The sequence below is a fragment of the Phodopus roborovskii genome, unplaced genomic scaffold (assembly GCF_943737965.1).
Source record: "Phodopus roborovskii unplaced genomic scaffold, PHOROB, whole genome shotgun sequence".
Classification (NCBI taxonomy): domain Eukaryota; kingdom Metazoa; phylum Chordata; class Mammalia; order Rodentia; family Cricetidae; genus Phodopus; species Phodopus roborovskii.
The window spans coordinates 20,055,726-20,173,821 of record NW_026125052.1 but is presented as its reverse complement, the minus strand read 5'-3'; the positions used below and the strand labels follow the sequence as shown (position 1 = coordinate 20,173,821).

Sequence of the window (118,096 nt, the reverse complement as noted above, 5' to 3'; positions counted from 1 at the left end):
TGCCAGGTAACTGGCTAAATGCTGGACACCTAGTGGGTCTCCTTCTGTGTCTGGGGACATGATGCTAAGATAGTGCTTGCTATAGTGAAATGGGAACTGAGGATTGGCTCTTCAGACTCTGACAATGCCCTTCAAATGTTGACTCATTCAGTCATAATGGGCATGGCAGGGATGGCTTCAATTGAGTAGTGTGGTGGAAGGGGCCCGAACTCTGGAGTCAGGGATAGGAGTAAGAGTCCAGGTTCCTCCACTCACCAGCTGTGTGACCTTTAGCAGTTCTGCTCTCTCTGAGCTCACAATGACTGGTAAAAGGGGCCATGATTCCCATCAGCATTAAGACTTAAAACACATTTCAGAGATGTCATGGCCCTGACTCTATGGAGCCGTTCAGGAAAAAGAATCTTCTCCCTATTGGTCTTTGTTGTTTAGACATCAGGGGGTGTCCCTTACACATCGCCCTTCACCTTGCCTGCCTTGTTCCCTCTCAGTAGCCGTGAGATCTGTTCAGGCCGGAATAATCATAATTGAGACACTGGGTCCCACAAGAGGAAAACACCATCTCCCCTTGTCATCAGAAGCTTTCCAGGTTTAACTATGTGCAAAAATGGCATTCTGGAGTGTGAACAAGTCCCGATAGAAGTGTCTTGATGTATCTGGCTAATAAATGCATGTCCTTAAGCAGACTACCACATGAAGGTCGGTGCAAAAGCCTGGATATGGGTGTCAAAAGTGAGTTGAGTTTTGTCCCCACCCCACCCCCCACTGCCCTTCACTTAGCCTCATGTCCTTGAACAGTCACTGCCCCTCTCTGAGCCTCAGGACTCTAAGATAAACATACTGGTGCCTTTACTCACTGTATGTAATGGGTGTCTGTGTTCTCTTTCAGCCACTTCTATAGTCAGTGATGCCCAGGGAAGCAGGACCACCTAGCAGGCCAGACCCATAGCAAAGCTTGGGAAAAGAGGAGAGACTGTGAGGATATAACGGGGTGTGGGGTGCTTGGGGGGAGGGGCTTGTAAGATCTTGCTGGCTCTTGCTCCAAGCGGCTAGAAGTGTCAGTTCAAAGAGGCACACAGGACTGTCCTACTCCACACCCTCTCCAGCTCAGACTGACCTGGGTGGGCTCCACCTGGCCGATACAGAAATCTCCCCAAAGGCTACTCAGGCAGACTTCTTCCGCAGCACTGAGAGTGTCCAGAGGGAGTGTGCTAAAGGAAAAAAGGAAGACTACGGTGCAAAGACAGCCCCAAAATGTCCAAATTTGGCTCCAGGCTGTGCGATTTTAGGGAGTTTATCAATTAATCCAAGAAACCCTCTCTTCCCTGCCCCATTACTGGGGAGCACTGCGGCATCTGTCATCTCTGTCCCATCATGGCCACCTGAGAATTCTGTCCACTGTCCCCTAGGTCCTTCCCTTCTCTCTGGTTCAGCCTTAAGTCTGTGTTCATGTTCCTTTGACTGCCAACCTGCCTTTTAGCTCCCAGAGGATAAGAGATGGCTTCAGTCCCTTCCAAGATACAAGAGGTGCAGACTTCCTGCCCAAGTCTAGAGTCCAAACTTGGACTCCCAGGAGTTTGGGACACAAGCTCCTACTTAGAGAAGCCACAGGAATGTTGCAGTCGCTGTCAGCAGAGCCCTGGAATAGGCTCAGAGGATACAGACTCAGGACTGGGAACTTAAGGGCACAACTTCATATGCTCACTTCTCTTTGCTCCGCTTAGGGTTGGTTCACCAGGATCCAGACCCAAGCCGGAGCTGGAGGTAGCGGGGTGGTAGAGGCTTTGGTGAGGAAGCAGTCAGTGGAAGGGATCCAAGGAGTGAACTGAACAATAAGCCACAGCTAGGGGGACAGAGTCTCCAGGACTTTGTCATCAGCTGGTGCATGGCTGTCACCTGGGTGCTATCCAAGTACCCCTCCCCAACCTAGAGTACAGTGCCTCTGCCCTGAGGACAGGCTGAAAAAGGTGTCCACTTCACCTCTGGAGCGTCTCTCCTCTGGTCCACGCCTGTAGTAATCTCGGAAGACTGAGACAAGAAATCTGCTATGACTTCCAGGCTAGCCCAGTCTATAACAGTGGCCCAGAAGCAAAAGATCAAAATACTGAACTGCCCCCCCCCCCCAATCCACCCTTGGCCTTTGGTGGAGTAGAGCCCTAGAGGAGCCAAGTGTCTGTGTCCAGCTGGTCCACAGTCTCCACTCCAGGCACAAGAGCTTGGCCAGCCCTCCCCCTGTCTCCAGCATAGCAGAAAGCCGTAGAATGGGCACCTGGGAGTTCTGTTATGTTTCCCAGACGTTTACTGAGTACGGTGTACTGAGTACTATTCTGTGGAATGTGGACTGGGCTGAGATGGTAGGCTGTGGGTTGCCATCCATGACTTTTTTTTCTTTTAAGATTTTTATTTTTGAACAGATGTGGTAGTGTACACCTTTAATCCCAGCACTTGGGAGGTAGAGGCAGATGGATTGAGTTTGAGGCCAGCCTGGTCTACAGAGCAAGTTCCAGGACAGCCAGGACTGTTACACAGAGAAACCCTCTCTTGAAAAAAACAAGAAAGAAAACAAGATTTTTAATTTTAGCTGGATGTAGTGGTGTACACAAGACCTATGATTCAGGAGGCAGAGGCAGGCAGATCACTGTGAGTTCAAGGCCAGCCTGGTCTACACAGCAAATGCTAGAACAGAAAAGCTATATAGTGAGACCCTGTCTCAAACAAAACAAGAAATAGTGACAACAATTTTTACTGTGTACTAGTGTTTTGCCTGTATGTATGCCTGTGCATGTGTGTCTGGTACTGGAGGCCAGAAGGGAGTGTCAGTAACCTGGTCCTGAAGTTGCTTGGGTTCTATGAGAGAGCAGTCTGTGCTCTGATCTTCCAGTGGCAAGACCTTACCCTGGGGAATTGGCTCAGTGACAGAGACAATGACTAGCCATGCCTGTTGTTGAAAACAACTCCCTGCCACCTTCAAAGCAGAATCGATCCCATTTATCCATTTGAGAGTTTCTAGAAGTGGGACAGGAAGAAATAAGCCTTCTAAATCTGTGAGTCTGTGTTTATGTGTGAGGGTGAACATAAGTGCACGTATGCAGCCCTGTGTGTGGAAGCCAGGTGAACATCAAGGGTCTTCTTCAGTTGCTCTCTACCTTGTTAATTTATTTTGAGGCAGAACCTTGCTATGTAGCCCTGGCTTGCCTGGAACTCATTACAGACCAGGCTAGCCTTGAACTCAGAGATCCACATGTCTCTGGTTTCCAAGTGCTGGGATTACAGGTGTGCATCACTGTGTGTGTGTTGGGGATTCTAAACTCAGCTCCTCATGTTTGCCTCACAAGCACTTTACCAACCAAGGCAGCTCCCTAGGCCCTGTGGCTTCCTGATTTATAAGCAAGATAACAAAATCAAACTAGGAGTGAAGGACGCTTGTAATCCCCGTACTTTGGAAGCTGAAGGAGGACTGAGTTCCAGGCCAACCTAAGCTACTACACAATGAACTTCAGGATAGCCTAGACTGTATTGGAAGAACCCATCTTTAAAAAATAGAAAAAAAAATACAAAAATATAAGTGTGCATGTATAAACATGTATGTGTGTGTATATATATACATATATATACATATATATGTGTTTATATATATTATGAAGAATACACATATATCAAAGACGACAGGACTAGATAGATAGAGGGAACCCTGATGATGTTCTGTGAAGTCCTGGCTCCATTCTCTGCTGGTCCCTACAGGCCAGGACTGCAGAAGCAGGGCTGCTCCCATGTAGATTCCTGAGCACTACTAGTCAATAGGGGCAGGATTTGAGCAAAAGAAGCCGGGTTTAGGACTAGCCTAGATTAAGACAAACATATGCCTCTGTCTGTTTGGAAGCCCAAGTGTCATCTTTGCCCACAGCCACCTTTGCACAAACATGGCACTCAGTGAACTCAGCTCACTGAAGTTCAACCTGCAGCCCCTTCCCCAGTTACTACAGCTCTATCTACTGCTTGTCACCAAATGGCTCCGGCTTCGGTGTTTTAGTCTCCAACAGCACTAAGGCCCCTTCCCTTCTATATGGTCCCCCTTCCCTTCCTCCCCCATGCAGTCTCCAGGGGAAGAAAGATTGAGGCTAGAAGACCTGAGGTTAACAGTCTTCTAAATGAACACTTAACTACCACACCCAGGAGCCTGACCCAGAGCCAGATGGGCGGGGCTGAGTTACAAGCTGGCCAGCCAGCCCACTGCTCTCTGACCCTTCTCACCATGGGGTCTCCCGCCCAGAACCTTATACATACTTACATCCCTGGCAGACAGTCTGTCTAAGGCCCCTGATGGGCTCAGCCTGCACAAAAGCACCCTTGTATCCCCCCCACCTGGCCCCAGACTTGCCTGTTTCCCCAGCCTCTGGCAGGTTCCCTCAATCCTCAGGCCTCTCCCCCTTTAATCCTCCTCACCCCTCCAAAGAGCTCATCTGTGCTCACCCTGATCCAGACCTCTGTAGCCCTGGATCCATCATGTATGGGGAAACCCCGATGAACTAACTCAAAAGATACCCTATGGCTTTGGTGTTTGAAGGGTCCAAGGTGAGCAGCTTTGCCCAAGAGCACTGCTATGATGCCTGCAGGGCGGTATGTCTAGGATATATTTTCAGCTCCCCATAATGACACAGTGTGTAACAACAGTCCAGAGGTCCTGAGATTTAGTTAGACTTTGGCCATGACCCATCCCTGTCTCCTGTAAGTGGTATGACAAGTTGCAAATCTTTTTCCAGGTTCTAGCTTCAGGTGGTTTTTCTTTCCAAGTGTTAAGATTCCCTGGGAAGCTGATTTCTTGGGGGTCTGTTGCTAAATAGTCCCATAATCAAATGGAGGACAGATGTCTTTTAATACAACGTCACACTTGCCAGGCAGGCTAGTTACTAGCCCTGCTAAGAGGTCTCACAGTCACCCTCTCCAATGACCCTGCCAGAGGCACTACAGGTCAGGCAGGCAGGCAGGCAGGAGGGTAGAAATGGCACCCTACCAGGCTCATCCTGCCCAGGGCATTTAACTGCCCACAGCCATGTTCTCAAATGAGCCCCTGTATCAGTGCCACTTAGAAGTAACACGGACATTTAAGCCTCTTCCTCCAGTTTTTGATAGTGTGGGATGGGGGCCTGAGATAAACACATCTAACAAACTCCCAGTGTCACTGATGGTCTCAGACTCAGCCAGAAGCCATCAGCTCCACTGACCAACAACAAATGGCCAAAGGCTCTCCTGCCAATGTAGCAACAAGGTTCTAAACTTGAAACCAGTGAACTTGTAGATACCAAACTCAGTTCCTGTTACAGGGTCTCTTGCCACCTTAAATATTTCTTATGGCACACCTGTGTGTCAGGCCCTTTATCTAGCTTCTATCTAATTTATCTCCACAGTGCAAGATACCCCTGAAGCTCGCAAAGATGGGATCTGAACTTGGTCTAACTTTAAAGCCTGGGTGATTCTGTTTGAAGAACTATTAAGAAGAGGAACAGGAAGAAGAGGAGGAGACATTTGGGCTGTCAGAATGATTCATTATGGGAGGAAGGAGTTACAGAAGGAAAAAATCCTGAAGTGTGGCCAAGTTACACATTACCTTCTTAGAGGCACACCCCAGTGCTCGCTTTAGCTTTGGGCCCTAGGTAACTGTTTAAAGACTGCTATTTTCTTTTTCTTCTTCTTCTTTTTTTTTTTTTTTTTTTTTTTTTTTTGTTTGTTTTTGTTTTTTGAGACAGGGTTTCTCTTTGTAGCTTTGGAGTCTGTCCTGGAACTGGCTATGCAGACCAGGCTGACCTTGAACTCACAGAGATCCAACTGCCTCTGCCTCCCAAGTGCTGGGATTAATGGTGTGTGCATGGCCTAGCCATAAATTAGTACTTTTTGGGCCACTGTATGCAGGAGAGTCCAACCATGGGCCACACGTGTCTTGGGAGAGTCATGAATGCAGCCCAGTGTATTTGTAGATGACAATCACATCTCAATGTTAAATAGATGGTATACTGGGTAGAGTCAATCAAGACTGTGGAAATAAAGGACTAAAGCTCGGGGAAAGTGAAACCTCTCTTACATCAGACAGCCACACTTTACCGGCTCCTTCAAAGACAGGTCAGTGTGTGTTCTCTGTGGCAGCTCCAGGCAGTGGAAAGATGCCTTGTGTGCCCAGATTCGAGCCCGGCCAGCCAGGATCCACACTGAATCACAGCATGAAAGGAGGGTAACCTTCTTTAGGATAAGGGAGAAAAGGCAGAGCATGAAGCAAGCCCTGCCACGTGCTGATAAGGAAGAGAAACTGGGCAGGAAGGAAGTGAGGGAAGGCCGAAAGACGCAGCATCTTTCCCCACAGAGTCAAAATTTAAAAGCTTGTAGGGTCCCAAATTAAGGGTAAAAGGTACAAACTGAGTTCCTTTTAGCTAGATTAACATTGTTTCTGCTTTACCCGGTCTCCATGTGTGTGGGCACCATCCTATCACCGCTGAGTTTGATCAGCACTGTGCCATCTGCTTGAAGGCAGTCATGGGGGTGGGGTGGAGGCTAGGAGGAAAAATATGTAAGGCCAGGGAAGGGGTACATGCAAAATATGTCTTTAAAAAAAAAAAATAAAATAAAAACTGGTTGTTTTAAAAGCTAGAGCACCAAAGCGTCAGAAGCTAACTTTTTCTTCAGAATGCCGTGAGATAAGACCTACCTACAAATTCCCTTTGGCTTGGAATGCTCTGCCTTCCTATGAAATCACTTGATACTGAGGAAAAGTGGGGCAGGACTACAAAATACACAGGGTCTTAGAAATGTGCTCTCAGTGGCACATTTTTTTTTATAAGTACAGGGCACTAGAGTCACGAATTGCTTAACAGCTCTCTGCCCTTCCCGAATCCCTGCCCCCACTCTGAACTCTACAGAAATCTTTAAGGATCTCTGGCTGGCCCTCTTGCCACATGTCAGTAACATTCCAAGCTGGCTACCACATGTGCAAGTCCTGGCCTCTAGCCCTCTCCTGCAGAGTGCTCTGCTGTTCCAAGGGCACAATGGGGCCAGACGGCTCCCATTTCAGCTCCATCTTCAGCTGATCACACATCTCAGAAATAAGACAAAACAAAACAAAACCACTCAAACACTGCTTCAGAAGAAAATTCATACCTGAAATACCTATATTCCTTGAGATTTTTTTTTTTTTAATTCCACTCGATGAATCTACCAAAGTGAGTTAGAAGAGCATACATTCTCACAGACACACACGCCAGTTCAAATGCCTGGGAGAGGTTGTTTTCCCCAAAGATCTGAGAGGAGACAGCTCACATGCTGATCAAGTTAATAGCATGGTTAACAAGAAATGTAGACCATCCTATGAGTACAGACTGTGGGCAGAAATGCCCTCCACCCCCCCCCCCAGCCTTCTGTCTACCTCTAAAAGCAGTTTTGATAGTTACTACATTCAAGAGAATCCAGGAGGACTGCATGGACAGATGAACCTTTATTTAAAAAAATAGCACTTCAAATAAATTAAAAGGGACAACCGTCAAGTGTTCAAATTGTGAAGAAATATCTGAAAACCTCGAGAGCCTCCAGCTGCAGTCTTCTAACCTCATTCTTTGTCCGATGGCAAAGCCCAGGCATCTCAGAACTCCCACTCCATCTCTCCCTGCGAGGTGAGGGAGACAATCGCCAGCAGGAGACCGGACGGCAGGAGCTGCATCTGACTGGAATGAACATTGCCACGTACTTGCTAATACGGGTTTCACTTTATGACCAAATGTAATCTTTCAAAAATAAAAAAGGGGCCAGGGAAGCTGCATGTTTTTAAAAACTGAAATTATTTCGGGATAGAACACTAACTCTAGTGCCTTTAACGGGCGATAGCAACTTTTTTCCTCCGAAGTCAAACACCATCCCCAGCTGAGCCTCTGTGCTACAAGCTTTTCAGGAGATGGTACCTAAACTTTATTAAAAGAAAAGAGCAAGTTTAAATATAGACACTGGACTAGCCCAGTCTGTATTTTCAAGTCCACATTCTTCATCTGAAGCACTGCATCAGGGAACCCCCTGAGTCTGCATGTTTTCAAGTTCACAGTACATGGAACCAGTTTTTTCTTTTTAATTTTTTCCTCACTCAGAGCAGCCACACACAGTGACCGTTGACTCCAGACCCCGGGCGGGGCCTTCTCCTATAAGGCCTGGCCAGAGCTGCCCAAGGCTTCTCCTCAATGAGAATCGATGCTGTCATGCTCTATGGATGGGAAAAAGCAAGAAAAGAAAAGCACCTGGTACAGGTTTCATGAGATCCATTCGGATTCACTGTGTTCCAAACCCACTGCTGATGCCATGTGTCCACTCTGTGCTGAACAGTCTGTGGCCTTGGAGTTGGTCTCAATTCGAAGAACTATTATTGGACGCCCCAGATGTTGATGCAATAGCAGCTCCAGCAGGGCTACTTGTAGAGACTGACTTTCGGATGTGAGGCAACAGGTAGGGGTCACAGGCCAGCTGCTGGACATCAATACGGTCCTCCTTTCGGTAGGCCAAGCATCGCCGGATAAATGCCTGTAAGAGGATGTTCCATATGAAAGACTGAAGGAGATAATCCTGGTACAGCAGTGGGAACATGAGGGACCCAAACCACTGCTAGACAGAACAAAGGTCCCCCCAACCCCCCTCCCCCCCAAAAGGTTTATAGCATTCCCAAATCCATCAGACACAGCAGACAAGGGCCAACACTAGTACTGAGGTCTGCAGAGTATTACAGACATGATTTGACTTCAAATGTACTAACAATACAGAAGGTCTCTTCCCACCCAGTCAGAAGGTAGGGTAGTCATGTTAATGTAACTCTTATCAAAAGACTTTTAAGTCTTTTCTGTCTTGCTAATTTTTTTTTTGACCTGAGAATTCAAGTTATTCAAATTTTATAATGCAAATTATCTAAATGTATCAACTTGTTTTTCTTGTACCCCATGCTGGTCTCAAATTCAGTATGTAGCCAAGGATGACCCTGAACTTATGATCCTCCTGCCTCCACATCTAGAGTGCTGGGGTTGATTACACATGTGCACTCAACCACATTTGCTTTATGCAGTGTTAGGGATAGAACCCAGGGCTTTGTGCCTCTGCCTCCTAAGTGCTAGGATTAAAGACATGTGCCATCATCACCCTGCCCCACAGTTCTTGAATGATAATTTGTCCCCATCCTGCTGTTTACTAACGGCTTAATTTCCTATTAAACAATTCAGTTACTACCACCCAAAGAAATGACATGGGAAGCCAGCCATTTCTGCTGGCCAATGAATCAAACTTACCTTTGCTTCAGGTGTGACTACTGGCTTTGGCGGGAACTGTACTTCAGTAGCTTTAAGAATAGTATTCTCTTGTAGAATATCTTGCTGGGACTGGTTATGGCCAAAAGGCTGTCATATAAAAACAAAATAAACAAAGGTTGACCTCTGGCTACATAATTCAGTACCACAGGAGAGTTTCCAAACTCTGGGGGGGTGTCCTCCTTTAATTCTCAACTTTGACCTTAATGGGGAGGGCCAAAGCTTAAAGACTAGGTCAAGGCAGAGCAGGAAACTAGGAGGAGGTTCTCTTATCTCTATCTTTGTTTACATCAAAGAAAGACTCGGAACAGAAATTAGCAGTGTCTTGTGCTCTGAGTCACATATCTACGTGCCACTAGCTAACCCAGGATGTGCACAAAAAAACAAAAAACAACAACAACAACAACAAAAAAAAAAAACAGATGGAAAAATAAATCAAGAAGGCTGGAGAGATGGCTCAGCAACTGAGAGCACTGGCTGTTCTTGCAGGACTGGGGTTTTATTCCCAGCAACCACATGGAGGTTCACAACCATCTGTAACTCCAGCTTCAGGGGATCTAATGCCCTCTTCTGAACTCAGAAAGTATATATACATAGATGCAGGAAAAAATACTCATATACATATAAAATAAATGAATCTTTAAAAAAAAAAAAAAAGAAAGAAAGAAAATTAGCCTGGTGGTGGTGGCATACGCCTTTGATCCTAGCACTTGGGAGGCAGAGGCAGGTGGATCTCGGTGAATTCGAGGCCAGCCTGGTCTACAAGCTACACAAAGAAACACTGGAGAGAGAAAGAGAGAGAGAGAGAGAGAGACAGAGACAGAGACAGACAGACAGACAGACAGACAGACAGACAGACAGAGACAAACAGAGAAACCTAAAACACCTAACAAACAAAAAAAAGTGCTGGGACCACTTAGGGCTTTTAACTTCAAGTTGCGTTTCCTAATAACTCCCCCCACCCCCAGACAGGATTTCTCTGGCTTTTTGGAAGCTGTCCTGTAACTAGCTCTTGTAGACCAGGTTGGCCTTGAACTCAGAGATCTGCCTGCCTCTGCCTCCTGAGTGCTGGGATTAAAGGTATGCACCACCACCGCCTGGCCCTAGTAAACTTAAAAACAGGCTCAAACTTATTGTAATGTCTACATCATTAGCCAGAACTCAACACTATTAGACAGAACAAAATAATTAAGCTCCTCTAGTTCTGTATGATTTCCTTATCTTGGAGAGGCTGGATAAAAGAAGATGAAGAGGTTAAAGAGGAAGGAGTTGTCTTTGTTAAGAGTTTGGTCTGGGAGCTGCAAAACTCCCATCTGCTTTATGCCTATGTTCAGCCTAACTGAACATTGAAACATACTGAAGGCAAATAGGGGAATATTAATATACAAATGGACCCAAATAAATAAATAAATAATAAACAAACAAACACACACCAGTATAAAAGACATGCTGCTCACAAGGAAAAAACCGGCTATTGTTTGTTCTAATGATAAAACACCTCTATCAGAAACAGACAAGAAATACTGTTGGGGGGGTGTGGGAATAGAACTCAGGGCTTTGTAGGTGTGAGCTAAGTACTGTGCCTCAAAACTACAGCCTTGGTTATAGGTATGAATTATCACACGTGGCCAAGGGATACATCTGACAACACACAACACCTTCTCAGCACACATGTATAAAAAAAAGGGGGGGGGGCTGGCTTAGCACCTAAGAGCACTTGCTATTCTCATAGAGAACCCCAGTTTGGTTCCCAACATTGACGTCAATCAACTCAGAGCCTCTTGTAAATCTAGCACCAGGGTATCTGTGATAGTTAGTTCTGTGTCAACTTAACACAAGTTGGAGTCATCTGGGAACCTTAATTAAGAAACTGCCTCCATTAGAATGCCTGTAGGCAAGTCATTGAGCATTTTTTGACTCAAGATAGATGTGGAAAGGCCCAGCCCACTGTCAAGTGTCACCCTGAGCAGGTGGTCCTGGCTGATGTAAGCAACCAAGCCATGAAGAGCAAACCAGTACGCAGCACTCCTCCCTGGTCCCTGCCCTGACTTCTCTCAATGGTGGACTCTGATTTAGACACCTAAGACAAATAATTCCCCTGAGTTGTTTGTTGTTGTTGTTGTCTACCGTGGTGTTTATCACGGCAACAGAAAGCATCTAGGACAGTATCTGACACCCTCTTCCAGTCTTCACAGGCAAGCATGTGTACTCGTGTACTCAGAGACAACACATAAATAATACTGAAACAAGTCTTTGCCAGGTGTGGTGATTCACTGCTTTAACCTCAGTGCTCACTCAGGAAGCAGAGGTAGAATGATCTCTGAGTTTGAGGCCAGCTTGATCTAAACTTAGAGAGCTCCAAATCAGCCAGGCTACAATGTGAGATCCAGACTCAACAAAAGAAAATAAAACTAACAAAAAGGATGGGGCGTGGGGTGGGGGCTGAGGGGGATGGCTTAGCGGGTAAAGTGCTTACATAAAACACAAGGACTTGAGTTTGATTCCCAGCACCTACATAAAAAAGCTAGGTGTAGCAGCATGTACCTGTAATACCAACACAGAGGAGATTAAGACAGGAGAATGTAGGGACAAGCTGGCCAGGGTTCAGTAAGAACCTGTTGATGGGGGAATGTTCTTCTGTATGTATGTTTCTCTGCTTGACTGATGAATAAAACACTGTTTGGCCAATAGAGACAGAAAGATAAGTGGGTCTAGGAGGCGAGAATTCTGGGAAAGGTAGGCAGAGAGTGCCCGCCAGAAAGAGTTGTCATGTAGAGACCATGAAGATAGGATGCGCCAGGTGTTCTCTGGTAAGATAAAGCCATGTAGAAATTCATAGATTAGTAGTTATGGGTTAATAATTAAGACAGAGCTAGCCAATAAGAAGCCCTAGCCATCAGCCAACAGTTTAATAATTAAAGTAAGTCTTTGTGTGTTGGGGCTGAGAAGGGCAGCAGGACCTGGAGGGACAAGAAACAGCAGTAATACCATGACTCAAAAAATAAGATGGAGAATAACCAAGGATGTGCCTGAGGTGAACTTCTAGCTTTCACAGTGTACACAAAGCATGGTATATTTTTTACTAACTGCTTTATCCAAAGGGGTGATTTAAAAAAAAAAAAAAATCTAGGGAATCTTTTAAGTTTCAGATCTTATTAGTAGAACCTTGAGAATAGCTCTTGGGCAGATTGTTCACGTTACTAAATGACTTCAAGATAGATGTGATATAATCTCAGTATTCAAGGGGCCAAGGAAGGGGGAATGCCATGAGTCTGGAGTCAGCCTGGACTATATAGTAACAGGCCAACTACAGCTACAAAGCAAGACCTTTCCAAACAAAACAAAACAAAGCAAAGCAAAGCAAAAAACCAAACCACCCTGTTTTACATTCTGTTCACACACATATCAGAATCAAAACATCTTATATTTGAGAATAGCAACATGCATGTCTGATGGCATGGGAGAATTCAGTAGATGTCCTGTAGCATTTACTGAGAACTCTGTATTTTCTTTAAACCAGTACTTTCAGGATCCCAACGATTAACTGCAAAGAAGAAGAATTCACTGAGGTGGTGGACATGGTCCCAGGCTGCTGCATTGCCTTCCTCCTCACCTTTCTCCCGTAAAGACACTGGTAGAAGATCACACCCACTGACCAGACGTCAACTTTATTTGAGATCTTTGGTGGCTCTTTCCCAACCACAAAACACTCTGGTGGTAAATACCTAGGAGAAAACAGAAATAAAACCACTCAGAAAAATGAATATATAACTCTAAGTCATATACTGAAAGGCAAAATAAAGGACCTTGTTAAAAATAACTCTAAGTCATATACTGAAAGGCAAAATAAAGGACCTTGTTAAAAATATAACACTCAGCCAGGCATGGTGGTACACACCTTTAATTATGGCATAGGCAGATGCACAGACGGACTACCAGAACAGCTGGGGCTAAGGAAAGAGATATTGGCTCTCAAGGAAAAACAAAAGTGTGTGTGTGTGCGTATGTGTAAAATATGTACATATACACACATATATACCGAACACTCCAGTTTCAACCATCAGCTTAGAAATATATACAAGTAAACAGAAGGAACTTAAACTTATAGAGGTGGCAATATCTTCACAGCATTACAGTATTTTATTCTCAATTTATGGAGATATATTCTTTCTAGTTTCATTTAACTCATCCCCCAGCCTTCTTTCTTAGGCTTGTGCCAACTCGCAAGTGTCATTCATAATTTTTTTTTTTTTTGCAGTATATTGTTGTGAATGGTGACAACTGGGGATCACACCAACAGTCTCATGCATGGAATTATGTGTTCTACCATGGAGCTGTACCACTGTGCAGTGTCACCCTTCTGCCTCAGGCTTCTGAGGGCTGTAATTAAAGGAATGTACCACCATGCCCTTACTCGTGTATCTTGCATATGTCTGGGAGTTCATGTATGGTGTGTGCACAGGCCTGTGCAGGTATACACCTGTGCACATGAGACTATCAGATGTCTTGCTCTATCACTTATTCTCCCTTGTCCCACTCTTTGAGGCAGACATGCTCTCACCAGGTAGCTTTGTCTCACCTAGAACTGGCTATGTAGACCAGGCTGGCATCAAACTCGCTGTTTCTGCCACAAGGGCTGGGATTAAAGGTACGTGCCACCATGCCTGGCTATCAATTATTCTTCTGAGATATGACCTCTCACTGAACCATAGCTAGGTCCTAATAATTCCCGTTTCTGCCCCCTACAGTGCCAGGGGCTGTAGACACATGTAGGCATGCTTTGCTTTATTTTTTGGAGGTACTGGAATCCTAACTCAGGTCCTCCATATTGGCACTGAAAGCAGTTTGAACCAGTAATTCATCTCTCAAGTCCCCCAGCTCATTTATCTTATTCAAAGTAGAACTCTGGAAGCTAAAATACACAATGAGTTATTTAAAATGTTCTGAACCTGCGCCCCCCCCCCCGGCTGTTTTTATCTCTCTGGGTCATTATCCTAAAAGGGTAACATATTGAGGCTGGTGACTACGACACCATTATTATCAATACACACTTTAAAACTTTAAAGAACTCAGCAGTAGTGGCACACACCTTTAATCCTAGATCTCAAGAGGCAGAGGCAGGTGGATCTCTGTGAGTCTGATGTCAGCAAGGTCTGCAGAGTGAGTTTTAGGACAGCCAGGGCTGTTATACAGAGAACCACCCCCGACACCAAAAACAAAACAAAAAAAAAAACCTTTATAGAAACTGGTGAACCTTAATATTCTCAGAAACCCTTTATTTTTCATCTACTTAATTAAGCTTTTGATGATTTTTGCTTTGTTGAGACAAGATCTTTCTACATAGCCCTGGCTGTCCTGAAACTTATTATGTAGATCAAGCTGGTCTCAAACTCAGAGATCATTTAGGTGTGAGCCACCAAGGTCAGCTCAGAAATCCTTTTTCTTACTTTTCTTTGTGGAAAATACTCAACTCTAATTAAAGTAGAAGGAACACTCAAACAATCAAGTAACCACACTTGGCTAATCTTTGCTCATAGACATAGCTTTCTACATTATCTAATAAGCTACTCTGGCAAAGAATTATAAAATTTTTATTTAAATTTTAGTTGCTGAATTTCTATGGATTGGCAAAAACAGTACCATGTAGCAATAAAATAGTGACAGCATCACCATCATCTTACTTTGTAAACCAGGCTGGCCTTATATTCGTGGAGAGCTATCTGCTTTCTGACACCCCCACCCCGACTAGGATTAAAGTGTAAGTGTGCACTACTCCACCCAGCACATTTTATTATTTTTCAATAGCTAATTTAAATGTGAGGGAAAGAGTGTATGAGACAGTGACTACACTTTAAAAAGAACTAACAAGCACAAAACTCAAGCATAAGTTCCAATAAACTCATTTAAAGAGGTATAGACATCTTCTCCAAAACCACCAACAATATGTATATTTTGGTGTCATTAAGCGACAGGGAGACTAACCCACAATAACCACCACAGTGAGTAAACACTATAAATGTAACTTCTATTTTAAACCTAGACTTTCAAAGTTTTAATTTAGGGACTGACTCTTGACTATAGATAGGTATCATTTCCACAAGCACAAAAAGCAACAGAAAGCAGCTCATTGCCCACCTAACAATCAACGGGCTCAGCGAAGGAAAATAGGGTTCCTTCCACACATTCTGAATGGTATGCCCCTTTCACATGCTTCCCCCACAGAGCCCCTCATTCCTAGACAGAATTCTAAACCCAGGGTCTTCGAAAAGAGGCTGTGGTACAATGGCATGTCACCTACGTCTCCTATAGTGCTAGAAAGGCTTCTCAATCACTTAAGGCAGAATGTGGCTTTATGTAACCACCTCAGAAGGGGATAAAACAGTAAAATTACTATCACAAAGTTACATGCCCCAGGCACAGGCACACTTCGTGGTTCTCACTGTAAAAAGTAACAGGCAGGAGTGCTCACAGGGCTGTGAAGCAGAGCCAGCTGGAGTAAGGCGACTAGGTGATGGTACACAACAGGCAGAAGGACCCTCACAATCTTTAGGACCTGGCTGATAGACACACATATAATTCTGCCAAACTCTGCTCATTTTTTCATGTGCAGATTTTATGGGGATACTGTGGATTCTGTTTTTGTTTGTTTGTTTTGGTTCCCATCCTGATTTTCACAACTCTTTTAATTCTTGACTTAACACAAATCCCTCATCCCATTACCACAAGGAGAGGCCTCTACTTGAACTGTAAAGAATTCAGGGCCGTTCTTTTAGACACATAAGCAACCTCATTCTCTACTGGCTTGTACAGCCAGCACTGTGTAAGACACAGATTACACAAACACTCATGGGTTTTCAAGAACAGAAAGAAAATAAATAACAAATTAATACAAAAAGTCAAAATGCTTTAAAAAAAAAAAAAAAAAAGGTATGTCTGCCTTAGCAGACTACACAGGATTAATTATTAATCACCAAGGATTCAATCCAACAGAACCACATACCCACCAGCCAACTTGGCAGACCTCCTGGATACCCACCAGTATGTACCAGCACCTTGTGACGTCAGCTCCATGCCATCCACTGAATTGTAGCTATCATCATCCATGATCTTGGAAAGACCAAAATCTGTAATCTTTATCTCTCCACATGCTGTACCATTTACTAAAAGGATATTACCTAAAAAGATAAAAATGTTCACGAATAAACAGAGACTTCTTTAGTAAGAGAAAAGACACACAAAAAAGAAACAAGTGAACTAACTCTAAGTCTTTGGAATAAAGTAATCTAACTGGACACAGGGAGAATCCTCAGTGCCCACTGGAAACTTCTATTTTCTAAGAATTGCCTGTCTAATGTGCCAAAATCCATTCTAGGCACTGGAAATAAAAATGACTTGCCAAAGAAAAATATCATTCATCCGGTTGGTTTTCTTTTCTTTTTTTTAAAGATGGGAAAATTTCACATGAACTTTAGATGTACTCTCTGTGCTCGCTGGGTTAGAGCAGCAATGTGGGGTGGTGGAGGAGGAGATACAAAGAAAACACACTTGGGAACCAAACATGGTGCCACAGCGCCACCTATAGATCCTATGGCAGGAAATGTGGTGACTTTGAAAAGTGATCACCCAGCAGCCATCTTTAAAACAAACTCATTTCATTATAAATGATTTTCCAGTCATGTCAACCATATCAGAACAGAACATAAACAGTGAGTGTTGAGCTTTTATATACAGCTACCAGAAGAGCAAGGCAGTCACCAACCGTGCCTAAAGGAGATGATGGAACTAGTTCTTAATGCCCACATTCCACTTTAGAGCCATATACATGAGGCACACATACACCAAAAACATCAGCTGAAGTTAACAAAAAAGAGGACATAAAAACTTGCTTTTTCCTAATGACTATCAAGTTAAATGATGGTTCAAAAATAAAGGTGAAAGACTGCTGGGACTTAAGAAAACAAGGTATACATGTCTCAGGGAGACCTAAGACAAAGGAACTGCTTCATAGTGTGAGTAATGGGAAGAACAAAATGGAACTTGCCAAAGAGTTGTTTCTAAATGACATCATGCATTCTCCTGGTTCAGTACATAAAGGTATTGTTTCTCCAGAGAATATAGTGTAACCCACCTACCCCCTACACCCAGCACTGAGTAGCCAGGGCTCCTTTCTTCCCACACCTACCCAGCATCCTTCTTGGCTCCTGTCAAATTCAGTGACTCAATAAATGTACAAGTCACTTAAAAGACTGAAAATCCACTATTAACGTCTCCTAAAACTTAGTCATACCTGGTTTGAGGTCATAGTGTATGATGGGAGGTTTTATTTCATTTAAGTACTTTAAAGCATTCACAATCTGCATAATAATGGATCGGGCCTCTTTCTCCGACATTAATTTGTGCTGTTTCAGGTAGAAGTCCAGATCATTTCCTTCACAGTATTCTAATACTGTACAAAACCTGAAGACACATAAACCAGCATTTAACAGTGAAGTAAGGAACAGATGAAAACTACCTAAACCACTCCCAGCAAAGACTCGGTTATTACAGTGCCTCAAACCTTCCCTCTATATTCCTGAACAGTCTTTCATTCAGCATCACCTTGGCAGAAGGCTCACAAGAAGACAAGTGCTTGCTTTCCTGGAGATGAACCCCTATAATCTCCACACTGGCATCGACTGTGCCAAAGTCCACGGTGGCATATCTCTTCTAAGAACACTGACAAGAACTATATTAGAGCTAGCCACTGCTTTATAGCAGGATCTCCTGTGCATAGCCATAGCCTGTACTCATTACTATACAGTGATCAATCACGCAATTGTCCTATCAAGTGTTTTATATAACCCTGAGTGCTGAGGTCTCAAGAACTGGTTATATACTATATCTGGCACAAGACTACACAAATGTGCTGTTATATGGTATGTGTTCTTTTACTTTCATTTTTGCTAATACATCACAAATACCCCCCATTTAAAATTGCACACCACTGGTGGCACTATAGGTAATGAATCTATCTTACAAAGTGTTCAAACTAATGTACTATTTGAATATTCCTGAGAGATGAATACTTTTGAAATCATTGTAGGTTAGGTATATTAGTCAGGATTTAACCAGGAATGAAAAACACTTAAATACTGAAGCCAAAGGGCTTTAATTCACAGATGGAAGATCTAAGAAGACAAACTGTCCAGTAAGGCACTCTAGTGACCAGTCATGGTAGAAAGCTGTTAGCACCCTAAAGCCAAAGGGTCACAGGAAAATGGTGCCATGAGAACGCAGGTCACAAGAGAAACTGTGTGCTTGCCCGCTGGCTGACATGGCTTACTAGCACTGACCCCCTAATGCAGTGGAAGGAGACTCTCAGAACTGAACAGTAAACTACACATTTTATGAAGCCTGCGAGGCATGCTAGAACTCATTCTCCGATCTGAGATGCTAAAATTGGACTCTTAATGCATTCAGTGAGCTGTCTCTTGGTCCACAAACAAGCTAGAACTAAAATCTAACATTATATATCCAAATAACTCTCAAAAGATGTTCTAAACAACATTCTGACTTGTTTGTGCTAAGAGACACAATAGGAAAATACAAAACAAGTAGTATGAAATTACTATCACATTTAAATGTGCATACAATTCAAACCAGAAGATAATTCAAGTCATCACACTTGGAAAGTCTAACTAGTATTCAAGGAATCTACTGAAAACAAATAGTACCACCAGCCTGTGAAGACTTGACTTGAGTTCTCACACTTGGTATCTAAGTACACCTATTTTTCTGAGCTCTACTCATAACACACACATGAGTATAATTGATGCAAAGGCTCCTTAATGAAAAGGGAAAAGTTTGAGCACATAGGAGAAGGAACAAGTCATGTTTCCATGGGGAGCATGGAATTTCTTGGATCTATTTCTATATATGGGCTGGCTGTCTCTATGAGAGTTGCTGGGTGAATAGACCAAAGCTCCTGGACACCGTGTTGGGAACACCTGAAGGCCAGAGTTAAGGTGTCTTACATTCTCTTGACTCAGGCCTGACTGCAACAAAGAAAGTTTATAAGTGCTGAAGTATCCTTAAACCTTGAATAAACCCGAAGGCTTTGCAGCTTACTGACCTGTACATTGTTACATACAGGATTATTAAAGAGCACCAAAGGTCTCCTGCAAGTCATCTCATTTTTCTGCTATTCAAAAATCGGTCTACACATCAAGAAGGCTGAACCCTAAGACCCCCTTCCAGTTCTAAAATCTAAATCCCAATTCTAAAATGCCCATGAACCTGCATTCCAACCTGCAGCACTGGGATATCTTAACATGCATCATACTAACCCTCCTGTTTTAGGGTAACAAGACACTGTTGTACTTAAGGTTTGTAGGGTTCATTAGTCTCATAGTGGGGCAGAGTTCTCTTCAATAGTTTATACTTGCTGGGCCTGCTAGTGGCATGTCAGCACTAACTTGAACCAATTCCTAAGAACTGATGGCTACATTTTCAGGAATTTTGTGAGCTGCTTAGCTAACTATTTGCAAGACTAAGCACAATCTGATAAATCCATGCAACAGAATGTAATCTGGCTATAAGAAGGAATAACTACTGACACACAAATATAAAAGCATGGACCTTAACAAGCCAGCCACAAAGATCACAGACTCCACTATTCTATTCATAAAACAGTCTAGAACAGGACATCTAATGTGATAGAGAGTAGTTCTGCTTAAACAGAGGGAAAGTTAAATGAAGTGCCAGTAAAAAGGTTTAACTTTTTTCTGAGAATGAAAATGCTCTAAAGTGCTCTTGGATAATGACTGTGTATATCTGTAATACATATGAAAACCCACTCAACAGTGTACTTTACATGGGTGAATCACATGGTATATAAATTAGAATAAAGTTGCCTATTTTTTTAAGTTGGTATCTCAAAATTGAACATAATAGACGATTTTATACCACAGATATTGGCAATCAACCTTATCTCTCTCCCTACCAAGATAGTTGTAAAATGTTTACTAGTATATAAGGGCCCTTCTCCTTTAGCCAACAGATAACTGGCTGACCCAAATCTAAATTATGTATGCTTATCTGCCTGTAAATTAATAAATTTAGTTCACTTAGAGAGCATTTCCTAGGCCCATTTTTAAGCTCCATTCACGAGTATTCAAAATAAAAAGAAAATAAGGTAAAGGAAAATGGTGTAGGACTTACGAGTCAGTATCCAGTGAGAAGTAATCATATAGCTTCACTATTCTGGGATGATCCAGTTCTTTGTGAATCCGGTATTCCCTACATGCATGCCTGCAAGCAGAATGAAAATGTAACAAGAAAGCACTTGGTCTGCTTTTTAGAATTCACTGTTTCTCTACCATTTCCCATTTCCACTTGTTCATTTTTTTGTTCCATTTAGATCCATCTGGCCATCTCATCTAATTACTCTTTCTGCATTCTATATTCTCTAACGTTTTCTATCTAGCCACTGAGAAAACAGTGCTTAAATATATTTTAAATGAATGGATGCCAATCTCTTCCAAGACCCTTCTGTGGCGACCACATCTGTATGTTAAACCCAAGTATTAAAATTTGTCTTTTCCTCTCTTCTAAAGTGATGCTTTCAGGGGCTGGGGAGATAGCTTACTGGCTAAGTGCTTGCTGCTGTGCAGGCATGAGGACCAGAGTATGGATTCCAGTACCACACAAATGCTGTGGACAAGGCAGCCCATTTGCATGCCAGCCTCAGAAGATGGACACAGAGAATCTCTAGGCAACAGCACTATAGATCACAAGCACTGGGTTTGAATGAGATCCTATCTCAGAGAATAAGGTGGAAGAGTGATGGACCATGATCACTAACATAATTTTGGGCCTCCACATGCACGTAGTCATGTGCACACAACCCATATGCATAGGTACACACACGTGCATGCACAGACACACACACGCGTGCACACACACACACACAGACACGTGCACGCACGCACGCGCACACACACACACACACACACACACACACACACACACACACACACACACATATATATACAAAGGAAAACGAAACAAGGTACTTCCTAACTTGCACACTGACAACCAGGAGGCAAATTAAGCTTGTAAACTACTTGAATTAATGGGCTACATTATAAATCAACTAGCAGATATTTTTTGTTTTTAAATTTCACTACTTAAAAATGTATTGGATAGGTATAGGCTTTTCAGTATTTACATAGTATTTATGTTTAAGTATAGTGTATCGTTTTACATGCAGTATCTAAAGATTCTGCTATCTGTGGAGGTCCTAGAGCATATCCTCTATGCTGTGCATACTCATGGATGACCATATTAGTATTTTTGGTTTCTGAGACAAGGTTTCACTATGTAGCTCTTGCTGGCCTGGAACTCACTATATAGGCCAGACTGGTCTCAACTTGTAGCAATCCTCCTGCCTCTGTCTCTGAAGTGCTTCAATTATAAGCATGAACCACCACAAATGGCTTCACTTAAAACAGCAAAAATTATTTCTGAGACCACTATATGCTCTGCAGATGAAGGCTCTTCCTGCCAAACCTGACAAACCTGACCTGGATTCACTCCCTTAGACCCACACGCTAGAAGGAGAGAAATGACTTCAATGAGTTGTGTTTTGACCTCAGAGTGCTGTAGTACACACATACCCCAAATAAATAATAAATAAATTTAATTAAATAAAACAATAAAGCTATGAAAACTGTAGCATATATAATATGTGGTATAGTATCAGCCACATAATGAATTATGAAACAATAGTGGCCAGGGAAATGGCTTAGTCAGCAAAGTACTTGCCTTACCAGTATCAAGGGGTGTGGTGGCACTAGTGACCCCAGTGCAGGGGAAGCAGAAATGCATGGGTCCCTGTGACTCTCTAGTCAAGCAGTCTAATCTACTTGTTGAGTTTGCGGTCAAATGATAGACCCTGTCTCAAAAAACCAAGGTGATGGCTCCTGGGGAACAAATGGCGCGGTCTTTTAGTCTTTACATGTAGGCTCACACACATGCATATACATCTATATACACAAAAGCACCTGCACGCTGAGTGAGAGGAGTACATGCATGCAGAACACATACACAAAGAATGCACACGTGTACACACCTGATGCACACACATGCACAGATGCACATACACACAGAGTACGGTTATATCATATATTTACAAAAGGTTTTAAAAGTGGCTCTTATTTGCAGAGAATATCTAAAAACTACTTTAAGTAATTTAGTGCCATTTTAGATTTTTTTTTTTTAAGGCAGAAATCAGAAAAGAGAAATTTTTTATAGGATAAATAAAACAACAACAAACAAAATAGTGATCGTTTCTGAAGCTGGTATGTTCTGGTATCAAAAAGTATACATTAAGCACTAAACTTAAAAAAATTAAAATAGAATTTAAAAACTGGGGAAATGAATGGGAAAAAGAAAAACAGAAGCCTACAATAATTATAAAAGGTTTCCCTAATGGGAACTTTGGGCTTCATTTCAAGACGCACTTTTGGTTCCACTGTGCTCCTAATGCTTCATCAATCCGTCTTTCTATACGACATGACAGGCACATGACAAACCCCCATTTCGCCAAAATAGCTCCATTTAGGATTCAATGCAATATTACCTTTGGTAAAATGTTCATTAAAAAAATGAAAAAAAAAAAAAAAAAAAACTTAGAAATCTGTGGACTAAAGAGGTCACCGTTCAAATCATTTGTGAATGAGCATACTTTTAAATGATAATTATGTGCCCCTTTGAGTAACTTTTCCACTTAATACATTAAAAAGCATAGACCAATTTCTTCACAAATGTGCAGAAAACAAAGGAAATGAATGGCAGAGAAAATTAAGACTGAAAGAAAAATGCCATTCAAAGTTTTCATCATCTAAGCCAAGTATGTAGTGAACTACGTAATAACAGCACACAAGGAGCTGAGGCAGGAGGAATGCCATGAGTTTAAGGTCATCTGGGCTACAGAATGAGATCCTGTACCTGAATCCTCACCAGCCACAGTAGCACCTACAAAAGCAACCCAACACAGAGCCTGCCATGCTTACAGGCTACTGCTTGTCTTTCAGCAAAACATGACTGATGTCATCTGCTAACTTCCACATGAATGTGCATGTGTCCCTGTACATAAACACATGTACCCATCACCCCAGCTCCACCTTACCCATTCCTTACACAAACTAAAGAACCCTTGTCATGTTCATACTGCATGAGTGACATACCAAGTTTACATTTTGCTTAGAGAAGAAGGAAAAGAATTGGGTGTGATGGTGTGCATTTATAATCCTACCTCGGAGGTGGAAGCAGGAGAGGTTGAAGGTCACCCTCAGCTATATATCTAGTAAAGGGCCAGCCTGTGTTACATAAGAACCTGTCTCAATCACCCACTCCCAACTCCAAAAAGGAAGACAGGAATATATCTCAAAATTCAACAAAATAAGGTTTTATTTTCTTCAAGGTTTTTCTAGGCCAAAAAAGAAAATTAAAAAGATCTTACTCCAAACAAAAGTAGGAACTAGCTCCCCAATGGAAGAACAATTTTAAAAGACCTTACTAGGTAAGGCAATGTTAATAATATTATAGTATATTTCCTCTTCAGTGTTAACCTAATGCTAAATTATCAAAGCATTGTCCAGAATCTAGTATGTATGTATGTATGTATGTATGTATGTATTTATGTCAAGTTCAGAGATGTTAATGACAACCAATTCACCATTAAAAAAAAAATAGATTCACTTATTGAACTGGGGTTATGGATGGATGTGAGCCACCATGTGGGTGCTAGGGACTGAACAAGGTCCTCTGCAAGAGCGACACATGCTCTTAACTGATGAGCCACCCCTCCAGCCCCAACTTACCATCATTTACAGTGTAAGGGTCAAAGCAAGAAGGTGGAAATGTTGAAGAAAATCCCTCCCAAGCCACTGGAGGTCATAGGAAAACCCCTTCCTCAGTCAACTGAGAAGGACCCCATAGAGGGCTGCATAGACACTCTCAGATGCCATTGACTCCCCCCCCCCCAATACCCCGAGGAAACAGTGAGAAGGGACCACACACAGCCCTAGTTAGAAGAACAAAGTTTAGACAAAGAAGGCAGTGTCTATTGATCTGTCTCTTTCTCCCTCATTCATTTTTATTTATATGTATGAATGAAAGTCTGTGCCCTGGGGGTGGGGTGGTGGTGGGGGTGGTGGTGGTGGTGGTGGTGGTGGTGGTGGTGGTGTGTGTGTGTGTGTGTGTGTGTGTGTGTGTGTGTGTGTGTGTGTGTGTGCGCACGCGCGCACGCGTGCTCATGCGGGCGCGTGCATCTGTAAAGGCAAGAAGAAAGTATCAGATGCCCTGGAACTGGAGTTACAGTTGGTTGTAAACCATCCAATGTGGTGCTGGGAATTGAACTCAGGATTTCTGGAAGAACAGAGCCATCTCTCCATTCCCTCACTCAGTAGAGAGATGAGAGAAAGACAATTGTCTGGGCATGGTAGCACATGTCTGTAATCCTACCACTTAGAGGAGACAGAGGCAGGAGAATTGCTTTAAGTTTGAGGCCAGCTTAGACTATGTCATGAGACCCTGTCACAAAGAAGTAAAACTAAACTGAAACAGAACACCTCAATAACCACTAGGGCTCAAACTGTTTGCCAAGTATGTCAAGGAGGAACTAGGACCTAACTTTAACCCATTTCAAAAGGCCAGATGAGCTGAATAACCTTCCAAAGTCACTCCAGTATGTAATATCGCAGTTCTCTTAAGGTCAGCCTAAAGCTAGAACTGACTTAGCAAAATATGTACAAGTCCCAGAACAGAAATTATATTCTCAAGGTTGACCATCATTGGTCCCTAGAACCAACTATTTTACAGTGGTCAATGTATAGGAAAAGATACAGAACAGGCCCCAAGGATATCTATATTCTGTAGCAGTGCATATCCTGATTGATGAGCCTTAACCATTCCCACAAGTCTCAATATAAGGATACTTTTCATTAACTGGTCAGAACATGTGGCTTCCTTCTCTGAAATGTTCCTGGCAGTCACTACTGCATGCCATTCATCCCCGATGTCAAGTGACTGGAATGCACTTTTAATAATGTATCTGGCTCCTCAGGAACATCTGGGCTGCAGCTGCTTGTCAAGTGAGCTTATGCACATAGGGAGTTGTGCACAAGGCATATATCATCCCTTGTCCTACCTCTGCTTAAAGCCTGATGCAGCACTGAGTTCTGACACCAATCAACATGGAACAGAAAGACTTAGGAGGTCCCTGGTGTTCAATGAGTCTAAAGCAAGAGTTATCCAAGTCCAGGCATGAGGAACTGTTTGTTGAGGAAATACTTGATTTTCCTTTTACGACTTAGAAATTAACTGAAAGGCTTCTTCAATCCCTATTTTTTCTTCTCCAAAGTCTTATTGGGGGGGGGGGGGAGGAGCAAAATACCAAGGCTGTCTCGATAACAGGAAGCATTTCTTACTGTCAAAGGGACTTGTTGCCTCCTTTCAGGGACAGAAGAACCGGTCTCATTCAATACTTGTATCTACCACAAGGAGACAAAACTGCTCCGCAGGGAACCTAATAGCAAATTAAGTCTGGAGCTTCCAAAGCAAATGAGCCATGAACTCAAGTGTCTGGAAGTTCAGGAGGGAATATGGAGCTGACATTAGTGGAACAAAGAAATCCACAGCTGCATATGTAGTAACTATGTAATCTAAGGAAACCACCCCTTAGCCCTTCAACCCTAAGAATAGATGAGGACTACTAGTTTACTGGCATTCTCAAGAAAGGCAACCATAGGAAGACAAAGCAATAAAATCACAGAATTTTGAGATGGGCAAACAGAGGTCAGGGAAAAGAAATAAGGAAGTACGGCGGGGCTGAAGTCAAGCATGAGCCACTGAGGCACACCAGCACTCTTATCCTTTTAGACCCACTGTCCCTCCCCATACCACTGAGCATCTCACTGAGTTTCTACAGACAAACAATGGTTTCTGGTGCCTTCCTTGTTTACTGTAGTTGTCTTTATAGACAATAGAAGGGGAGTTTGAAGTATGGGTTTCAGATTGAGGGATGGCTACATTTAAATTGTTTCTAACAGTTTTCTCATGTACACAGAGTACATTTCCTTTGTTGGGACAGTTAGAGAGATGAAAGAAATCAACAGCTGTTCATCCAAAGCTTTCACAATGCATGAACCATAGCTATCATCAATGTGTGTGAAAAAATAAAGCACTTCAGTATCACTTACTTGTGGTAATTCTCCTTTTTCTCATCTCTCCAGTTTTTATTTAACTGGTGAATTTTCACAGCTACATATCTTTGCTCTGTTAGATCAAATGCCTATTAAAAAAAGGGGGGAAGAAATTATATTTTATATTTATATAAATACTAACAAGAATTCACAGGAATTCACTTGAAGCTTCTATTTAACAGATCAACACAAAGTTCAAACTACATTATTAAATGAAAGCTGCAGCAAATGACAACATGTCATGTTTGCTCCAGTGTTGCAACCATCTTTCTTGAAACTTGTGATTAGATAATTCCAAAGTTTCCAGACACACTGGCACCATAGGATTTAGAAGACAAACTCAAGCAAACACCACAAGCAGAAAGCCAACCCATGCCCTCATGCTTCCTCCCAACAGTGCTCACTCTGGGCATCATCCCTCCTCATCTAGGACTTTTCTCACGAGGGTGTCTCTCAGCCTCCACTAGCCTGGGGAGCTCACACGTGTCAACACTGTCTCCCTACTTTTGAAATACTGGAACACACACTTATTGCTTCCTATAGAAAACAACCCAGTTGGATATAATCGTTGGTATGACCATTCACAAAGTAGCCAGCAAATCAGTATGTTGTATTTACTAAAATAGAAACAAAACAAAAATCCCAACCTTACATTTGGTGTCATATCTATGTAAGTAAAAGTAAAAGCAAAGTAGCACACAGGGAAAGGTTTTCTTAAAGAGTGGCAAGGTGGGCAGGTCTAGCATTGGGCAAGCAATGCTTGTCTATAAGTTCCCACAAATGCACACATGTGCGTGCGTGCATGGAATACCCCCAGGAACAGAGACGATCACTGTTTTACAGGTTTCCCCAAAGCTTCTCTAGGAAAGGAATATCCCAAACAGGGTGCTGTTTATCAAACAAGGGACTTGTCACCCAGGCTAAATTGAAATCGAGTATATAGGGAGAAGAGGGTGGGGGGAGGAGAAGGTAGAAGAGAAGAAGAAACCTATTTCACAGAAATGAAACAAATGTATGTTTTTCACATTCTAAGGAATATACCATGACAGATCGCCTCTAAAAACCACTTCAATATATTAAAAACCTGGTCTGAGAGAGTATTATAATTATCAAAAAGGTTAAAAAAATCTGAACAGATCTCATTTGTGGGAAGAATGGTGTTTATGAAAGAAAAGGTTAGCATGGCCCCTTGTCAAGGGTGGAAAAGCTTCATGCCTAGTTACAGGCATTGGTCAAGGCACTGCTGTTTATTTTGTAGTAGTTAACTACTGTTTTTAAATATTTGACTTAAAAAGAAAAAAAGACAAAGGATGGCTTGCAAAATGTTACCACACAGGTGATTTGCCTAAGTACATAAAATCTTCAACAAGGTAACTATGCCCTCCCTACTCACAGCCCTTTCTAGAAAGCTAGGAAAACTGTGTTATCAAAACTCAACTATGTTACTTGCAAACAAAAGGTGACAGGTCAGTCAGATTTACCAGCACAGACTTTACAAGAGGTATGAATAATGGCCTGAAAATCAAGTCAGCACTGCTCTAAAGGTATGACCATGGTACACAGGTACACACTATTTGTGAACTTAATGTACTTAATGCCACTGACGTATATACTTAAAAATGATTAAAGCAGTACTTGGAAGGCTAACTCCCAAAAGTTAGGGCCACCCTGAATAACACTGAGAGTTTAGAGCCAGGCTGGGCTAAAGTGTGAAAATGTCTTAAAAACAAGATTTTAAAAATGTTAAAACGGTGGGTGGGTGGTGGTGGCCCACACCTTTAATCCTAGCACTTGGGAGGTAGAGGCAGGTGATCTCTGGGAGTTTTAGGCCAGCCTGGTCTACAAACTAAGTTCTAGGACAGTCAGCACTGTTACCTAGAGAAACTGTTTCTTAAAAAACAAAGTTCAAAATGTAAATTTTAGCCAGGCATTGGTGGCACAAGCCTTTAATTCCAGCACTGGGGAGGCAGAGGCAAGTGGATCTCTGTGAATTTAAGGCCAGTCTGGCCTACAGAGCTAGTTCTAGGATAGGCTCCAAAGCAATACAGAGAAACCCTGTCTCCAAAAAACCAAAAATAAATAATAAATAAATAAAATTTATAGATATATCATCACAACAAAACCTAACCTGTAATCTCAACACTCAGGAGGCCAATGTAGGAAGACTACAAGTTCAAGGCTAATCTGTGCTCTAAAAACTAATAAAAATTAATATTTAAGATGCTGAAGAGATGGCTCATTGGCTAGGAGCACTGCTGCTCTTTCAGCAGACCCAGGTTTGATTTCCACACTCACATGGTGGTGCATAACAATCTATAACTCCAGTCCCTGGGATTGGACGCCCTCTTCTGGCCTCCACTTAAAATAAAAATAAATGTATTTTTAAATAAAGGAAAAATTTTAAACAAGAAGTTAACATTTTTAAAAAGGGAAAACAACCTGGGATATAGCCTAGTGACAGAATGCTTGCCAAACACATCCAAGGCCATAGGCTGAAGCCCCAGGACTGCACAAAGAAGGAAAAACACAAGCACTAGGTTTTATAGCTTCTACTTAAAGCAAAGGCATTTGTTTTACTCAGAAGATTTCTTACATATAAATTTATGAATAAATAAATATAAATCATAACAGCAGATGCCACATCTCTGTACCTTAGAAAACAGATTCCACAGCTATGCATTGGAAGATCACATAACAAATCAATTTTACATTTATAAATTAGGTGCAAAAAGTATGTAGAAAAAATGTTGGTGAACATGATATGAAGCTGTAGATATATTGAAAACTGGCTGACTCTCCTCCTTGTAGGACAGTGGTCTTTCCTCTCCTGGCCCCAAGGAAGCACTGAGTGAAGAATTCAGAGCTACTTTGGATGAGACTTTCCTAAAAACAGAAAGCTAGCTTCCAAATAAACAACTTGAAGCCAGAAAGATGGCCCAGTGGTAGAGGTGCTTACCACCCACCCTGATAACCTGAGTTCAATCTTGGGTACTCAAGATGGCAGGAGAGAAATCTAGTCATGTAGTCCTCTGAACTCCACAAACATCTACACATGTCTACACACACACAAATAAAATTTCAAAAAAATTTCTAAAACTATCTAATTTTTCTAGCTTAAAATCAATAAAGAGCAGACATGGTAGCCCATACCTAGAATCACAATACTCAGGAGGCTGAGACAGGAGAATTGCTGTGAATATTAGAGCTACATGAGTTACAAGCCAGCCTGGGCTATAGAGGGAGATCCTGTCTTAAACCCACTCCCACCTCACAAATCAGAATTACCATCTCTTTGTACCCAGTTGTTTCTACTTACCTTGTAAACTTCACTGAAACCACCTCTACCCAAAAGATGTAACAACAAGTATCTGTCATTTAGCGTTGGATGATCCTTAAATCTGTAGAAATGGAATTTGTAACATCCTGAGGTCAAAGACTAAAGTCTTGCATAATCCAACATTTCTATAGTATCTCCAGTAATAAATGCTTCATTTTAAAGTCACTGCTCAGAGTTTGACAACTGGTACCAATAGAGTGAACTATGAGCACAAAGTTACACAGCTCAGCACAATTATAATAAACAGTAACAGCTATTATAGCCTGATACTGGTTCTAGTCTCAGGAGCCACATCTAAACTTGGGGCCATTTTTTGATCTCCTTCCTTTTTCTCATCATTTTAAAACTATATACAGTTCTAAGATATTTTTTAATATTGCCTTAAAAAAGTAAAATATTGTTGTGACTTTACTCCCCTGCCCCCCATTTAAGACAGGTCTTACTATGTAGCCCTGGTTGGCCTGGAATTCACTATGTAAACCAAGCTGGCTTTGAACTCACAGAGATCCACTTGCCTCTAGCTCCCAAATGCTGGGATTAAAGTTGTATACCACTATACCCTGCCAACTAAGCTTTTGGAGACAGTGAATACTCTGACCTAGAACTCCCAATCCTCCTGCCTCAGCCTGCTGAGCATTGGAATAACAAGTATGCACTATCATGGCCCACCTTTATTGTTTTTGAGACAGGGTCTCAGCATACTCTGGCTTAAGCCTCCCAAGTGCTTGGAATACATATAGGTCAGTTCCAACCAACCCAACTCATTTTTCCTTCTTTAGATAAGTATATGGTAAATCTTAGTCTAGCATACAGTGTATTCTCAAGAAAGATTGTTCCTGTAGCTCATGCACTATAATCCCAGTGCTCTGGAGGCAGAGGGAAAATGAAAGAAAGCTCAAGGCCAGCCAGGGCTATATAGTGAGACGCTATCTCAAAACTGGAAGTATAAAGACAGCTAGGGATATAGCGTATAGTAGACTGCATGCCTAGTTTGCATGAGGCAAACTTCAAACTTCAACCCCAGTCTTCAACCCTAGTACTTTAAAAAAAAAAAAAAAAAAAAAAAAAAATCTTAAAGTGTCTCTATTAATCCTGAAATTCCTTTATTATGAAGGGGGAAAAAAAAGCAGTATGCCTGTGGGGGAGAGATAATATTATTTCATGGAAGTTTAAACTAAATAGATCTACATTTGACTTCATTTGGGCTTCTAGTCACTGACTTCCCTTCTCTAACTTGTTTCCTGATTGATGGATGTATTTGAGATTTTTGTCATGAGGATTAAGCATGAGCTCAAAGGGGCACTAAGACTCCTTCCTGATATATACATACATACAATAGTAAGTGCTGCTACTTCCCACTTGACAGAATAATGGTCAGGCTTCATGGATTAAAAAAAAAAAATATTCAAGCTATAGCTTCATGAAAAAAATGTTACAGCCTCAGCCAATACACAAGATCTATCAGTGATAAAAGCCATTTCCCATTGTAAGTTACTTTCCCCGAATTTGAGTCATATAAATGGCTTATACACAAAGGTGAGTGTGAATCTATAATTAATGTGGTAAATTTAAGAGTCTTACTAATTTTACTTACTCAGAAAATGGATGTGATCTAATCTTTCTACAGCACCACTGTAGCCAATGCTTCCATTTCTCAAGGCTCCTTGGCTATATCTATATGTCATACTCCACCCACCCTTACAGCTGCCAATCTATACTGTGTAAACTCTACTTGTGTAAAATGCTTTACATACACTTATAAACTCACTTTTTAATACAAAGATCATAATTTTGTTCATAAAATTATACCCTAAATAGGAACTAAGTATATTTTAGATTAATTTGGCAATTTTTTAAGTGAAAACATTGTTCTAGACATGTCATAAAATTTTCAGCAATCTCCAGCCCATTATACCCCAAGTTGCTTACTGTGAATTATCTTCATTATGTATCCTTTTTAATTCCCTGATATGTAGATTTCTAACCCTTTCTAGCCTTTCCAGCTCTGCTTGGATTTCTGCTTCTTCCTGAAAAGGGGAAGGGAAAAAAAAGCTCAGAATCTAGCAAACTTTTACCTTTTCATTTAAAAATAATGACATCTATTTCACTCGTAAAAAAACAAACAGAAGACACTTTGCATTGAAAAGATTAGTCAATCTGCTATTCATTCCATCATTTACTCCTCAAACATAACCACCGTTTTTTATGCACATACATACACAGCTTTGCAAAACCTTACAAAATTCTGGTTTGTTGTCTGATTCTTTACTTTTGGTATATATTACACTTGATATCTTAAATTCCACTAATTTAACAACATACATGTATGTATGTGTGTGTTATAAAAAAACTAATGTGACATATAAAGCCAACACCAGTAACAATTTATTAGATGTTTATTAACCACCATTGTCATAGATAGCATCCGCCAGTGATGTATGGACTGCTGAAATATTTAAGTTTTTGTTTTTTATTTATGTGTGTCTCTCTTTATGCATGCCATATATATGCAGGGGACAGTAATGGACAGAAGAGGATGTCACATCTTTGGAACTGAAGTTATAGACAGTTATGCTGGAACCGAGCTCAGGTCCTCTAAATAAGCAGCAAGCTCTCTTTAACAACTAAGCGGTTTCTCTATGACCTGGGCTGCTCAATATAAAAGTTTTTGTTTTGTTTTGATTTTTTTTTTAAAGCTACAGCTGGGCATTGGTGGTGCACACCATTAATTCCAGTGCTCAGGAGGCAAAGGCAGGCAGATCTCTGTGAGTTCAAGGCCAGCCTAGTCTACAAAGCAAGTTCCAGGACAGGCTCCAAAGCAATGCAGAGAAACCCTGTCTCAAAAAAAAAAGAAAGAAATCAACAACAGACATTATGTCTCTGACTGACCCTCAATAAAAAATATCTCAGTGACTATCACCAACAAATTCTTTTAGGGGTTAGACTATGGATGGTACAATATATTCTCTTTAGTTATTTTAGGCAAGAAATAAGAGTTAAGGTGAATAGTGGTGGTACACACCTTTAATCCCATCACTCAAGAGGCAGAGGCAGGTGGGTCTCTGTGAGTTTGAGGCCAGCGTGGCCTACAGAGAGAGAGTTCCAAGACAGGCTACAAAGCTACTGAGAAACCCTATCTCAAAAGGCCAAAAACAAAACAAGACAAAACAAAACAAGAGGAACTGCTAATGTTATACTCCCACCATCAATTCCATCAATTTCAAACGTATTAGTCCTATATATTTATGCTTCTAAGGACAGTCATTTGGTAGGTAGCTCTATAAATTTGACATTTTCTACAGAGAGGTCCCGGGGGTAGAACATACTCTCACTTAATGGCTTGCATTGACTTGAAAATAAAAATCTTACTAGACTACAAGGCATGAACATGACATTAACAATGGTGCAAAGCTATGATTATATGTGTTCAAATCATTTCTGTATCAAATGTAAAGTGGAAATTACATCTCCCCATAATACTTACTTTCTTAAGATGACCTAATCTGAGTTTGAAGATTTCCTCTTGTTCATGGTATTCTGCTAAGGTTAACCTGAAAAAAACAATAGTAGCAATATCAGTAAATTATGTGAAGTAATAACATGCTTATTTTAACAGAAATACTCAAAGTATGCTACTAGGGCAAATGTGGTTTTCATGTTTAATATGACTAAAAGCCAGGTTATTTTTAAGACCTCTGATCAAAAGGTAACTACCAATATCAGATGAAATGTAAAGAAGACTCAAAACTGGTAAGTTTAATTTGAGCAAAGAAGAAAGAAAAACATATGAACCATATTTTTATATTACTTATGAAATATTTAGAGACATATTATAGAAGTCAAAATACCTACCTAAGAAAATGTTTTAACTATTTAATGAGAATGTAAAAAGAACAAAGAAGGGTTGACTTGATGAACAAGCACTCATTCTTAGTTCCACCTACTCCAAGCATGTATCCTGTGGCCTAAGAATTAAAAAGAAGTGAATTTTCTCCATTTCTACCTTCCTCATATTCATCTACTTCAAAGGTTCAAATTTCACTATTTACATGCATACTAAATTACCAGGACAAAGGACACAGCTATCATTCTAGCATAAAGAAACAAAACAGAGCCTCTGAGATTCAACTACAAAAAAATATAAGAGTAAAAAAGTAGTAACACATTTGCTAAGACTGCTGCAATTAGTTCACAGCTACAGAAATATCTGTTATCTACTGTTCCATTTCACTCCAGTGAAAAAGGGAGGGAAAGAAGAAGGGAGGAAGGGAGAGACCGAGGGAGGGGGAGGGAGAGGCGGGGGACGGGGGGGGGGCATCTAAGAATTCTCCATGCCTTTAACAGAAGGGATAATATGACTCACTCTAGAGGTCTGTTTTTGGCTTTTGGTCAGAGGAAAAAGCCAAGTCACAGACACTCTAATTACAAAGAGGACTGAAACCCTTCCAGCTTGGATTTTACACAAGACTCCAGATGGTAACCACTCATGAATACACTACTGGTCTAGAGTAAATCCTAATTATTGTTCTCTGCTGTGTATTCGTGGCATCCATGCACACATACTCCATACCTTTTTATCATTCTTAAGCCAAAGGTTTCTGGTACCAGCATTAAGTAATTTTCAAGTAATACTGGAGGGGAGACTCCAGTGCAAATATAACCACAGGACTCATGAAAGAAAGCAATGACTTGGGTTGTCTCGAGAAGCTTTAAATCTAATGCTTGGACTTTTTGATAGAAAGTAGTCTAGCTTTAAAAATTATTCTGCTATACAAACAAGTGTTTCTCAAACTTAGTTTACTGTGGATACTTTTATCACTACACTTAATGTGAATTTTGTCTTATTCAGATGTTCACCTCTCTGATATAAACTATGAGCACATAAAACTGGGGCTGCTTCCTTCTAACTCTGTACATGTCAAAGGTAGATTTCCTAACATGGGGTGAGGACTGGTTAAGCATCTTTCTCAATGAAACAAAAGAAGATACAGTTCCTGAACTTTTAATACAACTGTAATGGAAGTAGCATACTTGAGAAGAGATTATAGGATAATGTGTTTCTGTGTACTGACAAACATTAAAAAGATAAAAAAAACACTTATTAAGTCATATAATTGTGTCTGTCTGTCTATCTGTACTAATTCTGGATAAGAAACATGCTTCTATTAAAGACAAAGGAAGGAAAGAAAGAAGGGGGGGGGGGGGTTTGAGCCCAGGACTTTCTACACTCTGGTGCAGGATGTCTATGTAATAATTGTTGACTGATAGAAAAAAGATGACCATACTTCAAGATACTAGAACAGTGGCTCTCAACGTTCCTAAGTGCTTTGAATCTTTAATACAGTTCTTCATGTTGTGGTGACATCCAACCATAAAATTATTTTCATTGCTACTTCATAACTGTAATTTTGCTACTGTTATGAATCGTAACATAAATATCTGTGTTTTCTTTTTTGATGGTCTTAGGTGACCTGTGTGAATGGGTCTTTTGACTCCCAAAGCGGTCAAGACCCATAGGTTGAGAACTGTTGTGTGGTTTCTTAGGATTCTGGAATGGGGGCAAAGAGGTGAGGAATTCTTGTAACGTCAAGAATTGTCTTACAAAATATTCTCTTCCTAAAGTAACAGCTATTTTATTCTTGGCTTACTTTTTTTTTTTTTAATTTACATGTATGGGTGTTTTAACTATATGTATGTCTATGTAGCACATACATGCCTGGTGTGCTTCGGAGTAAGAAGAGGACATCAGATCTCCTGGAACTGGAAGTTACAGACAATAGTTAGCTGCTATGTGGGAGATGGGAACTGAAGCACGGAGTCATCTCTAGTCCCTCTTGGCTTACTCCTACGCTTGTGTTAACTAAGTACTCTTTTAAGCAGTGAAAAACATTCTAAAATATTAGCCAGATAATCTCCATAAGATAATACCAATTTCCATAAAATGATACCAATTTATCCTAACCTAGACCTACACATAAGTGAAAATAATTAATGATATATTTATTATGAACAGGCAAAACAAAATATATGCTGCCAATAAGTAACAGTACTTTTCTCTCTCATTTCTCACTTTCTGAATAAAGAGCATGGCTAAGAAAATCAGCTAATATATTTTATATAGCTTTTAACATGAATTGAAAAAAATCTATTAACATGTGTGGAAAAATAAATCTTCAAATTCTAGAGAGCTCTTTAATTTATAGATGTTTCCAGGGCACTCAACAGGACATCAGGGTAAGATGCATTTCAATCTACTCCATCAAGGACATACGTTTCATTTTCAGCTCCATTGGTCTTGCTTTTTCGTTGTTTCTGTTCATTGGTTGCTGGAGGAGCCTGACCCATGGCAGGCGGTTTCCGTTTTGCTAACATTTTCCGTTGTCTTTCTATCTCTTCTCTCTGTGAATTTATCCTTTCCTGTTGCCTAGAAACATAAAAGATATGGCACAGAAAAGGTAAATAATTTAGCTGTCATTGCTGTGAACCAAATACAAACAACTTTCTACTGCATGTCTGACGACTTCGTGGACAAGAGGTCTGTAGTTAGCCTTCAGGGTGTAAGAGTCAAACAGTCAGAGAGATTGTTTTGGGAATGAGTACTAGTTATGACTTAAAGGAGGGAAAGTAGATAAGTATCTGTTAGGATCTTATAGACTTGAAAGGAACGACCTTCAGATTTCCTCTTACCAGCTAAGAAAATAAATTGGCACTTAATTAGGAAAAGTTGGTGAGAAATGCCCACCCTCTGAGAAGCCCTGAGTGCCATGCATTAACTCTGGCAATTACCATACAATATAATGCTGGAACTATACAGTAGAGTGGCAAGAACAGTGCTATAGTATGCCTTTAAAGAATACAGTATTATGGATACATTCATTTAATCTCTTCAGGCTCAACAAAGGAGGCTTATGGTCACATATTTATCTGATGATACATACATACATACATACATACACACACACACCATAAACACAGGGTACACACATCCCAAAATATATTTGGAGAAATTATAGACTACATATTCTGAGAACTCTTTGCCTAGGCATGAAAGCAGATACACCAACAATCAATGTCATATTCTGCAATCAACCCTTGGGTGCTCTTGAAACTGTTCAGTTGTGTATATGAGTAAGGTCATTTAAGACTTTAGGAGTACAAAATTCCAATAAATTATAATATGTCTTGTAATAGGAAATGTATGTTACCAACTATTTTTTAATATGTATAACTTAAAAAAATGTATAACTTTATTTTATGTGCATTGGTGTGAGGGTGTCAGATCCCCTGGAACTGGAGTTATAGATAGTTGTGAGCTGCTATGTGGATGCTGGGAATTGAACCTGGGTCTTCTGGGAGAACAGTCAATGCTCTTACCAATGAACCATCTCTCCAGCCCAGCTGCTTCAGTGGTCATGCCTTCGCTATCACCATGAACAATATAACCTCTCATCAGGGAACTAAAAATAACCTGTCCTTCTTCAAGTTGCTACTTGTTAGGTATTTGGTCATAGGAATGAGAAAAGTAACAAATATGCCCTCCTACCACCACCAGAATAACTCCAGAGTAATACTTTATCTGGAAATAGGGCCACTGCATTAGTTAAGAAGACATGTTGGCATAGTGAACCTTAAATCCAATGACTAATGCCATTACAGGAAGAAAACAAACAGAGCCACATCAGGAATATCCCATGTGATGACAGAATCTAAAGCTGTAAGCCACAAACCACAGCCCTGGGACACCTAGACCTGGGAGAGGTCAAGGATAACTGGAGCCCTGCTACACCTATATCTCACTTTCTTGCCTCCTGAACTGTGAGAAAACAAATCTCTCTCTCTCTTTTAAGATTATATTTATTTTTTGCATTCCCCCAGTTCCCCCTCCCTCCTCTACTCCCACCCCTCCCACTTCCCCCCCATCCCATCCCCCATCTGCTTCTTGAAGAGAGTAAGACCTCCCCTAGGAAGTCTAAAAAGTCTGTCCCATTATCTCCTTAAGGCAGGACCAAGGCCCTTACCCCTCACCCCACATCTCCCCATATAGAATGGGCCCCACAAAGTCATTTTGTGAGTTAGAGTTAGATCTTAAACCACAAAGCTTGATATTTTGAACACTAGCACCTATAATAGCAAAGTGCATTCCAGACCCAAGCAGACTATAAATAACTAGTAGGCAATGTAGTTGAAAAAACAAATTTTCAGTCCAGGCTGTGGTGGTGCACACCTTTAATCCTAGCACACTCAGGAAGTCAGAGGCAGGTGGCTCTTTGTGTTAGAGGCCAACCTGGTCTACAAAGTGAGTTCCAGTTTACATTTCTTTTTTTCTTTTTCTTTTCTTTCTTTTTCTTTTTTTTTTTTTTGGGGGGGGGGGGGACAATGTATTGCCGTAGAACAATTCTTCTCCCTCACAGCCTCCAAGTACTGTAATTAAAGGTACATATTTCTTCATATTTCTTTTTTCCTTTTCCTTACTGTTTTTTTTTTTTTAAATACTTTTTTTTTTTTTTTTTTAAAGACAGGCCTCTTAACTATATATCCTATGCTGAGCCAGAACTCTTGGCAATCCTTCTGTTTCAGACTTCTGACTACTGGCATCACAGGTATGAATGGAGTTTCTTATGCACAGATACACTATTTGTTAAGTAATCATACACACTCTTTTACAACTGCAGAATTTAAAGTCTGGACTAAAAGTGAGAATGGTGTGGTAGCACATGGCTGTAATTGCTGTACTCCAGAGGTTGAGGTAGAATGATCCTGAGTTCTAGGCCAACCAGAGCTACATGGCAAGAAGAAGGGAGAAAACTTATTGAAGCAGAACATGAGGAAATAAAATACCTACAACTACTGGGTATTAGCCAAAAACAACTTCCCACGAGATCAGAAAATAGCCCACCACTTATGTGACTTAAATACTTGAAAAAGGAAAAACAACAACAACAACAAAAAGTACTACCCACCCTGGAGGAACAATTGTGAGTCTGGAATCTTTATTAGTAAGTCTCAGTTTGCTCTTAGGGCAAAATCATCACTTTTATATTCTGGTACAATATAAAATTTTCAGAAACTTCTAGGCATTAGGTTGCTTACTCAACAAAATGCTACCAGCAAAAGCTGAATTTCTTTCTTAAACCAAAATTTATTTCATTTCCTTATACATGCCCACCAATTTTTGAGTCAAAGCCAAAAATAGCTACCATTTAAGAAGTAGCTCTGCATGTACACCTGCATGCCAGAAGAGGGCATCAGATCCTATTATAGATGGTTGTGAGCCACCATGGGGGTGCTAGAATAGAACTCAGGACCTCTGCAAGAACAGTTAGTCAGGGATCTTAAACCCTATCCATGCCCAATCCTACATTTCTTTACTGACACTGACTATAATTAGAAAAAACTTTAAAAATCCCACTACACTCAGAAATTCCATATTCACCCCTGACAGATGACTTACTTGATGAGGTTTTGGAAGGCATAGCCATCTGTCCACTGTTCAGTAAAAGAGGCTCCATGCCTGACAGTAGTAAAGTGGCCCAATCGCAGTCGGTCCTGCATGCTCTTATCTCTGCAAGCCATCTTCTCTTGTTTTGACTGAGGGTAAAAGGACCAAAACAAAGAATAACACTTTAATCAGCAATGTTTACAAGCTGAAAATTATAGGATTATCAAGGAAAATACTGCTGGTAAATCATATACCATCTCAAAAAGGGAGAGAAGTAAAGGGAGGGGAAAAAGAAGAAGGGATGGGAGAGACATCCACCACCTGAAATAAACTCAACAGGGACAAGCTATCAGCTCCACGTTCTATGCAATCAGCAGCCAGAAAGCATGTCCAAATCACCACCTGGTTTAAGTCTTGGTCTGGTGTACATGTAAGGCAACACATGTAGCTGTCAAGTCACAAGAACTTTATTCCTCAGAAATTCTACATTTCAATATTTTCATCTCAGTTAAGGTGTTACACAATGACATACATTAAATACCTTAGGATACAGACTTCAGGCTACATTATCACTAACCTTTTCTATAAGAAGCTTCTTGCTCATGGTGACACATCTGTTTAATCGCTCCTTATATTTCTCTAGCATCTTTTGCTGTTCATCTATCTGCCGTCTCAAATCACAGTTGGCCTTCAATGAAAAAATATTTTTCAGTTAGTTTTAAGGAAGATGAATTAGTAGAAAGTTCTTTCTAGGAGAGAAAAATCATTACTATCTGCAGTAGCATGTCTCCAGAAAAGAAGTAATTCACCCCTTTAATCCTTCTTTAGGTTACCACATAAGTGCTGTTTATGTTAAAGTTACTGTTTTTCAACTTAGAAGTTCTTTTGATAGTGCTATGGAACCAATCCAAGCCCTTGAGTAAGTATGCTAAACATGAGCTTACCAAGGAACTATACCCTTGGCTTATTTCTAAAGAGAAAGGAACCTGAGTTCTCACAGATGATTCTCGCCAGAAGCCAGGACATCCATGCCCATACTAGACATAAATAAGATCCTGCTTCAAGAATCTGAGAATGTAAATACACAGTTAATTTAGCTGTGGTCAGAAGCCTGCAGGATGGGCTAGGCACTTTAGGCTCCATAAATAACAGAGAAGGGATGAACCACTAACTCAAGGTCAAATCTGGCTTTGTAAATCCTGAAATTTACCCCTCAGTTGTTTTAAAAAAAAAAAAAAAAAGTCTCTACTCTTGCCAAATAATGACATATTTCAAAACAGTTCAAAACGGTGGGAGAATCTATTGTTTCTCAACTAAATGATATAAGCTTTTTTTAAACAACGAAATTTGCTGAGACTTTTCAGCTTTAATTAATATATATGTGCATACCTTCTGAGACCAGAAGAGGGCATTGAGTTCCCTGGAACTGGAGTTACAGATGCTTGTGAGCTACCATGTAGATGCCAGGAAGCAAACCTGGATTCTCTAAAAGAATAGCAATTGTCCTTATCCACTGAGCCATCTCTCCATCATCTTCTGTTGTTTTTGTTTAAGACAGAAGCTCACCACGTAGGATGCACTGGAACTATTATAGTCCCGGCCAAGTTTAAACTCTCAGAAATCTGCCCATCTCTGCCTCCCAATCACAGAGATTAAAGGCATGTGCCTCTTTCAAGCTTGGCTTCATTTTTAAAGCAGTCTTTGTGAAACAGCTTCCCTTTCCAAATGTATCTACTCTCTACACAGGTGAGGCACCCAAGAAGTGGACCCAAGATCCCACTTCAGATTTTTACATACTCTACCATCTCAATCTGGGTCTTTCTCCAACACTGTCCCCTTCCCAAATGGTGAATATCGTGTAGCCAAGTGCTCTACCCCTGAGCTAAACTCATCATCTTGACAAACATCTAGCTATGAAGAAGGGAAATAAAACCATAATGCTTGTTGAGTCCAACAAAGCTACTATGGACCAAAACCCTGGAGTTTGAGCAAGGATTTTTTTTATATAGACAATCTCACTATAAATCTTAGCTGGCAATTCAACTAGTACCCAAGTGGACAAAAACAAAGCTAATTCCAAGGGGATGGGAAGATGTTTCAGTATGTAAGAACACTTGTTGTGTTAGCATGAGGACCCAAGTTCAAATCCTAATACCCGCATAAAAACCAGACAGGCTGTGGACACCAGCCCTTGAGGGACAGAGGCAGGTCACCGGGGTTTATGACCATCAGCCTAGCTTCAGGGAGAAAGGGGGGAATTCTGTCTCATACAATAAGCACACGAGTCTGGTCCCCCCTCACATGAGCATACAACACACTCAGACACCACAAACAAACACAAAGTATTTCAAACCACAAATCAAAACACAAATAAGGTTGTTATTAAGAATAAATGGTTCTTCCTGGGCAGTGGTGGTACCCACCTTTTTAAATTCAAGCATTTGGGAGGCAGAGGCAGGTGGATCTCTGATCTACACAGAGTTCCAGGACAACTTCCAAAGCTACAAAAGGGAAACTACATCTTGAAAAACCAAACCAAATCAAATCAAATCAAAACAAACAAACAAAAAATGGCTCCTTTTCTTCAAGCATGGGGAAATATAATCCCCCCCCCAAAAAAAGAGGCCCAAGGAACGTAATTCTGAACAAGGAATGGAACCATCAATTAGAAAATGCTGGGCGTGGTAACAAACACCATTAATCCCAGCACTAAGAAGGCCCAACCATTCAATTTAAAAAAAAAAAAAAAATGTGGATCAGTAATGACAAACTGCATATTCAATATTCAAAGTACATTCTAAGCTTCATCAATGTGAAGCTGGGTGTCTACTTCCCAGCACTGTCTGTCAGGCATGAACTGAAGTAAATAGACAAACATGCCATACTTTCTGTAAGTGTGTGTCCAAGTAGCTCCGGGGAAAGAATGGAATGGTTCCATAGTTGAAGCTCACACTGGGAACAGCACAGACAGACATTCCTATAGAGCAGGGCATTTTGACCTATGGACAAGTGTACCTTCTCTTAAGTAAAGGGTAACCCTGCCATAGAAAAGGAGAACTGAAGGAAGTGCAAATCTGCTTGGGTTGCTCTGCAGATGCCAATCTGAGTGCTCTCTGCTGCTGCTTCTTCATCATCATCATCATCATCAAAAACAGATATATTTTGTGGAACTGACAGGTACTGTCTTGTCTCCTTGTAGGGCCCAAATGACCTAACAAAAATCTACAAATACTCCGTATCTCTCAAGAAGATGATGTCTGCTAATATGTTGTTTGAAGTCTTTAAATAGAGAGGTAGGAAGTCCAGGACCAAAGTACCCAAGATTCAGTGTCTAGGTACCCCAAGTATCCTGCAATATACACATCGGCACATTGCTCTAAAGAAACAATGCACTAAAGAAAAATAAGAGGATGCAGAATATGCTAAACTTTTGGCCAAGAGAATGAAAGAAGCCAAAGAAAACTTCCAGGAACAGACTGCTAAGAGACACCAGCTGTCCTCACTAGATATTCTATTTCTGTGTCCTGTCAAAAACCCACATTCTTCCCCTAGTGGTAGTGGTGCATGACTAAATTCAATCCCAGCAGAAGCAAGTGGATCTCTGTGAGCTCAAGGCCAGCCTGGTCCACAGAGTGAGTTTGAGGGAAAGCCAGGACTACACATAGGAACACTGTCTCAAAAAACCAAAAGCCAAAAATCAAAATTTTAAGAGTAAAAAATACTTGTAGGATGGTTGAGTGGACTAAGGCTTCTAATGCCAAACCTGCAGACTTGAGTTCATTCAATCCCTGGGACTCAAACGGAAGGAAAGAATAACTCCTGAAGGTTCTGCTCTGACCTCCATACATAGACCAAGGCACAAAAATACAAACACACAAATACTTTTTTTTTTTTTTAAAGTAATAGACAGCCACATGGGATACATGAGACCCTGTCTTTTTAAAAAAGTAAAACTAAAGGCTAAAGAGATGGCTCAGCAGTTAAGAGTTCTTGCAGAGGATCCAGTTTTGATTCACAGCAACCACACGGCAGCTCATAATCATCTGTAACTCCAGTTTCAGGGGATCCAATGCCTTCTTCTGCCCTCTAAGGGCATCAGGCACGTAAGTGCTGCTAATACATACATACAGGCAAAACACCCACCCATAAAGTTGAAAAAAAATTAAAAACAAGGAAAAAAAATGATTCCATCCTGAATCAAAGAAAAGTGGATAGGACAGAAAGGAAAGAAAAGCAAATATGCATACATAATCCTAGAGTGCTAGGCATGATGACACTGGCTTATTACTCCAGCACTTGAGAAGCTGTGGCAGCAGGAATATAGACTGAAGGCCAGTCTAGGCTATACAGTGACTCAGTCATGAACATGCATTGTATGTGTATGTGCAAGCGCACACACAGTGCCGAAAGTCAAAGATACACAATGAGCTGAATGGTCCATGTGAAACAGGTTTTTAACATGCAAGAATGGGCTGGAGAGACAGCTCAGCAGTTTAACGCACTGACCTCTCTTGCAGAAGTCCCAGATTAAATACCCAGCACCCACATGGAGGTTCAACTGCCTCTGGTTCTAGGCGACCCAATGCCCTCTCCTTCATGGTCTCCTGCATGTATGTGGTGCAAATATACTCACACAAGCTTACATACATACACACTCAGTAAATCATTTAACAACTAACTACAAAAGCTATGTGTGGTATTGTACACTTTAAATCCAACACTCAGACAGGTCAAAAGCAGAGATAGGCAGACCACTGAGAGCTCAAGGTCGGCTTAATCTAGACATTGAGTTCTAGGCCAGCCAAGTTACATAGAAAGACTATGTCTCAGAAAAAAAGAAAAAGAAAGAAAAGAAAAACACACAAGAATTTAAAAACAAATATTCTCAAATGGGAAAAAAGTGAAACGTAATCCAATAGTTCTATATGAACTACAATTCCACATACCTGCTTCTCTAACATAAATTCAAGATTCAAAACACTACAATATAAACTCTCCAACATGAAGGTATTTGGAATGAGGATATTGATTCTAGTTCCTCCTCAGGCACTCACTGTTTACTGTGTTATCTGGCTGTAGTAATTATCCACAATATGCACATGATCCAAATATGCAGAAGTGGTGCTTGTTACAAAGTCTCTTAATACTCCCATACTTACTCTTAACAAATCATCTATTCTTCCTTCCTTCTTCTCTAAGTCAGAGTTCTTACTGTTTTCTAGTGCAGATATTTTTTCTATTGTGAGGTCAGACTACAAAGACAAAAGCAAACAAATTTAGAATTAGTCACAAAACATTACATGCCATCACATTTCTTTTTCCTTTTTCTTTCTTTTTTTTTAAAGTAGCACTTGCTAACATGAAAAGCTGGATAGGTAACTCATGAAATTAAATCTGCTTCACTCATCCCAAACCCTATATCAACATCCACTAACCTGTATTGCAAAAATATTAGTTCTGGAATTAACTACACAAATCCTCACAATAATGTACACTGAATAAATATACATATGACACTGTAGAATTGAGCTTCAACTAGAAAGTGACTTCAGCAGACAGGGACACAAGTCCCTAGGAACAAGTGTGCCCCCTAGTGGAAACAGACAGAAAGTAGAAAGGCAGTAAACTGAGCACTCAACTATCTAGGTCTCTTCAATGTCCAAACACTGGTGGTTCCAAAAAAAATTTAAGATCTCTCACACAGTTTTTGATTGACAAGCATTTTGGGTTGAGGGGACAGACAAGAACACCCAATGAACTAACTTAGCACGATATTGGAACAAAGATCTACTATCCTTTTCAAATGTAACCTCCTTTTTTCTTTTTCATGTCCTTTCTTTTCTTTGGACAGCCTGAGCTGGCCTTGAAACCAAGACCCTCCAGCTTTAGTTTTCCCGTTGCTGAGATTTACATCTATATGAAAAGCTCTCAGACACATTTGCTAATGTTTACGACAGTCTAACTTAGAAATTCCTAAAGACTGTTTAAGGAAGAAATTTTGTTGGTATAACACATTTTGAAATGTAAATAGGTCTTGCCTAGTAAGCAAGTTCAGGAAATAAACTACTTTCTTAAAGTAGGAAATTAACATTTATTGAAAGCCCACTGTCACCACTGCCTGAGGCAACTAGAATCGTCCTAATTTTACATTATATTAAATGTAAACAGTAGAGCCAGAATTTGAACCTAGACCCAGAAATCTTCAAAATGTGTGTGCTCTTGTCTCCACTTCATGATGCAGTACAAGCATGCCTGCTACAAAAGACCTGAAAGGTGAAGAACGGCCTGTTAAAACGCCTTTCAAAGAACCTGAAATACTCATAATACAAATTCTGAAGACACTACACAAGGGGGTACAGTCAAAGGTAAAGGGAAGACCAAGAAAGACTTACAGACTTTCTATGTGGTTAGGCCTACTCCTAAGTATAACTCTGCAGTGTATTGGTACCCAACCTACCTGGGTCTGTCTGTGCTGGATGGAGATCTGTTTTTGGGAGCTGCAAGAATGTTCTGTATTGCCAGAACCCGTAGAAGAAGGACTGTTTTGCTGAGCCTATAATAAAAGTACATCACCAATCACAGGAAGGTTTTGCATCTTTCTCCACAAATGTGTATGAAAAGAAACAATTAACTCTTTATAAAAACAAACCTTTCTGATTCACTCAGAAGTCATAACCAAGAGGAAAACAAAACAAATTAAATATGAGAGCCAAAAGTTGGACATGGTAACTTCATGTTTCTGAAGGTAAGCTTTAAATAATCAAATGTTTATAAATTATTTTATATGTAAATTACAGAGAATAGTTAGTTATTCCTATAATTTCCTTTTTCACTTATCAATGTGCCTTTGTCAGAAAAGGTGAGTGATGTATACAATGCAGGGGACACACAGTCCAAGCAGAAAGGACTACAAGTGGCACTGGAGGTGGCTCTGCTATTAAGAGCATTTGCTGCTTGGTTCCATTCCCAGCAGCCACACTAAGTGGTTCGTAACCATCTGTAACTCTAGTTTCAGGGAATAAGACAGTCTCCTCTCCTCAGTACCTGCATGCACATGGGAGAGACAGAAGAGACAGAGACAGAGAGAGAGAAGAGAATGTGCATGTGTCCAGAACTGTTCTATAGAGAAACACTATCTTAAAAAAAAAAAAAAAAAAAAGATTGTAAAGTATTCATTAAAGTCTCCTAAATTCACAAATACTATCCATCAGCACAGAAGTATGTAAAACTCTGTGATACTTCTACTTGCTGACTTGACATATAAATACATATATTTGTAGAGTAGATAGATAGATAGATAGATAGATAGATAGATAGATAGATAGATAGATATAGATAGAGTGTGTGTGTGTGTGTGTGTGTGTGTGTGACCCTGAGGTCAGTGCTGAATGTCTTCCTCTATCACTCTCCAACTCATTTTTTGAGACAGGGTTTCTCTGTACCTGAAGTTCATTGATTTGGTGAGACTAGCTGTCCTGCATGCTTCAGGGGATTCTCTTGTCTGTCTCCCCAGTTCTGTGATTATAGGTGTATCATTCCTACAGTTTTTTAAACTGTAGGAATACGGAGGATCTATACTTAGGTCCTCATGTTCAAACACCATTTACTAACTGAGCCACCTCCCCAGACTCTATTTTAAATAACCGTGTGTGTTTGTTTGGGGAGCTTTTGTTGTTTTGGTGGTGCTACAAACTAAAACCTATTTTGCATGTGCTAGGTAGGTAAGTTCTTTACCACAGACTCACAACTCCAGCTCTATGCAATTTATATAATTTAGGGTGCAATAGTGACATGCATGCCTAATAGTAACCAATAGTTCTCTCTAATTGGACCTAAGATGGGCTCAGAAAGAGGGAACCCATGCCTGGACCGGAAGCCTAGTCAATTACCTGGGGCCTAGTCATGGCTCTTAGAGATGTAGATACATGAAGCTATACCCACCAATTTACTAAACCAGTACAACTGGTGTGTGTGTGTGTGTGTGTGTATATATATATATATATACAATTAAAGAATTTTAAAGAAAGAGAGAAGTGTATGACAAGAATTGGAAGGAGGAAAGGGAAAAGTGACATGACTATATTGTAATTTCAAAAGATGGAAAAAAAAAAAAACCCAAAAAGCAAAAAAGAAAACTAGGAACTGATGAATGGACTATCATTATAATAAATATAAACTTAGGAGAGGTTCTCTAAGAATGTAAAAGGAAGGCAGGGTGGTGATGGTACACACCTGTAATCCCTGCACTTGGGAGGCAGAAGCAGGTGGATCTCTGTGAGTTCAAGGCCAGCCTGGTCTTCGCAGTAAGTTTCAGGACAGCCAGAGCATATCTCAAAAAACCTTACCTCAAAAAGCAAAACAAAAATGTACAAGGATACATGATCTAGAATCAAGGTAAATCTTGAAAACATCCTTAAGATTTGAAGGCAATAAAAGTCAGAGAAGAGATTATGAGATTACACTAGGTGAGAGCATGCTGAAAAAGGACTGATGTGGGGTTCAGAAACAAGTGGTAGAATTGTCAGTCTAGTCACATCTGTTATTATAAATAACTGGAATTTTCTGTGCCTATTCTTTCAGATATTTATATATTTTTAAAATTTCTGTAAACGTGAATGTATGCACTGATGGATGCAGGCACCTGCCACATTTGTGCAGTTATCCATAAAAGCAAGAAGGCAGCACTGGATCCCCCCAAGTTGAAGTGTCAGGTGATTATGAACAACAGTCTAATATGGGTGCTGGTAACTGAACTTGGGTCTTCTGGAAGAGCACCAGCATGTGCTCTTCACTGCTGAGCCGTCTCTCTAGCTCTTTCTGCACCTCCCTAAAATACAGCAAATCCAAACTCCCTCCTCAGTTAGGCTCATTATAAACCTCCAGTGCTGTACCATACCATGATACAAGCGATATCCCCTTCCATCATTAGATGGCTCTTCATAAGACTCTCATTTTCACATTTATATCTAAGCAAATATGATTACCCTGCATAGTAAGAGTCAAGAAGTAGCAAATGACCAACTAAAAAGCTCTTTGAAAAATTGCTAGATTTTGGTGGGTGGGTTTTAGTAAAGTGGAGTTTTCACGTGCTCCACTCTCCTAATAAGCCAGTGGTTGCAGAATACCCTAAGGGTAATGAAAACACAATCTGCCTATGTAACCCTTATCATTCTATATTTTCTTCAAATAGCTACACTCTTTGTTCCTATTATAAAAGTTTGTCTGTGGATGGTAGTACTCTGGAGGCAGAGGCAGGAGGATCTCTTGAGTTCAAGGCCAGCCTGGTCTACAGTTCCAGGATATCCAGAGCTACACAGAGAAGCCCTGTCTTAAACAAACAAAAGTTAATAAAATAAAATTAAAAATACTTTACTAGTTCTAATTCACACTGACAAACTGAATTTGACAAAATTCCATTTTAAACAAAGTTTTTAAAACTTTGTGTGTGTGTGTGTGTGTGTGTGTGTGTGTGTGTGTGTACTATTCAACCAAGGACCTCATTTGTACCTGTTAAGCACACATTCTACCTAGGAACAGAGAAGGTCCAAGGATTATAATTGTTTGTTTTTTTTTTTTTTTTTGGTTTTGAGACAAGGTCTTACTATATAAATGAAGCTAGTCTAGAACTCACAACTCTTCTGCCTCAGCTTACAGTGGTTGCAGAATGCCCAGGGGCAATGAGAACACAATCCACCTAAGTAAGTCCAACCAACCCCTATGATATTTTCTTTCTTATATTTCCTTTCTTATACACACATATGCACATATTCTCTCTCTCATTAAAATAAAGCAAAACTCTAAATTCTAAGAAATAACTGACAGGAGTTATCAGAGTTATAGAAAGAAATTTAGAATTCACAACATCAGTAGTCAAAACAATTTGGGTCTTTGCAAGAGAACCCCTCCTATAAGCCTGGGTGACCCAGGTGATGATGAACAGAAATCTATACCATCAAAGAACTTCTTTTGGTCCCAGCTTGCTTACTGAGAGTCCTTTACTTCTCAGCCCCATAGAGAACAGTAAAAGAGGTAACATTTGTTTAGTGGCAAGTTGGGGAATTCCAGCCATTTTGTGAGTTTGAGGCCAACCTGAATTATATAGTGAAAAATACAACAATAAAGAAGAATAAAATTATAAGCAAGCATTTAAATATTAAGAATGAAAGACAAGTGAATCCAAAGGACTCCTCATATAAAAACTGGAGGTAAGCGCTTCCCTAGCATACAGAAGGACAAAGTTGTATGCCTAGCACTTTAGAAAAACAAAGAAAAAAATATTTAGGTCAAAAATCTATAAGACACAAGAACAATAAACTTGAGAAAGACACATTAAATAACCACAAATGAGCCAAGCATAGTGGTACATGCCTGTAATACTTAGTGAGTAAAGGAGGAGGCCCAAGAAGTTCAAGGTCATTTTTAGCTCTACAGACAGCCCACACCCACCTGAGTGAGATACAAGAGGGGAAATGGCAAAGGGTAAGGAATTATAACTAGAATGCCATCAACTCCAGTGGTAGAAACAGTAGGATCAAGAGTTCAAGACTTGCTTGGGTGGGTTTCTCTTGGGGGTGGCAGTAGCTGCTATAGGAAGAGGCAGGTATATCAGTGAGCTAGAATTAGAATTCATAGGCAAACTCTTGACATTTACAGTCAAATGATTTTTGACACAGTGCCAAGATAATTCAGTGGAGATACATAGTCATTGCAACAAAAGAGCTGGAGCAATTAGATACCTACCCACAAAATAATAAAAGCACACTCTTTTCCTTAAGTCACCCAAGATTTAAAACAAAATACATGGCAGACTTAAATGTAACACCTAAAAGTATAACACATTTAGAAGCAACTATAGAACTAAAATTTCATGATCTTAGATTAGGTGAAACCTTCTTAGGTGTAACCTATGGAATATTCCTTTACATTGTGTGAATATATGTGACTGTGATTAGTTTAATAAGAAACTGACTGGCCTATAGCTAAGCAGAAAGAATGCTGGGAAGAAGAACAGAGTCTGAGGATTTGAGATCAAGGTGTAGATGAAGCAAGAGATGAACATGCTGTGCTGATAAACACAACAGCCATGTGGCAGAGGAAGAGAAGATATATGAGTTAATTTATAAGAGTTAGCTAATAACAAGCCTGAGCTATTGACCAAGCATTTTTAAGTCTGAGTGGTTATTTGGGAGCAACTGCAGGTACACAGAGAAACTCCATCTATATATGGCACCCAAACATCAGGCACCTACATCCACATAAAACCTGAAAAGGCTTTTAAGATTCTAAACACACAAAAACAGAGCCAAACACAACTTCCTAGTTTCTTGTCTCTCCTGCAGGCTGCAGTAACAAGGTGTGTCTCCCAGCAGCTTCATGAGGAAGGAGCCAGCCATCAGGCACCATACACTAAGTTAACTGCACCAGCACGGGATGACATCGCTTTGTCTCATGTGATTAAAAAAACAGTACAGATGTTCAGTAAAGACAGATCCATATAGGAAAAAAAGTCTAAATGGGTTACAGTGTATTTAAAAATATACAAAGGCTTGGGAGAGAAAAGAAAATTATGTAAAGTCATAGATAAAAATACAGTTTAAAAATAAAGTCCTTAAAAAAAATATATATATATGCCATATACATGTACACACACACCCACACACAGTACGTAGAGACAGAAAATACACGAGGAGTCTGGATCGTATGTTATGTTGTTTTTAAAATTTTTTAACTACTAATGAGTGAGTGATAACTCCTGAGACATCTGATTATGAAAGCTGCTAGATTAAATCAGCCTATATATTTTAAATACACCTTAACTTCAAAATGGAAGTCAAAAGATGTGTTGCTTTGGGGGAGAGGTTATGCTTTTTATTTCCACAGGAAAGAAGAGGCTGTAGTTTCATTCCAGGTTGATATGGATCAGGTTTTGATTAGAAAACTCCCTGAAAATCCTGACTACAGACATAAAGAAATAAATCTTAAAAACAAACAAACAAAAAACTATAAAACACATTAACATATATTTTACCTACTCATACATAAAACAAAATATCTTTGGCTACGTTGTGTGCAACACACAGTCTACACTTGTATTAATACAAAAATGTAAGTTACCTTTAAAAGTGTATGTATTTTCACAGCAAGGGGGAAAACACCAATAAAAAGAGATAGCCCAGATGATCTAAGATATCATAACACCTCTGTTAAAAGTTTTCTCAGAGTTCTGCATCCAGAACAGCTTCAAGGATGCTGGTTGAGATGGTCCAGCATCACAAACTACTCCAGCCAAGATTTAACCATTATCCTAAATTTTCTTAGAGCATCCTCAAAGATGCCAGTGCCCCCAGACAACAGGAAGCAGTCTAGAAAAAAAATACCCACATTACCAAAAGATGGGTTATGGATGTTTATCACCATTTTAGGAGGGGCTGGTTACAAGTTGTTATTGGTCAGTCAGGAAAAAAGCTAAAGAGTTAGATTCAAAGATCTCTTTCTAAAGGAAAAGGGAGCGGGGTGGGGGTGGGGGGTGGGGGTGGGGGAAATATGGTATAGAAATTATGAGGTTAAAAGGGTAGATTGTTGAATCTACTTTAACCCAAAAGACAACTATTAATCTCAAAATATTTTACCTTTGTGTGGACTTTGATTTAATGATACAAATTTAAAGTTATGTTTGCTATACAATAAGTATGTTTGTACACTTGTTTGGGGTACTGTGCTTAGTAGCTCATTTAAAAATGTACAATTTAAAACTACTGGTTATTAATCATCTACAATAATCAAACTTGTAGTCATACTAATATGTTTTCAAAGTCGAACAGATATATTTAGATAAATGGTATTCAAACACTTCAAAGACCTACAGAATGTATCACTTAATATGTTTAATAATCTAAGGCTTTTCATGACAGTGAGACACATCTGCTTCTGACAGCACCAACTTACTTCAAAGAAGATGATGGACTTTGAAGAACCTCCACATGGAATTTGCTTTATTTATGGTAAAAGCTAGCCTTTTGGGCAAAAACTGCCCTTGCCTCAATTAATGACAGAATATTCTCCAAACAGGACCAGCTGGACGCAAAATAAAGTAACTGCCAAACTATGCCAAGACAAGGTAGAACAGTCCTTTAAAATTTCCAGTTTCTCCAAAAAGTCTGTCAGATAGACTAGGCCTGTAGGCTAAAGTTGGATGCCCCAGTGTTACGTAAGAACTCTGGGTAACCGTCCAGGCAGCCAGATGTTCTTCTTGTTCATCCTTCTGGGGTCTTTGATGGAGTTAAAGACTAAGTAATTAGGCTTCAAGTTTTCCTTGGTTGTGATAAAAGGTAAGTTAGGCATAAAACTTTAGAATCAGAAAGGTAAGATAAATAATAGAATATTTTCTCTGAATTTGCTGAATACATATTGACTTCATATTATAACTGTAATTCTTACTTTGTAACTGTTTTTGTTGTATATAATTTTACTGTGTTAAAGTTAAAACTTTTCTTTTTTATTAGCCAAAAGGAGGAAATGCTGTAGAACAATATTTTTGTACAATATGACTATGTGTTACTCTCACTGGTTAATAAAGCTGACTTGCCAATAGCTAGGCAGTATATTCAGGGCAAAGGATGCTGGAAAGAAGAAAGATTAAGTCAGAGGAGACAGCATGAATCAAGCAGAATGAGAAGTACATACATGAGGTAAACAAGCATCAGGGAAGCACATAGATTAATAGAAATGGGTTAAGTTACAAAAGCTAACTAAAAACAAGCTTAAGCTATTAGTCAAGCATTTATAATTAATATTAAGTCTCTATGTGGTTGTTTGGGGAGTGGCTGCCAGGACACAGAGAACCTCTGCTTATAATAACCAAAAAACACAAAAAGCAGAAGGGAAAATGGGTATTTTGGACGTTTTTTTCCTAAATTAAGAATTTCTGTACTTCAGAAGATACCATGTGGCCTAGAGATACAGCTAAGGGGTAAGCCTGGCATACACGAAGTTCTGGGTTCAATTAAGAGCAGTACCCAAAAGAGAAAGATGACGCCACTGAAAAGGCAGAGTAACAGAATATTTGATAAGAATGTTCGACTAGACTATGTATAGAACCTTTACATTTCAACAATAAAGATAACCTAACTTTAAAGGGCATGGGGGCAATGGAGGGCTGGTGAGATGCCTCAATGAGTAAAGGTGCTTGCCACCAATCCTAACGACTAAGTTCCATCCGAGAATACTGTGCGGACAGTAGAAGAGAATAGAACCCCCTAAATTGTCCTCCATGTGTACACTGCTCACATCCCACAAATAAATATAATTTTTAAAAGAACAATGGAATCTAATACATATTTCTCTACAGATACATATGTGATTAATAACCAAATTATTTATGAGATATAAACAAAAACCACAATGAAATATCATTTTACACTCACTAGGATAGTTAAGATTTAAAAAAGATAACAAGTACTGATAATAACTAACAACTATGCAGAAAAACTCAAATATCTTATTGATGGGAATGTGAAATGGTGTACCTGGAAAAGTTTCTCAGTTCCTCAAAAGTATCTACCAAATGACCCATTGATCTCACCCCTTAGCATATACCTTAAGGAAATGAAAACAAGTACCACACAACAGCAACTTTTACATGAATGCTCATAGTAATAATTTCTAAAAGCCAAAAACTAGAAATAATCCAAATCTACATCAACTAATGAAAGAATAAATAAAGTTAATCTCAACAGGATACCAAAAACAATGGTTACAATTACTAATGTTCATCCATGAAAGTCATGAAGCCAGGGCTGGAAGTAGAATTCAGTTGCTTGACATGGGCCAAGACCTGGGGTCAATCCCAGCACACACATACATGTACGCATGACAATACAATAAAAATAAATTCACTAGACTATTACAATAACTAAAGAAGAAGAAGCAGAACCAAGCATTCCTCAGTATGCTAATGCTACAGGCCATGAATTTCAGACCAGCTTGAATTAAATTTATGGTTAAGACCCTGCTTCAAAAACCCAAAGCACACAATACAAAAGAAAAAGCTATTTGCCCCCATCTGATGAAGAGGTAGCTCAGCAGTATGCTCTTCCAGAGAGTGTGAGCTGGGTTCTCAGCACCCATGTTGGGCAAATTATTACCACCTGTAACTCCAGCTCCAGGACACTTGACATCTCTAGCCTCAGGGGAACCTGTACTCATTTACACATATTTACATAATTTAAATAAAGACAAATATTTACAAAAACTAAAATTGAGTACTAGTGGGTTTGGCTCAATTAGTAAAGTGCTTGGGAATTCAGATCCTCAGAAATCAGTCAACAGCCAGTCTACCCAACTACTGACCTTTATCTATGTTTGAGACATGGACCATGTCTCCAAAATAAATAAATAGATAGATAGATAAATAAATAAAGTAGAAAGATATATAATAAAATACCCAATGTTTACTTCTGGCCTCCATATGCACTTAGACTTTTATATGTGTACAAACATAACACATATACTACTATACAACACACACACACACACACACACACTTTAAAAACTAAAATTGACAACTAAAACTTGATGAGCATGTGCATTTCTTGTATTAAAAAGAAATCGAACTTTTAAAGATATCTGTATAAGCCAGGAATAGTTCAAGGTCACTTTAATCTACACAGTGAGCTCCAAGGTTGGGGGCTCATGAGGCCTGAGCTACACAGATACTCTTTTTTAAAGTCGTTTTGGTCTTTGCCCAGAGGGTGAGTACAGCTCTGGGTCCATGTGGTACCAAGGCAGGAAAAGAAAGGGAGTATAAGAAAGCAAATTACTCCAAGTGAAATTATATATGGGGCTAAAGATTGACCAGAGCCTCATGTATGCTAGACCAGCACAAGGCCATATCCCCAACCACCTGCATTTTTATATTACAGGTTACAAGAGACCAAACTGCTCAGACTGTATTGTTGAAGCAAGAAGACAAAAGACAATAGTGAAACAAGTGAATCTGTCCAAAGATCTGCGAAAATGACAAGTATGCAGAGGGACATCAAGACATGAGGGACCATCAGAACATATCTTAAAGCACAAACCAAGGGAAAACATTGTGGATGTGGTGATGTTTCAAAACTGAATCGATGGAGAAAGAGACCTATGTATTTACTAGCATTTAGAGTGTGACAGCAATGTCATCAGGAGAGGAAAGACCATGTTTGGGAGTAAATCGTTCTCACAGGAAAAATATACACCATAAACTATATAGAAAAGCAAAAGTAAAATATATGAAGACTGGAAGTAGAATGTGAAAATACTATACAACACTGAATAGTTTTGACCTTGAGAGCAGAGAAACATTCTTTGAAACATTAAATTAGCTTGTGAGTATAAGCATATAGATAACAGAAATTTTACCCAGTATTGACTCAGGGTAGACAAATAATTGGAAAATACTGAACTGCCTTCCAAGAACATAATGGAATGTTTTTGAGGTGGAATATAACATATTTATTTATCTGTAAAGTGCAACACATGAGATCCACAGCTAAAAACAAGGATGCTAGAAAAAATGGGCAGGGGAACCCTCAGGTTGAAGAATATTGACTACAGTACAACAACTTTTCGTGAGCTTAAATGTTCCTTCATGAAACTCAGGACTTTGTGTGATGATGGACACAGAGATGTGTATGTAAATGATGACAAGATGCATAATGAGCTGTAGTCCGGTAGCTGCCATTGCTCTTGTCTCCGCCTCAATGGCAATGCCCTGTGCAGGACAGATGGCAGTAGCACAATTTATGTTTTCCCCACGAAGTGTGAACTCAGTGGGCTCTTCTCAAATGAGTAGTTAATGGTGGCAGGCTCCACAAAGAGGTAGTTCTGGGTCATGCCCAGTCCTTGGACGAGTTCTATCCACATCAGAGTCCAATCTGCACAGTCAGTCACAGACCTCATGTCCATCTCAAGCTCCATCACATTGATGAATATGAAAGAGGCTGCCACCGTTATAGAGATTTTGCCACTGGGATGTCTTGTGCCCATGGCCTGGACCAAAGCCTGCAGTAGTACTGATGAGGTCAGATGGCACATTTTTGAGGCATGGCAACTCCTTCTCTGGCCAAGGTGCAGGTCAGCTGAGAGCCCACATTGATTTCTCTTAAAGACTAAAAATAAATATTTGATGGTACTGGCTAACTCTCAGTTGTGGCATATGGTATTCTTATTGTTTTGTTCTTTTTGCTATTTTTATAATTTCTCAGAATGAATTTTTCCAGAAATCATGATAAAGGTGGACTTCTGCATGTATAGAAAAGTTACAGTAGTTTGATGCTAATTTTTATAGGAAATATTTGGTACTCTATATAATATGAAATTATTTTATTAAAATTTAAAATTTTTAAATTTTATGTATGAATATTCTGCATGTATATCTATATGCCAGAAGAGGGGATCAGATCCTATAGATGGTTGTGAGCCACCATGTGGTTGCTGGGAATTGAACTCAGGACCTCTAGAAGAGCAGCCAGTATTAACCCAAGTCATCTCTCCAACCACATACTTCATTAAAATTTTAAATGATACCAGGAGGTGGTGGCACACACCTTTAATTCCAGCACTGGAGGCAGAGGCCAGCCTGGTCTACAGAGTGAGTTCCAGGACAGCCAGCTTTACCCAGAGAAACCCTGTCTAAAATAAAATGACAAAATGAGAAGGAGGAGGGCAAAGTGGGATTGGTTTCCTCAGTGAAGTACCTGGCATACAGTAATGAGAACTGAATTCATGCCCCAAATATCCATATATAAAAATGAGTGCAGCCTTTAATCCCAGTACTTGGGAGGCAGAGGTAGATGGATTTCTGTGAGTGCAAAGCCAGCCTGATCTACAGAGAGAGTTTAGGATAACCAGGGCTACAGAGAGAAACCTGTCGGGGGAGGGGGAGTGGGTCCTGGCAGCTAGATGCAGCGGTTGTATCCATGTGCACGTGCACGCGCGCGCGCACACACACACACAAGCACGTATATATATGAATGATTTTCTTAACAGAGAAAACACATACATAGTTTTAAGAGCTTTCAAATAAACCACAGGCTGGCAATAAGAATTTTAAAATCCTGGAGAGATAGTTTAGTGTTGGCAGAGTGCTTGCATAGCAACTATAAAGATGAAGCTACGTGGAACATATCTGTAATCCAAACTCTAGGTGCAGAAACAGGTGGATACTGGAGGATCACTGGCTAGTCTGACTTGTGAAAGACACTGTCTCAAAAAAATAAAATGCAAAGTAGTCAAGGAAGACTTCCCCACATCAATCCTCGCCTTTTCATATATTCATATGGACATGCGTACATACCCATACAAAGAATAAAGAAGAATTGAATTCAAAGGAAACCAATCCAGTGACCAGAACTGTTTCTCTTGGTGAATTCAATAAAATCATTTGACTTTTACAATGCCAAACAATGAAACAATTGCAATATTATATATTCCTTAGCTGTTTTCAAGTCTTAGAATACTTTACACAACAGAAAAGTCTCAGTTATAGCTAAAATGACAAATTTATAGATATAATGTAAGAGCATCTGAAATGGCTGGGTGACAAATATGATAGCATTAAAGACGGGGTTGGAGGTTAAGTCTTCTGCTCTTCCAGAGAACCTTGGTTCAATTCCTAGCACCCACATGGCAGCTCATAACCATCTTTTAACTCCAGTTCCAGGGGAACGAATGCCCTCCCCTCTTCTGTCTGCTATAGGAATTGCATATATGTGATGCACAGCCATAAATTCAAGCAAAATACATACACAAAATATCTGTCTCTGCGTCTTTTATTAATTCGTACTACAACATTACAGGAAGGGAAGGAGTTAGGCATAGTACATTATACTGCAGTTAAGCTAATGAAATGACTAAGGAGTAAACCAAAGCTGGGCCTAAGAGTGAGTTAGGGGAGAGGCAGGCAGGAAGGAATTCTTTTATCAAGTAGTCAGGCTGGGCCTCTCTGGTAGAGTTCATTTAAGCAGAAACCAGAAAACTGAGGGAACAGGAGGTATACTAATATCTTAAGGGAGAATGCTTAAGGCAGGAACAAGTATAAACCAGGCATAGACCTGTAATTCTACCACTCTAGCCTTGGCTTCATAATAACTTTAAAGCTAACCTGGGATACCCAAGATTGTTTCATAACTATACCACCACAAAGTGCAAAGGCTTTGAAGAACAAGGCTGATATTACTTGAAGAATAAAGTAGTAAGAGTGTTAATAAAGTACTATTAAAAAGCAAAAAAAAACAAAACAAAACATGTGACCTAGTTAAAAAAGATGAGAGTAGCAAGAGTTGAGGGAGGGAACAAACTGTGCAGGGCCATTTTAAGGACTTTTAAAACACAGAAGCCACAGATGAACTCGGGCAGCTTCAATACTACCACTGGGCACTAGCTACTGAGAAAAATCAAAAGGAACCGATACAGAGAGTTGGGCCAAAATACGAATTTGAGCTATAGTGGCAGTGTGAACAGAATTAAGAAGAAGAGGAATGCAAAGTATATTCTGAGGATAAAAATCAAAGCATATTCTGAGGATGTGGGGTAAAAAATAGAGAGATAAGAATAAACATTTTTAGCCAGTAATAGAGAAAAGAGCAGACAATACTGGGATGTGTAAAACTGGAGGAGAAATGAGTACTGAGTGGAGAGTCAGAATGATGAGTTCAGATGTGGACATTGAAATCTGATTATACTTGTTGGATAGAAAAAGGAGATGACCGGAGGCAGCTGACTATACAAGTCTGGAATGCAGGGCAGAGATCTGACTACAGATAGAAACTTGAAACTCTTCTGTATATAGGTGACAGGTTTTAATAACAAACTAGATAAGGTTAAGAAGAAATGAAGGTAGGAAAACAAAAGAATCTTTAGCCTGAACTCTGCAACATTCCAGTGTGTAAAGACAGAAGTAAGGAAACCCCAGGAATGGAGGCCAAGCTAATGTGTGCAGGCTAACAAACTCAGCTAGATGAGCTCTGACCACTCATCAGTAGATCTAGCAATGCAAAAATCATCAACTTAGGAATGAACACTGGTGAAGGAAAATTGCTACCAGACTTCTGTAATTAGAAATAGCATTAGCTCAGAAGTTAAGAGCACTTGGTACTTTTGCAAAGGACCTGGATTTAATTCCCAGCACCCACAACCAGAGTTACTCCGGTTCCAGGGCCTGCAAGAGCACCACCAGGCACATATGTGGCACACATACATGCATGTACGCACAGCACTGATACACATATACTAAATAAATCTAAAACAAAACAAAATAAAACAAAACCACAATATATAAACTTTGTAGTCTTGTGGGAATGGAATATTTATAAGAAATATAATCTTAACACAGACATATTACCTACCAATTTCTCTAAATAACTGCACCAATTAATTTCTATTCAGTACAAAGCTATGGGTGACTTTAAAACCTACACAAATATCAACTTTCTATTTTTTTTAAAGATTTATTATTTTTTACTGTAGGTATGCATGTATTCCTGTGTACCACACGTGTCTGGTGCTCTCTGAGGCCAGAAGAGAGCACTGGATCCCATGGAACTGGAGTTTCAGACAGCTATGAACTATCATGTCAGGGCTGGACATCAAACACAGGTTCTCAGAAGAGTATCAAATACTCTTAACCCAGCTCTCCAGCCCCAAATATAAAATTTCTTAACCCCTGTTAATTAGATAGGTCTTAAAAGCTTTCCTCTTAGCCAGGCATGGTGGTGCACACCTTTCATCCCAGCACTCGGGAGGCAAAGGAAAGTGGTTGTTCTCTTTGAGTCTGAGCTCAGCCTGCTCTAGATAGTGTGTTCTAGGACAGTCAGGGCTACACACAGAGAGAATCTGTCTCAAAAGGCAAAAATAAGCAACAACAAAAAAGTTACCTTCTAATTCTGTAGTTCTTTATAGTCTAAGTTGGTAATTATTAGGTATTTGCCTCTTTTTCTGACAAAGCCACCTTTGGCCTTCTCTGCCTATCTTTACTAATTTACAATACTTGCTATATATTAAAGTTAACTCATTCATTTTTCTTTATATAACTAAAACATGAAGACAAAGAGAACTATATCAAAGCACCAGGCTTTGGGGTTTTATACATTTCTTCTTACACAATCTCTTGGTTACTCTCTGCAGCATGAGAATATTCTGCAAGTCTGGACAGACTAAAAGTACTACTGATAGGACCAAGTAGGTAGGTAGCCCTTCTAATGCACCCATCCCCATCCCACACCCATTGAACCATACCCTTAACATTAGGGGACTGCAGGAATGTTGACCAAAACTCTGTATTTAACTATGTATCCACCACACAGTGGACACACAGTAAATATGCTTAGAATAAACAAAGGGGGGCAATTCGTATGGTAATCAAAGAACAAAAGCAGATTGGAGAGATAGATTAGCAGGTAAAGTGCTTGCCACAGAACCACTGGAACTTGAGTTACAAGTTCGGATCCTCAGCACTCCTGTAAAAAGCAAGGCATGGTAGCACACACTGGAATTTATAATCTAAGTAGTGAGGGATGAGTGGAGACAGACAACTCACTGGCCAACAAGTCTACCCAACTGATAAATTCAGTAAAGTCCTTATCTCAAAAAATGTGGAGATACTCTGAATGTTGACTTTGGCCTCCATACATAAACACATGCCCCACATATACAAAAGAAAAAAGGACAAATACTTTTGCTCAGGAAAGTCAAATCTACACAAAATCTAATAAAGACCTTTGAATGATAAACAATGGAATTAAAAAATATAATACAACAGAGTGACTGCACTCTCACAGCAAGAGTTTTATGTTACCCTCAAGCCCTCTACAGTACCTTATTAGTCAATACTCCAATCTTTAAGTCACACGTGTTTCCTCGGTCATCCTAGGATAAGTGATACTGTCTCTACAGAAAAGGGTTCTCATTCCTTGGATGATTAAACAACTCAGAAAAAAAATTTTTTAATGCTTTTCTATTCTTGAGACAAAGCTACAACAGTGGTAAGAAAGTATTCCATAACATTAGGGCAATCTGATTGAGATATCTGTCATTCAGCTGATGGTCAGGGTTGATGTGATTGCTCTGGCCGGCTAGGCTAGTGTTCCTATCTTCTGTGTTCACTCCATGCATGTTCACTCCAAAGCAACACTTAGTCGAAGAGGACAACCTTCCTAACACTCAAGGATCATACTTAAAAGTATGGCTGCTTCCCTCCTAGAACTTCCAAACATTCTTTCAAGAAATACTTAATAATTCACGATTCCCTGATCCAGCTAATTTTTTTATTATTATTTTTATTTCCTTTGCTTAATTCATCCAACATAGGACTGCAGAGATGGCTCAATGGTTAAAGAGCACTCACTGACTGCTCTTACAGGATACAGGTTGGTCTCAGCACCCACATCAAGTAGCTTATAACTATCTATAACACTTACTTCTGGCCCCATGAGCACTGGGCACATACACGGTATATACACATAACATCCACATGGTAAACACACATAACATGCAGGCAAAACATACGTGCAAAACTTAAAGAAAGGCACCCAAAACTAACACCACCTTTCCAAACAGAGTTGCATGTGGGTTAATAACTCATAATAATATACTCCTCAAAACAGCGAATCAGGTATTTTAACTACAGAAAATGAATGAGGCAAATAATGGGATTGGTGGTGATTTCTTTTTTGAGAGACAGGGTAGGCTTGCTGGACATTCCACAGGTGGCCATACCTTTAACTCTAGCACTCACAAGGCTAAAGCAGGACTGTCTCAAGTTTTATTGGGTTTTTTTCCCCTTTTTTCTTTTTCCCTCTTTCTCTTCTAGAGACAGGGTTCTCATGTTGTAGCCCAGGCTGGTCTCAAACTTAACTACACAGTCAAAGATAACTTCCAACTTCTGGTTCTATTGCTTTTATCTCTCTGGCACTGTGATTGCAAGCATGTAACACTATGACTAGTTTTATATGGTGCTGGGGATTGAACCTGGGCAAGCACTCTACCAACTAAGCTGCATCCTCAGTCTAAATACATATTCTATAAAAAGAGAAAGAGGAGCTGGACAGATGGCTAAGCAGTGAAGAGCACTTGATGCTCTTCAGAAGACCTGAGTTCAATTCCCAGCACACACACCAAGAAGGCTCACAATGATCTTTAACTCCAGCTCCAAAAGATGTGACACACACACCCTTCTGCTCTGTGGGTACCAACACACTAGTACACATACAGACATACATACAAAAACACACACATAATCATAGGCAGAAGTTAAAATGAGCAAACAGAACATTCCCTTTAAAAAGTGAGAAGGCAAGTGAGTGGACAGCCCACATATATATATAAGGGAACTCACTCTTCAGAATGCCTGCCTACAGAATAAGCCACTACTCAAATAGTAGTCTGTCCATGTACCAGGTAGAGTTTGGTGCTTTTTAGTTAGATGAAATTTTGTCTGAAATGGAATCTGTATTCTCATATATATATATATATATATATATATATATTTTTTTTTTTTTTTTTTTTTTTTGTCAACCTAAGATCACATTTTCCTTCCCACTGTACACTCCTGAGTGCTTCAGCCACAGGGGCTAAGTAAAGTTCCATGCCTTTAAGAAGTGACGAAGAAGAGCTGGGGGCAGCTCAGAAGCTAAAGACCTATACTACTCTTATACAGGGCTCAAGTTTAGTTCTCAGTACCCATGACAGATGGCTCACAACCACCTAGACAGAACTCACGCTCAGGGGATCTGACATTCTCTCTGGACTCTGTGAGTACTCCATCATACATGTATACCTAACACACAGGTACACACACATACACATAATTTAAAAGGCATATTCTAAAAATTTTTAATTGGAAGTATTTTTGATTAAAGGACAGGAAATACCATCTTCTCTATTAAAATAATCCAAGTTCATCAAGAAATCCAAGAGAGCAAACACCTTTAAACATGCAGCCTTGTACTCACAGAAACAAAGGTGAAGCAGAGGCCGGCTCCCCGTGGTGCTAACTGCTCTGTGTCGATGCGAGGCTTTGCTAGCATCACTGACATGAGGGTGGGCAGAGCAGACTGCTCTTCTGTGGCCTCCTTTGCAGCACTGCCATCTAAACCATACAGGGGCTGTTCTACTCGACGCTGGAAAACATGAGAGAAAAGAAGCACACAACATGAGAAAGATAACCAGAATATGGACAAAGCATGCAACAGGTTAGGCTGGGTATCATAAACATCCCTGAAAACACAGAATATAACAACATGGTCACTGAATTGTCACCTACTTTCAAACCTGAGTAAACACTTTACTCAGATCAAGTAAAAGACATTCTAATGATTCTAATTTTACATAAGTCTGGATGTGAGGATTACTTTGTATGCTTCAGTAAGTCACCTTCTTAGTACTCTCAATCTTACACAGGAAATGTTCTTCTCATCCTATAAGTAAAAAAGGATTAAAATAACTGCTGCATGGCTTATAGACCAGAGTTTACTACACTCTGAATTCTACTTTCAGTATACCTTACATTCAAAAAAAAAAAAAAAATCTAAACTAAATGCAAGCAGAGCAAGCATAGGACAGTAAAGGAGAAACATGCTACTAAACATTAGCAAATCTGCCAGGCGGTGGTGGCACACGCCTTTAATACCAGCAGGAGGACGCAGGCAATCTTTTTGAGTTCCAGGCCAGCTTGCTCTACAGAGCTAGTTCCAGAACAGCCAAGGCTGTCTCAAAAAACAAACAAACAAAAAAGTACATCTAAAATAATTCGTTCATTATATTAATGATAAAAGTAAAAACTATGATTCTTCTATTTGGATTGTACAGGCAATGTTAAAAAGGGGGAACCCCAAAAAATAAAACAAACAAAAAAACAGAAACAAAAAACTAGAAATGCCAGGTGGTGGCACAAGCCTTTAGTTCCAGGACTTGGAAAGCAAAGGCTGGCAGATCTCTATGAGTTCAAGGCCAGCCTGGTCTACAGAGGGAGTGCCAAGACAGGCTGCAAAGCCTGTTCTCAAAACAAACAAACAAACAAACAAACAAACAAAAACCTGGAAGCATTCCCATTTTAATACCTAAAGAAGTATTTTCTCAAAAATCAATAAAAATATTACTAACAGAGTACAGCAGAGACCCTTCATTAAAGTTGGGAATAGGCAGTGGTAACATTAATACAGAAAATTTAGTCAATGTGATATAAACACTGGAAGACGTTTAAAAGTCTCATTTTGGATGACATAAATATTCACAAAGAAAACCAAACTAATTAACCAAAACACTTCAGTAAGAGAGACAAATACTAGACAGATTAAAAAAAAAGTCAACAGCATCACTATACATCAATAATTACCATCTGCAAGTAATAGAAGAAAACCATATTCAAAATAATAAATTATCAAAAACCATGTAAAATACCGACTATGAAAAAACTAAACAGCTTCATATGTGAATATAAAACAATCTAAACTGGGCATAGTAGGGCACACCTTTAATCTCAGTACTGAGAGGCTGAGGCAAGCAGATCTCTGTGAGTTCAAGGCCAGCCTGGGTCTATATAAGTTTCAGGTTAGCCAAGGTATATAGCCTATCTAAAAACAAACAAACAAAAGACAATCTAAATGGTGATGTCCTGGTTCCTGAATTCAAAATGCACCAATTCCAAATTCTAAAAACCAGTAGAGTTTTCATTTATTTTGCTCTAGACCTTGGAGGGGAGGGGTAAATTCTCACTGGCCTTTAGAAGGTTAAATTAATGGCTTACATGAAAATTAGTCACATAATTTTCCTAATGACATTCCTGTAATCTCATCACTTGCAAGGATGCAGCATGAGGGTCACGGAATTCAGTAAGCTTGAGTTACCTGAGTGATGACTTGTCTCAAAATAGTTATTTGTTTACTCATTTATGTTTTTAAAAAAATTCTAGCAGCAAAAATGAACTCAGAAACAATTCCACATAATATGGATACATAATTTATGATTTAAGCATATTTCACAGTAAAGGCAATGTATTTATAAGGCTAGCATACTAGTTCCAAAGTTACTTGGAAAAAAGAGACACTTATTATTATCTTCCTATCTTCTACCACATATTAAAACTATAACTAGAAATATAAGCAAATATTGCTATAACTTAGTAATGAAAAAAAACTTTCACCTTTGGGGAATGCAGCATGCATGTGTGTTTTTGAATCATACAGTATCAATGAATAATTTAAAATGCATAAAATAGAGAAAAGACACAAAGTTGAAAGGACAAAGTCAACATAAACTTATATTACAAATTTACAAACACATTCACAACATATAAGACACTGAGTTAGGAATCTTAAAATGTCCTACCTAATAGTAAGAAAAAGCAAATATTCCAATAGATGAGCACAAGACACAAAAACTCATTATAAGAGAAACTGAAAAGGCCATTCAACATACGAAAAGACGTTTAATATCCCTAGTGAAGAAATCACAGTTAAATCAAGGTATTTTCCTCACTGGAAAAACTATAATGGCAAAATTCACTATTAGTTGCATATGCCAAAATTAAGAAACACAAACTGCTATTAATCTCTGAGAAAGAGAGAGTAAGAGAGGGAAAGATAGAAAGAGAGGGAGGGAGGTCTCTTGATGTAGCCCTGGCTGTCTTGGAACTTGCTGTGAAGATCAAGCTGATCTCAAACTCTCAGATCTTCCTACATCTCTGCCTCCCAAGTGCTAGGATTACAGGAGTGTACCACCAATGCCTGATCTTTTTAAAAATACTCTGACTTAGAAATTATACAGAAGTATATACAAAAAAACTAATTGCTGTGAGTAGTGGTGCACACCTTGGAAAGCAGAGGCAGGTGGATCTCTTGAGTTCAAGGCCAGTCTGGTCTACAGACGGAATTCCAGGACAGCCAGGGTTGTTACACAGAAAAACCCTGTCTTAAAACATGCTCCTCCCCCAAAGAAATTAATTACAACATTCCTTATAAAATACATATATTTATAGTACACTGAATAAATTAATACAATTGAAATAAGGAAAACTAGTATACAAACATACATGTATATATCTTAGAGAGTCTAGAAACACTTGACAACTGCCTTTTTTTGGGGAAAAGGGGTGCTAGGTATTGCCCTGCACATGATTAAGTATATCTCCTACCCTTTAGGAGTTTGTTTTGTTTTTGTTTTTTTGGGTGGGAGGTGGTCTCAGACAAGGACTCACTATGTAGCCCTGGCTATCCTGGAGTTTACTATGTAGACAGGCTGACCTCTAACTCAAGAGATCCACCTGCATCTGTCTCCAGAGTACCGGGATTAAAGGCATGCACTACTATACCCAGATTTCCCCTGATTTTTTCGTTTTGTTTTGTTTTTCAAGATAGAGTTTCTCTGTGTAGTCCTAAAACTAGCTCAGTAGATCAGGCTGTCCTCAAACTCAAAGAGATCTGTTTGCCTCCTGAGTGCTGAAGCATGCACCACCACCACAGCCCAGCACTCCAGATCATTTTTGTTTCCTCGGAGACAGAGTCTCACTAAATGGTTTACACTGGTCATCAACTTGCTCTGTAGCCAAGGTGGGCCTTGAACTTACTTTGGCTTTTAAAAGATATTTTAGATTTATTTTATATATGTGAATGTTTTATCTGGGTGCATATATGTGTAGTGCACGCATGCCTGTCAGATCCCCTATAGTTACAGGGCTGCAGTGGTTATGAGCCCCTGTGTGAGTGCTGGAAATCAAACCTAGGTTTTCTACAAGAGCAACAAGTACTCTTAGCTGCTGCACCAGGTCTGGCTAACCCCAAACACTAACCCTCTTGCTTCAACCTCACAAGTACTGGGATTACAGCTGTGCACCACAATGCCTGGCTATTTAACTATTATAGAAAGTAAACGTGAACAAATTTATCAAATTCTAATGACAAATGAATTTAGTCTTCCAATCTATAAGTAACTAGTCCTCCTCAAGAGCAATAATACACCTCCCCTATCAAATATAACAGCTCTCTAATACTACAATACCATCCACTACCACATGCTCGCTAAGGCGACCACTTTCCCCTATATTCAATAAACATCTACTACAGTCTAAAGTCTTTAAGGCTTTTCTGAACAAAGGCAGGTTAGGATGCTGGAATAAATCTTCCCATAGAAAGCCAATTCAAAGACATGCCACGATCCAGGGACACAGCTAAGTACTTCAATCCCTAGTGCTACAGGAAAGCACACAAACAAGGCTAGATGTGCACTTTTAATCCATACCAATTTCCAAGCCAGTCTGGCCTGCAGAGTGAGACCTTGTATCAAAACAGTGATTTTTAAAAGGATCTGCTAGGACAAAATCCAAGAGCATATGACAAGTAAAAGAAACATCACAATAATATATGGCCCTACGGGTACTTGCAGACACTCAGTTCTGATTTCTAGAGCACAATGATGTCAAGTTGTCACTGAAGCAAAGCCCATCCAAGCAGAAAACTCAACAGGAAACACTCTCCATTTTTTTGCATCAAAGTGGCTTCCCATGCACTCAACTACACTCTCAGGGAAAGGGTAAACCAAGGAAAAAACCTTTCTTCCACCCTCAAGTAGCTGCAAGGAAGTTGCCTTGGCAATATAGGAGATCAGTGTTTAGGAAATGGTAGAACAATCTAAATCAATTTTTTGACAGCTGAAACAACTAACCAAGCCAATCAAAATAAACCAACCAAACAAATATAGGACTTAAATTGGATAAACTTGCATTAGAAGGGGAACTCTAAGAACAAAGAAGCAAATAAAAATTCTCCCTCAAAGAACAAATATATCTTAAGTCAAAAATATTTTGTCAAGAACACTGAGTTATATACATCATTAGAAAACAAAGTAAAATGAAATAAAACCACAAAAAACGACTAAGAAAAACAATGGCACCGGGCATTGGTGCATACCTTTCTTTGATCCCAGAACTCAGAAGGCAGAGGCAGGGAGATCTTTGTGAGTTTGAGGTCTGCCTGGTCTACAGAGTGAGTTCCAGGTCAGGCTTCTAAGCAATACAGAGAAACACTGTCTAGAGAAAAAGAAAAGGGGGGGGGGGGGGAGGTGGGATAGAGAGAGAAAGAGAAACAATGGCAAACAAATTGATAGTAACCTCAGATGCCAGCATTAGTATTTAGACTATAAAATCATGTGTGTATAATAAGATTTAGAGAAAATAAGAGCACAGTGGTAAAATACTTGCTGAGCAAGACCTGTGGTTCAACCCTAGAATTACAATAAAGATCTTCAAAAACAAAGGGGGCTGGAGAAGTGGCTCAGCAGTTAAGGGCATTTGTTGCTCTTGCAGAGAACCCAGATTCAATTCCCAGCACCTACATTATGGCTCACTACCATCCATAACCCTAGTGCCAAGGGATTGGACATCCTCTTCTGACATGGGCACAAGGTACACACATGATTCACATACATATACACGGGCAAAACAGTCATACACAGAAAATAAAAGTTTTAAATCCTTAAAAACTAAAGAATGAGTAAATAAACAAAGCTTGAAAGAAATAAATGGCAGAAAGCTTTAAAAAAAAAAAAAGGTAGCAGCAGGTTTCAGGATAGAAACAGTTCAGTTGCTTAAACAGTTCAGTTGCTTAGTATGTAGCAAGGTAGCAAGGTCCAGGAGATTGAGCCCAAGACCTCAAAACAAAAAGACAAACAGAAGCAATAACAACGATTAAGAATTGAATGTGACTAGTAGCAAATGAGAGACAATGAAACATAATCTGGAACTGAGGCGCAAAAGGAAATCTACAAAGAAGCATACACAGACAAAAGAATATAAAGAAATGAAGTCCAGAGACAAGGGGAGATAATGTAGGACAGACCCAGTGTAGACATGATATACTATAGACAACAACTATTAATTATTCAGAACTGGAGAAGCATACCAACCCACAGGTTCCAAAATCCCAGAGTCAAAACCAAGAAAAAAAATGTAAAAAAAAAAACACATGTTAAAACTTCAGAATACCAAAAGAATAGCCAGAGGACTGGGGATAGAGTTGGATGGTAGACCCTGCGTTCAATCCCCAGTACGATAAAAATTAAAAATGAATAAAAAACAGGCACAGAGCCAAGCATGTGGCAAACAGCTATAATCCTAGAACTTAGGAGGTGAAGGCAGGAGATCAGAAGTTTATCCTAAGACTCCATAGCTATTGAAGGCCAGCCTGACTCACATGACACACTGTTTCAATTAATTAATCAATACCCAAATAAATGGAATATAGTAGTTTCTTTAAAAGAACTATTTACATAATACATAAAGAAAACTCCAACCACATTATATTGACCAGAAAATATATTAACAAAAAGCTGATTTTATATGAGCAGTAATATTTAGACTACATAATGGTTTGGATATACTAAAATCAGACAGACCATATTTTAAAGAAAAGAGCTTTAAATTGGTTCAGCTAAGAGCACTGGCTGTTCTTCCAGAGGACCTGAGTTTGGTTCTAAGCAACACAGAGCAGCTCACAATTATCTGTAACTCCAGGTCAAGGGACCAGACACTTCTTCCTAGACTCTGCAGATAGATACACAAGAGGCACAGAAACATAAACATAGGCCAAATACGCATACAAATTGTTTTTAAAGAGCTCCAAGGAAATAAAGTCACCTATTATGTAGGCAAAGTTCAACAGAAATACATGAAGAAATAGACAACTTCTATAATCATAATGAGAAATAGCTTCAGTTGTCTTAGTAATTGATAAAACAGAGAATCGAACTTAGAGCCTGGTGCATACCAAACAGTGTTCTTTATTTTTTCTTTTTCCTGAGACAGTGGTTCTCTGTGTAGCTCTGGCTACCCTAGAACTCTTTGGGTGTACAACTGCTATGGCTACAGCAGAGTATCCTGGGATATGGTCGTCTAATTGGGTGCTGTTAGTAGTTTTGGTGGAAGGTATTCTGATAGAGTTAGGAGTTATGTATGTAATGAGTTATTATAATGGAGCTGAAATGGTAGTAGAATTTAGTAATATAAGTGACTGGGTGATTTATGAGAGTGATGAGATTGAATTAATGAGGGAAGGGGTGTAGGAATTATAGCAATTATAGTTGCTACTTGGTTAATGGTAATGGCTGGGTAGTCTTTGTTTATGAATATCTTTATTATTATCAAGCTCACAAGGAATTAAATGATTAAGAGAACAGGAATTGATAGAAGTATGATTAGAAAGATAGGAAGTATGTTTGATAAGGCCTTTTGGGTTGGCTGATTTTTTGGAAATAGACGTATGGATGGTTGACAGGGTTTTAGGGATAGGTTAAGTCAAATTAGGTCTAAGAGGTTAAGGGCTGTGTTGAAGCTTATTGTTAAGGTTTTGATAGGTAAGACTCAGTGCAAAAGCTAGAGGGGAGTGGCCTAGTGATGCTGGGAAAAGTGAGGGTAAGGATTGATTTATTTGGGGTGACATGGAAAGTCAGGTTATTGGATTCTGTAATGATTCAGGCACCAATTATGCTCTGTCACCTGGCAGAATGTACTCAGTCAGCACCCTGGTCAGCCGAGGTGTAAAGGCTCCCTTTAAAAGAAAGACCTCTACCCACTTACATTCTCTTTCCCCTTTTACCCTTCCTTGCTCCTCTCTTCCCCGCTCTTCTTTCCCTGTTCCCCTGGTCTTTTCCGGTCTCTCTCTTCTCTTCTGTCCTCTCTCTCTTCATCTTTTCTTTTTCCTTCCCCCTTCCCTCCCCTTTCTAATAAAAATTCTCACTTAAGCTCTATCTACCTGGCATGTTTGCCCCCTGCCTTGGTCACCCTCTCCTGCCATGGAATCCGCCAAGGTTCCCCATGTGCATTATCGTAACAGATTCTAGTGCAATGGCAAAAACTATAATGGTAATGAGGAGAGTTAAAGTTTTTAGGTGTCAGGGTAATATTAAAATCTGAATATTGTTTGGGGGTATATTATTAAAAAATTAAAACTCCTACAAAAAAAAACCCACTTCTGATTGATTGCTAGATGTTTAATAGGAGTTTAGGGTCATTTTCATAAATAATAAGGGTAGAGAATCTAGCTTGATTATATAGTAGCAATGTAGATAACTCATATGTGCTGAGGTTAAAGGTGTGGGTCACTACTTGGCTCCCCCTACCACCGTAATGACAAGGTTTCTCTGTGTAACAGACCTAGCTGTTCTGGAACTCACTCTGTAGACCAGGATGTCCTTGACCTGATCGACCTGCCTGTGGAGTGGCATGCACCACCACTCCTGGCACTAAACCAGGCAATAGTCTAAACTGAGCTATACTCCCCAACCCAAACACTGTTAAGACAGTTGATTTAAAAAAAAAAAAAGAAAAGAAAAAAAGAAAGTTGATTTAATGGTAAGATTAAACTGTAGTTACAATGAATGTGAATGAGTACTTGAAGTAACAGTTAAACTCTAAGGAAAAGCAAAGGGTTACCACAGAAAAAAAGATTGCCTCTGGGATAGAAGTATACTCACTACATTCAGGGACTTAAGGAAGGACACCTAAGTTTGCAGGGTCCTGAAAAGTTTCCTTCTTGTATGTGATGGTTACAGTTGTTTTTAAACAGTGTTCCTTCTCCATGTATGCCTGCAGGAGATCTGGGACTTGAACTCAGTCAGTCAGGACCTCTGAAAGAAGAGCCTGTGCTATTGACCTCTAACTCATCTCTCCTGCCCACACCACTCCTTTCTATCATCTATTCTTTGTTATTAAATTTTTTTAAACATTCCTTGTTTGCCAGGTGTCATGACTTTTGCCAAGTCCTTCAGGAAAAGTTTCATGTTTTATGCATGGTTTTGGATTTAAAGTAATTATTCAGCAAAAGTACCAAAAAAATCATTAATGGAGCTTGAGGAGTAGCTCAGTACTAGAACACTTGCTAAGCAAGTGCAAGGCCCCAAGTTCAGTCCCTAGCACAAAAAAAGAAAAGAAAAGAAAAGAAAAGAAAAGAAAAGAAAAGAAAAGAAAAGAAAAAAACCCAAAAAACAAAGAATCATTTACTAGAGGGGGAGAGGAAAAAAAAAAAAAAGGAGGGGGACACAAAATGACACTTTATTATCAATTCTTCTTTTTCCACAATTTTGAGAAGCCACTGAGTCCCAAGCACTTTTGCATGCTAGAGACTGAAACACTGAAGAAGATAAGATATCTCTTGCATGTCAAGGGAAGGAAATGGTTAAAATAACTTTAGAGGGTTTTTTTTTTTTTTTTTTTCAAGACAGGGTTTCTCTGTGTGTCTTTGAAGCCTGTCTTGGCCTCAAACTCTGAGATCTGCCTGCCTCTGCCCCTCAAGTGCTGGGATTAAAGGTGTACACCACCTCTGCTTGGCAAATAACTTTAGTTTTATATAATAAAACACTAACAGATGGGAAAAGCAAGTTGCCTTCTCTCATCAGGCTAATACTTGATCAGGAGGAGATGGGTAATGAGTTAATTCTTAAAAATTAAGACACAATTATTAAATAAAAGCATACTAATACTAAGGCTGAGGAGATAGTTCAGTTAGTAAAGGGCTTGACCTGCAAGCATGAGGATCTGAGATGGAACTCCAGATCTCATTTAAAAAACAGCCAGGTATGGTAGCACAATCCCAGCACTCAGGAGGCCAGCGTGGTCATATGAGACACAGTCTCAGCAGCTCCATAAAGAAAAAGAAACAAGAACAAAAAGACTAAACTAAAGGGGCAGGGAGAGTCAGGCATGGGACATTTGAAGCCACATCTGATGACCTGAGCTTGATCTTCTGAACCTAGATGGGAGGAGAGAACCAACTCCCACAAGTTGTCCTCCAACATCTATATACATTCTGTGATGTGCATGTGTGCTTGAGTATGTTGTATGTAAAAATGGCATGGTGACACACACGTGTAATCACTGCCATCCAGCCTAGCCCACTTGGCAAGTTCTAGCCCAGTGATGATCATGTCTCAAAAAAAGATGAACAGCACATGAGGAATAACATCCATCCAAAACTTCTGGCCTCCACATGTATGTATACACATGGAAAAGCAGGTGTACCTCACAAACTCAGAGAAAATGTAATAAAACTGTTCTATATACTAATAACAATAAATTATCTACATTAAGCAAGACAATATAAATCTCACAAAGGTAATACTTAACAAAAGTAGCCAAATACAACAATTCATACTGTATAATTCCTCTTATGGACAGCAGCTATGGCTGATGGCAGAGAAAGGGCTAAAGTGGTAAGGAATACAATGGTGATGTTTTAGGGCTAGTAATGTTTGGCTTCCTATGCTGGTACAATTTTTTTCTTCTAAAAATAGAAATTAATTTTAAAGATTAAGGATATAACAAACTTTGTATATGGAGAGGAAAGAAGGAATTAGAGGGAGGGAAGCTGAGAGACAGAGACAGTAATTTACAAACTGTAAGACTTAAACATCAATGGGGGGAGAGATGGCTAAAGAGGCAGAAGCACTTGCCATGCAAGCATGACAACCTGAATCCAAATCCTCAATACCCACAAAAATATACACGGGTAAGGAGCTTCTGTCATCCCAGTATATAGAGATGAAAAGCAGGGACAGAATATCCAGAGGCTTCAGGCCAAATGACCTGGTACTCGTAATTCTGGTGAGATCCCATCCCAAACAAGATATACAGGTTCTGGTCTGTGCAAATACATGCCTACATTCATGAGCACATGCATATGTACATGTCCACACTCGTGCGAGACAGACAGACACACACACACACACACACACACACACACACACACACACACACACTCTAAAGCAAGACTGGAGACAGAGTGAGCAAGCATGAGGAAATGTTATTTTAGAGAAGCTGAGCAGGGGAGGCTACTCTGCTAAGGTCATTTTTGAGCAACGTCCTGTTGAAGAGGTTGCTGATAATCTGTCAAAGAAGTTCTGGAAAAGAGAATAGCAATACAAAGGCCCTGAGCAGAAGAAAGCTTCACAGTGCTCAAGAAAGCCTGCAAGACTGTTGCTGTATGAGAGACAGGCAGGAATAAAGACCAGGCAGGAGCTATTAGGTCATGTAGGGACTTTATTACAAAAAGCCATTCAGTTTTGCAGAGGACTGGCAGAATACACCTTTACTGTTTAAATCACTTGAGCCACAAAGCTACATGAAACAAAGTTAAAGTCATACTGTAGAATGAATTCAGGGCCCTGCAAATTCTAGGCAAGCACTCTATGATTAACTTGAATCCCAACCTCTTTTTTTTTTTTTTTTTAAGTTAACATTTACTTTTATCCCAACTCCTGAGAACCCACATAAAAACAGACTGGTCACATTATGGACAGATAAATGTCAACAAATAATTAAAAGGTTAGAGAAAATTAATATAAAACCCTATATTACCTAGTTCAGGAAGTGCCAACATCAACACTACTGACTTTTAGATGAGATAATCCTTGCCTCACAGGCTGTGCTAACCTAGCTATAGGGATGTTTACAGCATCTCTAGCTTCTGGGCTCCTATGTTTCCCATGCCCTAGTTGTGACAACCAAAATGATTCCAAATGTCCCCTGGCTGAAAACTATCAACTAATGTATAATGTTTTTAAAACACTGGAATACCACTTAAAGGATGAAAAGAAACCAATCTCACATACATCATAGCATCAGGTTTCCTACCACATTAGTGAGGAAGCCTAGAAGATCTGAGTATCAGAAGTTGATTACATTTTTTTTTTTTTTTAAAGGAAGAAAAGAAACGCAAATTTAGCAAAGGTTTAGAACCCAATGTTTGGCTTGAAATGACTTCCTTGACAGACTATTGAACTAGACAGGCTTAAAGGCAATTTAAGAATCAAAGAATGGATTAGCTATTTTACAGAGTTGACTTACTAATAAAAGATGTGAATCAAATAAGTGGTTTATAGGCAATAGTATGAAGTTTACTCCCTTGTGCCTCATTCCCCATGGGTAATTAATGGAAGAAAGCCGGCTTCAGTGTTCCTGAGCTGCTTGGTCTCCTACATAACAGGTGTCAAATTTCTCCAGGTGAATGCTTACCGGTAAGGGATTGGATAAGGAATGTTGCGGTGAGGATCGTGCAACTGGTGGAACACTTCTGCCAGGGCTGGTTCCTGGCCCGCTTCCCCCAGCAAACTGGCCAACAGGGAAAAATGGATATGAATAATTCAAAACAGCACCATGCTTCAGAGAAGGAGAGTAAAAGATTAATATACAAACAGGTCTTAATTATACATGGCCTTTTTAAGTCAACACATCTCATCTAGAGAGAAAATGCCATGTAAGCCAAATCCATCTTTTCACTGAGATTTTTGAGAAAGAGCTCCCAAAGAAATGTAACAAGATATACAGAAAACATGGATAGAAAGCTGAAAGTAAGCATGGTTTTGGACAGACATGAGAAAAGAATGTCTTTCTTTTTTTTTTTTTTTTTTTTCTTGTTCTCAAAATACATGAAGCAGAAATAGAGTAGTGCAGAGGGTGTTAGTCATCTTTAGTAACCACTTAACAATGAGTCGCTGAGCTCATGACATATTCCACTAGACTAAGGGAAAGGACCAAAGGAGAATCAAGCCATTATACCATAGTCACTGAGACACAAAACCTACTCTGGCCAAGAGAAAGTATACTTCATACATGAATTCTCATATTATCACAGACAAGACACATGATACAAAATTCACACCTAGCAAATCAGCAGCAGTTCCTTCTTATTACGAGATGGGCAGCATTAGTTTGATGAAGATGGAAAGAGAAAAGGCAAGATCACAGTAAAGGCAAATATTGCTCTCTAATGCCTTAAATGAACAGGATTATTAGGTTGTTTAAAGTCACTGGAGGTTGTTTATTTACCCCCAAATTTAACTTACCTCAAAGTAATCACTAATTTTATGTCCCCTAGGAGTGCCTTTCCCTGAAAATGAAACCAAAGTAAGTACAGTTTTTCCAATGCACACGTAAGCCATCATCACTGAAATGCATTAAGAAGTAAAAGCTCAGTAACTGATCACAAAGCTGTCAACTAAAGTGTCAGTTTTACTTTTAACAAACCACACAAAACCTTTACACTAAGGTTACTCTACCTCCTCCTCCATATATCAAGTGACTGAATGAGTAGTGATGGGAAGAATGAAGAATTTTTCAGCTTGTTTTAAAATGTAAAAAATCTTTCTTCTATACATATATATTTATAACAAAATTAGGAAACAAAATTCATTTGTAATCCACATCCCAATTTAAGAGACCAAGATTCAAAACAAATGCATTAAAACTAAAGAACTAATCTCGTTTCACATAATTCTGTCACTTTGGGAGACTTCCCTTACACAAGACAGAATGACTTAGCTATACACTTTTTAAAAGGGAAGAAAAAAAGATTGGGAATCCCAGACCTTAGACGGGACAGGGAAAGCTAACTCTTTCCTTGACTATATATTTGGTGATGGAACTATCACTGTTACACATTTCACCCCAGCAGGCTATGGATGGAACTATTTCTGGCTACTGTTACTAACAAATCAATAGTTACACCCCCCACGGATCCTCTTTCTCATTTAATTCCTGTTTGGTCTGAAGAAAATCCTGTAATAAGAAAATCAAGTACATTGGGAAAACAAAAGTCCCCAAAGAACTAGCACTGCTTTGTCAGGTGTGTATCAAATGGCAAGTCTACAACAGCCCGATACTCCCTAAGTACATAAATCTCTGTTGTCAGGGATCCCTCTACACACACTAATTACTTGTTGGGAGTTAGACAATTCCAAGTGCAAAAGAACCATGTGTTTTAGTGTGAAATGATCACTACCTTGGCTAGTTTCATATGGTTCAGCTTTTCTTTTCCGATTTCGCTGGTCATTCTGCTTTTTCTCAGGAGTCTGTTAAATACCATACATATCACAATTAGAATGCTGTTAGATTTCCACATTAGCGTAACAGAGTATATATAAAATATCAAAGATACAAAAGAGATATGACTAGCAAAGACAAGTCTTGAAGCAGTGTACTATTCTTGGGACAGAAAAACAGGCAAAATATGGGGCCTTTAGTTAAACCTGAACAACTTTTGGGAAATTATTAAAAGTATCAGCTCTTCAATATACTCATTAGTAATTTACAATTGCCACAAAATTTAGATAAGATATTTTGGCAGTACAGTAGCCCATGCCTGTGATCCCACAATCAAGAAACTGTGGATAGATCTCAAATTCAAGGCCTGTGTGAGCACACAATAGACCCATCTCAAACAAACAGCAAAAAAGAATTTTTGAAGGACATATGTCAATTCATACAGCAGGCTCTCAAACAACTTCAAAAGGGCATAACCCTAACCCTTTAAAAAGAGAGGCCTGACTGATTTATAGGAAGTGTCACAGCGCAAAGAAGGACTTTGTTGTGCCCACATCCATATGGGTGGGTAATCTATGTAATCCTAGTTTCCAGCTAAGCAGGAAAGACAGAAACCAAACTGGAAAGCCTTTCAAATGCTACTGCTAAATTCAGCCAATGACCTACTCCTAGAATACTGAAAAGTATTAAAATTAAAGTGTAACCAAGCTAATTTTGCTATAACTACAAATCTCTCACCTTTATTGAAAACCCAATCACTCCTAACCAATCCCCTCCAATAAAAAACAAAAACAAAAGTAAAATGGAGAAAGGCCAGGCCTAAGTATGATATGATAATAAAACCCTGACAGGGCCACATCAAAGCTGCAATGAGACAAGTGCACACAACTCCACGACACACCCTGGAATTACATGGTGCTGCCCTTGAGCACAGACCAAAGGTATAAAAATGGAACACTATTGTTTAGGTGTGGCTTCTTACCTCTACTTCTTTATCACTCAAGGACCCCACGCTGCACAAACTCTGGTTGGAAGACTCACTGTTGAGTGGCCCCTGGAAGGAAAATGTTTTTTTAAATAGTCAGAAGCTTCCCTTTAAGCGACAGTAAAAGTATGCAAGAGGCCTGTTGTTCTAATCAGGAGTCAAGAAGCAGCTGTTACAACCACTCCAAAACGAGCTGAAAGGGACCCAGCTACAGCACTGTGTCCTCCATGTTCAAACACTCTTGCCATTGTTACCTTCATGTGCTTCACACATGCGCAGGTCTTCACTTCTAGACTGCCCTCACGTGCTCTAAAGCCATTCTTTAAGTACAATAAACACAAGCTGGGTGATAGTGGCACATACCCTTAATCCCAGCACACAGGAGGTAGAGACAGAAGGACCTCTGTGAAGTTTGAGGCCAGCCTGTTCAACAGAGCGAATTCCAGGACAGCCAGGGTTATTACACAGAGAAATCCTGTTGCGAAACAACCCCCACAAAAAGAAAACAATTATATACACACAAGCATTAAAACAAATACTTATGGGTAAATTTTACAAAGGAATCATAAACCCTACACTCTGGAAACTACAAACAAGTATTTTAAGAAATTTAAAATATAAGTGCTGGCTGTGGTAGTATACACCTTTAATCCCAGCTCTTGAGAGGCAGAGGCAGGCAGATCCTTGTGAGTTCAAGTCCAGCCTGGTCTACAGATGGAGTTCCAGGAACTCCAGGGCAGTTACATAGAGAAACCTTGTCTCGGAAAAAACAAAAACAAATCTCCCTCCCTCCCTCCCTCTGTCTCTCCGTCTCTCAGTCTCTCCCATGACTGTGGGTCAGAAGATGTAATTAATATTGCTATGATGGCAACATCTACCTCTAATTCACCAATTCTGTGACCCTCCTACCTAATGTTCTACTGACTTCCTTATATTAACAATTTGGGGACACCAAGATGGCTCAGTGAGTAAAATCCTTGCTGCATATGCCTGACAATCTAAATTCAATCCCCAGAACCCACAACACAAAGAGAAAATTACTCTTAAAGGTTGTCTTCTGATTCATTCTCTCCCCTCTCTCTCTCTCTCTCTCTCTCTCTCTCTCTCATATATCTGTACTCATCACATTCACATTTTTACACACACAAATAATTAAGTTGATTCTAAAATGTATGTGAAGGGGTTAAGAGTGTTGCTCAGTACTAAAGGTTGAAACTCTAAGTTTATTTCCAAAACTCGATATAAATAAATATATAAACAAAATATTCTGTGAAAGAACAAAGTGAGATGGATCACATTCCCTGACACCAAGACTTGCTACAAGGCAACAGTAGCAACATGACAGTACTAGCTAGTGTTAACAGATCAGTGGACAAAACTGATGACTCCAATGAAACATCTGTAACTGTGACCAACTGATTGAGAAGCAAAGTCTTTTCAGCAAACAGTGCTAGGCAAGGGCAAGCCAGCTGAACTGGGCCCTTCATATCACATGTAAAAGCTTGAATGTTAAGCAAGTGCTTTAAAACTGAACAACACTCCCAGCACAAATTACCTTTAATATAACTATTGCAAAATCAATTTCCCCCAGGATTGCAATAAAACCATATCTACTTTGTCACCAAATATTCATTTTCTAAAGGAAATGGTAAGCCAGGTGCAGCAATACACCTATAATCTAGACACTCAAGCAGCAGCAACAGAAGGGCAATGAGTGTAAGATGAGCTTAGATTGCACAGAAACCTAGGTAGGTAGGAGCAGATAGGGAGAAAGGAAGTGACCTCTATGTTCCAGCCTTATTGTCCTCTTAGGCTCCAGACCAGACGCCAGATGAGACTGGCTAAAAAGATGTAAGGCTGAAAAAAAAAAAAAAATGATTTGGAATGTGCGTGTGCATGCATGCATGCATACACACACACTCTACTCTCATGGCTCTTTATTCTTTAAAAAAGTTTTTTTTCTTAAAGTTCTCTTTAAAAGTTTCTCTCTAAAAGTTCTCTCTCAGAAAGCTCTCTTTAAGATTTCTTCTGAAAAGTTCTCCCTCATCCCACAAGGGTTCCAGTTTATATACCCACAGACACAATTAGCAATTATCTGGCAATAGCAAGGATACCATGTATGCATATGTCTCAAGGCCAGGAAGGCAGATAAGGCCCTGAAAAAGGGGGGCACCTCTCAGAAGGGATGTGGCTAGTAAAACGTGCAAGCAAACTTAAGAGGTGGCGAGGGTTAAGGAGGTATGATTTCTAAGATGGCAGAAGGGGTGTCAGTATGTAAAACTACAGTTGTTTAAGCTAGAATTGTAATTGATAAATGTAAGAAACACTGTAGCTGCTTTCACAGCAGCTGGGACCAGCTATTGCTTGTAGCCATGAAAACCACCTAAGATGGGGAAGGAAAACTGGTAGCATTTGATCCACATTAGCATTTTTGCCAAATGTTACTGATTAAAGAAAACTTTCCAGCTATATCAAAAGGAAAAGCTAAAGCTATGTAGTGTGAGACCCAGAGGCTGCTACTTCCAGCCTCACAGTAAGCAGTGGGGCGCTCCCAATGGGGAGGAATTCCTTTCTCTGGGGCCTATTTGAGAACACAAACCCTGTATATATTCTACATTATCAAGATTATACAGCCAAATGAAATCATCCTCCTGACTTCCCGCGGATATATGTACCCAGTAGATGGAATATTTTCACCAGATAAACACACAAGCAGTGGAATCACCCAAAGCTATTCTTAGGAAAGAGAAGAAGTTACTCAAATTACAAACAGGAGCAACTGATCTCTACAGCCAGTGACTCCATAGCTTTCTAGGTGGATAGGTGGATAGGCTCCCTATCACTAATGTGGTAAGTCAGCCTGTTGAATATTAATTATCCTGCTGTATTTCTCACGGCCCTTGACATCTACCCATTTTTTGTTTAAAAAGAAATGCATAAATCTCTTTAGGGCAGCAAGTAATGTGGGTTTATTAAAAGCCTGGAGATGACTTAAAGTAGAATAATTGATTAATACACTGCTGGGGTTATTTGGGATGAATCCCAATATGGAAAGGGGGAGTGCTACAGCTTCACAAGGGTTCTGCAGAGAAGACAGTGATTATTGGGCACGTATCACCAAAGCTCTGCAAGCAAACTGGGTTTCCACCAAGGGAATGCATGATGATCCTGATGGGTCAGCCTTGTGATTTTTGTCAACTGAGATCTCACTGCATGATCTTGTGGCCAGTAGCACAAAGCTGAAGGATCTCCATGACACAGGGCAACAACAAGATATTTGAGGAGTGCCAGTATTGATAGTATAGCAGAAGCCAGAGGCTTGGAACCAGACTGATGACTCATTACAATACAGACTTTCAAGTAAAGATGTATGGATTAAAGGGTATAGTGTATGACTCAGTGTGTCACAGTATAGCTTCCACGACTAGATTGTTTTGTTTTGTTTTGTTTTAAGGAAGAGGTTACAAGAATGAAGGGCAGATATGGAGGGATGGGGAGATGAATGGGGTTGGGGTACATGATATGAAAATCACAAAGAAGCAATAAAAAGTTAAAAAACAACAACAAACACAAGAATGGCTTAGTCACCAGGCAGTGGCACTAACTGAGGGATTAGGAGGCATGGTTCTGTTGGAGGAAGTGTGTCTTTGAAGGTAGGCTTTCAAAACCTCATGCCAAGCCCAGTGCCTCACTCTCTGCTTGCATCTCAAGATGCAGCTCAGCTGTTCTAGCACTATGCTAATTACCATTCTCCCTGCCTCGATGACAATGGATGGAGCCTCTGAAACTGTAAGCAAGCCCCTAATTAATAAAATGTCTTTTTTTTTTTTTTTGGAGACAGGGTTTCTCAGTATAACAGTCTTGGCTATCTTGGGACTCACTTTGTAGACCAAGCTGAGTCACAGAGACCCACCTGCCTCTGCTTCCCAGAGGCTGGGATTAAAGGCGTGCACCATCACTGCCTGGCCTACATGTTTTCTTTCAGTTGTTGAGGTCATGGTGTCTCTTCCCAGAACAGTGATTTTGGTTGGGGTGGGAGTGGGGGAGTGACCACACAACAGCAAAAGTGGTGAATACAGATGAGAGGACTAAAGAACTTTTTTTTCAGCAATTACAATGAAAATAACTGTAGGTATACAGTGGCAGACACTGTACTGTTTAAAATAGTAACACTGAAGAGGGACCAGAAGACTTAATGTCCCTTAGGCACGAGTACATAACCAAAAGTTTACAAAGATTAAGAATCAGTTAATCCTTTTCTCATCCTCTTCTCAAATACAGCATCTCATATTATTATACAGTCACCGGATTAGACTTAATCAACAAGGATCACCTGACACATTTCCTGTTCCAAAGCAGCTTATTATCTAGTAAAAACTAACCAAAGGCTTGCAGGCAAAACATATGTGCTAAGATTTAAAAGCATCACTGTCATTAAACAACAATAACAAAAAAGAAATGTGAACTAGAACAAGGAGTCCAAAGCATGCTAAGTCTCAATGCATGGACTTTGTTTGACCTTGGTACCATTCTGAAGACTGGGCAGGAGTACAGTTCAGCAGCAGAGTGAATGCTAAGTATTCATGAGGCCCTGTGTTTGAGCTCAACCTCACAAAGAAAAAAAATGAATTTGTGTGCTCATACTATATTCAGATTTTATAATTTGAATGGGGTAGGGAAGGATGCATGGATGAAAGCTCCCTATGGATTTTTTTTTAATTTATAAATTTATTTGTGTGCATGGATGTTTTGTCTGCATGTTTGCTCACCATGTGCATGCACTGTCAAGAGGAAACATCAGCTCCCCTAGACAAACAGCTAGACAGACCACATGGGTGCTGGGAATTGAACCCACGGTCCTCTAGAAGAGCAGCCAGTGATCTTAACTGCTGAGCCATCTCTTCAGTCTCTTCTTGCAGAAATACTTTCACAACTTCCTATGAATCTATAATTATTTTGAAGTGGTCTATAGTTTTTAGGGTTTATGTATGATTGAAATCCTAATCGATCTCCAGCACTCTGAATATACATAGCCATAGAAAACTTAAATAGTAATTAAATTTAACCTCTTTTAAAATTATGTGTGTGTGTGTGTGTGTGTGTGAGAGAGAGAGAGAGAGAGAGAGAGAGAGAGAGAGAGAACACCCACTGCACATGTAAAGCTGGGATGGCAACTTAGGAGAGTTGCTTCTCTCCTACCATGTGGGTCCCAGGAGTAAAACTCAGGTCCTAAGGCTTGGTAGCAAGTGCCTATCCTCCTCACTGAGTCATCTAAATTATATTTGGTTTACATTGAAATGGGGCCATTAGAACTGGCCTAATCCAACTAGACTAGTGTTTTTATAAGAGGATATCCAGACAATGAGACAAAGAGAGGGAAGAGGGAAGGCAGGGAAGACCACATGAGGACACAGCAAGAAGGCAGCCTCCTGAACCCAGGGACACAGACTTGGGAAGCAATATAAAATCTGCCAGTGCCTTGCTCTTGACTTCAAGCTTCCAGAAATTTAAGAAAGCAAGTTTCTACTATTCAAACCACAGTCTGTATTGTTATGATAGCCCTACAAAGCTAAAATATAACCTTGTATTGTAGCTATCATTCTTACTTACAGATGAAGGAAATGAAGGGATTATGAGAGTTATTAACCCATTCCAAGTCACAGAACTTTCCCAAAGGTCTGCAATAAGGAGATCTGGTTCAAAACGTGTATTCCTGCCAGGTGATGGTGGCAAATGCCTTTAATCCCAGCACTCAGGAGACAGATCTATACAGAGTGAGTTCTAGGACAGTCAAGGATACACAGAGAAAACCTGTCTTTTAAAAAACCAACCAACCAAAACAAACAAACAAAACCCAAATGCATATTCCTAATCATTCAGCTACACTTAGTCCATATAATAGGACAGCTAAGACTGGAGAACACAATGAATCTGAGGGTCAGGCTCTACCTCCTCGAGAGTCCTGCGGGTGGGGGTAACGCTACATGATCAAAGAGTTAAGAGCAATTGTGCTGGCTAGTTTTATGTCAACTTGACATAAGCCAGAGTCATTTTTTAAAAATGGTTTTTCAAGACAGGGTTTCTCATTGTAACAGTCCTGGCTGCCCTGGAACTCACTTGACCAGACTGGCTTCGAACTCAATGTGATCCACCACCACCTGGCTTAACCAGAGTTATTTGTGAAGAGAACTTCAACTGAGAAAATGCCCCCTACTAAATTTGCCTATACACAAGACTTTAGTCCATTCTCTTGATTCAATGGCTCTCAACCTTCCTAATGCTGCAACAGTTCCAGATGTTGTGGTAAGCCCCAACCATGAAATTATTTTTGTTGCTGCTTCACAACTGTAATTTTATTGTTTGAATCTTCATGTAAATATCTGTGTTTTCTGATGGTCTTAGGTGACCCCTGTGAAAGGTTCATTCAATCCCCATGGGGTTGTGACCCATGAGTTAAGAACCTGTCTTACTTCTTAATTGACATGTGGGAGGGCCAAGCTCACTGGGTGTAGTATTACCACCCCTGGGCTGGTGGTCCAGAGTGTTACAAGAAAAACAAGCTGAGCAAGCCAGAAAGCAGTGTTTCTCTATGGCCTCTGCATCAGTTCTTATCTCCAGGTCCCTGCTTTGAGTTTCTGATCTGACTTCACTGGATGATGGCCTGGCTACAAAGCTATAAAATTAAATAAAACCTTTACTCCAAGTTGCTGTGGTTTTTGTTTTGGGTTTTTTGTTTGTTTGGTTGGTTGGTTGATTGGTTTTGGTTTTTCAAGACAGTTTCTCTGTGTTAGCCCTAGCTGTCCTGGAACTAGCTCTTGTAGACCAGGTTGGCCTCAAACTCATAGAAATCCACCTGCCTCTGCCTTCCAAGTGTTGGGATTAAAAGGGTGCACTACCACTGCCCAGTTCAAATTGCCTTTTTTTTTTTTAAGATTTATTTATTTATTACATATGTCTGCATGCCAGGAGAAGGCAGATGATCTCCTTACAGACAGTTTTGAGTTTGGAGTTATAAGCAGTTATGAGATACCTAATATAAATGTTGGGGTGAAGGTCTGGTCCTATGGGAGGGCAGCAAGCTCTCTTTTAACTGCTGAGCCAGCTCTCCAGCCCTGTCAGGTCTTTTATAAGAGCATCTACTTAATTACATTCCTACATAAAGGAGGCCTCTTGACACAAACTTTTAAAACATAGAATTTATTATTTATTATTACTCGTATTATTAGAGACAGTTTCACTATGTTAGCCTAGGCCTGGGCTTAACTTCTAGACCCTCCTGCCTCAGCCTTGGCTGGGGTCACAAGATATTCAACACCATACCCAGCTTCTCAATAACCTCTTAAAGGCTTTATGTGTTTTAGTTTTTTTTGTTGTTTTTTAGGGGTGGGAGCACAGGGGACATGGCTCAGCTTTATTAAGAATACAAACTGCACAAGCAGAGGACCAAAAGATGGTTCCAGCACTCACTGCAGGTAGCTCACAACTACTTGCAACTCCAGCTCCAGGATATCTGAAACCACCCTTCTTGCTTCCAAAGGCACCTGCATTCACATGCACATACCAACACATAGGACACACACATACACATTGTTAAAAGTAAAATTAAACCTTAATTCTTTCTTAACTGCATTTATTCTGTGTGTTATCTGTAGGTGTGGGCATATGTGTAACACTGAACACAGATGGAGGTCAGAGGACAACTTGTCCCACCATGTGAATTAGACCCAGGCTTGGTGGCAAGGGCCCATGCTTTGCGTTTTGAGATAGGGTCTGACTATAAACAAGGTTATGCACACATACTTGGTTTCTATTTGATTTATATCAACTATTTTATCTTTTTCTTTTCTTTCTTTTTATTGAGACAAAATTGAGATATAACCCTAGCTGGCCTGGAATTCACCATGTAGACCAAGATGACTTCAAACTCAGCAATCTACCTGCCTCTGCCTTCTGAGTGTGTATGCCGCCATGCTCAACTCTTTATGATGTCTCTCTGTTTAGACTGTTAACATATTCCTAGCTCCAGGCAGAATCTTGGATCACTGTTCTTAGATCTTTCTTCTAAAACTGTAAAATTCTCACTATAGCACTGTGAGCCATAGCCCACAAATTCTGATATATCTTTTTGTTTTCATTCAGTTCTATTCCCTATGACACAACGGTTATTTGCAATGTCATTTCACTTCCAAATACTTAAGAGATTCTTCTACATTTCTGATTTAACTCCTTTGTAGTTCTAAGAGTCGGTGCTACATTAAGTACTGCTTGCTATATTTTCTGGTTAAATAAATTGGTCCTTCTTTTTCTTCTAGGACAGGTCTTATTCTGTAACTCAGGTTGATCTGCAATTCACAACAATTCTCCTGCCTGGGGATTCCAGACATGATCCACCACACCCAGCCACTGATCCTTCTTTCAGAATAAGATGCATTTTATTGCCTCAATAACACTTCTGTATTCTGGAGTCTTCTTTTATTAATCAAATATAGCCACCTGAGCATTTCTAGAGTATCTTTGTAGAACAGCTTTTTCCACCCATGTAAATTAACATTGAAATTTAAAGTTGGAAATGGTGGTACATGCTTTGGAAAGCTCAAATGGGAAGAATTCTAAGTTTGAGGCCAACCTGAGCAACACAGAAAAACCCTGTCTCAAAAACAACATAAAACAAATTTATATCTGAATGTATGTATATTTCTAAACATATCGGTTAAAGCAGAGTGGATTTTCTTTAAACAACTAGCAGTTGGAGCTATTTGAACTAGCCTGGCAATCTTTATTTATTTTTTAAACAGTCTTACTATGTGGCCTAGGCTGGCCTAAAACTCACAGTCCTCGTATTTCAGTCTTCCAATGCTGGAAATGGAGGGGAGTTTCATCAGTTCTAACTCCTGGTACTTTCTTCTTGAGATAGGGTCTCAGGTAACCCAGGCTGGCTGGTCTTGAACTCCCTACATAACCAAGGATGACTTTACACTTCTGACTTTACAACATGCATAGTTTTTGTGGTACTGGGAATCTAACTAAAGGTACTTCATACATTCTAGGTAGATACTCCACTACCTGAAATAAGCCCCAGTTCCTCCGAGCACTCTCTTTCCATTTTAATGTTTTAAATTTTATTTTGTGTGTATGAATGTTTTGCTTGCATGAATGTCCATGTAACATGCATACCTGGTACCCAAGGAAGCCATATCAATCTCATGGACTATTATCTTTCTTAACATGGCATGAGGTAACATGGTCTACCATCTGTTGCCAGCATGTCCTGAAAATGGCCTAAGGATTAGAGAAAATACTGCAACCTCTGAAATTTTAAGGAAGCTGTGGCAGCAGTTGTGTGGCCCCTACTATTAGTGATCAGATACACAACTGAGGCTGAGTTGCCTCTCTAGAGCAGCCAGCAGTTCTCAATCCATGGAAAACCACCAAAAATATTTAATTTTAATTCATAACAACAGCAAAATTACAGTTCTGAAGTGGCAGTGAAAATAATTTTAGAGTTGGAGGAGTCACTACAACATGAGGAACTATATTAAACCACCACAGCATTGGGAAGATTGAGAGCCACTAAGCCAGGCATGGTGGTGCACACCTTTAGTCCCAGCACTCAGGAGGCAGAGACAAGCAGATCTATGTGAGTTTGAAGCCAGCCAGGGTTACACACAGAAACTCTGTCTTGAAAAACCAGAAGGAAAAAAAGGAAAAAAGGAAGGAAGGAGGGAGGGAGGGACAGACCAACCAACCACTGGGCTAAAGGGAACTTGCCTGTGTAAGGAAGAATTACAACGAGGAATAAACATGTGACAGGCTTCTTCCATCCTAGCCTCTGATTTAGAAAAAAGTGATTGGTGGGAAGGAGGAAGCAGAGGTGCTGGCTTACCATTTCCTCCTTTCTAGATTTTAAAAAGTTTCTGTGTATGTATAAGCCTGCATGAATACACACATGATGTACAGGAGCTCTCTGAGACAAGAAGAGGACACCAGACCCTCTGGCACTGGGATTCCAGACAGATGGAAACTGCCATGTAGGCTCTGGCTCCTCTATAGGAATGTAAGCAGCACTTTTAACCAATGAGCCATCATCTTTCTCACCCCTAGCTTGCCATTTTTTTATGAAAGCACAATGGAAATCAGACAAGGAGCCTGTCTAGGTCATTTACTAGTAAAAGTGTCAAAATCTGTGTCAAAAGTAGGGGGGAAAAATTTGTGTTCAGCCAGAGTTCTTAAGGAAAGTCAGATTCTGCATTTCTGAACTTCTGGGAATCAGAAAAACTGAACAGTTTCTGAAGAGATGAATGACAAAAAGGCAGGGAATCTCTATTACAAATCTCTACCACCCCTGCCTACTGTGGAAGGAGATTAACTTGGTGGTGGGAACCATTTTAGCAGATCCCCAGCAGGGTCGCCAAGGCCAAGATAGACTATTTCACATGCTAATAGGAGATCCTATGTTAAAATGTAGATTTGTGCCAAGCATGGTGGCATACACCTTTAATCCAGCACTTGGAAAGCAGAGGCAGGAGGGTATTTGAGAGTTAGAGGCCAGCATACTCTATGTAGCAAGTTCTACCAGCTGAGGCTGTAGAGCAAGACCCTACCTCAAAATAAAAAAGCAATCTGTTGGCTTCATACTAACATGTGAAACACTTGGGCCTTAGTACATAGGACACACTTAGCTCCAAGACAGCCTGCGTAAGAATGGACATTCTGCCAGGACACTCTTGTGTACCATTACTGGAAGCTTCATCTAAGGATGCAAACTGAAAGTAGATTTGGGTGTCTGGGTGAAATGGGACCCTACAGAGGCAGAATTTAATACCCAGACCAAGCCCTTTCAACTGCAAGTGTGCAGTAAGTAGTGCTCACACCCATGCTGCTGTAGCTTATACTGCTACTCTGACAGAAATGACACAGGCCACAGGACCCGCTTGGGACACACTTCTTGCTGTTTATAGCAGTCATAGAATCTAAGAATCAGTGAAAGCCTTTCTTCTCAGTTTGGTACATTAATTTTGCCTGTTGCCAAGGTTCTCATTGCTAAGTAGCTCTTTACTTTCTTCCTACACAGTCACCTTCTCTTAGCTAAGATTTTGCCTTCCACAGATACAGTTACTTACTTGTTCAACTATAGTCTGAAAATTATTCAGTGGAAAAGTCCAGAAAGAAGTCTTTTTTTTTTCCCCCTCGAAACAGGGTTTCTCTGAATAATAAATAGCCTCCTTGGCTGTCCTGAAACTAGCTCAGTAGATCAGGCTAGTCTTGAACTCACAGAGATAGATACACCTGCCTCTGTCTCCCGAGTGCTGGGATTAAAGAACTGAGCCACCACTGCCTGGCAAGAAGTAATTCTTAAAGTTTTAACTTGCATGTTGTTCTGAGCAAGCCAATGAAATCCCATACTATAGGAGTCTGTCCTACCTTCCAAGTGAACACCCTGTGTCCTCTCTCACACTGACACCTGTTACTTAGCATCCTCTTGCTGAGCAGTATGACTGCTAACAGCATTGCAGTGCTTGTGTTCTTGTCACTCATTTTACTTACTGGCTCCAAACCCAAGAGAAGTGATGCTGACAACTGGGGTGTAACAAAGAGAAACTGTGAAGTGTCTCTTTAAGTGACAAGGTGAACGTTCTTAAGTTAATACAGAAAGAAGAAAACAAAAACCTAAGATTTGTATGCTGACATTGAAAAGATGAGTCTTTTATGAAGCTATGAAAAGAGGGGGGGAAGAAAAAAAAAGAGCTGGTTTTGCTCTCACACGTGAACTACAAGAACCACAGTGCATGTGTATAGGAAAATACTGTGTGTGTCTAGGTACATAAACACAGTTTATCATGGTCTGTGATTTCACACATCCACTGGGACATTTGTCCCTTGTGCATTAAGGTGGGACTGCTGTAGACTAATTTTCTAGGATGTTATCGTTACTGTTTAACAACGGATCAAATAGATCAGTTATACAGTTCACTGTTGGGTATCAAGGGTCATTTCTCTCTGTTATTCCTGCTATGAAATACTCAAAGAGTAAGAATGGATTTTGGACCAGGTGTGGTAGTCCCATGCCTTCAGTCCCAACATTTGGGTGACAAAGCCGTGTAGAGAGCTCTGTTAGTCTGAAGGCAAAGTTTGGCTTACTTTGAGAGCCAGCCTAAGCTACATAGCAAGAAAAAAATGAGTTTTGCTGCCTGTAAAATTTCAGATAGCTAAGTTACTGAAGTCTCTCCAGAGGCCTAAAGAACACTAAAAACCCATGGTGTGAACGAAACAAACTTAAGTTATCAGGGGGAGGACAAGCACCCTTCCTGCTGGACCATCCTGCTAGTCGTGATATCTTGCTTTAAAATTTTTATTTTAGGAATCTTTTAGGGATAGGGATGTAACTCAATGGTTTTGTAATGGTTTTCATTACAAAAAACAACTAAAGAGGGCCTAGAGCAGTGGTTTTCAACCCCTTTGGGAGTTGAACAACCTTTCACAGGGGTTGCCTAAAATCATCAGAAAAACAGATATTTACAATATGATTTACTACAGTAGCAAAATTACAGTTATGAAGTAGCAATGAAATTATTTTGTGTTTTTTGTTGTTGTTTGTTTGTTTGTTTGTTTGAGACAGGGTTTCTCTGTGGCTTTGTAGTTTGTCCTAGAACTAGCTCTTGTAGACCAGGCTGTTCTTGAACCCACAGAGATCCGCCTGCCTCTGCCTCCCCAGTGCTGGGACTAAAGGTGTGTGCCACCTGGCAATGAAATGATTTTTTTTCTTTAAAGATTTATTTATTTATTATGTATAGTATTCTGTCTGCATGCCTGTCTGCACACCAGAAAAGGGCACCAGATCTCATTACAGATGGGTCTGAACACTAAATGGTTGCTGAGAATTGAACTTAGAACCTCTGGAAGAGCAGTCAGTGATCTTAACTGCTAAGTCATCTCTCCAGCCCACCTCTAACCCCCCAACACACACAAAAAATAATAATTTTATGATTGGGGCTCACCACAACACGAGGAACTGCATTAAAGGATTGCAGCATTATAAAGGTTGAGAACCACTGGGCTGGAGAAATGGCTCACAGGTTAAAGCATTTAAGTATATGAACTGAGTCAAGATCCCCTAGTTGGGGGGGAGCTGGCTGGAGAGATGGCTCAGTGGTTAAAGAGCACTATCTGCTCTTCCAGAGGACTAGGGTTCAATTCCCAGCACCATGTAACTCCAATTTCAGGGGATCTGACACCTTCATACAGACACACATACAGGCAAAATGCAATTGTATGAAATAAATAAATTTTAAAAAAAGATTCCCCTAGCTCACATAAATACAAGTGGGCATGACCATCTTGAACTCAATTATCCTCCTGTCTCTCAGACACTGAATTATAAAACTGCTTTGAGGCTGGAGAAGCAGCTTAAACATTAAGATCATGTACTGCTCTTGCAGAGGACCCAAGTTCAGTTCCCAACAACCATGTCAGACATGCCACCTGTAACACTAGGGACACCAGTGGCAATTTGCACACCTCTCTCTCTCTCTCTCTCTCTCTCTCTCTCTCTCACACACACACACACACACACACACACACACACACACACACACACACACTTTAAAGAAAAAATAAACTACCTACGATGAGTGCTGTAGAGCCTGGGTGCCTGGTTTTAAGACAGTGTCTCACTGTCTCTTCAAGGCCCTACATTAGCCTAAAAATGGGCAAAGGTGTTGCCATCAATCTTTGACAAAGATACATACTGCAATTTCTGTAAGAATCAGCAATAAGAGTAGAAAGGATAAGACCTTCCAAGTAGAAGGGCAATGGGGGCTCTGAAGCAAGAGTATTGTAATACCAGCATTTCAGAATGTCTAAACTGCTCTTCTAACTAGGGCTGTGTGTGGTTCCTTCTCACTGTTTCCTCCTGGGGGGGGGGGGACAACAATGGCATTTGAGTGTCTCTGCAGCCCTCTATAGGGATTGTTCTCAGTTGACTGAAGGAGGACTGACTGACCTCCAGTGGCTTAGCACCACATGGTGGCTCACAAGCATCCACAGACTTCAGGTACAGGGAACCCCATGCCGCCTTCTTCTGGCCTGAGAGCATCAGGTGTGCACACTGTACACAAACACAGATGCAGACAAACACAATAAACAAAATAAATCCTTTTTTAAAATTTTATAAAAAGTAACCAAAGAAAAAACTATAATACTGAGAATTTATTATAGTTTGGATCAAAACAATTTCCCAAACCATATGTTGAAGGCTTGGTACCCAATTCAGCCATGTTCAATGAGGCTTCAGAAAGTGACAGGAGATGGGAGTGTGGTTTTGTTTTTGTTTTGTTTTCAATACAGGGTTTCTCTGTGTAGCCCTGGCTATCTTGGAACTTCCTTTGTAGACCAGGCTGGCCTCAAACTCAGATATCCACCTGTCTCCCTAGTGCTAGGATTAAAAGTGTGCGCCACCAATACCTAGCTGTTTTATTTGCTTCTGTTTGTTTTAATGTATTACATTTATTTACGTGTGTCTATGTGTGTGTGTGTGTGTGTATGTGTGTGTGTGCGCGCGCGCCTTACATATAACTAGGGGGTCAGGGAGATAGCCCCCAAATCAAATAACCTCAGTTCAGTTCTGGAGTTCTGGAACTCACATGTTAGAAGGAGAGAACCAATTCCCACAAGTTATCCTCTGATCTCCACAATCATGAAATGGCACATGCACCAACTCCAAACATACAAATAAATAAAATGTAATAAAAAATATTTTAAGTATATATAACTAGGTATAAGCAATAGTGCAAGCAAGGTTGGAATCTACCTACCCTTCCATCTCCAGAATCAGAGACGATATACATTTAAACTGCTAAACAGGAACAGAGTAAATAATATAAACCATGACAGGTCTTAATTGAAAACAAGTTACTGCAGTTTTACATTATGAAAAGTGAATTAATGAGATTAATGAGTGCTTAAAGAAAGAGATCTTGATCTAGGCTTGGTGGCACTTGCCTTTAATCCCAACACTTAGGAAGCAAAGGAAGGCAGGTCTCTGAATTCCAGACCAGCCTGGTCTACAAAGCAAGTTTCAGGACAGCCAAGAATTACTTACACACACACACACACACACACACACACACACACACACACACACACACACACACACACCCTATCTCAAAAACAAAAAAAAATTAAAAAGTTTAACCATTAGGTCAGTAAGAAATTAAGTTCACAACCCAATTTAACCTTATCAACCCAAAACTACTAAATGGATGGTTCTAGGTCTGTGTAAAAAGTGGCAACTAAATCTGGGTGGTGGTGGCACACACCTTTAATCCCAGTACTTGGGAGGCAGAGGCAGGTATATCTCTGAGTTCAAAAACAGCCTGGTCTACAGAGAGTTTCAGGACAGCCAGGGCTACACAGAGAATCCCTACCTCAACCAAAAAAAAAAAAGAGAGAGAGAGAGAGAGAGAAAAGAAGAGTGGCAGCCACATTGAAGGAATGTGCTCTATAGGCTTCTCTGTGTGCATAACAGTTCTTTTCCCTATTACCAACTGACAGCAAACATCAGTCTCTCAAACTAAAACTACACAATGAATCCCAAACCCTAAACAAATTAATTCTGGTTTGATAACTATTCTTAAATAAATCTAATAATATTGAGAAAATTAATGTATTAGTATATGTGCAAGCACTCCCAAAAACCTGCAAAATTAAAAGTCAAAATACATACAATAAGCAACTAAATACAAGAAATAAATACAGTAGTTTGGACATTTTGTTCTAACCAAAATTTTATGAGTCATATTAAATTTTAGGTGTAAAGGAGGGAAAGTAATATGACAGGTCTACAATAACCAGAAAGTTCAAAGACTGCAACAACTTATAGCACTCTTGTCCATTTAGAAACAATGGCACTGACTGACTGTCTTCCTACTATGGGCATCAGGAAGCACTAAAAGTGTCCTGAGCACATAGGAGACACTCAAGAGACTGCACAGATCCCACTAGATGGCACCATCACAGGCAATCTGCTCTTTCTGGAGCAGCAAGGGCAGAAAAAAGCCTTTCTTGATCTTAACAAACTGAAAGCTATGAACAGTGACATCCTCACTGGGAAAGCAAAGACCCACAAAAGTCATGCAAAACCAGGAAAAGGAGTCTCACCAAAAGCATCCTTTTTATCCAGTACCACTGCCCTCACTTCAACCAATCACCTAAGAGATGCAATGCCTAGTCCTAACCACACAAGAAGAGAAGCAGTGAAACAAAGTGGCATGTGCCTTTGTTGGACATGAGACCTCCTGTTATAATCCCAGCATTTGTAAGCAGCAGGGGCAAGAGGATCAGGAGTTCAAAGGTCATCCTCAACTACACAGTGAGTTTGAGGCCATCTTCAACTCCATGAGACTCTCTCAAAAAATGATCTATTAATAAAAAGAGTATCTCTTCCTCTTCCTGTCTCAACTTATTTCTCAAGTCTCTTTGCTATAGAAATCAATTATTGTTTTCTGCTGATCACTAAATAATACATTTATTGGAACAAATATACTTGCCATGACAGACCTGTCAAAATATACAATTAGCGGCATAAAAACAACTGAATATCTATTAACTTCCTAACAAACAGACAATATTTTTGTTTGTTTTTTCAAGACAGGTTTCTTTGTGTAGCCTTGGCTGTCCTGGATCTAACTTGTGATTTTACAACCTCAGCTTCCACAGTGTACATTAAAGTTTTCCTACAACTTGTTTACATGATGGTTTTTTTCCGGTCTTTTCCAAACAGGGTTTCTCTGTAGCTTTGGAGCCTGTCCTGGAACTCGCTCTGTAGACCAAGCTGGCCTCGAACTCACAGAAATCCACCAGCCTCTGCCTCCCTTAGTGTTGGAATTAAAGGTGTGTGCCACCACCGCCCAGGTTCTTTACATGATTTTAAATTGAGTCTGGGCACACTTTGATATAACTATGGTGCAGCTACATGCAGAAGGAAAGAAGCCATCCCAACAAGGATTAGTAAAATGAACAGCATATAGGGTAGAGAGATGGTTCAGAAGTTAAGAGCACTGACTGCTCTTCCAGAAGTTCTGAGTTCAATTCCCAGCAAACACATGGTGGCTCATAGCCATCTAAAATTCAATTTGGTGCCCACTTCTAGTGTACAGGCAAAATACTGTATACATAATAAATAAATCTTTTTTTAAAAAAATGAACTGCATACAGTTTGGATACAAACTTTCTCAGTAGGAAACCACGTGAATAGATTTAATTATGAGCCTTAGCTGGACACACCTATAATCCCAGCACCTGAGAGAGACAAAAGGACTAAGAGTTTGAGACTAGCCCAAACTAATGAGTTCCAGGCCAGTCTAGGTTGTACAGTAAGACCCCATCTCCAAAACATAAAATAGATTACAATAAATTACATGAGACTTATGCATAATTGTCAAGTTCAAAGACACAATAGTAAAGGCCTAGAGAGATGACTCAGTGGGTTAAAAGCACTGGCTGCTTTTCCAGAGGACCCCAGTTTAATACTCATGACAGCTCACAACTGACTGTAATTTCAGTTACAGGGGATCTGACACCCTCAACTCAGACATACATGTAGGCAAGACACAATGTACATTAAATAAATAGATAAATAAATAAGTAAGTAAGTAAGTAAGTAAATGAGGAACAACAGTGTAATCCAGACACTCAAGAAGCTAAGGCAGGTAGATTACTGGTTCAAGCCTGAGCTACAGAGCAAGTTAAGAACAGCTGGCTGGGTGTGGTGACAAAAGGCTTTAATCCCAGCACCTGAGAAGCGGGACTACAAAATGAGACCATCTCAAACAACAACAAACCCCAAAGGACTAGAAGTATAATTCAATGGTAAGGTGCTTGCCTAGCCTATACAAGGCCCTAGGGTTGATCCTTTATACCACAAAAGCCAATCACTCAATCAATGATTATAAACAAGACCTAGTATAGTCACGAATGCCAAGTCCCAGCACACAGAAAACTGAGATAGGGAGATCAACAAGAGTTCTAGGCCAGGCAAAATAAATGTGTCATTATTGGCCCAGATATCAACTTAATATTCCTAACACTGTGTACTTCTTTCTGAGGCTACTTCCCTTTGAACAAATAATTTATGTCTGCATGTTTATCTTCAGTATGTAACGATCAGAGGTTGATCCACTCCAAAAGCCACCAAAAGTCAGTTACTAGAGTAGCTGAAGAAATAAAGCATTCATGCAGATAATTATTATAGCCAGGTATAGCCAGCCTGGGACAGGATGACCATAAATCACAGGCCAACCTAGGCTACAAAACAAAAAGGAAAAGAACTACGAGAGCTAGGAGTGGTGACTCACCCCTGTAATCCCAGTGCTTGGGAGATGGAAGCAAGAAGAGCAAGGAGTTCAAGGCTAGCCTGGGCTATATCCCAAATTTCAGGCCAGGCTAGGCTACATGAGACCTTATCTCAAAAAACAGTAACTAGTAGGTAATAAATCCTGTGTTTCCTTGTCAGAGATCTACTATCCTGTCATCTGGCAGGATGAATTCAGAGGGTACCCTGGCCAGCCCAGGGTCCTATGGCTACTGCATCACTGTGCAGTCTACGCTGTCTGCATGCAGGTGCAAAGTTTCTTTAAGAGGCAAACTCCACCTACCCCCCTCTCTTAGGTAGACAGATCCCTGTCTGTTCTTCATCTCTTCCCCTCTGTCCCCCCCCCACTCCCTTCCCTTCCCAATAAAACTTCCACATAGTTCTGTCTGTAGGTCTCTGTCCTTCACCTGCAGAAAACCCGTTGCAGTCCCACCTCATGCTATATTATAACACTCATGCAGTATTTCTTTTCTCTTTTTTTCTCTGCAGGCTTAAAGGCACTATACAACATCCACAACACTTATACAATGCCCAGTATACTGTAGGTATTTTGTACTTTTCAAATAAATAAAAACTACCAAGCTGTCCCAACTCACTACAATTGTGTGATCCATCAAAGCTAGATGTCCCAAGCATAAACCTAACATACATCTTCTTGAAGAAACAACTGGCCAAAGCATGAAATTAACCCCAAATTACTATAAGATACAGCATTTCTTTAAAAAGACAGAAATCTACTATGCAGATCATAGTTTAAAATGCACATATCACTTCTCTCAAGCTCAAGTAATATGACAACCTTATATTTGCCAAAGCTTTTAAATAAAGCATTATAAACAGACATATATACTAAACCATCCTGTGAGAACAGAGGGTAAATAAGCAGGTACATACAGACACTCAGAAAGCCAGAAGTGTGAACAACATTCCACCAGCCCAATGATGGGGGCCTGATCTCAGTTTACACTCCCACAAGAACAAAAACAGTAGACAGTGCAACAGGTAAAGAGAGCACTGGGTTCTTCCAGAGGGCCAGGTTCCGGTCCCCTGGTTCAGGTCCCAGTACCCACCCATCTAAACCCAATTTCAGCACATGTAATGCCCTCTTCTGGCCTCTGCAAGTGCCAAACATGCACATTGGGTACATACATACATGTAGGCAAACACTCATATACAAAAAAATAAAAGGATGAAAACCCTTTACTAGCAGAAATTAAGAAGAGTGAAAAGGCAGTCTAAGGATACAAGCAGGAGGAATCTGCTAGCTGCATATTTGGAGAACCGACAGAATTCACCAGCTCCAACAGCACTCTATCATGTAACTACCCCAACAGACCCAGTGTGAAAGCTTTACAATGCCTTTCTTTCTGAGTGCCTGAGAAGTTTTAGCAAAATACAAAATAGAATCTAGATCCACATCCAACTGGTATCCTTGCAACGAGCCCTTCAGGAAACCTTTGCTATACTCAAACAGGAAAGAAACGCACTCTCCCAAACTAACACATTCTACAGGACTGACTGGCAGGATTTCAAAGTTCACTAGTACCCAAGACAAATTTGCCCTGCAACCTATCAGCATGTCCTACACCCAACCCTTCTATTCAATTCCTAAAAATGTGTTTAAGTTATACTTTGAAATGTCCATGTTTGCCAAGTTACTCACCTTACTAACACCAACTCCAGTGAACCTGGCCTCCAATAATTCCTGCCTTCGTGGGTCCAGGCTATGCAATTCTTCCATCATTTCTACAGGAAGAAAAAGGGCCAAGAAGCCATGAAAAACTAAATGGGAGCAAGAGTTTTATGTATAAGAAAACCCACAGGAGCCAGGCAATGGTGGCGCACATATTTCATCCTAGCACTTGGGAGGCAAGAGGCAGGCGGATCTCTGTGAGTTCGAGGCCAGTCTCGGCTACATAGAGTTCCAAAAAAAAAAAAGAAGAAAAGAAGAAAAAAAAAAAGAAAGAAAGAAAAGAAAATGCACAGGAGAAAGAAAGAAACGAAACAAAGAAACAAAGAAAGAAAAGAAAATGCACAGGAGTTTTGTAAACCCCAAAGAAATATACATTCAAATGTTGCACTCTGACCAAAGTTATTTGATGTCCTCAATAGTTATTTTAGGTTATTCAGCAGCTCAGGCTCTCTTCTACAGGGCCTTTTCTTTTTCCTGAATTCTAATTTGATCTTTTACTCAGGAAGAGGGACAGGAATGGAAGACCACCCTTGTAATCCCACCATGAAGGAGGTATAAGCAGCAGGTATCCACAAATTTGAGAGCAGCCTGTATGGCCAGGGACACACAATGCAACCCTGCCTCATAAAAACTAAGTAAATAAAAAGAAATGGCAAACTCTCCACATTCTTTTTAAAAGGTAAGCAGAGAAGGAAAACAGGGGCAAACTTGCAAACCGAAAATTTCTATCAACATTTCCATCTAAGTACTTCCAGATACTCCTTTCCCAAACACATAAGAACTAGTTCTTAAGCTAAAAATAGGATCCATTAATAATTTCAAATGAATATAGAATGAATCAGAAGCTACAAATAACTTCAAGAAACCCTACTATATAGCTCCTTTCTCTGAATAGCTCACATTAGCTAATGTAAACTGGAATTCTTTCATGTTAAATGTAATGAAGAACCCAAGATAAACCATCAACCTACATTCAGTGAGCAAATTAATATAATGCTGCAACAATTCCTTCACAAAATCATTTTCTGACCACTCCTTGAAGCAGTAAGTTTCTCTCCACTCTGGCTACCGGCTTTTAGCACTCCTCCCAGGCAGGGAGGGGCAGGACACCATTTTTAAACTCCTTCCCCAACCAATTAATGCAGACACTATGTGCGAGTACATCCAACCTTTGGAAGAGCGAACTCTTGCACCATGCACTGAAAAGCTCTTCAATGTTAAAAGTGGGAAAAGAGCACTCATCATTCTTCGAACACACTGAGTGGTTGAGGGAGCGATTGGCATAATTTTTAAAGTTCATTGAAAACGTGAATCAAACCTCTGCAGTCTAACAACTCCACAATTTCCAGCAACATCCCCTCCACAAGTCCTAACTTTCATTTCCCTTCCTGGATTGAGAGCCTGGGGCAAAGGGTGACAAATTAAAGTTTCACTCGCATTAGGAAATTGTTAGAAGGGCAGAAAGGCACCTTTAAAATTAGAAGGGGAAGAAAAAAAAAAACAGACTGAAAATAAAACTGAGTTTTCCCTAAGTAGGTAAGTGGCCTTGCTCGCCACTCGCCCTGCCCTGCCCTAATCGAGGTCGGAATGGCAGAGGCTGCAGGCTCTCCCGAATCCCAAGGTCTCTGGAAACATTTCCCAAACCTCCATCCCCAGGCTGGCCCGGAAAATGAGGTCCCAGCAGTTATGCCATTTAATGTCAACTCACGTTAAGAAAATATCCATCCCATCTCTTTCCAGCGAGCCTTTGGACCGGGATCCTCCCAGAAGCCCAAAACCGGGAAGCAGGACCGATGGGGCCTGGTCGCGGCGCCCCTTGCCGGCTCCAAACTTTCCCTAACTCTAGGCCCACCTGTCACGGAGGGAGCGAGGGACAGTGTCGGGGGCGCCCGGGAGGCTGCTGAGGCCTCCCGCTCCCCGGAGTCCCCTCCCTCAGCAGGCCGACCGCCTCGCTGCCAGGCCTGGGCCTGGCCCATCTGCGGACCGGCCCCTCAGCGACCCGCAGCCCTCAGGGAGCACCTCCCGCCTCAGTGCCAAGGGGCTGCGGCCCGACGCCGGCCCGGGTCGCAGCCTCCTCAGGCCGAGGGGGTCCCTGGGACGGTTACTACCCCAGGCCCGGCGCCCTGCCTCGCCCCGGGCTCGGCTCCTCACCTGCCGCCGCTGTCGCTCCACGCTCCTCTCGGGAGGGGCCCCGACCCGACCCGGCTGCCGACCGCTCCGCTCTCCCCCTGGGCAGGCCCGGGGCGGAGCCGGGGCCTCTCCTGAGCGCCGCAACCCCCCGCCCGGGCAGCCGCCGCCGGCGCCGGGCTCCACGAGAGGGCGGGCGGGGGAGGGGGGCCACGGAGGCCGCAGATCCCCGAGCTCGCGTACAGAGCCAGGCGCCTGACGCGGGCCCGGGCCCGGGCGGCCGCGGGGGGCGCGGGACCGGCCTCCTGGCGCCGGACAAAGGCCAAGGGAGGCGCAGAAGGGCCCGGGTCGGGCCGGGAGAGGGGGCCCGGTCGGCTGGGGGCCAGTCGGGTGCGGCGCCGAGGGCGGGGGTGGGGGGGTCGGAACCGCTGGTGCCCAGGACCCGCCTCCGGCCCCTTAATCCGGATCGGTTCGGTCCGGATTAGTAGTGATCGGTGTAAACACACTAGTGAAACCGCGTGTTTCCTCGCGAGATTTGCACGGCTGGGAGGCAAGGGGGGGTTTCTGAGGGGGGGGAGTGCCGACCGTGGGGGAGGGGACGCGAAAGGTGTTGTGGGGGGGGGTCCCCGCTGCCCCGGCGCTCCGCCTCCTCCAATCAGCGGCCGGGCTGGCGGGCAGGGGTTAACCGGGGGACCCCGCGCCGGCTGAGCAGGCCGCGCCTGACGGGGCTGCCGAGGGCGGGCGACAGGCTGCGCTGGCGGCCCGGCTGCGACGTGAGGGCCGGCTGGTCGGCCTGGGGGCGCCGGGTAAGCGGCGGGGCCGGAGCCTCGGGAGCCGCCTTTGTGTAGACGGCACCGGAAGCCGGCGCTTGGGCCGCGGCGGAGCGGAGCGGCCCCCGGCGCGCCTGCCCTGGCCCCGATCTCCACACATCTGGGTGAGGCGTGAGGCTGCTCTTGCCCAGGGACGGATCGCAGAGGAAGCAAGCGGGAGGGGGGGGCGTCACTGAGTTCGCGGTGCCCACCCGATGTCCGCCATGTCCCGCAGCCACCGTCCACGTACCTGACCGGCCGGGCGTCTCCGGGGACAAAGGTGTCCTGGGAGCAGAGCCCCAGCCCTCGCTAGCATGCCCCCCTCCGGAGCGGAGGGCGCTCCCCCCGGGGGAGTCTCTCAGCGCACCTAGGGGGAGGTCCCATTTCAACCCGCGGCGACTGAACGGGCCTCCTGGGGTGCTCGGGGGTCTGAGGGTAAATGCCAGAGTGGAAAAACAGGCCCGCTCCTCAGTCTGCCGAGAGGCTGGGTGCCGGTGTGACAGACAGGCTCCCCCTCTGACCCCAGCGCCAAAGGAAGAAAAATCGCTTTCTTCACCTATTCTCATGAGCCAAGACACTGACTTCACAGTAACTACTCGGCTTTTTGTTTTCCTCTGATGCTTCCTTGACCACAGATCTGAACAAGACTGGAGGACTACCAGCGAATCACAAGAGAAACATTCAGGCTTTTGAACAGCCACTTGAACTTTCCCGAGGGTTGGCAAGTACTCCAAAGCGGAGTTCTATTCGTATTTCTTCCTTATTCTTACTTTTTCCAAACACCGACTAGACAGAGACCTGCCAAATGGGCAAAGGACGGCAAACGCCTTTTTGTGCGTTTTTCATCCTTCAGAAGTCAAGCACTGTAGAAAAACTCATCTTCCAGATCCCAGACTGCTTGGAAAGATAGCTTTTTGAAGGGGAGAGGGGAAGAGCAAATCGGAAGAGGGTGGGGAAAGAGGACAAGGTTGTTTCTGTTACAGGAGGATCAAGAAAATAACGAAACAGTTAGGTGTAGTGGCTTGTGCTTTTAATCCCAGCACTCGGAAAGCAGAGGCAGGAGGATCTCTGAGTTCAAAGTCCAGCCAGGTCTACAGAGTTGAGTTCCAAGTCAGCCAGAGCTACATAGTGAGACCCTGTCTCAGGAAAAAAGAAAGAAAATAACCCACACAGCTGAGATAGGGGAGGATTGCCAGCCCTGGCTACATACTAACAATGTCTCAAAGCTAAAAGAAAGAAGGGGGTGTAGAGATGGCTCAGTGGGAAGAACTGGCACTTCTGTTGCAGAGAACCTGAGTTTTTCCATATGAGGCAGGTCACAACCGCCTGTAACTCCAGCAACTTACATGTGCACATACAGAGACATAACTAAAAGTGAATCTGTAAACAGTGTGATCTGCAACTTACCATGCAACTTGGGCTGGCCCCAAGGTGGCCCTTCTACCTCTTGCAGAGTGCGTGCTGGGATTAGAGGCATGCAGCCACCATGCACAGCCTAAACATAACTGCTTAAAATGACACTGGGATGTCATAAATTAGGAGAGCCAAATGTAGGAGAAAGGAATGGACAGAATTGGAGCTGAGCACCATTCTAGCTGGTACACAAACAAGTTGTCTGGGCTCGTTTTCTATGGTTTCACCAACCTCGTCCTGAAGCCAGCTGATTTCCAATGCCCTTTCTAGATGGAAAGGTCCCTTTTGGACTTATTATTTGATAGGTCTAATATACCTGAGGCTAACCTTGATCTCACAGTGTAGCCGAGGATGACCTTGAACTTCTGATCCTCCTGCCTCTATCTCCCAAGAGGTAGGCAAGCAGGCTACCAACTGAGCTACATGCCCAATATACAAACACACCCTTACTTTTTGAGAGTCTCACTGTGTAGCCAAGATTAGCCTCAATTCTCAGTCCTCATGCCTCAACCCTGTAGGAGCTGGGAGTTATAGGCATGTGGCCTGACACTTGTCTTCTGAGTCCTTTTTTGAAGGAATCACTAGAACACAGATATTTTGGTTTTATTCTTCTTAGTTTAATTTTATATACATGTCAAAGACCCTAATACCATCCCAAGTGTACTCACAAAGATTTAACAGCCATTCCAGTAGGAATGGCTTATAGTAATTCAAAGAATTTGCTTAGAGCAATTGGGTGCTTCCTTATATTAAGCATCATATACCTCAAAATATTAATACTAGCCAGTTATAGTGGTGAACATTTCTGATCCCAAAACTCAAGAGGAAGAAGTAGGAAGATCTCTGAGTTTGAGGCCGCCCTAGTCTATAGAGTGAGTTCCTGGACAGGCAAGACTACACAGAAACTCTAACACAAAGAAAAAGAAAAACCAACCAAACCAAAAAAAAACCCCACTAAGACAAGAAAATACAACTTCTGGCTGGGCATTGGTAGCACACGCCTTTAATCCCAGCACTCAGGAGGCAGAGGCAGGTAGATACGTGAGTTCAAGGCCAACCTCATCTACAAAGCTAGTTTCAGGACAGGCTCCAAAGCAATACAGAGAAAGCCTGTCATGAAAAAAAAAAAAGAAAGAAAGAAAGAAAATATACCTTTCTCAGAAAAAGATTTTTGAAACATTCAGATGGTTTCTCTTTATAATTTAACCTAAAGTTCATGAACCAATTCATGGTAAAGTATGTTTGGTCATGTGAGAATGGCAAGTGACATTATCACATGTGTACCATGTGTAAGAGAATCTAGTTCCCCCTGGTATGGTGGCCCATGCCTTTAATACCAGCGCACACAGAAGGCAGTGGCAGGCAGATTTCTGTGAGTTCGAGGCCAGCCTGATCTATAGAGTTCCGAGACTGTCAGGACTACACAGAGAAATCCTGTGCCAAAAAACAAAACAAAATTGGGCGGTGGTAGTACATGCTTTTAACCTCAGCATTCGGGAGGCCTACAGAAAAAGTTCCAGAACAGCTCCAAAGCTACTGAGAAACCCTATCTCAAAAACCAAGAATGGAAGGAAGAAGGGAGGGAGGGAAAGGAGAGAGAGAAATACAGAAAGGAAGAAGGGAAAGAAACAAAGAATCTAGTTCACATCAGCTGTGGAAAACTTAACATGGATGGAACTAGGTATTCATGTGGCTCATTGGTCCTTGGTTTTAGACTCTAAAAAAGAGAAATGAAAAGTCTTCTAAATTCATCTTAAAGTCACCAAGAATAATCATAGATCTGGCTGGACATAACTTGAGACTAGCCATGGTTTTCTCCAAGGTGTGTTGTACAGAGTTCCCTGTAGGGTAATAATGAATCAAAGGGAATAAAAGTTACTTTGCCCAAGGAACTGGGGAAATCTGAGTTAAACTTAAGCAGAATCCTTTATTGTAGACTATGGAGACTGTCCTGAGAATTTTTGTTCACCTTATGCCTTCCTAATAGTCAGTTTTAGAACCATGGAAAGCAAACTGGTTGGTTGCTAAAGAATTAACTTACAGGAAAATTAACTCAGTATTCTGAGGAAGACACCAGGGCACTTTAACTCCCTTTTACTTTGTGACATGTTCTTTTATGCTTCAGAACCCTCAGCACTATAAATGTTTCTGGGGTTTTGTTTGCTTTTGTTTTTTATTGTTTTTTGTTGTTTTGTTTTTGCCTAGGCAGGCAAAAATTTGCAGCAATCCTCTTTCCTCTGCCTACTATGTGCTGGAATTAAATGTAAGAGTTACCACACCCATCTCTGGCAAACATGTTCTTGAATGTTCCATAATGGTCACCATCTTCATCAAAAAGATGGTGATACCAGGGCTAGACAGATGACTTAACTGTTAAAGGCTAGGCTCATAACCAAAAGGATAAGAGGTGGTTTGATGGGTATAGGCACCTGCCACCACCAAACCTGACAACCTCAGTTTGAGTCCTGAGACCCATGTGGTAGAGGGGAAGAACCAGCAGGTTATCCTCTGACCTCTCTCACACTCTATGACACATGAGCAGGCGTGCTTGCACACAAATGCACACACTCACAAAAGATGGTATCACTGGCCGTGGTAGTACCACTTTTCCAGCTCAGACTTGGTGATTTACACCTTTAGCATCCAAGCCCCTGAGAGGCTGAGAGTCATTAGGGTCGTCCTGAGATACAGTGAGAGCATCAAGCAGAGTGGCTGATGGTGCCCCTGTACCTATGCATTTGTACTGCTGTAGACCCTGTCCTCTGAGAGACCTGAAACTCAGACCCTACCCTTCCAAAAGCCCTTGGTCTGATCCTGGCCCAGCCTACTAAAGGATGTGTAGCCTTAAGCTGCAAGCCTCAGCTGTTTTATCTGTGAAATGGTATTACTACCTAACAGGAAATGTTGGAGGACTAAGTGAGACAGTTTATGTACCTGACGGTAATCCCTGAGTGGATGGTCCCCAGCATAACTTCACATTTCTGCCTGGAATCTACGCACTTGTTGATAGTGCAGTTTGATTTAGAAAAACAGGCTGAGCCATTTAGTGGTAGTATTTGAAGCAGAAAAAGGATTTGCATGTCATTGTAAGCATCATATTTTGGAGGGTGGCTGTTCAGACCTCTGGTCACTGTAACAAATACCTGAGAAAGCTTACACAAGCTAGGGTTTATTTGGCCTTAGTTTCAGAGATTTCAGCCCATGGCCACTGTCTTGTGTCAGAAGATGATGGAACAGAAGTGCTCATCCTGTGCAGGAGCAAGGAGTGACAGGAAGTGGACTGAGACAAGATATGCTCTAGAGGTCTGCCCTCAGTGACCTATTTCCACCCTAAGACCCCATTTGTTTATGAAGTAATAAGTGGACTGACTAACGGTTGACGAAGCCAATCACCCCAACAGTACCACCAAAGTGGAACCAAGCCTTAAATACAAGAGACCTTTTGGAGAACAGTACATATCCAAACACTAAATAATAAAATCTCTACATTTATGTTCATCTCCCTGTGAACTTTGGAGGCTTGGCCTTTGTGTTGCTGGGTATTGAACCCAGGGCCTACACCTCCAGCCTAGGTGTGGAACTGTTTTCAGTAGGGCAATGTAGAAGAGGCAGTATTTGTGGTACGACAGAACACTGTTCCAGTCTCATCTCAGTTTCCTCATCTGAAAACTGTGACCATAATTCCATGAGCAATGTTAACACAATATCAGGAACTATCAAGTAACCAGGGATGACTGAGTAGGCATGCTATCAATTTTTTTTTTATTATTCATTATTTTGGTTTTTCGAGACAGGGTTTCTCTATATAACAGCTCTGGCTGTTTTGTAGACCAGACTGTCCTCACTGGCCTCGAACTCAGAGATCCACCTGCCTCTGCCTTCCTAGTGCTGAGACTAAAGACATCCACCACCTTGCCCGGCTTCATCCCATACATCTTATTTCCTCTCTTCTCATTTCTAACAAAATGGAGAACTGCTTTCAGGAAAGTATATTATAGATTAAAACTCCAGATCTAAGCCCATCATCTCTGGTCTCTGGCTTTTTCCTAACTCTACTGCCTACTGTGGTTAGACTTGCTTAAGCAAGTTGAATGTATACTTACCATTCCCATGCTAGGAATCCAAACCTGGGCCTTGCCTTTGCTGGCAAGCATTCTACCATTGAACTTAAGCCCTCACACCCTAAGCAGCTTGCTTCACTTATTGTTCTTTTCTGCTTTTTTACTTATCTTGACAGAACTGTTTTACTTATCAAGTCACAAGCTCTTCCCCACTGCCCACTGATGCCAGACAACCATCCTGTTCTCTGAAGAGTAGCCTCCCTTCCCTAATGTTCTCTTTTAACCTCTCCCCATTTTTTAAAATCACCAACAGCTGACATTTGCCCTCTACAGTGAATCCTAACTGTCTACATAACAAGGTGCCTGTTATAAACTAGACAGTTGTTGGGGTCTCCACTAACGCCAAACTGAATCAATAGGAACACTTGGGTGTGCACATTAAGATAGACATGAAATCATAATCTAAACTAGTCCCTTAATGGGAGGACCAGACATTGTGCAGAAACCTGCTTGCCTTGTGATAATATGATGAGGGCTGGGATGTGGACCAAGGGTCAGCAAACTATAGCCTCCAGGCTCCATTTGCCCTACCTGCCTTTGTATGAATTTCAAGCTAAGAATGATTTTTATGTTTTTATAGAGTTGCACTATGTTGCCTAGACTGATGCAGAATTCCTGGGCTCAGGCAATTCTGCAGTCTCCCATGGGACTGGGACAACAGGCCCACTCCTGGCTTACATTTTTAAATGGTTGGAAAAAATATGTTTTATGACATATGAAAAGTATATAAAATGATCCAAGCTCAAGCTTGATGCTTTTATGACACAGTCACACATTCCTTTTCATACCAGCTCACTGAGAAAGAACCCTTTGATCCCAGCACTCAGAAGCAGAAGCAGGAGGATCTCTGAGAATTTGAGGCCAGCCTGGTCTACATAGTGAGTTCCAGGCCTATCAGGGTTACATAGTAAGACCCTGAGTTTAAAAAAAGGGGTGGGGGGAGTCAGCCACTGTCTCTGGCTGAAGCTCCTCAATAACATCAATGACAACTGTGTCCTTTTGAGTAGTACTGGAATGCAGGCTCTGAGTCAGTCTCTTTTCTGCATCTCCCTGCTCAGGTCGTAGAGGTCACAATCTGAACCCCAAGTCAAGTCCAGCCAGCCATCCTTGATAAGCCGATAAGAAGAGCCAAACTAAAAGGAGGCAGAAAGAGATTATTCAGTGTGGTCATACTAGGAAGAGGGCCAAGTCCATTCCAGGGGTCCTGAAGTGAATAGTTAAAGTTTAAATAGAAAGCTTAAATAGAAAGGTGCAGTCCCCCTCACCACTGAGCCACCCTTCTCTGAGCTTCAGTCCCATCCTATGAGGTGGTCTGGCAAGTCTCTGGAACTGTGTGAAGTCTCTCCCTGAAAGACAAGTAAGAGTTCCCTATATCTTCCCCACCCCACCTCCACCCTACCTCTGACTGGTACCTTTTTGTTCCTCCCAGCATGGGGTGCCTGGAGAAATCCCGATTTCTTTGGGATCCATTGTTTCAATCGTCTGGTAGACTGAGAGACAAAAATGTCTCTTTAGAATACCTTCATTTCTGCCAGGCCTGCTCCGCAGCTGCTGCTTCCTGAACACAGCAGAGTGCCAGGGGGTGTTTTAGTGAGTGCTTCTGAGGAAATGCAAATGCCTGGGGTGTAACCCATGAGTAACCTCAAAATGCTTCCCACAAATCAAGTCTGCAGCCTGCTTAGGTGTGGAGGCGGATTTGCTGGTGACCTGGCTGAGACAGCAATTGCACTCCCACACTGTGGGCAGCCTTTGCTTTCCCTAACCAGGGCAACAGAAGGCCCTTCTTTGTCCCAGCATTCCAAAATCTGGAGAGGACACTGGAGTTTATTTTATGCAAATCATTCCTGACTTCCCAGGGTTAAGCAAGTCTTCTCTGCTCTTTTCTTCAATGACCAGTGCTTCTCAGGAGGACCCTTAAGAGAGATTCAATTCCCATTCCTGTGTGCAGATTCTGAGACATAATGACACCCATGACAACCCTCCCCTCCAATGCCTCAATTTCATCACGGTGTGGTATTTAGAATACTGCCTGATTGGTGGGAGGGGCTTCCACCTAGATGCCTCCAAACCTGCCCTTCCCCAACTGGCTCAGTTTAACAAGTGCTCGTTCTATTCTTTTATTACTTAGGTCAAAAACTTTGGAATTGCCCCCTCTCCTACTGCCCCCAAACTGCAGCACTCCAGCCCCGCCTACTTGCCCCCACCCCAGGGTCTTTGCACTTTCTCCCCTTTGCACAGCTACCAAATGTCTGGCTGACTCAGCTATGCACTAGGTACACTGGAGGGAGTGTGACCTCCCTCCCTTTTGTGTGCACAGGACAAAGGTACAGTGCTGGCAAATACCCACTTTTCCATGACCGAATGAGAAGAGACCCCAGGGGCAAGAAGCGCCTAATTATGTGTCAGGTATGGTAAGTGCTGTGAGGGACTAGAAATTGGGGTCCTTGTCCAGAGTGCTGGGCCCCAGCAGCAGCAGTGAATAGGCCGGAACAACTTTTCTGTGATAACGTGGGGTACAATGAGGGCCAGAAGTTCTCTGGATTCGAGCGGATCCCCTTGATTACCCTGAGGCCAAACCAGGCCCTCCATGATGGCAGAACACCCAGGCAGAACAGCTTTGAGGTAGTAAGGAACTGCTCACTACATTCAGTTTCTGGCTGGAGAGTCAACATTTACTATCTCATCCCACAGGGGAGAGATTGGGAACAAAAAGCACTTAGCTGACGGTTGTGGGACTTTAGGGAATGAGAGCGAGAGCTTGGTCATTGGATGACTTAACCCTTACAACCTGGAGGCAGGCCCACCCCCCACCAAGAGAAAGCTGCAGTGTCCTATGTGAAATTCCATCACATTCTCCCCCAGCATCTCTAGTTCCAAGCTGTTTACTCCCAGCTCTGATGGCTCTCAGCTCATTCTGTGCACTGAATTACAATCCCCCAGACCCCCATCCAACTCCATCTCATCTTTTCAAAGACATTGATCTTTTCAATTTTAGGTCTTTCAGATTTTAGGTCACAGCCAGCCTGTGATCTGGATAGGATTCCAGCTCATTTCAAACCAGGTGTCTCTGAGTTTGTCAAACAATAGGCCTAGGCTCCTATAAGTTCCTACTCCTCTTCTGCTAGTCCATCTCCCCCCCACAAACACCGCAGTGGTGTGTACTTGAGTTTGCTGTTAACTTTTTCTGATGTTTTTGTTGTTGTTTAGTTTTTCTTATTTTGTTTTGTCTTGGGTTTTCAGTGACAGGATTTCTCTGTGCAGCCTTGGCTGTCCTGGATCTTGCTCTGTAGACCAGCGGGCTGGCCTAGAACTCAGAGATCTGCCTGTGAGAGCTGGGATAAAAGGTGTGCAACACCACTGTCTGGAGTTATTAGCTTTTTAAAGGCTGTGTTTGTTTACATACGTTTATGTGCACCATGTGCGGCTGAGAGCTGGAGGAGGCCAGATTCCCTTACAACTTAAGTTACAGGTGGTTGTGGGCTACCATGTAAGTGCTAGAAAGTGAGATTGGGTCCTCTGCAAGAACAGGTAGACCTCTTCACTGAGCCATCTCTCCAGCCCTACACGGAAGGGTTTTGTTTGTTTTCCTCTTTTGTTACTACTCGGTTTGCTGAGGCAGCATCTCTTACTTCATAGCACAGACTAACCTGGAACATACTATGCAGCCAAGTTCTCTGTGTAACGGCCTTGGCTGTCCTGGAACTTGCTCTGTAGACCAGGATGGCCTCAAACGCACAGAGATTGCCTGCATCTGCCTCCTAAATACTAGGAGTAAAAGGTCTATGCTACCACTCCATTTATTTTCTGTGAACCTGGCTTCTTTGTTCACTTTCTGTGAAACAGGGTCTCCCTGTGTGGCCCTAGCCAATCACTAGTAGACCTGGCTGGCTTCACATTTTTGGCCTCAGTATTCAGGTCTCCTGAAACTAAAATATACAGGTTTACATTTCAGACGGTCCCTTTTGTTATATTTTTCTCATTAGCTGACCTCACTTGCCACTTGCCTAGTCAGTCAAGTTTTGTTTTCATTTTCAGGCTTTGCAGGGGCTTCAGGGGGCTGTGGAATCTTAGGTTCTGGTTTAACTTTCATTAGCCTTCATCCTTCATTCAGAGAACTCTGTTTCTTGGTCCCAACTTCCTCACCTATCAAGCTTAATATAGAGGTTACATTGATGAACACACTGACTAGACTTAAATTTGTGGTTGTTTTTAAGATATTAAATGCTGCCAGGTGGTGGTAGCCAATGCTTTTAATCCCAGCACTCAGAAGCCAAAGGAAGGCGGATCTCTGTGAGTTAGAGGATAGCCTGGTCAACAGAGCTCTTTCCAGGACAGCCAGGGCTACATAGAGAAACACTGTCTTAAAAAAAAAAAAAAGCTATCAAATGCTTATTTTTCAAGGCAAAGCCTCCCTCAGACATGGTTGTAACAGCAAAGAGAAAGGATGGTACTCCAAAGAGCCACAAGTAAATTGAACAACTATTGACTGCTGGTTGGCCACTGTAACATTCCCCATAAGACCATGATTCTTTCTGGTCCAAGAACCACTACTGTGAATCCCACTTCCTAGAATAATAAACACTAAAAAGAACAAAACAACAACAACAACAAACTTAAAATGTAACTTTGGCTCTCACACTACGAAGAAATTTGTCTTAAGTCTCCATTAGTTTTCTTGTTGCTATGGTTAAAATACCTAAGAGAAGCAGCTTTGGGAGGGGAGAGTTTATTTTGGCAAACAGTTTGACAGCATACCATCCTTCAAGAAAGGGAAGGCATGTCAACTGGTCACATTGTGTCCACATCGAGATGGATGAACATTGGTGTTCCACTCACTTTTCTTTCAGTCTTTCTTAGAGACATTGTTTCTATGTGTAACAGTTCTGGATGCCCTGGAACTCACTCTGTAGATCAGGCTGGCCCAGAACTCACAGAGATCCATCAGCTTCTATCTACCAAGTGCTGGGATTAAAGGCCTGAACCACCACCACTGGACCACTTTCCCTTTTTCAATTGGTCTAGGACCCCAACCCATGGGGATGGTGCTAGCTGCCACATACAAGGTGAGTTTTCTCTCTTCATCTAAACCTTTCTGGAAATGCTCTCACAGACAACACCCAGAGATAAGTTTCTATGGTGACCTAAATCCAGTCAAGTTGACAATGGAGATTAGCCATCATGTACCTCAGTCGGAAGCCAGCCACAGCTCTTCCAAGTCTGAATACACTTGCAGAGTAAGTGGCATCCTTATTAAAGAAACTTTGGCCAGGAGCACTGGGGTGTCACTTAGGGATAGAGTACCGTGCCTAGGATCTGTAAGGTTCTGAGTCCAACTACCATGAAAAGGGCAGGCTTGGGGCTAAAGATGAGCCAGCCAGTACTATGTTTGCTGTAAAATCACAAAGACCTGAATTCAGGTCTATCTATGGAAAACCTGGGTATGGCAACGCGTGCCTATACCCAGCACTAGGTAGACAGAAACAGGGCTTACTGGCCAGCAGATCCAATCACAACAGAAAGTTCCAGGTTCAGTGAGAGACCATTTCCAAAACCAAAAAAGGTGATAGAAGACACCTGACATCAACCTTTGGATGCCACATGGGCACACATAGGTGAAGAGTCTTCCCATGTGCACAGCACACAGGAACACACACACACCCCACAAAGCCAAGTGCAAGTGTAGGACAGCACCCCAGAGTCTTCTGTTTCAGAAGATGGGTATGAACAGATGTCTGCATTGTTGTTATTTTCCCTGGTGAGGCTGAGGCAGCTAGTCTACAGACCATTTAGTCTGGGGATTTTTGCTTTTATTTTAGTCTTTTTGTTTGTTTGTGAGGCAGGGTTTCTCTGTGTAGCCTTGGCTGTCCTGGAACTCTGTAGACCAGGCTGGGCTTAAACTCACAGAGATCTGCCTGCCTCTGCCTCCCTAATGCTGGGATTAAAGGTCACTTACCAATAACTGGCTTTCTTTCTTTCTTTCCTTCCTTTTTTTTTTTTTTTTTCTTTTTCTTTTGACACAGGGTTTATCTGTATAGCTCTGGCTGTCCTGAAACTTGCTCTGTAGATCAGGCTAGCCTCAGAGAGCTCTGCTTGCCTCTGCCTCCCTAGTTCTGGGATCAAAGGTGTGTGCTGCTACCACCCAGCAGCTTTTGTTCTTCTTGTATGGGGGATTTGACCCAGAGCTGTGTGCATGCTTTACCAGCATGTTACCTCTAAGTTGCCATCACTGAGCTCCACCCCGATCCCAGACACTACTATGATAGCCACTTTCCCTGTCCCTTCTCTGCAGTCATTCTTCATGTTACATTACTCCAGTGCCTGGTTGGTGTGTGGGCATCCAGGATCCTTCCTCCATTACCTCTGTAGCCCAGGGCCCTGAGGGCAGTTATTCATATATTCTGGGGGAGGGTCATGGGCACTCTTCAAGATGAAATCACTTAAGTCCATGGGGACAGAGGTTGGTGGACTGGATCCCACCAGATGCTGCAGCAGCTGGTTCTCTCTGGAGTTCTATGTAACCTGAGCCCAGCCTGGCACCAGTTAGGAGAAAAAAGGACTTTGCTCCCTGCCTGTCCAGAAATATACCTAGAGAGGAGAGAGTCCTTGCTCCAAGTAGACCTTGAACCTGGACTTTTTCCAATAAAATACAACAAGTGTAGGTTGGGGGTGTGTTTTGTTTTAATTTTGTTATATTTGTTTTTGAAATGGACTGTTTACTTAGAGTTTTGTTTTGTTTGGTTTTTTTGGTTTTTCAAGACAGGGTTTCTCTGTGAAACTGTCCTGGTTATCCTGGAACTCACTCTGTAGACTAGGCTGGCCTTGAACTCACAGAGATCTGCCTGTCTCTGCAGCACTGGGATTAAAGGTGTGTGCCACCACTGCCTGGCAATTTTGGGGCATTTTGAGATAGGGTCTCATTATGTAGCTCGAGCTGACCTCAAATTTGCGATCCTCCTGCTTTAGCCTCCACAGTGCAGGGTTAAACACAGGAGTCACCATCCATAACTGTCTGCTAGGAAAACATAATTTCTGAGTTACAAGGACAAAGAAAGCACTAGAAATGGCCTCCGATGCCTTTCTTAGATCAGGCAGAACCAGGTTTGACCCTGATGGAAAGGAATAATGTTTGAGTCTTTTCACATCCCAATTGAGATACAATTCCTGGGTCCTCCTCCCTCCCATGGAACTAACTGCGAATGTCATGAAGGTTGTTTGTTTGTTTGCAAGGTCGCATGTGGCCCAAACTGGCCTCTAACTTGCTATGTAGTCAAAACTAGTCTTGATTTTTCTTGCCCTGGCAACCTCCTGGGGTTTTGTTTTTGTTTTATTCTGAGGACCCTATAAAATGAGGCAGGCATGTGATGGGCACATGGGCTCAGAAGAGACAACACTTACCTTCCTGAGTCGGCCTGAGCGAGGCATTGCAGGAACCGCTTCACAAGCATTCAAAACCATCTCTCCCTAACCTCCCATGCCTCACTCTTTCCAGATTAACAGACAACTCCAAAGCCCTCCACCGTTTTTATTTGTTTTGCTGTTGTTTCCACAAGGATGCAGCCCCTCTACCCCAAATGACACAGCCCAGTTTTCCCCATTTAGGCAAATCACTGGGGTAGGAAATAGGAAGTGGGTAAGGCTCACTCTGACAAAATTGTCCTGTGACCAAAAATTATCTCCCAGGTGGGTACACACTGCCTCCAAGAGAACAGGCTGGGAGCCCTGATCTTCCCGGCTCCACTAGGACACAGCCCTGCCTGTCAGTCGGTCTCACACCCACACTCATGAATTCTTCACTCTGCCGCTCGAATGAGAGGACAGCAGCTAAGGCCCGGATTTCTGACCTTGACACATAAACAGCCTACAGATTGCATTTGCCAGTTAATAAAGGAACAGCCCAGCAACTTTCCAATGCCTTTTTTTTTTTTTTTTTTTTTTTTTTTTTTTTTGCTTTAATTAGATCAAGCATTCAGAGGCTGTGGGGGGAAATCTTCCATTTGAAGTAAAGCCAAGAAGTCAAGTTTCCACTTCATTCATTCCTGAGGTCACTAACATTGACAGCCATCCCTGCACTATTATCTGTGTTCAGCACGGTGCTAACCACTTTTAAGTAAAGTGGCTTCAAGAATTCCCAAAGTCCACTCATGCTCTATCAGAAAACAGTGTACAGACAGGCAGTCAAGGGCACAGGCTCTTGTTCAAAGACTGTCCATCTTGTTTCTGCTGTGTGACCTTTGGCACACTATTTAACCTCCCAGCCCTTGGTTTCCTCTAGGGGTTAATAATCCCAACCACCAGAGGTTTCATCGAGCTTAAGTGAGACCATCTGTGAACAGCAGTCATCGAGCCAGCACTCACAACAACATAGGGCTGGCCCAACCCCCTCTCCCTGCCTGTCCCTTTCCCCTGGCACCCTGCCAGCCATGGGGAACTGCAGGATGAGTCACACAATCTCTGCCCTCGGTGCTGAGACCCAATCACTGGCAGTGCTGTTTCTCCATCTATAAGATGGATAGCCGTGGCTCTAAAAATAGCATCAGTAGTGAAGCCTGTGAGAGGCTCTCCCTGAGAAAAGGATCACGGGGACTTACCCAAAGGTATCTGCTATTGGCTTGCCATCAGATGTTACCACTGCCCTGGCGGCTGCTGGCTTCAATAACTGATGTTTTCAGTTCCTGAATGTCCTTCATGTTAGATTTACCGGCTCATGGAGGTCTAGTCAGTGTAAATCACACAGGTAAGAGTAGCTCTTCCCAGTTTGCTCTTGTGGCTTCACTTCGATAGGGTTTAAGTGTATAGGTTCTTACTTCCCTTTTCCTAGAGCATACGTACTTGATATTTACTGTCTTTGTATATAGTTTTGTATTAAGCCTAAATCTTTTTCTTTAGACTAAAAGGGGAATTGTAGCGAGAGAGCCACCCAGCCACACCTGTGGCGCTGACCACGCAAAACACATGCGTGGTCACAGGTATGTGGGTGAGAGTGTGTTATTTGGTCTGGGGTCCTGGACAGGCTTGCTCTCTCTTGATTCAGATTGGTTCACGGAGAGCAGCCTGGGTGTGGATCCTTTGAGCTGGAACTTGTAGGTCATTGATTTCTCATATAAGTGACTTCTCCCAGAATAAAATATATTACCCATATTTTATCCCTGTCCCATGTATCATAATCTGTACTCATTACAGGTAAGCATTTGTGTGAGGTGGTCACCAGGAAAAGCCAGGAGGATCCTATCTATCCCGTGATCACCCACACCTTGACACCTTGTCAAGACTCTCCAAAGCCCCAGGGGCCTCTGGGCCACCTTTTGGCTCTGTTCTCTGGGGGTTTCCTGAAGCTCAAAGCAGCCTCCCTTTTCAAGTGTCCTTCTGCATTTACTGTTCTATTTTGAGACAGGGTCTCAAACTCACTATGTAGACCAGGCTGACCTTGAACTCACAGAGATCAGTCTGCCACCCCCTCTTGACTAATAGGACTAAAAGAATGTGCAGTAACACCCAACTATTTTTGTTTCCTTGTTTTTTGGTTTTTGAAAGAGGATTTCTCTGTGTGGTCCTGGCTGTCCTGGAACTCGATCTTTAGACCAGACTGGCCTCGAACTCATAGAGATCTGACTGCCTGTGCCTCCTGAGTGCTGGGATTGAAGGTGTGCACCACCACTGCCTTTTTTGTTGGTGTTGAGACAGGGTCTCATTCTGAAGCCCAGGCACATTCAACTCTAAACTTGTGTTCATTTTTCAATACTCATTTTTTTTTTTTTTAGGAAAAAACTAAGCCTATAGAAAATTGAAAAGAAATTATTAGTCTCTGCCTAGGTTTGTTTTCTAATTAGAATTTTGCCACCTTTGTACTCTCTGTCCCTGTTAAGTGTATGTAATATGCCTTCATCAATGTGTATATAAATGCATACACACAAAAGTGTACTAAGAAAGTCCAGGGATGCTGCTCTTTTAACCTTAAGTGTGGCTACTGAAGCGGCCCATGTGGCTCACTAGGCCAATCCCTGAAACAGTGAGTTTATTCTGGAGGTGGCCAAGGGTGAGGAGTTGGAGACCAGAGTCCTAAATCCTTCTCTCTGAGCACAGGGTTTAATGGCCTTCTGTAGAGAGAAGTGGGGTGGTCTAATAGAAGGGTGATTCAAGGGTAAGGAAAGGAGCCAAGGGTCCACGCTGTGCACGTGCAAACCTCATGGTTCTAGGACAGGCATTCAGGATGGTGCCCTGGGGGCTGTGTGCTTTTCTCATGAAAGGGGCATCTACTCGTGGTGTTCTTAAGTAATGTGAGCTATCTCTAAGTTTCATGACCATAGTGACCCACATACCAGAGGTGTTGTCTACAGCAGAGCTAGTGAGAGTGACCTCTGCTGTTGGTGAGAAAAGCAAGGAAAGCCAGAACATTTCTTCAATCTTCCTGACTGTGACTATGATGCAGAAAAGCGTGTCTCTTAAGGACCAGGAATCTCTTATCACAGGACATTATCACATGCAAGAAATTAAACCAGAAAACATCTAACATACAGTATTGTCTACTATCATCACACAGTCCATTTCCCTTCCTGTTTCTCCCCCTCCCACCCTCTTTTCTGCTGTGCATGCACCCAGGGCCTCCATTAGCAAAGGAGGCATAGCACTCACTACTGAGCTGCACCTCCAGCCTCGTGGCTACTCCAGATTTCAGCCCTGGGCTGGGCTCCGGGGACAAGCTAAACTACTCTTCAGCCATCTCAATTTGAGTTCCCAGGCCCTTCCACTTTCAGATTATTCTGACTGGTCCATGGAGCAATCATTGGTGGCATCAGGAGGGATGCAGAGCAGGGTGGTGAGCTGGAGGGTGTTAACAAGAGTTTCCACAGGGCTTTTGGGTGGGAACACATTCTCACTTCCAGGTGCAGCCAGCTAAGCCAGCGGCTTTAAAAGCAGCAGATGGCACTCTGAGGACAGCCATACTTCTAGCATGCAGGAACATCAGTGCTGTCCTGCCTCCTGCCTCTAGGCTTTAGGACATTTCCATTTGGAGATGCACCTGGCCCTCAGCATGTCCGAACAGAAGCAACACCTTCGTTTCCCATCCTAGGAACAGCAGCAGCAGCAGCACCTGCCGCTTACCCAGACTCCCCACCATCACTGCCCAATTCTGGATACTCCAGGGTCCACACCGCTCCTCATCCTGCAGCCCTCAGCACAGCTAACACTGAGTGTAATCAGGCCACCCTCGAAGCCTTTAAGTTTCTCACAGTAATAAGTGTCCTAGCTCTCAGAGGACCTGGTGGTCCAGCCTCAACCTTTCTCTCCAATTTGATCAGCTGTTGTGGCCAGCTCATGCGGGGCTGCAGTTAGCCTTGAATGGAGATTCTCCATCCAGGGGCTGTTTGAGCACAAGCTTCTACCTCAACCTGCAGTTTTGTAACCTGCCACCC

The 118,096-nt window shown here is 41.3% G+C and overlaps 1 protein-coding gene and 1 non-coding gene across 9 annotated transcripts; one reads left to right on the top strand and one right to left on the bottom strand.

Annotated features, from left to right (window-relative positions):
• Positions 1 to 7,455: 7,455 nt before the first annotated feature.
• Tlk2 (tousled like kinase 2) lies at positions 7,456 to 101,483 on the bottom strand. Of its 8 annotated transcripts, none has more exons than XM_051178898.1 (22): positions 101,402 to 101,483; positions 98,186 to 98,268; positions 78,153 to 78,224; positions 77,130 to 77,199; positions 76,195 to 76,238; positions 75,365 to 75,460; positions 63,321 to 63,488; positions 45,791 to 45,886; positions 44,493 to 44,585; positions 39,911 to 40,021; positions 39,346 to 39,482; positions 36,166 to 36,318; positions 33,379 to 33,445; positions 31,824 to 31,921; positions 29,874 to 29,955; positions 26,555 to 26,646; positions 20,511 to 20,600; positions 17,599 to 17,768; positions 16,348 to 16,486; positions 12,925 to 13,036; positions 9,294 to 9,401; positions 7,456 to 8,541 (listed from the first exon to the last, which is right to left on the bottom strand). In XM_051178898.1, the coding sequence occupies exons 2-22, from the start codon at positions 98,264 to 98,266 to the stop codon at positions 8,368 to 8,370; spliced, it is 2,253 nt and encodes a 750-aa protein (XP_051034855.1). In that variant the 5' UTR covers positions 98,267 to 98,268; positions 101,402 to 101,483; the 3' UTR covers positions 7,456 to 8,367. The 8 variants fall into 8 exon arrangements, with proteins under 8 accessions (XP_051034855.1, XP_051034845.1, XP_051034848.1 ...); XM_051178888.1 differs by lacking the exon at positions 101,402 to 101,483 and adding an exon at positions 100,367 to 100,510; XM_051178891.1 differs by lacking the exon at positions 101,402 to 101,483 and adding an exon at positions 99,924 to 100,082.
• Positions 27,715 to 27,834, top strand: LOC127221640 (U6atac minor spliceosomal RNA). The gene has a single exon (XR_007834459.1). It is a non-coding gene; the product is annotated as a U6atac minor spliceosomal RNA (small nuclear RNA).
• Positions 101,484 to 118,096: the final 16,613 nt, after the last annotated feature.

What these genes read in the sequence shown, in the direction of transcription:
- Tlk2 (XM_051178898.1), bottom strand. Translation starts at nt 98,266, where the DNA reads ATGATGGAAGAATTGCATAGCCTGGACCCACGAAGGCAGGAATTATTG. An exon ending in CTGGAGTTGGTGTTAGTAAG is followed by an intron (nt 78,225 to 98,185) that starts GTGAGTAACTTG and finishes TTTTCCTTCCAG; the next exon opens with GGGCCACTCAACAGTGAGTC. An exon ending in TCCAGCACAGACAGACCCAG is followed by an intron (nt 44,586 to 45,790) that starts GTAGGTTGGGTA and finishes TTGTCTTTGTAG; the next exon opens with TCTGACCTCACAATAGAAAA.